At 39.8% G+C, this 115236-nt stretch overlaps 4 protein-coding genes across 6 annotated transcripts; 1 reads left to right on the top strand and 3 right to left on the bottom strand.

Moving 5' to 3' along the window:
* Window positions 1-7358: 7358 nt before the first annotated feature.
* LOC118826446 (dehydrogenase/reductase SDR family member 1-like) lies at window positions 7359-22184 on the bottom strand. 2 transcript variants are annotated; one of them, XM_036597421.1, is made up of 9 exons: window positions 22040-22184; window positions 16540-16683; window positions 15050-15193; window positions 12228-12307; window positions 11201-11333; window positions 10862-11005; window positions 9767-9836; window positions 9524-9604; window positions 7359-7719 (listed from the first exon to the last, which is right to left on the bottom strand). In XM_036597421.1, the coding sequence occupies exons 2-9, from the start codon at window positions 16681-16683 to the stop codon at window positions 7583-7585; spliced, it is 933 nt and encodes a 310-aa protein (XP_036453314.1). In that variant the 5' UTR covers window positions 22040-22184; the 3' UTR covers window positions 7359-7582. The 2 variants fall into 2 exon arrangements, with proteins under 2 accessions (XP_036453314.1, XP_036453315.1); XM_036597422.1 differs by having other exon boundaries at window positions 21974-22150.
* A 4678-nt stretch (window positions 22185-26862) lies between these two features.
* cunh14orf119 (chromosome unknown C14orf119 homolog) lies at window positions 26863-37189 on the bottom strand. The gene is made up of 4 exons (XM_036597825.1): window positions 37099-37189; window positions 34299-34618; window positions 29775-30191; window positions 26863-29038 (listed from the first exon to the last, which is right to left on the bottom strand). Exons 3-4 carry the CDS (start codon window positions 30186-30188, stop codon window positions 28865-28867), a joined length of 588 nt encoding a protein of 195 aa, XP_036453718.1. The 5' UTR covers window positions 30189-30191; window positions 34299-34618; window positions 37099-37189; the 3' UTR covers window positions 26863-28864.
* Window positions 36265-68142, top strand: acin1a (apoptotic chromatin condensation inducer 1a). 2 transcript variants are annotated; one of them, XM_036597824.1, is made up of 18 exons: window positions 36265-36444; window positions 39911-39976; window positions 40090-40201; window positions 45360-45412; window positions 45599-49093; window positions 49906-50058; window positions 52500-52594; window positions 56992-57052; window positions 58837-58882; window positions 60615-60769; window positions 60877-61017; window positions 61590-61761; window positions 62315-62460; window positions 63458-63565; window positions 63735-63842; window positions 65230-65542; window positions 65634-65734; window positions 67133-68142. In XM_036597824.1, exons 1-18 carry the CDS (start codon window positions 36307-36309, stop codon window positions 67430-67432), a joined length of 5763 nt encoding a protein of 1920 aa, XP_036453717.1. In that variant the 5' UTR covers window positions 36265-36306; the 3' UTR covers window positions 67433-68142. The 2 variants fall into 2 exon arrangements, with proteins under 2 accessions (XP_036453717.1, XP_036453715.1); XM_036597822.1 differs by having other exon boundaries at window positions 56989-57052.
* Window positions 68143-81848: 13706 nt separating this feature from the next.
* On the bottom strand, window positions 81849-109531 carry mmp14b (matrix metallopeptidase 14b (membrane-inserted)). The gene is made up of 10 exons (XM_036596518.1): window positions 108954-109531; window positions 94288-94436; window positions 92329-92451; window positions 91673-91980; window positions 90084-90245; window positions 89826-89989; window positions 89598-89736; window positions 88197-88347; window positions 88000-88115; window positions 81849-85443 (listed from the first exon to the last, which is right to left on the bottom strand). The coding sequence occupies exons 1-10, from the start codon at window positions 109050-109052 to the stop codon at window positions 84938-84940; spliced, it is 1917 nt and encodes a 638-aa protein (XP_036452411.1). The 5' UTR covers window positions 109053-109531; the 3' UTR covers window positions 81849-84937.
* Window positions 109532-115236: the final 5705 nt, after the last annotated feature.

The following is a 115236-nucleotide window of genomic DNA, read 5'->3' as shown; positions in this document are numbered from 1 at the left end:
TAAATGTTTTCATCCAGTTTTGAAAGCAGAACTTTTTGCCATTCATCCGTTATACAAGACTTTAGCTGCAAAACCTTGTGGAACTTCGAATGTCATATTTTGAGCTTAATAATGCACCTCATGTTTTCAATAGGAGACAGGCAGGCCAGTCTAGCACCCAAACTCTGATTACGCATTCATGATGTTGTAACGTCATATTAAAATGAACATGGATGTCCCTGACAAAGCTGTTTGTCTAGAAGGCAGCATATGTTGCTTTAAGATGTGTTTAGCATTAGTGGTGCTTTCACAGATGCACAAGTTATCCATTAATATCCCTCCATACTATGACAGACCCAAGATTTTGAACTTTATGCTGGTAACAGTCTGGATGGTCCTTTTTTTCTTTGACTCAGAAAACATGATGTCCATTAATTTCATAAATATTCAGAAAGATTGACTCATTTTCACCCTGTTTCCCCTGTGCATCAGTCCATTTCAGATGAGCTCAGCCCCAGAGACATCGGCGGCGTTTCTGCATGCTGTTGTTATATGGCTTCCACTGTGCATAGTATAGTCTTAACTTGCATTTGTCGATCAAGCAGTGAATGGTATTTGTTGACAACATTTTTAAAGTATTCCCAAGCTCATGCAGTGATATCTATCACAGAAGCATGCTGGTTTTTAATAATGATAGATCGGAGATCACGGGCATTCACTTATGGTTTTTGGCTTTGTCAAAAGAGATTTCTCTGGGTTCCATGAATCTTCTGATGATATTGTGCACTGTAGTGGGTCAAATACTTAAAATCCTTGCAATCACTTGCCAAGGGAACGTTTTTTTTTAAAACTGTTGGATTTTGTATTGAATATAATTAGATTAGAGGCAGACTTTAGACTGACTTCATTCAGCAGTCAACCTCAAATTTAATGATGTTGAAAGGAATCTGTGGCCCCATTTAGATACTTTCAACTGTGAAAAAAACCTGTTTAACGGATTAAGAACGTGAAAGACACAAGCAAACCACATCATCTGTAAAACCTGGTGACATGAACATGCATGGCTGCAAGTAAAACTGCAAGTTAATCCGGCACTATGATCCACCCTTGCCTTAACCCTAAGTTTACTCTGCCTTATAAACTGCTTTGTAACCTAAGTGCTTATTTAGGAGGTGTAACAGGCCAATGAAGCTGTATACATATGGGTAATTAAACTAAAATCATAAAACTGTGAGCCAACTGTGTCACCAGCACTGACCTCAGAACTGATTGATTTCATATCAAGCAGTCCTGTTCTTTCTTGTCAGTCTCTGCACTTGTATGTTATGAAATTTCCACAATACAATGCATCTAAAGCTGTCTAAAATAATTGAGGTATAGAATTTAAATTGTAATGAAAGACTTTAGTACCTTCCTATAAAATCACTGTAACTGGGCCACTAATATTGTGGACAAACACTCACAGCCCACTTCATTAGGAACACTGTACTAATACTGGGCAGGGCCTCCCTTTGCTTTTAAAAACAGCCTCAATTTTTGTGGCATGGATTCCATAAGATGTTGGAAACAATCTTTTAATATTCCGATCCATGTTGACATGACTGTATCATGCAATTCCTGCAGATTTTTAAATTTTCATGCTGCAAATCTCCCGTTCTATCCCAATAGTGTTCTGTTGGATTCCGATCCAGTGACTGGGAAGGCCACTCAAGAACACCAAACTTATTGTCATGCTAATGAAACCAGTTTGAGAGGACTTTTGCTTTGTGACATGTTGCATTATCTTTCTGGAAGTAGCCATTAGAAGATTGGTAAATTGTGGCCATGAAAGAATGCACATGATCAGCAACAATACTCAAATAGGCTGTGGCATTTAGGTGATGATTGATTGGAATTAATGGATCCAAAGAGAAAACATCCCCCACACCATTACACCGGACTGTTGACACAAGGCAGGTTGGGTCCACGGATTCATGCTGTTGCAGCCAAATTCTGACCCTACAATCTGTGTGCCTCAGCAGAAATTGAGATTCATCAGATTAGCCTACATTTTTTCAATCTTCAGCTGTCCAGTTTTGATGAAGCTGCGCCCACTGCAGCCTCAGCTTTCTGTTCTTGGCAGACAGAAGTGGGACCCGATGTGGCCTTCTGCTGTTGTAGCCCGTCCACCTCAAGGTTTGACATATTCTCCTCACCTCAGTTGTACAGAGTGGTTATCTAAGTTACCATAACCTTCCTACCAGCATGAATGTCTGGCCATTCTCTGTTTGTCTATGTAATCAACAAGGTGCTTCCATCTACAGAACTGCCACTCACTGGATGATTTTTTATTATTGCACTATTCTGAGTAACTCTAGAGATTGTTGTATGTGAAAATCCCAGGAGATCAGCAGGTATAGAAATACTCAAACCAGCCCCTTTGGCACCAACTATCATGCCATGGTCAAAATCACTGAGATTACATTTTCCCCATTCTGATGGTTGATGTGAACATAACCTGAAGATGCTGGTCTGTATCTGCATGATTTTATGCACTGCACTGCTGCCACTTCAATGGCTGAGTAGATAATTGCATGAATGAGTGGGTGTACAGATGTTCCTAATAAAGTGTTCGGTACGTGTATAAATAATACAGACCCAAGTATAGAACTCAGGGGTACCTCACGTAAAATTTCCACAAGGAATTCTTTACACACTGCCTCCCGTAGCACCACCCAGTAAAACATTCATGGTATAAAATGTGATATCAAGTATCAAATTCCTGGGTTTTTTGAGGTATGCCACTTGTCACTTGAATGTTTCTCTACTTCCCACCTGCACCTTTAGTGATCCTCATGCAGATACAGCATACTGTGAGCTGAGTTTTGGCGTATTGTAAGCAAGCTGACAAGTATTAAAAATGGAAGCTTGGTTGAGGTACTAATAAAATTATGTCGTATGGTTTACTGGAGTACTAGTGGTTAAAAGGTAAAACATAATACAATTGGAACACCATTTTCAGTCCTTAACTACATCTCCATTCCCTTATATGGACATCTGCATGCCCGTATATACCCCTCAGAATCAGCAGAGTTTTCCTGCCATCAGGGTTAGCTATTGGACTGCAACACCCTACAAAGGCAGAGCTCAAAGTAGGGGGCGATGGTGTGCTCGTCAACACTGTCCAATAGATGTCCATGGATGTAAGTTAGTAACTTAGCAAGACTTTAGCATATCCTTGTTAGCGGCCACAATCCAGCACCAAATGTTGAACAAGTTGTCCTGAGATTCCCGTTACAAGATCACGTCTGGCCCTGTGATACAAGTAATAGGCTAGTTTAACTTCACTGAGCTGGGTTGGTTATTACTGTTTTATGTGTCAATCGGCTGATCAGACAAGCCGCTAGCCATGTCTGCCGTCCAAATATTTTGCTTAGAATGTGACATGAAAACAGTATGTGATTTTTCCAGAGTGAAATTTGATTTGTTCATTCTGACTAGGCTATTGATAAAGATCTTATCATTTTAAATACTGCAAGCAACAACAATGCTGCAATATACCAGTGACACAATCTCAAAACCAGCCAAGTGCACTATAGTTACACCATTATTATACACCTCTTTATTGTTTCTGGGCCACAACTTTACAACTTTCAATGAAGGTAATGCTTTAGGGACTCAACCTTTAAACCATGACTCTTACAAAAATCACTTTCAGTAAGTAAAACTTAGGAAGTAGAATGCAGAAAGCCACCATGTCCACATTTGTAACAGGTACTAGGTTATTTACAATGACATGTAGCATACTATCTCCTATTTATATTTGATGGCATATAAGGGAATAAATGTTATCTAGATAGTAGTAGAGGGTCAGCGTTGGGCAAAATAGTCTAAAAAAGTAGTGATGGCTGAAAAATGAATACATCGTCTTAAATGTATTCAGTAACTGCTGCTCCCACAATCGCCTGAGGAGTAGTCCCTCACAACCCTGATGCTAAACTTATTACTAACAAACATGCCCACTACTAAGGAGATTATTAGTTTGATCATCCCTCAAAAAAGCTCAGTAACACTGAGATTAAAAACTGGCTAATCACTGATGATTTATCAGTCTGCTCAGGCTTTAGTAGCGTTCAATAGCACTGAGTTAATAACCAGTCATCACATTGATTTATGAGTCTACTCAGGCTTTAGCAGAGCTCAGTAACACTGAGATTAGTAACTGATTATCACATTGGTTTATCAGTCTACTGGATTCAGTGTTTGTCAAGAGGTCCTCTTTATAATCATCTAATGAGCTTGTTTGCTACATGCTGTTCACTGATTCTAAAATGGTTAATAAACAAGTATTGATGGTGTTCTTCTGAAGGTTGAGTTTACAAGACAGAAGAGTATTAATGACTAGAGCTATTAGAAAACACCTATTGCTGACCGATCTACTCTAATCTATCCCATTTCTAAAGCAATCTTGGCCACTGTGAAATAATTGAAAAAAGAACAAATATCATCCTGGAAAACCTGGAAATTTTACAAACTAGTTTTCCAGTCATGGGAAAATAATAAAATTAATCAAATGTCTTGGAAAAGTGTAAAGTTGGGCCGTTTAACCAGAGACAACATACTTTAGCACATTCTTTTCTTATTAATGTTAAGCTGTTCATGCCTAGTTTGTGTGTCAATTCGTACGTATTCATACCTATAGGCATGTGAAGAAGTACATACATCCCATGAAATGCTTCTGCTTGACATGTGGACATATCAGTATTTGATCTTCAGTTAAACAGTATGTGCAGATAAATATTATGTAATGGGACAAAAGAAACAATGCAAATATGTTTCTGTTGAAAAGTGAAAAAAGTAAAAAGTTCATGCCATCAGTATCACTGCAATGCTGAGAATGATCCACAACCCAAATAATAGCTTTGTGGTGGTCTTGTGGGGGTCCCAACTATTGAAGAACAAGGTGAAAGGGGGCTAACAAAGTATGCAGAGAAACAGATGGACTACAGTCTGTAATTGTAGAACTACAAAGTGCACCTATATGGTGAGTGGAGCTGATAAAATGGACAGACAAAAATGTTAATTCTAGGTGTTACTTGTTAAATTCTATGACCTTTATCTATAAACATTGTTTAAATGAAGACCAGATATCTGTATGTTCAAATATGTTGAAAAAAGTCTAAACTTTTCAAGGGACGTACTTACTTTTTCACGACTTCACATGTGGACACCAATAAACAAAAGTCTTCAATATTTCCACAACATTTTGTCAATTTTCTTGTTTTTCAGGTGTTCCCAGTTTTCCCAGGATGTGCGAGTACAGCTGTAATCAAGACCACCTTTGTCGAGTCCAAGACCGTGACTGAAGGAGGCCAATTCCGAGTTTAGACTTGATTCCAAACAAAAGGGAGACCGAGTCAAGGCCAAGTCCAAATGAAATCAAGACTGGGCCAATTATAAAACCCAGAAAAAGCGGGTCCTCTTCAAGACCAGGTCTTAATTAATCCTTAATTAAGAGACTGAGCCCACTACTTTTACAAATGACTGGAAAAATATAAAGGAAGTATTTTCTTTCCACAAAACAAAATCGTATCTACAAAAATGACTCCTTCAAATTCAAATAAGCAAAACATACAGAAATGTGATACAGAATGAAAGTTTCTTTGCATTCAGCACCTTCTCTGAACAAATGCAACCAATGCCCATTTGGAATGAATCCACCCAACATCTGCCATATTGTTATTATAACTGTTTGTTCTCAGTTACCTTCAGCGTTGCGAGTGAAGAATGTGTAGTTTTTTTTTATTTGGAAGTTTACCCCAACCCCAAAGGGCATGACTGACACAACATTGAAATGATACAATGTTCGAAAGAACGAACCACAAACAAATAGAAGTAAATAGAGCTTTTAATTAAAAACAAAATAAAATCCCAATATATTCTATGACGTATCTGCTAATATTAACAATTTTTAAAATGAACATAAAATGCATCGTTCATGGTTTGTATCAAAAAATTTGTCCAAAAAATGTTGAGTCGAAAAAAAAAGGTTTGGGAAAATATTTAAAGGCCTAAAAAAATGATCATGACCTTATTTAGCAAAAATCATTTTGCAAAAATGATTCTTTCATATTAATAGATTATACACTCTGGCAAACAGTTACACTCTCCAATCAATTAACTTGTGTGGATATATAACCATAAAATTAGTTGATTTACAGTGAAATATTCATGTTAATTTTCACATTTCAGCTAAAGTCAGTCATTCTCAATATTAAAGGCAAAACTGGAAAACTGTTTTGCAGCTTTGAAATTTTTACATGGCCTGTCAGGCCTTTGGTGATTCGGACATATTCTGGCAGGCTGACAGCTTTCCTGTAGTGTGTGCTGTTTTAACATCCAGGGCATCATTGACAGAAGCCAAACAAGCTAGCTAGCAAAAAGATAGTGTTAGCTAACAGAATAGTTTTCCTGTTTTTGGGGGAGCTTTTCAGCCATGTTAACTTACATTACATCCTCAGGCTAATGACAAGCTTGCTGTCTGTCAGACAACAGTCATGAGTGCAACATCGCTCCCTAATTTGAGCTCCACCTTCACAAAGCATTTTATTGTTTTAGAAACTTCACACTCAAGGCCGGTCTCAGATGGCACACTAGCAGTCCTGCAGTCCACAAGACCATGAGACCATATGGTGTCCCATTTCTAACTTTGTTGATCAAACAGGGGCACAGGAGTGCCCTCTATGTGCCCTTAGACTGGCCTTCAGCGAGGATCGCAATGATGCGACCTCAGCAGCGGCCTATTACCCAAAATTGGACCAGAGAGAAATCTTTTGTTTACAGCTGTCTGACCAACATGACAGAGAGAAAGATGTTTAGAGATGAGTGAAAATGGCTTTGAGCTGTTTCTCTTCCTAAAAACACAGATAACGGCCTGCTCCTGTTGCCTTCCAGCATATTTAGCTGCTCCTCCTCGCCGGCTGGCCTGACTGCCTAATAAGCTTAACCCTTTTCAAGCCTGTCTCTGTAAAGCTTCTGTCCAATCACCTTGAATTTTTTATAAATTTTTCCTTTTATGCCTTCCAAATGAGCGTGGCCTCTTATTTATGACCATAACTGCCATTTGGTCACACAAAGAGAGAGCCCCTAGATCTATGAGTCCCCAGGCTATGCTTAAACACACACAACTCTAAAATGACTAACCGTTGAGTGTAAGCTAATCTCAGTAAATCAATAGATAAGTATGCACAATAAAATAGTCAAAGGAAATCAATGAGTACATGTAACCAAGAAGGGGAAAAAGGTAGACAGGACACAATTCTCTTCCAAAATTAAAAATAATAAAGTAAAAAAAGGTTTAAAAAGGGATAAGGAGAGAAAAAGGGAAATAATAGGAGGGATATAGAAGAAAAGAACAGAACTGAATCTTTATTTCTCTGGATACTGTAATTCAAGCTCTATAATATTGAGAGGTGTTGTAGAGTTAAGTGATTTGACAGTCCATAGCTACTCATAGCGTAGTGTTAATTTGCACTATGATTATTTAAATGGCATTTACATGTAGAATACAGCACTTTCCTTCAGATGTACTAACAGCCAATAAAAAGTAGCCCCTCTGTGCACATCAGAACTTGCTGGCGGCCAAGCTGAGGATGAACCGTGGCATTCTGAGAAATGAGGGGGTGATTACGGAGAGCCAGGACAGATAAGGCACCTGACTGAGGAGGAATTTGAAAGAGGTGTAATCCACTACGCTGCGACCTTGTGGGGGAAGAGAGAAAGACAACTTTAGCATGGGGTATCTTACTGAAAAGAAAATGTACGTCTCTTTTTGCCAAATTTAACAATCCCTCCCTCTCAATACTGGTTCTAACATGCCCTCTCCAACCTCGCCTCACCACTCAGAAACACATAGCACATACTTTGCTAAGTGGAGACCCACAGCAGGAGGGACAGAGCGGAGATTTTTCAATAGGATCATACATGCGCTCTGCTTTGTTAGCATCGGTGAGCTAAATAGCTAGCGAACTATTATGATGCAAATGTGTTTTGTGCTTTTTTGAGAAGTTTTGAGCCCAATCTACATAAATTCTGTGAATAACTGCCTTTGTTGTGTAGCTGTGTAGCCCTTGCATTAGCAAGCTGGCATAAATTGGACTAATAGTCACGTAACAGACAGACTAGCTTTCTTAACACAGCCTACTTGAAGACAGCAAACCTTTAGAATGATTTCTGGGCCAGTTCCGCTGCTGAAGTCTACATCTATGATCTCTAACCGCTCAAAGAGGCCTTCTCTAACATACTTCACTTCAGCTAATACTGTAATGGGTTTCAGCTAGTTCAAAATGTAGGACCCCATGTGCTTACCAGAAAAACAACGTTTGAGCATAATGGTCCTATTCAGTTTACACCGGCTTCCTATTAAGGCCTGATCCCATTTCACCCCTTGCCCCTACCACTTAGCCCTTAGCCCTCCGTTTTGTGCATTCACGTCTAGGGGTAGGGTGTCCTGTTTTTGTTGAGACAGAGGGGTAGGACGAAGTGTTAGAGACTCACTCCAAACAGAGTGTTAGGAGGAAAAAAGAACGGTCAAGACGGAGCAACCAAAGAAACCCACAAATGTGAGAATTTTCTCTGTTAAAAATTACGATAACCATTGTTCTATCTTAGTTTAATGTCATTTCAACGTTTTATGGTCCTTTTCTTCATAACAAACGTAAAAAAATTGCTAATAGTATGCTAATATTTCGGTAGCTAGCTAGCTAAATTTTCTGTTCCACATTAAATAGTTCAGCAGTTCTGATGACCTGAAGCGCCAGAATGTAACTGCTGCACCATTTAAGATGGAAAAGGAAAATTCGAACAAAAAGCAGGTGAACAGCTGACCTCAGCTTCATATCACTGAAGAATTAGAGGTGGGCGATGATAAATAATTGTCCCCTCCTCTTTGAAGGCATATGATTCCCTAAATGTAACTAAAGCCCAGCAGTGAGGAGCTGAACTTTACCCTCCTCTGCTATCACTGCAGACTGGCAGGGTCGCCTACAGAGCAGCGCTAGTAGCTGTTAATGAAGTAATGTTCTTTTTTATTTGAGGGGCCCATTTCATAGAGGATGATTTCAACCACTACCCCTTGTAACTCAGTTCCAAGGGGCAAGATGACACTCGAAAACAAGGGGTAGGGGTAAAAATAAGAAATGGGATTAGGCCTAAGTTCTGCCTCGACTACAATGTCTTACTCACAACATTTAAAACTCTTAATGGCCTGGCTCTGGCATTTCTTACTGCTATGTTGAAGCATTATAGCCCATCCACACCACTCAGCTGAGGCAGGCTTACTGCAAACTGTAATTGTGTTCTTCAAGGTTCTTTAATAAAGGCAATGTTTCTATGTAGAACTCATTTCATGCTTAAGTGTTTCTTTGCATGGTGAAATGGTTCTTCAGACTGATGGAGAATGTCATCAGAGACTCCCCCAGGGGGAAATGGTGAGCACAAGTTGATGAGGACATGTTAAAAGCCGTTTAAAAAAGTAGGGAATGGAATATGAAATACACTCGGTTACCATCGACATCTTGTAATCCGTAGCGCCGTGCAAGATCGCACGTCAACAACACTTTCCCAGTCATTGACATCAGATTTTTGTCTATCAGAAAATACATGAAACACAGAGATTGACGGTCATTCGGCTTCTGACCAGAACTATATTTCCTTATTTTCAGTACATTTATTATGACAAGGATTCTCCTTCAAGCAGTCAAATACAGACAGTGCCGTATTTTAAGCAGTGTTTTAAATAAAGTGTTACCTTTGGCCAGTTCAACGATGCATTTTCCACTCAGTTCTGTTGTCTCACCATTATTGAACGCTTCCTTCCACTGGAAGATTAAACAGATAAAAAAAAGAGTATTAAAGAAAATATATATTGCTGCTGCCCAAAAAAACATAAACAAGTATTTCCACTTTATTTTTCTACACCATTTAAACACAGCAGCTGCTTTTTATATTGTGTGAAAACTTCATAGTGAATGGACCAATAGAAATGCTGCATAACTACCTAGAATAAAACCTCTTTATATTAACTTACATTTTTAACATTTTTTCCTTCTCCTATAAATTTACTGGTTTGGAGATACACGTTTTTCTTTGGACAGCGACAATATGCTTGATGTTTTGGATGAAACCACTGTTTATTATCATCTTTATCACATTAGTTCTGTTCATTCATGATATTTATCAGCCTGCTGAATCACATAGGCTCCTGTAGTAGTGGGTGATGTGGTCAAAAAATTATTTCACAGTATAATCAAAATTTCTGGCAGTTTCTATATATATATATATATATATATATATAATCACAGCTGTCTTTGTAATGAAAATTAAAGGAAAATTAAAGTGCATGTTCATTCACTTTTCAATATGAAAGATTTAACAACCAAAGCAAATCTAACATAAACATAAATGAATATGTTCAATATTGCTTTCTAACACTAGCCTGGCAAGCAAAGCCGGTCCTGACCTCCCTGAGGCCTCCCTGTTCTCGTAATTCCCTGTCATGGTGCTTTTTTCTTTTTTTGTGACCAGATATTTTTTCTTCATCTTCTCATCAAAGTTAAGCAATAAACAGCTTTGACATGAGGGGGTCCCTTGCGTTGCCATTCTACCTTAAATGGAGCTGCAGTTGGATTGTAGCACCTGTACAGACTGGATGTTATGTACCATTTAAGGTGGAATTCCTCTAGTCATTTCTCATAGCGTTAGTGTGGTTTGCACTGTTTGTACATCTTGTTATCTGCACTTATTTGTGGCCTGACGGTTATGACAAAACTTAAACCTGGGGAAGAATTTCAACCAGTGTGCCTCCAACTACTAGCTCCAAGTTAAGTCAATTATTGTCACTTACCTTTGGGTCAAGGCCCGAAATCTGGTCTTTCTCAGTTATATTCTGAACAACTAGCTCAGTCTGTACGGCCCCTGGCCAAAGGCTTACAGAAGCCACCCCTCTGCTCTTCAGCTCTACTGCAGTATCTGCAGCTAGTCTGTCACACTGGGAGAATAAGCACAGAATGAAAGAACAGGAATATTTATTTTGACACGTCTGAATTTGACTTGCCTGCGCTGTTGTAGTACAGTGTTGTAATACAGTACCAATGCCTACTGGCAGATGCAAATTTTGAGATTAATGTGTTTTAAGTAGTCAAACATATGTTAAAAGTTGAAATAGCCATGCCAGTTAACTCACCGCAGCTTTGCCAATCCCGTAAGGTACGTTGAAGAGATACCTTAAGCCTCCCATGGACGATATAGTGACTATAAGGCCCTTTCCCTGTGCTACCATCATGCGGGCAGCATACACACTGCAGAAGTAGTGTCCCCTGCAGAGGAGGGAGAGCGCTGACATCAATACAGAATTACAGAGAACATCTTCATTAGAAATTCTTACAAACGGCTAATTCAAGCAATGAAATCCATTTGCAGAAACAATGTCACACTAATGGACAGAATGTCCATTAAAACAAACAGTACTGTTACAGTAAAGGCTAATTTACATTTATGCAAAAATGCATGTAAACATGTCCGTGTGGAGACACAGAGAAGGGATTCATGGGTAAGCGTAGCTCCCAGAGGCTCGCTGCAAAATCTCAGCTATGTTAGAGACATTATAAAGGAGGAGGAGACACTTCACTGGTTGAAATATGAACGTGAAAGCTTGGTAACGCTCAACATGATAGCTGTATTATGGAAAGTCCGCCCTTTAATCAAATGAGCCAATCAGCTTGTTGGTAAATGTGTAAGTGCGAAAAACCCAGCTCACTGTGGAGATATGCACATGTACAGTAGCCAAAACAACCTGAAAAGAACTTTTTTGGTAAGTAATTTGAGTCAAATGCTACACACTCTGCTATTTCGGCAGATTTTACCAGTGAGTTCAAATATGTGTTTGTGGCCATTATATGTCATTAATGTGGCCAGTTGCTGATTGGTTGTCTGGTTGCGTGGGGGGCATGGGGAGGCCCAAACAATACTCAAGCCAAACCAGAAACAGTGCAAAATTAAATGGAGCAGTTTGCATATCGGCTGACAGAACAGGTGCAATGTTACCGCCCACCTTCAAAATATTACAAAAAACAGTGAAGTCAGTCCTAATTACTGCCCCCTACTGCACACGTGTCAGACACTTATGCCAACGTCTATACAGAGCACCAGCACATGTTCACAGACACACAGAAGTATAACTGAGCCTTAAGACTTCATCTCAGATTTACTACCTGAGACCAGTGTTATTGATGTCATCCCAGATATTAGGATCCATTTCCCAGAATTTCTTTCCCATGTTTTCAAAAATCGCCTGTGGAAACATTAAAATATAGAACACATCACTACAACAGACCCAGAATTTGAACCACAGATGGACAACTGTGTCCCATTAGTAAACTGCTTAGCATGACTTATTGATGGAGTTCATTTTTTGCCAAAAGTATAGAATAAAATAATTAAAACTACAAGCAAAGTTTTAAAATGTAAAAAGTTGCAAATACAAATATTGAAATAGAGATTAGATCAGATGCATTTGGCCCCTTCACTAATTACTTGTGGGTGGGTCTTAGATAGAAGCATTTAACTGTCTATCAACTGATTTTGAAGTGAGTGGTCCTGGATCTTAGCCACACAAAGTCCACGAACTGTGAAACAGCCCCCAAAATGGTTGAACACAGTGTACCAAGTGCAGTGTTGTACTGACTAGTTTTAATTTAAATTAAAAGTTTAATAATATAACAATATAAAGTTAAAGTCCTGTGTCAAATTATATTTATATTCAGACAAAAATATATTAATTGGGCACACTTAGCTGAGGTGTCCAGTCTTACCCACAAGGGTCGATGTGGCTGTTTTTTTATTCCATTAAGGCAAGAGCACACCTGACCAGCTGCTTAAAGACTGAGATGGTACCGACTGATTAAACAGGTAAAATCAGATACGCTCCTGCTCGACTGGAATGAAAACTCAAGCCACACCAGGTATTTGTAGGTTAGCTGAAGCCATCACACCTTTCTTTATTGCAGCTACAGGCACTAATTCGGCTAAAAGTGTTTGCTAAAGAGATAAAGCTGCGATTACACAGAACATGAGTAAATTTTATAGCGACCTGCTGAATACAACAAAAAAACCCTCTCTTACACTGTTTTCAAGCCACTTTACCGAAATACAGTACATGAGGATTTGCATTATAAATACAATCTGCCTTGAAATATAATATAAGTACGACTACATTGCTTTCCACTGTGCGGTACTTTAAATTTTAAATAAATGCAGTGGACATTGTTGCTCATGTGTGCATTGTATTTCACTGTTTTCATTACATTTCAATGAGGCAAATACATTTAAAGTATAAAAAACAGCTCAAGTGATGCCAAAACAATGTAATAGAGGTTTTGCTTGTCGCATGTCACCTGTGGAAAAGTAGTCATGTGTGCACTGTATTTCACTGTTTTCTCACTGTTTTTATGAATGCATTTCAATGAGGAAAATCCTTTTAAAGTATCGCACAGAGGAAAGCAATATAGTCATGCCTTACATTTTGGCCCAGTCCCATTTCTTCTTTTTACCCCTACCCCTTGTTTTCAAGTGTCACCTTGCCCCTTGGAACTAAGTTACCATTGGTTGTGGTTGAAATCTTCCCCTATGAAATGGGACCCTCAAATAAAAAAGAGCATTACTTCATTAACAGCTACTAGCGCTGCTCTGTAGGCGACCCTGCCAGTATGCAGTGACAGCAGAGGAGGGTAAAGTTCAGCAACCTTGTTACATTTAGGGCATCATATGCCTTCAAAGAGGGGGGATAATTAAATGGAGCTGAAGCTGCAATTCTTCAGTGATATGAAGCTGAAGTCAGCTATTCACCAGCTTCTTGTTTGAATTTTCCTGTTCCACCTTAAATGGTGCAGCAGTTACATTCTGGCGCTGCAGGTGTCAATACTGCTGGACTATTTAAGGTGGAACGAAAAATGTAGCTAGCTAGCTAGCGAGACATTAGCATGCTATTGGTGATTTTTTTATACAGAGGCTCGCGCAGCCATCTTTCTGGTTTTTCTTTTTTTCATAACACTGTTTGGAGTGTGTCCCTAACACTTGGCCCTACCCCTCTATCTCAACAAAAATCAGGTCCCCCTACCCCTAGGCATAAACGTGCAAAACAGAGGGAGAGTGGTAGGGGCGAGGGGTGAAATGGGATCGGACCCTGAAGACGGATTTTATTCCAATTCTGACATGAATTCAGCATTTTGTTTTTAAAACGTAAATCCTCATGCATTGTTTTACAGTAAAGAGGTGAAGCGACATGAAAACAATGTAATACAGGGTTTGTTTTTCATTTTGGCACATATTCTGCAGGTCACTGTGGAAGAGTAATGTCATGCATCTACTGCATTCCAGGCTTTTCCACTGTAGTGACTGCTTTTCAATTTGGCACAAATTCCTCTCCATAAAAATCTGCCAAGCAAAAAAGCAAATTCACTCAAATGAAATGAAAATGTGAAAAAGAAATTTGCTTCCAGTAGCAGTTAATTTGATTGTTTTCTGGCGAGGACAGATGTTTGCTGTTTCCAGGTGAGACTGCAGCTTATTTAGGATAGCAAGGCGAGCAGTGTCACTAAACGGCGAACTAGCAATGTAGCTAATTAAATAAATAGAAACTGAAAAGTCACCTGTGAAAACCACTTGTGGAAAGAAATAACGTTAACCTGCTACTAGCATGTGCTAGCCTCAAGTGGCGTACCAGTAAAGACCGTAAGAGTCGAAAAACCCAGCTGTAAAATCATGTCAAAACAGAGGAACTCCCAAAACGAAAGAGCACAAAACATCTGTGAATATAAAAAAATCCATATTTTTTATCCTGGCAGACTCTTTGAAATAAGAGCACTACTAGGATGTAGAGGGGTCAACAGTGTATATCCTCAGATAAAGGACAGGCAGTCATGGTTTGCTGTACAGCAGAAGGAAATACTAAGCAGCGACCATCACACTAGCCAGCTGAACGATTACTATCTACACACAGTTCCTCTCTTCCCACGTTTCCGTGTGTGTAACTCACCTGCACTCCAGAATACGCGTTGTTCACAAAGACGTCCAGTCTTCCGTTTTGCTCATGCTGAATTCTTTCAAACAGCTCCTTTATGTCGTCTTCTTTTGATGAGTCGCAGATTACTGGCAGACAGCGGCCACCTCTCTCGTTCACCTGTAGTTATGTGGACACACAGACGCTCGGGCGAACAGGTCTAGTGGTAATACTGTGATCAGAACTACGGTTATGTTTATATTTGAAGTGAGAATAGCACAACTTAACAAAGCCTACGGTTCCTTTGGTAGCCACTAACCTTCTAACGCACCATTTTCAACGACGTTTGCTGTTACCAAAACATTCACAGATGTCCATGTGCTAGCACAAACGTGATTAATCAAAAACAGTCATCAGAAGGAAACCTTACCTGTGACCTCATCACAAAAGTCAACATCAGAAGTATGCAAAACAACATCTATATCCAGGCACAGCTTTTGTGATTGTGGGACTCTTTCAGTAGGAAATGTTGCAGTAGTAGATGGAGGAATGGATTCCACTAAATATGAGCAAATTATGGGAGCAAATGTGACAAATGGTCAAGAAACCAAAGCTGAAAAGGCCGACTTCTACAACCAGACAATGATCCAAAACATTCCTCGAAATCCACCATAAACTACTTCGATCAAGCTAAAGCCTTTTCAGGATCAGTTTCTTGACTGTTTATGTCGCATTTGCTCCCATAATTACCTCATATTCGGTGAAATCCATTCCTCCATCTATTACTGCAACGTTTCCTACTGAAAGAGTTTCACAGTCACAAAATATGAGCAAATTATCCAAAACATACCTCAAAATAAACCATAAACTACTTTGATCAAGCTAAAGCCTTCGCAAGCTGTGACATCTGCCAAAGGCCTACTAAGTACAGACTTAGTGGGGTGTCCAAACTTTTGCACGTTCCACATGTACTTTTTTTTTTAATCAAATATGAAGTAACTGCATTATCATTTGCAGAAAAAAAGTGTTACATTTTAATCATTTGCTGCAAAAGTTGTGTTTACTTCTTTTAACTTTGGAAAAAATAATAAAATATGTGATTTGGCCAGGGGTGCCCAAACTTTTGCATACAACTGTAAATGCCAAAGATGAAATTGACGAACAACAAAACTTGTGCGGCCATTTTACAATAATATTTGAATGTACGCCACTTAAGGGTCAATGGGCCTCATTCACCAACCAAAAAATTTCTTCTTAAAACCCACTTACGCAGTTTTAACGAAGATTCTGACGTTAACCAACGTTTTCTTGTTTGGGATTTATTCTTAGGTACGAACGGAATCTACACACTCTGACGCAGACCTTGTCTTAGGTCCTTTCTCAAGAACACATTTAAGAAAAAACGTAGGAAGATTTTGGTGAATGAGGCCCAAAGAAAAGAACAAGTTATTTTAGATGAATCGTCAAAGACTGTCGTAATTTGGTCCACAACAAGACTCTAGTCGGCAGGCAATATATGAGCTCACCTCAGCTGCGGTCTGCTGTAGGGTCTTCATCTGTCTGCCAGTGATATAGACAGTAGCCCCCGCTTCAGACAGTTGTAATGCGATACCTCTTCCAATCCCTCGAGAAGCACCAGTCACCACGCACACCCAGCCAGAGAGCGCCATCTGACAAACACAAACGTACAAACATTGAACCTCTGCATCCTATTACACTTACTGAAAAACAACTTGACACACTATTACCCTGCTGGCCAAGACGCAACAGCAAAGCCAACTGTCCAATTACGTTTGGTCCACTAAAATTGGAAGACTATTGTCTTGAAAGAATGTATTTCAGGTTTTCCCAATGTGGCCATACTCACTTTGACGTCAGAACAAACAAATAAAAACCCCACCGTCCAAATGCTTATGATGTTGGTAGGTTTTCTTGCTTATACTCCTCACTTCAGGTCCTGCCACAGCTTTTCTATTGGAATAAGTTCTGGACTTTGACTCGGCTATTCCAGAATTTCTTCGGCTTCTACTGTTCTTTGGTAGAATGACTTTTTGTTTTTAGGGTTGTTGTCTTGCTGCAAGACCCACCTTGAGAGCTTCAGGTCATGGGTGGATGCCCTAACATTCTCCTGTAGAATTCCCTGATAAAATCATAGTACATCAAATGATGATGGCAGCACAACAGCCGTGGTACTACCACCACCATGTTTACAGTTGGGATGAGGTTCTTGTGCAGGAATACAGTATTCAGTTTTCGCCAAATGTAATGTTTCTCATTTAAGCCATACATTTTTTAAATAAATTTTTGCCTTATTACTCCACATAACATTCTTTCAGCAGTCTTTTGGCTTATCCAGATGGACTTTCTGAAACTTTAAACAGGCAGCTATGTTCTTCCTGGAAAGTAGTGGCTCCCTCATTGCTGTCATTCTATGTTCTTGTTCACTGTTTGTCTGATGGTAGATTCAAGAACACAGGCCTCAGCCAGTGAGGCCTGGAGACCCTTAGATGCTTTCCTGGTGTTCTTTGTAATCTTTCAGACTATTATAATCCTTGCTCTTCAACCTGCAATCAGGTTGATGTTTTATAAATAGGGGAGTCACCCAATCGACTCGAATAATTACCCCAATATCAAACTGATAATGCTAAACATGCATATACTTTTGCCAACATGTGCTTTTTGATTTATTGGGTTCTCTTTATCATACTGTTATGACTTAGATGAAGATCTGATTACATTTAAGGTCAGATTTACATAGAAATTCAGAGACTTCTAAAGGGTTTACAAACTCTGTAGTACTACTGTATGCCACACAGCCTTTTAGATACACCTATAAGGTAGGATTCCCCCAGTGTCTCGATAACTGTGACGGCCTATGTGTAAATATCCAAATATATAACTATTTAAATTTACAATACATATACAATCAGATGTGCGTAATTTGCAAAAATGTGTTGTTCATGTTACAGTCTTTAAATAGACAAGTGATATAAAACAGTGTTTCACCTCAAAAAGGCTAGACTCAGGGTTGTTTCTGAACTTTTGGCTTATAATCGTAATAATTTATATGCAAGAATCAGAAAAAATTTCATACTTTATTAATTGTGATTAGGAAAAAATGTTGAGCAAGGACAATAAAACAAACAGAATAATTTTATATATAAATAAAAATATGAATAATATATAAAATAAACTATAAAATAAATAACCATGGCTCAGGGGTCCTAAGCGACTGCCTGTACTACTTAACAGGGGTGTAGCAATACGCATATTTTGCAATGTGACATGTATCGTTCATACATTTTTGATACAGAATTTAAAAAAATGCTAACATAACTTTCACAATTACTTATTTATTTCCTCAAAACTTTTTTTCTTTTTTTACTCCCAGTGGGAATAACTTCTTGTGGAAGCTCATGTTCTTAGAATACATAAAAAAAGAATATAAACAACATCAATATAACAGTAAAGAAAACATGTAACTATAAGGTTACACCTCGGTATTAAATGGACTGAGCATTACAAGGTTATTTACAGTCTGTTGTGTTTCTATATGATGTGTGAGAGGGGATCTCCTAATGCAGCTCACTCACTTCTTGCAAACTGCGGAATCCAGGACTCTCTGCAACCGAGTACTGGCGCAAATTGGAAGCTAAAAACATGCTTGTGTAGCAAATGATTTGTTTCATTCGGAAGAATTGGCTCTTAGCAGCAGCTTGAGTCCTGTGAGGAGAAGTAGCTGCTTAGATCTGTGTTTTCTCCACAAGGCTGAAGGTAGCTTCCTGTTTGCTACCTTAAATGGAGCAGCACCAACATGTAACTGCTACTCCATTTAGGATGGACCAAAAAATGGAAACAAGAAGCTGGCAAACTGGATCTCCATATTTCCTCCCTGTTCCAGTAACTAACACATTTGGGTGACGTCTTCACAAATGACTTTGCATATTTGAGGCTTTAGCACCTCGCTTTAATCAATACTGGCACGTAGTCACAGTTCAATCCACCACTGTTTGCCTATCGTTATTGTTCTCGACTGGGAAACCAAAGTTGTTCCCAAACAGGATGAATGCCAGGATGACTTTGCTTGTTTCAGCTCAAACTTTCTGTCTCTGCTTGCCTTTTCAACCAGCTTGGCTAATCATCTATCCAAGGCAGGCTAATCAAACCAGTTTTTTCCAGTTCTGAGGGCGGAATATCATGGACTGTGTTAAACAGAACTACAGAAATCAGTCCCAGTATAACTCATTTTATAGCATGAAACTGTAAAAGGAATATTAACATACATATTGTAAACCCCATATTGCTTAGGCCTTTAGCTGGAAATTGCCCTGGCTGGACTCCAATCTGTTTGAATGGGCAGTTATCTGTATAGAGATTTTCCTTTCATATTTGCAGACCCTGATGAGTTGCATAGGACCTGTATTTGCTCATTTTGGTGGAACTGCTGTTTTATTGCATTGTTAAATTTAGACTACTGCGTATAACAGAGACAGCTGAATCTTCCCTTTACTCCTGCTTTTCTGAAGGACAGAAGAAAAACTTGGGTCACTCCCTAATACACATCCCTTTGGCAGATAACTGGTAGGGTTTTTCAGAGGTAAGCAGCTGTCCAATGATAATTCCCATTTGTATATTTGCATAAACCCACTGTGCTTGAGCAACATGAGACACACAGTTCATTGTGTGTCTCCTGTTGATCACAGTACAGACTGGAGAAGTAGCGGAGGAGGAGCTAAGCGACTGACTGCTCACTTTGCTACTTATGGTATTAAATTTATCAAACCGATTCCTACAAACTGTCCATTTCAGTGAATCGAGTGATTGAACCGACTCCTTTTGAGCTAAATGATCAGCCAAGTTACAAAACTATACTGTTTATCTATTATCAGGTTTAGTAGGTGTTTTAATCAGTGAAATCACCAAAGTGTACTAGAACCGAATATAGCCCAATATAGGCCTACACAGTAATTCTCCATTTGGAGTGGGAAACCATGTCACAAAGGTTGCAGGACTTAAAAAGATGCTTAAAATATTAGGCACAGCTCCAAACTTTGGAATGTACATTTACACAGCTGACCTAGTATTAAACAACACTTTTCTCTTATGATTTCTCTGATTTTTCTTTTTTTATCCTGTTTCTTAGTCGCTCTGCATGTGTAAAACATTATTTTAATATGAAACTATATTTTTAAGAGATTTAATTTAGGAATTTGTATAAAACAGATTCATGTTTACTTTTCATATCATTGACATTAAATTACATTTAAAAACTATGTATTTTATTCAGAAAATTCATTTGTCTCAGAGATTTTGGTCACTGGTGTTATCAGGACTCTTATTTTACAGTATTATCAGATCTATTAAACTGCCTCTTTAAGTCGAGGCTCATCAGAGAGGAAGCATCTCAAGGCATGAGAAGGCGAGTCACACTTGCTCGCTATATTTCATTAATTTATTAATAATTTTGTTTATCAGGCAGCACATAACTTCTATGTGTCACCGGTATTATGTGCTTTAATGACTAAGTAATTAAAATTTTGTCAAAATAATGCCAAATATGATTTTTATTACTGATTTTGAATAGTTGCACAAAGTCACCTGACCAACAATGAGTCAGCCAGTTTACAAAATCCTCAGTTTTAACCAGAACGTGACTGGAGTCACAGTCACTGGTGTTACACCATATTCATACAACACCAGAGACTGTAAAATATGTTTGGAAATAAGTTCTCCTTTCTGCATGTACGATAATAGGAGATGTTAATGGACACATTAAGATTGTTTGGGATGAAAGAAATTATTTTTTAAAAATTGTATCCACTTGAATTGTTCTTCAAGGGATCTTTAGTAAAGCCAGTGGTTCTTTTTGGGTTCTGCTATTGTTAACATTTTCAAAAAGGTTCTATATAGGACCGTATATACAATCATATACAACACATTCTCCATCCATCTGAAGAACCATTTCACTGCGCAAAGAACCATTTAATTTAAGCATGTAATGGTCCTATAAAGAACTCATTCGTTCTACATTATACATAAGAACCATTGAAGAAGCATCTTTTTTAAATGTGTACAATATTTAAAGCCTTGCCTAAATCACTGTTTCAGAATATATTACCGGCATTAAAAGAATATGTAGGATATTTTATGATATGTGCATGCATGATGGGACTACTCAACATTGGACAAATTGTTAGCACTCTGGATCCCTTAGACATTGTTTTAGGACAGTTTTGAGATCAGCTTTTGGGCTAAAACTTATGTAAAATAATAACAATAATATTAATTAATGGCAGGGAGCTACAAGGCCCAATAGTTCCCAAATAAAACATTTTTTACACTTATTTACCACTATTTAATCACCATAAACATTACATATAAAACTCTGAAGGCACATGTGGGTTCACTAGTGGTTCTGGATACCACTTAAAATGGCTATAGTTGTGTTATGGTCATCACCCTGGTTCCTATCACCACCACTGTATAGAAACCTAAGTCAGCTTCTCTATAATGAACCACTTCACATCAAACGACTCTGAATGATTCTGTTGACGAATCCATATAAAATAAATGAAATTCGCCTTTAAAGGCGACTTATAGGTTGATTACCATTTCTAATCAAGTTTTATTCAACTTCTAAACACGGACGTAAGCACTGCGTGGATGTTCGAGTCATTTAGATTTGAGAATCGGTTCGACTGATTCATTGCAAGGAGTCGGTTCAGAAGAGCGATTCATGACCTCACAGTAGGCAAAATAACAACCTACCGTTAAAACACGAACTCCTTCTTAGAAAGCGCTAAAGACTGCTCCGTTTTAGCGACTAAGTACAGAGAAAGGGTGCAGTGACTCGTCTGGCCTCACAACCGAAACGCGAAGAGCAGTCCGAGCACGGTCAGTGAGTTAGTTAGCTGAGCGACCGCTGGCTACGACAGTTTCTGTGGAGAAGCGTAACGTTACCTCGCCAAGCTGCACTGCACGTAGATCCAACAGTGACTGAAGAGCCTGACTATGGCGCCGTCTTACCGTCTCAGTTCCTCGGAAAACTGTTGAGTAGAGATCTCAGCTCGTCTCTGAACCTTCCTGCTGCTGCTCGCTGTCTGACAGCCTGCAGCTCCGCGAACAGGGAAGATCAACAGAACGACCCCGCTTACGTAATATATGTGATACAAACAAGACTTGCAACCTTAATTTCATGTGCTCTGTAGTATCCTCGGATTGACTCATACAAAAAATCTGAACTTGGCTTCTGTTCGTTAAACGGACTGAAAACAAATTAAGGGGCACATATCGTGGAAAATTTCATCCCTTTTTTTTTTAAATTAAAGGAGTTTGAAAGCACAGTATCGGACAAAATACCACTTTCAATCGCTCACTGTCCACTGTGCTTATTTTTCCTTTATTTTTTTCTTTCGTTATTCTATGGAGCCCCTGATGGGACTTTTTTTTTTAGGTAAAAATCTGGTGCGCACCAGATACTTTCAGGTGCAGACCAGTTACAGCTGTACAACCGGCTTTCTTTATGATATTGTTATTAAAATTAATTACTAAAATAATTTACGAAGCATATCGTGGAGCCACTGAAGGGACATGGTGTTTTTTTTTTTCCAAAAAAAATTGGTGAGCACCAGATACCATGTGGTTGAACACCCAGTACTATGTGGTGCACACCAGATACTATCCAGTGAAAAAAAAAAAAATTACAACACGTCCCTTTAGGGGCTCTGCATTATCCTTTGTAAATTAGTTTCGTAATTAATTTTAACAACAATATCATAAAGCAAGCCAGTTGCGCAGCTGTAACTGGTGTGCACCTGAAAGCAGTGGTGGACAGTAACTAAGTAAATGTAATTGGTTACTGTACTTAAGTAGTTTTTTTGTGTATCTGTACTTTACTGAAGTATTTCCATTTTGTGCGACTTTTTACTTTCACTCCACCACATTTCAAAGTCAAATATCTTACATTTACTCCACTACATTATGAGAAATCTGTTGTTCCTTTTGGCTTGTTTGTGTATAAAAACATAACATATCAAAACGAAAAGAAGCGCAAAGCAAGAACACCAATCAGGGCACAGCACGCACTTTGTTTTGAGCTTGTTTTGACCTGTTGGACATACCGACCCAGTGCAAGCATTCGGTTCAACATCAGTGCATCAGTGTAAAAATTTGGGAGAGTCTGTTCAACATAAATAATGGAACTAAGCTAACTTTGTGTAAATAGACAAAATAGACAAATATAGAATAGACAAATATAGAAATATGTACATATGCAGTTGTGACTGACGTGTCTTTTTTCTGAATTTATACACTTTTTCAGTTTATAGTAAATTTGTTTTGGCTAGTTTATGAACAGAGACCTACAGATGCAGTTTAGTAAAGGAAAACTCATTTGTGAACCTGCGATTAAAGTTTTTATTAAACTTAAACTTGTAACTAATCTGCAAATAAATCTTAAACCGAAACTTTGCTAGTTTGCGAAAAGTTATTTCAGAGCCACTCAGTTCTACCTAATGGAAACTGTTTGCCTTCAGTGTTTTCTGTTTATGATAATTTTAATAGACATCAGCATCAGACTAACTAATGACATTCTATTAAAAGACTGGATTACCAAGAGTGACACTGGAGTATTTTCACCTAAAATGAGTTAATGAAGCAGAGTCTTGTTACAAAAGTGATAACAGGACATTAAAGTCATAATTAATCTTTCAGTACTTTCACTTTCGATACTTAAGTACATTTGAAGGCAAATACTTTTGTACTTTTACTCAAGTGGAGGTCGAAAGGGAGGAACTTCTACTTTTACTGGAGTAATATTTTACCTTCGGTACCTCTACTTTAACTCAAGTACATGATTTGTGTACTTCGTCCACCACTGCCTGAAAGTATCTGGTGCGCATCAGATTTTTACCTTAAAAAAAATCGAGCCAGTAATACAGCTGTAACCAACCTAGCACAGTGTCAACAACATTTTTAACTAAATCTGTTTATATAGTCGTTTTTTTCTCATTTCATTTTAATTTTTTATGATTATTGTCTTAGTCTGTTTACCAAAATAAAAAAAAATAAAGCTGTGTGCATTTAAAATCTGTTTGATGAGTTTAAAAACCAGTTAGACCTTGCGTGTAGGCCAGTAATCTGGGTGGTCCGAGGTGGACCAGAAGTGCCAGTCTTATTAAGCCAGTGAAGTGATATATGCTTGCTATCTGTTCTGTCCATAAACCACTTAAAGCATTGCAGGGCACAGAATAAGGTGGATAAGATTATGTTAATCTGTACAATCAGCAAAGGTCCCCTCATATGGAGCAGTGAGCAGCACATATGGAGTTTTATATAGTTCAACCAATATAGATAAAAAAAATACCTTGAATTATTTCTGTTTAATATTACCCGTTTCATCCACTGTTGCATTATAATCCAATGTGCTTGACTACAAAGCTAAACCAGCTGGATTGTGTCACTGTTCAGTTGTTTACAAACTACACTTTGTTTATAGTGCAATCTCCACGTTGCAAAAGATGATGTGGTATCTGGACAAAAGGTCACCTCTAAAAAGTAAAGTGGTATTTGCTGACAGAAAGGTTTACTCTTGGCTGGTCAAGTAGGTCAGATGTAACACAAGCTAAACTATCTACACTATCTAAAATAAATGTACATCACTGTCAGTCTTGTGATTCATTATACATTTGAGTGTTTGTAGAAGTTATAATGCAACTATATATACACTGATCAGGCGTAACATTATGACCACCTCCTTGTTTCTACACTCTTTGTCCATTTTATCAGCTCCACTTACTATATAGGTGCACTTTGTAGTTCTACAATTACAGACTGTAGTCCATCTGTTTCTCTGCATACTTTGTTACCCCCCTTTTACCCTGTTCTTCAGTGGTCAGGACCCCTATGGACCCTCACAGAGCAGGTACTATTTGGGTAGCGGATCATTCTCAGCACTACAGTGACCTCATGTGTCTGCTGGACTGAGAATAGTCCACCAACCAAAAATATCCAGCCAACAGCATCCTGTGAGCAGCGTCCTATGACCACTGATGAAGGACTAGAGGATGACCAACAATCTGAAATTTTGTGACATCTCAAAAAAGCCTAACATTGCCTTATGAACTGTGATGTAACCTAAGAAACGTGTGCAGCGTGGCCAAAAGAAGGCCCAAAGTTCTCACCATCACAAGCTCGCCGGTAACACAGAGGCCCCTTGGCAACACTGAGGTCCAAGACAATTCAATGTTCCACCTATAGCGGGCGTGTGCTCGTGCCTGTTTGGATTGAACACCTACAGCCACAGCGGCCATTTGCTGATAAGGTTAGACACCCAGGCCTAGAGGGTGGCTGATAAGTTGTGAAGTAACGGTAACTGTAATTCTACACAGTGCATCTTTGCTCACTGGTCACTTAATTAGGTAAACTGACCTTGTTTCGACACTCTTTGTCCATTTTATCAGCTCCACTTACCCGATTGGTGCACTTTGTAGTTCTACGATTACAGATTGTAGTCTATGCATAATTTGCTATGTAGTAGTCGGGGGTGGAAATGGGCCGTAATGGAACAGAACCCTGTTCCGGGAGTCAAAGTCAGGACGGAACAGCATTCCGGCTTAGATTTTAAAAATCATTATCTATTTTTATAGGGAAACCGAGCATAGTTGTACTATGTTCTAAAGTGTACGCATGAAGTGAAGTGTCTGGTGAACACCCCTCAAGTTCAGCCTACAGCCAGTTCAGCCAATGGAAAGTCATGCTGCACCAAGTTCTGCCCACCCGGTCTCCATGGCAACACATGATAAGGCATGCAGTGTCCACAAGCAAGCAAAGTAAGCAAAGTGTGAGTTGAGTGGAAGGTAATGACTGATACTGTATTGTCTGTCCTACTAACAATAGCCATTCATTACGAGCTCGTTACAGGCCCGGACTGTCCATTGGGAGGACTGGGAGATTCCAGTGGCTTGGTCAGTCAGTTCACCCAAATGGGTCGTGCCAGATAGATGCAAAGATGAACTAAACTGTAGCTGCACAACACATTTTTATTTGCTCATTCTTTTAAATTTTAGCAGATGTGTTTCCACACCTCCAAAGTACAGTCTTATAAGTTGGTAGTGTTTCCTGCTTCTCCCAATCCAAGAAATCCCAAACACATTCAATGATGTTGAGGTCTGGACTCTCTCTGGATGGTGTGGTCAGTCCATTGTTCTGAGAACACTTCGTTGTTTGATTTACAAATTTTCTATTATCTCTTATTCTCAGTGAGGCCTTCAGACCCATAGCGTTGAGTTGTCTTCTCACAGTGGAAGGATGTACAGAGACGCCTGTGGGTTTTTCAGATCTGAAGCAAGAGTGGAGTTTGATTTTCTCCTCTCTCTCAAAGATGAAAGCTTTAAATGCTGATGGTGAGAGTTTGGTGGTTAGGTTTTCTGTTTTTTCACTTATTTTCCTTTGACTTTCCTCTTCCTTATGCAAGTGGAATATCTTATATCTAGTCTCCTAAAGAATTAAGAACTTGTATATCATGGATGTTTTGACTGGCCTCTGGCTTTGGCCCAGTACTGGACAATCCATTTGACGTAAAGGAGACTCAAATCAGAAACCCCCTTACAGTGCTTGCTCTCAAAGAAGAAGACGGAAAGTCTGCAGTGGATTGAAGACTCAATGTTGTATTATTACTGCATTCAGACAAGTAACCAAGAATGAAAGAAAAAAAGAATAATATTAAGAATAATATGCACTTTTTACTCTGTCCAAATATTTATACTCACTTAAAAATGAGGGCTTTGACTTAAGCACTATAATTCCAAAACCACAGCAAAGAAACTCCCAAAAATAAATCCACAAAAAGCTGACATTCTGTGCTTTAATCCGATTTCCATCTTTAAACCACAGAGGATACATAGACGTACAACAAAGATTTGGACTTTATTGTCACAGTACTGTGCAATCAGTCTTGATCAACTTCTAAGAAAATGTGTTCACTCATCATAAAAAAGAACAAAAATACAAATGGATACATTGTGTTTATAAAGTAATAAATGAGAAATTTAAATAACTGTTGAGATCAAGTCTCACTGAGCAGGCAGAAAGAACCCTTGGTCAGTCTTCTTTACAGCAAAATGTTCACTCTTATTAAAGGAATCCTCCAGCATGTTTTAACCTAAACACATTCTGACACCACTGTAGCACATGGCTGATTATTACAAACAGCAATTTCGATGTAATGAAATGATAGGAAGTATGTTGAATATAACACTGGCATCTGTTATGTAAAATATGTAACAGAAGCCAATATAGTAAGGTTGAAAAATACTGGGGTATTCCTTTAAAGCGAGAGTAAACAGTGCACAGGCTGACAGAAGTCACTGAGGTAATGGGATACCAATATGTTTTCCTGTAACACATTACGAGCCTCTAGCTCCAGAAGGATGGACATTCAACACCACCATCTCAAACAACCCAACAGCTAACATGCCTAAATCATATTAAATTCCACCAATTTCTCTGTATAATCAAACTGTTAGGAAGTAAACAAAGTCGTTCAGAGTGGTTTGATGTGAAATGCGCCATGCAAGAGTCAGAACTGTTCACAGTGGTGGTGATAGGAACCAGACGTCTTAAGTGTTTAACGGCTCTAAAAGCCCCCTAATAGAAAGTTACTACATGAAATGGTTTTGAATGTGTTGCCTGATACATCGTTTGGAGTCAGTAGGATTTCTATAATAAATCATTTCACACCAAACCACTCTGCATGACTTTCGCCTCTTTTCAAATGGTTCTGATCACAGAGTAACCGTTCCAGTGGCATTTCCACGCAGACATGGTTCGACACGGAACACTTACAAACCGTGCTCGGTGTGGTTTTCTCGATACAGTTAGCTAGCCGTGCTCAGGGCCACAGAACCATCTGGTAGGATGATGTAATGGCGTAGCTATTAGCTAACTGGTTCTAGCTGCATCCAACCGAAACCCCAACAACACTCAAATAAGTTCAGTTTGCTTTCAGAGTCACTGAATAAATGAAAGCTGTGCACGACTTTCAAACAACCATTCGATAAATGTCACAATCAATCTAGCACCAATCATTAATTAATATTGCTAACTAGGAGAGTCAAGTTGGTTAGCATTAGCTTAACTAGCAAGCTATCAGCTTTTCGGTTTACCAGGTTAAGTTCTGATTCTGGTGTTGGAGGGATAGAAAGCCAAAATTAAAGCTGCTGCTCTGTGGTGGTTGGATCTGTAGCTTCTTAGCTGGGCTAATGCTAACTGGCTCTGTGGCAAACAGATTCAAAAAGTGAGTAGGCTAACAATAGTGTAGCGTTAGTTAGCAGGCTAAATGTTCCACAAGCTCGGTTCCAGCTAACACATGCTCAAATAATACCTGTTTAGAGGATAAAGACTCAGAGTGCACAAAATCGAGTGACTGTTGTTGGTCTGACAGCCAGAATCTAATGTGTTCTGCAGCATTTAGCAGCACAGCAGATGGAAACAAACCCGTAACCGGCCTCACGAGTTTGAACCAGCGTGGAATAGCACAGTACAGGCCTGGGAGCTATTTGGCTCCACAGTGGAACAGATGCCTTTGTTAACATCTCCGTGATTAGTATGATCACCCTTTAATTGAGTGAGTCGTCCACCTGTGCTGTCCACCAAAACCCCCTAAAAGCTTATGTTGTAGCTAAAGTTCTGGCATTAACAGGTTAATACTGGCAAGTAGGCTGAGACTGGAACCTTTTATTGAAGTCTTTCACTAACTCTCAAGTTTGCCAACAACCTGAAAGCCTTTCTCTGCATCTTTTCCATCATTTTTGTGTTACAATATACAAATAGACGACCCTGTTACAGAGGCCATCAGTCTCTTCCGGCAGTACTAGCCAGTCCTCTGTAGAAATGGGAAACAAAGGTTGGATCTTTCTCTTCCAGGCTGTTCAAGAAAGCATTTCTTTCCTCTTCACTCCATGTCTCGAACCACTGAGTCCACAGCCTCAACTGGCACTCGAAAATGTTGGGCGGGCGGTCTTTTACCTGGAATGCAGAGAGAAACACGGAGTGATAACCAGATGGCACCACAACTAAACAATAGGGCTAAGATAATTTGAATACTTAAGAATATTTTGGTTATGTTGGTATTTGTTTCTCTAATATTTGAAGCTTTGTCTTTTTTGTCAAGCCACAAAAACTGTAACCTAACCTACAACAAATTTCATAAGCAGTGGCCTTTAGATAGTTATTGTTAATACACTGTATGGCCAAAAGTGTATGCGCACTCATAATTATTGAGTTCAGGTGTTTCAGCCACACTCATTGCTAACAGCTGTATAAAACTAGCACATCGCCATGCAGTCTCCATAGAGAAACCTTGGCAGTGGAATGGGTCGTACTGAGGAGCGCAATGAATTTAAATGTGGCACTGTCACAGGATGCCACCTTAGCCACAAGCCAGTTTGTTAAATTTTTGCCCAGACAGAGCTGCCCTAGTCAACTGTAAGTGCTATTATTGTGAGTTGGAAACATCTAGTAGCAACAACAGCTTAGCCAAGAAGAGGAAACAGCACTCAAAACCACAGAGTGGGGCCACCGAGTGCTGAATCGTTGCATAAAAATCACTTACTACACTACTAGTTCCAAACTTCCTCACATTATCTTTGAGTGCCTTTGACAAAATCCTATGCAGTGGTTCCATGAAGATCTGTGAAGGGTAGCACTTACTTTAGGTCATTGATATGAAGTGATGAAATGAAATGATGCATGTAAAAATCACCTGGAGTGTATTGAGCTGGTCCAATAAGCTACTAACTTTTCCTGGTACCGCCTTTGACACCAGGTCTTGTAAAAAGCGCTCTCTTTGCGGAGGACCCCAGCCTAGAAACCAGCTTAATACACATCTCTGTTCCTGGAGAGTCACGTAAGACAGAGGAAGAGCATCATGGCTCCCCCTCATGGTGAGAGAAGAGGTACATGATAGCTCTCCCAGGCTTGGGGGCACCACATCCTGTGAAACACGAGGGAAGTCTGTAATGGAGGACGGAAGCAGGCTCGGACCCTCGGATGAAGCTGCTGGTACCGCTGCGCTGAGGTTTGATTCGAGGAATGTGTGATTATTCGCCATAAAATTCTTCATGGAAGACGGCTGTTGCTGGCTTGCCTCTTGCAGGGCGTGATGGAACCAGGCCATTTTCTAAGACAAGCAGAAGTGCAGCATTTTAGACACTCTGATCTACCAAGTGTTCAACTGATTACATCTAATAAGAAGCAACGGTTAATTGGGTCCCTTTCTTTAGGTCAGTTGACAATCATTTATCACATCATGCTTTGTAAATCTCAAATTTGACCCCTGGTCAAATGACATGTTTTGTTTATTGGCTAAACGAATACAAGTTAACACATCCTCAAACATGGCTTTACAGATTGTAGTCCATCTGTTTCTCTGCATACTTTGTTAGCCCCCTTTCACTCTGTTCTTCAGTGATCAGGACCACCACAGAGCAGATATTATTTGTGTGTTGGATCATTCTGAGCACTGCCGTGTTTTTAAACACCTCAGTGTCACTACTGGACTGATAATAGACCACTAACCAAAAATATCCAGCCAACAGTGTCCTCTGTTTGTCTTGCAGGGCCCAAGGACAAAAAGCAACTCTCTCATTTTATAAAAAGTAGCGCTTTATAAGGACACTGAGAATTTTAAAAGTTACATGTCGCTGCTGTTGGAACAAAACCTTTTATCTCCAAAATGACAATTTTACTTTTAATGTAAGTCAATGTAACCAGACTTTTTTTCCCAAGTAACCGTTGGCCATTTCTTTCGGTCCATTCATCATGAAATTTACACCAATGTAAAGGGCAACAGGCAGTTTCAAATTATGTCAAAAAATGGCAAAAAATGGAGATACAGCGTGTTCCAACAGCAGCGACAAACAAACCTCAATTCCTGACAAGGTGAGACATATGTGTATTTGAAATGCAAAAAGCAGTAAATTCTTTACTAAAGATTAGTAAATTCATTTTGACCTATATTTAATTGAAAACAGTACAAAAACACAATACTTGACGGGTCTGGACAGCAGGTAGAGCAGTCTAGCACCCACTCCCTGACAACACAGCCCATGCTGTTGTAACAAGTGCGGAATGTGTCTTGGTGTTGAAATAAGCATAGATATCCCTGAAAAAGATGTTGTGTAGAAGGCAGCATAAGCACTCCAAAATGTATATCCTTCAGTGGTCATGTGATTTCACAGATGTGCAAGTTACCCATGACATGGACCCTAATACTCCCCATACCATGACAGACGCTGACTTTGGAACTTTACACTGGTAACAGTCTGGATGGCCCGTTTTCTTCTGTGGCCCAGAGAACACAGCGTACATTATTTCCAGATACAACTAAATAGAGCTGGGCGATATGGCCAAAAACGTTATCACGATAAACAAAATTCATATCGTTCGATATTGATACACATCGCGATAAATGTCAAATCATTATTTCTTTCATGTTTGAAGGCTGATTTTGCTCCTGGGTGGTTAATTGTGGTTGTAAACTATCACTTATGGTCCGATCATGACAAACACTCGGCAAACAGTGGAACATTTCACTAATCTGTCTTGGGACAGTGGCAGAAGGTTTCTGAGCTGTTTTTATCAGCTTGAAAAGCACAGCTGCAATTTTTGTAATAGTCATGATTTAAGAAAAAAAACACATTATTTTTAGCTGTCTGGTGACGAGCGCTCGGCTACCCCGTTACAAATGCTAAACAAGTGGCCAACAACAGTGCTAAACTCTTTAGTTTCTCAATATCGTCAGCTCGGTTCGGTAGGTCACTGCGGTCACTCCTACCACATCCATGTCAGAGCAGATCACAGTATTCAGACACCAGCTAGCGACGACTGGATTTCTCTATGCTATCGTAGTAGTTTAAGGGGTGAACCGCAGTATATCTGACGCTCGCTGTGTAAAAGCATTATCTGCAGTGTGAATCTCTCACACCAGACAAGTCCTCCTTTTAGGCATGTTTAAACTGAAAGCGGTGATTTTGTGTCTTGTTTGATCTACCGTATCATTAATTCACCGTGTTTTGCCGGAGCGCTGCTTCAAGTTAGCCAGCAGCTAAAAACAGCTAGCCTGGAGAGATAGCGCTCTCCCGCTCTCCAATGCCTCACAGCTTCCTCAGTTTACTTTCGAACATGAACCCACTTCTTTCTTTCACTTTCGTTGCTCGAGAATGCACTAATACTAAAATATGACGGTTTGGCGCTGTAACACGGCGCTGCAGACGTGATTTAACACCACTAAAGTTGTTAGGATGTTAGTAAAGAGGTGAGTTCACTGTAGGACAGTACAGTTACACCACTGACCTCGTCACTCACACTCGGTCACAGGAGAACAGATCGCCGGCTGCTCCACTCAAACAGGGACTGTATAACTCCGCGTTTCAGCCGTTGCTAAAGTATATTTGGCGACCCTTTTTTTACTCGTGGCCCCCTCCCTCTCTAATCAAGTCGAAAAACTCGGAAAGTGCGCCCTCTCCTGGCAACAGCAGAGTAGTGTCGCTTTCCTTGCAGTAGAAAACGCCACCAGGGCTTTCGCTGAAACGTGGAAGTGTGAGAATGGTGTATTATATCGAACATTTATCAAACCTGTCTTATCGCTCTATCGAGGAAAAGTTATATCGCGATACTTATCGTTATCGTTTTATCACCCAGCCCTACAACTAAAAGGTTGATTCGTCAAACTACAATACACGTTTCCACAGCGCATCAGTCCATGTTGTTGACATGGCTTCTGTTGTACAGATGCAGCGATGAACTGTGTTTCTTTACAACGATTTGTGAAGTATTCCCGAGCCCCTGTGGTAACATAATTAATTTAATTATACTGATTAAACTGTCCTGGTCCCAACTTTTGGGAATGTGCTGCAGGCACCAACTACAGATTGAACGTATAGTTACATAAAACTGGATTTACAGTTTGCTGCCTCCTGTTTCTATTTGCATTTCACATTCTGTCACAACTTTTTTGGAACTGAGGTTTGTAGAATAACAGGGATGCATGATAATATTAAACTCATATCTGTATTAGTCAAATGTTTTTGCACTCCAAACTGATATCTGACATATTTATTGTACTCTGGAACAGAACATTTAATTGATGCCGGGTTACTAAAATGTCAGCATTTTAATTATTTATTTGTATTATTTGTATTCACTGCACAAATAAACGTTACATTTCTCTACAATGTAAACCCAAGTGGGCTCAGTTCTTATTTCTACATCTTATATTCTTTTATAAATTCTCAAAATGGGGCATCCAAAAGAAAAAGGTTAATTTAGGCCAACTTTGGGCAGCCCTCAACTAGATGATGACCAACATAAACTGTGCAGCAACTGATGAGCTACAGTCTCTGACTTTACATCCACAAGGAGGACCAGCAAGGTAGCAGTGTCTAATGGAGTGGACAGTGAGTGGACACAGTGTTTACAAACTCCAGCAGCACTGCTGTGTCTGATCCACTCGTACCAGCGCAACACACACTAACACACCACCACCACGTCAGTGTTACTGCAGTGCTGAGAATGATCCAGCACCCAAATGATACCTGCTCTGTGAGGGTCCATGGGGGTCCTGACCATTGAAGAACAGGCTAAAAGGGGGCTACGGAGCCCCGCTGGTGACATCCTGCATAAATAAAAATAATGCGTGGCCACGACTTAGTAAGGCATGGGAATGAGATCCTAATGTGTGGCCACGACTTAGTAAGCCGTGATCTTGTTCCCACGCCTTATTAAGTCGTGGTCACGCATTAGGATCTTGTTCCCACTCGTTAATAAGGCGTGGCCACGCATTATTTTTATTTATACAGGATGTCGCCAGCGGGGCTCCGTAGGGGGCTAACAAAGTATGCAGAGAAACAGATGGACTACAGTCTGTAACTGTAGAACTACAAAGAGCTCCTTTATGGTACGTGGAGCTGATTAAATGGACAAAGAGTGTAGAGACAAGGTAGGGTGCCTAATAAAGTGACCAGTGAGTGAACAATAGTGAACTGCCAGAATTTACTTAGCTATAAGAGATTTATAGGGATTTCTGTAGTATTGCAGTTTACCTACATAATGCATTAATACCAAATGAGCAGACTCTTAATGATATATTTGCTGGGCAATGTTATTAAAATTATAAAGAACACATATTTGGCTGTTTGTTCCTTTTCTGAGAGAAAACAAACATTATTGAACACAAAAATAATGACTTTGTTCCCTAAAAAGAGAAACTGTCCGTTACAATGTTTACCTGACGACGGTCTTCACGATGTCTACAGAAAAAGCGGCGTCTCTGTGACCCGCATAATCTGCAGAACCGCCCTCAGCTTCGTCCTCAGGCCGCTGGAAGAGAAGTTCACACTTCGATATCTGTCTTAGTTTCACAGGTTGTGCTGTTTTTATTGTTTCCACTAAAACAGACCCTCCATGTTGTGAGGCGGAGGAAAGAGCTGCTCTGCTTCCTCCGTAGAAGAGTTTCCGGCGTGTCGGGCCAATACCTCTCCCTAGCGGCCGACGCGCGATCAGCACGACCAGCGCTTAAAGGGGACTTCCACCAAATTTTCAACATTTCTGCATAATTAAATGGTTAAGAGGTCATTCAAAGTGGTTGGGTGTGAAATGTTCCGTTTAGATATACTTTACTGAATCGTTCGCAGCAGCGGTGATAGGAACTAGACGTCTTTAAGGGTTTAAAGCCTCTAAAAGTGGTCACTAAACCTGGTCCTGGAAATCTACCTTCCTGTGGACTGTAGTTCGAACCACTATCGACCGCGCCTACTCCAGCTAATTAACGTGTCCAGAAGTCCTTGATTGGCTGGATCAGATGCTTTAGTGTAGGTATGGGGGAGGGGCAGAAAGTTAGATGGAGGTTGTACTGAACTCTCCAGGAGGAGGGTTGGAGACCGCTGCTCTGAAAGCTACATCACAATTACGGATATGTTGCCAGATTTATCACTATTTCACTACTATCAGGATTACATACAAAAACTCAGAAGACACATGTAGGCTCACCGAGCATTTTTGGATAGTAAATAAATGGTTATGAATATTTGTGTTGTAGACATGGCAACCCCTGGTTCCTATCACCACCACGGTAAAGGAATCAGAGTCGTTAAGTTTCTTTAAATTTCTATAAATTCCTGTTCCATTTGTAAATTAATTATTTGTGTGATGTCACAAAATCCATTTATTTACATAAATCTGCTTATTCAGTCTACAGCAGTTTAGCCCCGCCCATCATGCTGGAGTTTTTTTTTGTTGTTAACTTGGGATAACTAAGGATATGTGCCCTTTAAAGAGGGATTCCACTGCTTTTTCAAAATTTCTGCATAATTCAGCCGTGGAGATGTAAACAAACTCACTCAGCGTGGTTTGATGTGTAATGGTTCACTGTAGAGAAACTTACCCACTAAGTTTTATTTACAGTTGTGGTGATAGGAACCAGGGGTCACAATGTTTACACAGCAAATATAGCCATTTTATTTACTATCCAAAACCACCAGTGAACGTTCACGTGTTTTCTGAGCTTTTATATGTAATGTTGATGGTGAAACACTGTTAAAACTGGAAAAATTAGTTTCCGTTTGGGATTATTTTGCCTCAAAACACCCTGCACGAACCCCTCCACCATGAATGAATGAAAAAAACAGCTTGAGGCTAAATGCTTATCTTAAAACTATCATAAAACAAAGACATCAGGAAGTGTATTTATGAACATTTCATGTGATAACCTTCTGTATTGTAGCTTTTAGCGGCATTAAAACTCTTCAGACGTCTGGTTCCTATCACCACCACTGTGAACAATTTTTATTCGGTAAGTTTCTCAAGAACGGAGCATTTCACACCAAACCGCTCCGAATGGTTTTGTTTACATCTCAAACATCTAATTATGAAGAATATTTGAAACAAAAAGCTGGATTTCCCCTTTTAACATGAGCTGAAGAGAAAATCTCGTCTATGAGATTTTTATAAGCACCAGCTCGAGAACACATCCGCGCTTTTTGGTTAAAAAAAAGACCCCCGCGACCCTTAATCTGTTCCTCAAAAACGTAAAGATGTTTATTTCAAACTCTTGAATGACTAAATTCAACACAAACACGAGCCCGCTCGAGTATAAATCGTCTTTTATTCGCCAGCTCGCCGCTTTGCTCCCGCTGACTTTGTTGTTCCGGAAAGGCTGCTCGCGCTGCTCTGACGTCAGCGCGAGAGGGCGTTGCGCTTCCACGCGCCAGAGAACGGAGGAAGAGCGGCGCTTCAACATGGCGGACCTCGAAGACGTTACGCTGGACGGGAGACCGCTTCATTCCCTCCGAGTGGCGGATTTGAAAGCAGCCTTGGAGGAGAGAGGGCTGTCGAAGAGCGGACAGAAGAATGCCCTCATCAAGCGGCTCAAAGGGGTCAGTCTGAGACTCAGTTTGTGGCGGAGAGGCTCGGAGACCGCGATGATGATGCGAGGCCGAGTGTTTGCTGTGGTTTGGGGGAGCTAGCTTAGCTGAGCTGGGGCTGCGGGGTTACTGTGTAGTTTGTCGCCGCTTTTTCCGTCTCTTTTCCCATCCATGTTGTTTGGGAATTCAGACGATGGTCGAGAAAAGCCGAAGTTCGCCAGCTTTTTCGTTTGAATTTTCCGTTCCACCTTAAATGGTGCGGCGGTTACGTTCGGCGGCCGTCGGCGCCAGAATGAAACTGCCGCACCGTTTAAGGTGGAACGGAAAATTCGAATAAGAAACCAACTTTGTCCCTCTTTTATCGAAAGTCGTGTTTGGTTTTGTGCCACGCGGTTGTAGTCGGAACCGAGGGGGTCGAGGAGGCGCAGAGAAGCGTGCCGAGCGCCTGTGTGCCTCCTAAACCTGCTAAACCCTTCCAGCCAGCTGTTGGTCGTCCCTGGCTAGCGTTAGTTAGCTAGTTTTCCAAGTTGTCGGCGGCTCTGCGCTTTGTGTGCATGAGGCGTTTCGGAGGGTGGGGGGTTCTGGTTTTATGAAACGGAGACGCGTTTAGGAATAAGTAGAAAGGGATTTCAAAGCTCCCTCCTCCACCACCAAATCAGTGCTCACCATTTTTTAGTTTCGGTCTCTGCGGGTTAGCGGCCTTTCAGTGTTTGGGATCGAGCGCTGTAAACAGGAGGCGCGCAGCAGTTGCCTTGCATGGGCGGAGAGTGCTCTGTTTTCTGTTTTGATGAATGTGGAGTAGAGAGTTCAGAGAGTATCGATATCGGTATATCGGTCGATACCAGCAGAAAATGCTGGATCGGACATTGGAGAGAAAAAAGGAATCCATTACAATTTTTTTTTAATAAATCCAATCTAAAATAACACAGTTATGTAGAGCTGGGCAATAAAGCAAAATGTAACATCACAATACTTCTAGAAGTTTTGTGTCACAATTTTTTTTCTGAAGTTAGAACAGACAAAGTAATTCCACATGTTAAAAATGCTGTAGAAACTATGAAACTATGATAACCAGTTGCTTGTATTCAACATTTCACACGCCGTACTGCGCTAAATCCAATTAATTAGGACTGAACTTGCTCTCTTTTTAATCGAACATGGTGTTGGAAAGTGATTTTTAAGTACCAATAATATCCACAATATGCTCAGACAAGCTTATTGTGGTATATTTTCATGTAATGTATCACAATAACGATAAATATTGTCATGTTAGTTAGGCTATGTATTCCTTTATGTGGGGTAGTACAACGTTAGAGCTTTTACTGGGCTTGAAATTCTGCTCTGAACCAGAAAGCAGCCTGAGAATTTCCTATCTGAGCCCAAACTGAGCTACATCATCATGTCTTGAGTCCCAAAACTGACCCAAACCGGCCTGTCATATCTGATAGTTGCACCGGTTAAATTATGGCATAGTGATAATAATAGTTGTCATCATCGTGGATGAATTAACTAATGTTGAAGTGATAGCATATTAAAAATAATCAGCCAGGATTAGACAGATATAAGAATTTACACCAAGCCAAAGAATTTTGTGGCCAAATTAAAAGGAACACATTTATTGTGTAAACAGTGTATTTACAATCAACAAGCATGCTCCAAATACCAGGTATTGCCTTGCATTACATTAACAGGGACATTGCCACTGTGGTAACCATGGTGGTCCCTTTGCCAAGGTGGTCTGTCATGGGCTGGAAGATGAATTGTTTGTATATCAAAATCACCATTTGAGTTTATTTTTCAGATTACAAGAGATGCAATTTTTTATGATCTACATTATCACTAATATTGTTTTAGCATTTACATATTAAGAGGGGAGATTTAACCTAATAACGTGGATCTTGTGAACCGTCTCTTGATGAGTTAGACCAATCCGAAGCAACTAAACACCCATGTGCTGTGACATCACAACCACAATTAACTTGCAGTCTGCCACACTGTTCTGTGCTCAGGATGCAAGCCAGAAGGAAATGGACGTGCTGGTCCTCAGGCCAAAAAAAGGCGCAGGCGTTAATTTATAGAAAATAATAATTGCCATTGCAGTGTTGGTCAGAAAATCACAATTTGATATTTTGCCCAAATTGTTCAGCCCTGGCATCATCCAAACTGAGCTATTGCAGTGAGGGTCTCTTGGTGTAAGGCCAACATATTTAACACGTTATTTAAGACTTTATTTTAGTGAGTAATATTGGCATAATTTAGCTAGTGGAGCTGCATCTATGACACCAGGCAGGCCATTTCAGCAGCGAAGACTATACACGGTCCCCACACCATCACATTAGCTATTGCAGCGATGACAGTTAAATGCAATTTTTAAAAATGTGAAATGTTGTGGCCAGCGGCACCAGGCGATATGCAGAGTGTACACCTGTAACCGATGTCCAAAATGAAGTTCGGAATCCACTTTGCCAGATTTATTCACCACCAGTGCTCTCAAACAGTGTCTCATTTCTCCAGTCTGTACAAACTTTCCATGATGCACTGTTCTCATGCTATGTGTGCTGATTGCAAAATACTCTACTCAGTCGATTTTCTGTTTTTATTTCTCGCACGTCCATTTTTTCACGAGCTGGGTCTGGTGGACCTACATGCCTAATTCTGTCAGTATGAGTGAGTGACTCCAGTGCCCCAGTTTTAAGGTAATGAAAGTAGAGAGAAAGAATAAACTAAAGGAAACTAGTAATGTTGAGGAAATGTAACATTGAACAATAAATGCTGTAGCCAGGCTGTGAGAATCTGGGCCCGACCTGAGCCCAAAACATATTTGGGAAATTACTTCAGAGCTTGACCTGAGCTGTCTGGTCCTGTGTGGTCTGAACAAATATTTTTGAGCTGTGTAGAGTGTTTGAATAGTTTCAGCAGGGGGAGCATGATGGTCTAGTTTTAGATGCTGATCTTGATCGAAGTGCTTCAATTACAATTTGTTGTTTTTTTAATGCATGGTAGTTTTGAAAGAAAAAATATTGGATTAATTGGGCAATACTGGAGGTTTCAATGTCAGCGTTGGTTAAGAAAAAGTGGTATCAGGCCATCCCTAATGAGTAGCCAGATGTTTGTAGTTTTATTTAGATCTAATGCTGAATGCTGAGTTAATTTGAGTAGCAAGTCATTACAGACTTATTTTTAACTCACTAGTCTGTGAGTAAATGCAGATATTTGTGTTTTCCTTGATAATCTGCATGTTGAATTAAATTCACGTTCTTAAAAAGGAGTCAGCCTAGTGTGCTGCGCTTGCCAGTGGATTCCTTTGAAACAGCTTTTTATTATTTATTTCTCTGAAATGAAAGTTGTCCTTATTTCAAACAGCCTGTTTTGGTGTGGTAAAAAGGATGCAGCGCGTTTTTTTTCTTTCGTGCTTTCATTTAAGTATGTATGTTATGTAGAAGGATGAACTGGATTTACATCTGTGAAATCGTTTCAGGCTCTCATGCTGGAGAACCTGCAGAGAACCTCGACCCATCATGTTGGTCTTCAGCCAAACTCGCAGGTAAGCCAAACTAGCTGTCATCAGAGTAATATATGCTTTATCTGAGCTATACTTTGTCTCGGAGAAAAGTGATCAGTGAACCTAAACCCTCTTTTAATCTGTCTGTGCATCAGATTGGGGAGGAGATGAGTCAGAACAGCTTCATTAAACAGTACCTTGCAAAGCAACAGGAACTTCTGAGGCAGCGTCTGGAGAGAGAGGCACGCGAGGCGATTGAAACCGATGGTGAGTTTTTAACAGTTTTGTCACTTCAGCTTCTTGTTTAGCAGAGTTGCTAGTGCAGCTTATTCAAAGAGTTTATTTTCAAGTTAGTTATAAATTATTTTTTACACATCAAACATTGGAATGTATGATAAACTGTGAGTAGCTTGAGGTGATGACTCTGGTTTCCTTTAAAGACACTGCAGAGTGAGTAACTTCCTCGCAGAATAGAGTAGCTAGATTTCTGTAGATTTGTATTGAAGCAGTTTTAAGTGTTTTGTTGCTCACAGCTCATTTCCATCCAGTTCACTTCATAGCCATAAAATGCCTGTGAAAACAAATGCTGACCTTTGCTTTATTGAATAATAAAGTTATTGGAAAGTTTATTGTATATTTCAAATTGTGTGTGTGTGTGTGTGTGTGTGTGTGTATCTTCCTTTGTTTGGCTTCCCTGCATTTTTCGTTTTTACAGATGATGCCGCAGAATTTGAATGCTTTTAGTGCTGTAGGGCATATTTATGGGGATATGACTGCATATGAGAAAGTTCTGGGAAGTTGTTTTGCAGTGTAGTTTTCCTGTCAAACATTTTCACTATAATATTTGTAACAAGTCAAGTATCAACAAATAATTTATCCACCAATATCAAGTGTTGGTAATTGCTATCGCCTTATTCATCATACTTTTCAAATCATTAAAGCTTTGTTGCATAAATTCTCTTGGATGGAAACCTTTCTAGTGAAAGGTGTCTTGAAATGTGAAGTGCACATTTACATATTGGGATGGTGGTGAGAAGCTCAGACACCCTAATCTGCTAAATTGCTCTCTGGTATTAAAATGCAGTCATAATATTTCAGAGAAATCCTTAAACTGAAGCAGAAATTGAGAAGTCTGAGCTGTAGTCATGACGCTTAGAGCACATGGTTGTCATAGAGAAGCAAGAGACAAAGCTTTGGAAAGGCGTGAGATGTGTCATGTAGGTTCCTTTAAGACAGAGGTCACTAATAGGCGGACCCAGGCGCTGTCCTATGCGGACCTGGACCTAAAACCGATAAACTGGAGAATTATTTAATTTCGACAGGGTGGTCCTATTGCAATTGGCGTAGGATTTTTACTGTACCGGTTTAGCATCCCGGGAAACTCACAGACCAATCGTATGCATTGTAAATATCACACGTGACGCTCCTCAGCCAATAAGATCTGTGCATTACGATGAGCACTGAGACTCAAGTGAGTGATGTACAGACAGTGGAGAGACAAGGTGAGAAACAGCAGTCGGAAGTTATTTTACATGACATTCTAAAAAGAGAAAACTGACAACGTTGAAATAAGACTGAATTGTACTTTATTTGATTTGACATTCAGTTGTTGACTGTATAAGATGTTGCTATACCTACTAGGCTACTTCAGTCTGCAGTATATGGCACTGAATCATGTTGCAAGTTAGACATTATGATGTTCGGACCTTTGCTTGAGAAAATTTTCTCTAACTGGATGTTACTGAATTTTAATTAAATACCCCTGCTTTAAGGCTTATTCCCCACCGAGTCTGAATTTTATGGCCGAAAAAAAAACACGTCAAGTTTTAAAATCAAACACACGTAGGTTAATATCATGTTTCACGCTGAGACTGAAACTGATGGACTTTGGCACAGTGTAATTCTTTTAAATTGGAGCCGGCTCGGTTTTCTGCATTGTGCGGATGTGTTTAGAGTCAGGCTGACCAATCAGAGCTCTGTTGTCATGGTTGCAGCTCAAAAAACCGTGCCTGATGCATGACGCGCAAAGATGCCGGTATGGCTCTTAGAAAAATGCAGAGGTTAAAAAAATATATGGCGGACTGTGGCTGAGGGGCTGGGGAGTGATGGTTAGTACATTACAGTAACTCTACAAAGCCCCCTTTTTTTTATAGTTTATCTAGGTCGGACGTCAGCAACCCACCTTGAGAGCCCCAACTTTTTTTTTTTTTTCATTTTACCGTCTTGGCTGTAAATATGTCTGTGTGCTAATGTCCTAGTATAGGCTAAAACATATAAACAAAAACACAGACTTGCTTTGCTCTGCTTTAAACTTTCAGCTCAGCTAAAGCCACTTTTCTCGCATCTCTGGCAGGAAACTTTTCTGCAAAAGTGGAATAGTTTCTTGTAAAACGTCTCGTTCATCTTTAGCTTTGTGAGTTTTTAGTGTTTGACAGATTCTCATTGCAGATATCTCTTTGCTGTTTCGTTAGCTGCTAGCTAGATGAAACTGTTGTCTGCGTTTCTATGTTGACCAGCACTCCAAACTTCAGGGTTAAAGGGTGAATTAGCAGATATAGGCTTCATTAACTCCAGCATTTAAGACCATTTATTGTTAAAACTGTGTTGAACGATCAGCAGAGCTTTATTTTACTGCAAAGGAGGATTATTTTATTTTTACCTACAAATCTAATTCTAAATCTGCTGTGGAGCTGCAACAGGGCAGTAAAAGACCCCTGACGGAAGTGTATCCTAGTCTGATCATGCCCACAAAGAACCACAAACTGTTAGCTTTTCTCATTAACGAACACTCCATTTTAACGAGAGGAGCAACAAGCAGAAGAAAAGCCTCAAGTTCTTCCACTTACATTGAAAATACCTTCAGAATTGGTTGCGATGGTCGCTTGTATGTTGGTGTCTTAAAAGAAAAATACATTCATTCATCCTCGCTACTACTCAAAGAATCCATTTCTTCTTCCTCTTCCATCTTCTTCCCGCAGTTTTAGAGTGTTTAGAGAAAAAAACACCTGGACTTGGTCTGAAGGTACCACTACATTTATAAAAAAATTGCATCTTTTTTTTTTTTTTTTCATCTGAAAATACTGTATTAGACGGGTTTGTTTTGTGATATTCTAAAGCCGTAAGTATGTGAGGCTGTGCGTAACAGTGAATTTACCACCATTAAGTGGTGTTGGGCCGACGTGAGGTGGAGTAGAATTACTGTAATGCACAGCCTTGAAAGTCTAATTGCTTTTTTTCCAAGCAAAGACAAAATGCAGTGGGTAAAAAGATGAAATATTTTCTTTGAGATTAATAGGCTCTTTTAATGTCACAGTGAAATGAGCTGTGTGATCTGTTATTTTAAACTTGAAGGAGAAACAGCAGACACTCCAATGACCATGCTCAGCAAAATTTACAGAAACATTGCTTGTTTTTAGAAAGGAAAGCTTCAAAGGAAGGAAGATGCTTTCATTTTCCTGCTGTGCAAACTCCGTGCCAAAATGTGTGTGTGTGTGTGTGTGTGTGTGTGTGTGTGTATATATATATATATATATATATATATATATATATATATATATATATATATATATATATATATATAACATAGCTACCCCTAACATCAGCCGTCCCCCAAAATCGGCCGCTTGCGCGCATTGCGCAATTCCTCTCTCTCTCTCCGCCAATTGCTCAGGCGAAATTCAAAACACATAAGCTTGCGCCTTACAAGGGCATCTAAACTTTATTCTAGCAAAAAATCATATCTGAAAACAATATTTAAGTATCACTAATAACGTTGTAATTCTGCGTGTACAAATGGAACACACAACCCATTTTCATTCCACGATGGATATTCGTCTGTGTAGAAAGTTAGCATATCGGTTAGCTTTCTCTGCTCTGAGGTAAGTTTGCCGCCATGGTGTTACGTATATGGCGTAAGGGTGCCCACAGAGGACAAACTTAACCTCATTGTAAGGCATTGAGTCTGGTAGGAATGATGCGTAAACACGATTTCTCATTTGACTGGCACAACCAGGCGCGCAGCAAAGAGCTGTGCTCTATACTTAGTTAAACAAGCAAATCAAGTTGGATAATGAAACAATGCAATAACATCACATTTTACTAACGAATATATACATATATTTTATGTTTTTTACAATTTTATACGCTGAATTCTAGGCTGAAAGATGAGTTACGGAAAACCAGAAGTGAGGTGGCCGATATTGGGGGACCCCCATCATTCTAGCGATACTAGTGTCAAAGTAAACAAAAACGTTATTATTGAAAAAACTGTTTTCTCATCATGTCAAATGACTCTTGGACATTAATCTACACACGTATCTCTCCCGAAAAACATTGATTTGGGTGAGTAAAGTGCCTTAATTTATTTACAGTTAGCTTAGATTCCCAATGTTTTGTTTTGAGGTGGCCGATAACAGGGGTACCTACGCTAGATAGATAGATAGATAGCCGTTTTGGCACAGAGTTTGCATCTCTTTGCGAGCAAACAAGCAATCCTTATTTGTTTACTTTGCCCACGCTGGACTCATTCGTCCTCAAAAACAAAAGATGCGACGCATCACTTTTGTAATGGCCATTTTGTTGACTTTTGCTGTCTGGTGTCTGTTCTTGTGCACGTGTGAAATCATGATGAAGGCTGAGCTGGGTTGGTGTGAAAGTAAATTCCAGTCAGACTGTTTAGACAGAGACCACACTTCTTAGACAAGTATTGAATTTTAGTACCACATAAGGTGACCTATATTAGAACTGAAGCCACCACCTTTAGCTGCAGTGTGAATGTAGCCTCACCCCACTGAGTTTCTGCTTTGGATGCAGTGTTTTCTACTCATGCTTGACAGTCATGCTTTTGTGGCAGGTGAAAAAAGTTGAGTCTTTTTAGATGATGCTAAAGTGATGTTTCCATACTGTTTTGCTTGCGTACAGCCCTGCATAGAATCTCCACTTACGTGTATTTCCTTGTAATTGTCATGCAGCGTCAGATGGGAAGCATAAGCATTGAAAAAACAACTAATCGTCAACAAATTTTGCCAGTAGTGTTTTTATTTTTGAAATTGATTTTAACCAACTTGTATTCTTGCCAAGCAAACAACAGATCGTTGCATGAAGAGCACCGTGCATAATACGTAGTGACACACAAACAGTTTCATGTCTGCATATATTTGATGTGATATGAAACGTCTGGAGGAGTTTGCTGTGTGTATTCCCATTCTGTTAATGCAGAATTTCTTGTGGAGGGTGGTTACGCTGACAAATTTGGGTGAATGTGACATCTCCAAGTTTGTAGATCGATGCAAATAGAGCAAAGTTTGCAAGGTTTAGTTAAGATTGAGTCAGAATACAATCCATGGATTAAATGGATTGTGTTCTGGGTTAATTACAATACAATTCATGTTATAGGCTAATTTTTCTGCTTATGTGTCTCTTACAGAGCAGAAAGACCATACGGAGGCGAATGATAACACGTCTTCTGCACCAGATGAGGTTAGACTCACTATTTTATCTGTTCAACCTTTGTTTTGTTGTTTCTTTTGACTACAAATACTAAACTTACGTGAACAAGACTTTATTATAGCTATATGATTGTTGATTGTTGTATGCTTTTATAATAATGTAGGAGATTTTAATCTGAATCTCACATTCATTGTTTTATGTATCTTTCTCCACTAGGATTCTGCCCCTGCATTAGTTGACCAGAATAAACCTGTTGCCCCAGTTGGTGAGGGGCGTGGTGTCACAGTAAGGGACGGCAATGCACATCCATCACCCTCAACACTTGGCCCACCGGGGTCCGTCAGGGTCATGGGTGAGAGGCATCCAACTTCAAGTCATGTACCTGTTGATAGTGATGAGGATAGCGAGGCTGGAGAAGATGACAATGATGAGGAAGAAGAATGGAGCGTGAGTGCCCAACAGAGTAACAGAGCAGAACTGCCAAGAAGGCAACCAACAAGAGAGAAGTCTGGGGGTTCTCGTCTGCAGCAGCCCCCACCACACATTCCCGTGCAGCTCAGGCAGCCGACTCCTCCTCCCTCACCTCCCCCTGAGCTTTCCTTCCCTCTCCCAGACACCCCGAAACAGAGTCCTCCAAGTCCAGATGAAATGTCTTCTAGACAGCGCACGTCCAGCACATCAGGCTCTGGAAGCTCTAGCAGCGGTAGTCGTAGCAGCAGCCCTGAACCAGCAAATGATTTTACTGAACGCAGGCCACGTCCACTCACCCTGCTCGCACAGAAAATGGAGTCAGAGGGGGCTTTCTCTGGAGTAGGACGACGTAGTTGTGAGGAGGAAGACGACAGCACTGACGTTCCCTCCACATTTCCAGATGGAGGCCACCCAGAAGGAGATTTATCTGCCTTTACGCACATGGCTAATGTGTCCTATCCTGGCTCAATGATGTCCAAACAAGGAGTCACTTTTCCTCAGAGCCAGGATTCTGTAGGTCTTGTCAGGGATGTTAGGAAACGTCGAGCCTTGGGACGTGATAGGCAGCAAAGTGAAGAAGCTCTTAAGAGAGAGGCAGAAGAAAGAGAGAGAATTGTGCAACAGGAAAGGGAAGAAAAGCAGCAAGCTTTGGAGAGACAGAGACTAGAGAGGGAACAAGCTCTGGAGAAGGAGAGACTGGAGAGGGAACAAGCTTTGGAGAGGGAAAGGCTGGAGAAGGAAAGGAAGGAGCGAGAAGAAGCTTTGGAGAGGGAGAGGCTGGAGAAGGAAAGGAAGGAGCGAGAAGCAGCTTTGGAGAGGGAGAGGTTGGAGAAGGAAAGGAAGGAGCGAGAAGCAGCTTTGGAGAGGGAGAGGCTGGAGAAGGAAAGGAAGGAGCGAGAAGAAGCTTTGGAGAGGGAAAGGCTGGAGAAGGAAAGGAAGGAGCGAGAAGAAGCTTTGGAGAGGGAGAGGCTGGAGAAGGAAAGGAAGGAGCGAGAAGCAGCTTTGGAGAGGGAGAGGTTGGAGAAGGAAAGGAAGGAGCGAGAAGCAGCTTTGGAGAGGGAGAGGCTGGAGAAGGAAAGGAAGGAGCGAGAAGAAGCTTTGGAGAGGGAGAGGCTGGAGAAGGAAAGGAAGGAGCGAGAAGAAGCTTTGGAGAGGGAGAGGCTGGAGAAGGAAAGGAAGGAGCGAGAAGAAGCTTTGGAGAGGGAGAGGCTGGAGAAGGAAAGGAAGGAGCGAGAAGAAGCTTTGGAGAGGGAGAGGCTGGAGAAGGAAAGGAAGGAGCGAGAAGAAGCTTTGGAGAGGGAGAGGCTGGAAAAGGAAAGGAAGGAGCGAGAAGCAGCTTTGGAGAGGGAGAGGCTGGAGAAGGAAAGGAAGGAGCGAGAAGAAGCTTTGGAGAGGGAGAGGCTGGAGAAGGAAAGGAAGGAGCGAGAAGAAGCTTTGGAGAGGGAAAGGCTGGAGAAGGAAAGGAAGGAGCGAGAAGAAGCTTTGGAGAGGGAGAGGCAGGAGAAGGAAAGGAAGCGAGAAGCAGCTTTGGAGAGGGAGAGGCAGGAGAAGGAAAGGAAGGAGCGAGAAGCAGCTTTGGAGAGGGAGAGGCTGGAGAAGGAAAGGAAGGAGCGAGAAGAAGCTTTGGAGAGGGAGAGGCTGGAGAAGGAAAGGAAGGAGCGAGAAGAAACTTTGGAGAGGGAGAGGCAGGAGAAGGAAAGGAAGGAGCGAGAAGAAGCTTTGGAGAGGGAGAGGCTGGAGAAGGAAAGGAAGGAGCGAGAAGAAGCTTTGGAGAGGGAGAGGCTGGAGAAGGAAAGGAAGGAGCGAGAAGAAGCTTTGGAGAGGGAGAGGCAGGAGAAGGAAAGGAGGGAGCGAGAAGAAGCTTTGGAGAGGGAGAGGCAGGAGAAGGAAAGGAAGGAGCGAGAAGAAGCTTTGGAGAGGGAGAGGCTGGAGAAGGAAAGGAAGAAGCGAGAAGAAGCTTTGGAGAGGGAGAGGCTGGAGAAGGAAAGGAAGGAGCGAGAAGAAGCTTTGGAGAGGGAGAGGCTGGAGAAGGAAAGGAAGGAGCGAGAAGAAGCTTTGGAGAGGGAGAAGCTGGAGAAGGAAAGGAAGGAGCGAGAAGAAGCTTTGGAGAGGGAGAAGCTGGAGAAGGAAAGGAAGGAGCGAGAAGAAGCTTTGGAGAGGGAGAGGCTGGAAAAGGAAAGGAAGGAGAGAGAGCAAGCTTTGGAGAAGGAGAGGCTGGAGAAGGAAAGGAAGGAGCGAGAAGAAGCTTTAGAGAGGGATAGGCTGGAGAAGGAAAGACAGGAGAGAGAGCAAGCTTTGGAGAGGGAGAGGCTGGAGAAGGAAAGGAAGGAGCGAGAAGAAGCTTTGGAGAGGGATAGGCTGGAGAAGGAAAGACAGGAGAGAGAACAAGCTTTGGAGAGGGAGGAGTTATTGAAGAAGGAGAAAGGGAAGGAAACTGCAGCTTTGTCAGAGGAGCAGGAGAGCTTGAAGACTATGCCGAGTGACGGGAAAGCAACGAGCGAGAAAGAAAGTGACAGCTGTGTTCCATCCTTGAAGCATGATGGAGGACAAATGGAAGGCGAAGAGACCCAAACTGGGGCCACAGATCAGTCTGTGGAGCCTCATTCACCTGCTGTTAAAACTCCCTCATTTCCACAGTCCCCTTCCAAGAAGTTTCGTCTTCTCAGAGATCCCGTGAAAGATGCTTCGTCGCCACTAAAAATGCCTCATCCCCTCTCTGACAGTTCAGTGCCACAGTCTGCATCTCTCATCCGTTCTCCAAGCAAACCAAAAGAACTAGTTCAAAATGAGGAGCATGTATTTCAAACGTCACCACAATTATCAAAGCAAGATGTTTTTGTCTCAGCATCTCATCACCAAGACAAGAAAACCTCAGAGATTGATATACCTGTGCGAAGAAAGTCTTCAGAAGAGGATAAACACATAAATGTAGAACGTGAAACCACCCTGGTACCATCCCCCTACAAGGCAGGCTGTGAAGGTTCACAGAATGAATCAAGCCAGAAGGCTGAGCATGAGCTGTCCAAGGAAGCAAGTACTGTAAAGAAGACCTCTTCATGCCCTCATTCCTCACCAGGGCAGCAAGAGAGGGAAAGGAAGAATGAAAAGAGAGGAAGACGGCGCTCGTCCACCAGTGACTCCTCTTCTGACTCGGACTCAGCATCTTCATCTTCATCACGTTCCTCTGGTTGTTCATCTTCCTCGCAGGATAAAACGTGCTCCCCGTCAGGTGGTCTGAGGGTGAGTTGTTCAGGAATTATCTCATTCTGACTTTTTTTGTACATTTTGAGAGTTTTAACATTAAACGGACTTTAACTTTAAATGGAGCCATTTGAGAGGCTCCTGAGTGGGTGGGTAGGACGTCCTCCCTATTCCCTGTTACCGAGCGTGATGTTGCATGTCAGGTATGTTGAGTGAAGAAAAAATGCAATTGCTGGCTTTCCGTGTTTCATCGGACACACAATGCTAGCCCTCAGCACTAACCACTGTGCCTCCCCTTCATGCCATATAAATTGTATTTACGATTCACAAGCTTGTCTCTCTAGTGTCATGGTCCAACACATAGTCACAATATACTATTACATAGCATAACTAACTTCAGAATAAAGGGCAGCGGGCATGCGGCTGTGAACAAGATCATATAGACTACTACTACTACTATTAATATTAGTAGAATAATAATTTTGTACGTAGTTTGACCAGAGGAGGATGGGTCCCCCCATGTGAGCCTTGGTTCCTCCCAAGGTTTCTTCCTCAGCTCTGAGGGAGTTTTTCCTTGCCACTGTCACCCCTGGCTGAGGTGCTGAGATGTACCGCCCCAGTGACAGTTTCATACCTTTTTTTCTTAGAGTGTATGTTGGGGTGATGGAGCTAAGGCATATAGTTCACCACCAGTTCTTGGTGACGGGGTGTCATGCAAACAATTATTTTGGGGTGGTGGCATCAGTCCAATAGCATCAGCATCATTCTTCATGCTTTATCAACATCATCATCTTAGCTGCTCTTGTCAGATAGGACTGTGTGTTTTAAACATTTCTTTCTTTCCCTTTCAGTCAGAAAAGACGAAGAGAGATTCCTTGATTCAGGAGAAAGAAAATGTTGATCAAAGTGTGAGTGTCACCAACAAACCAGTCACGCCACAAAACAGAAAATATGGCTCCACGCAGGAAAAAGAAGCGAACAGCGAGGACATCATTCCAAGCAAGGTTAGTGTCGGCTTCACATTTCTAGAGTATCTCAGAGGCGCGGTCTCCACCATATTGCAACCGTCCCCTCCACAAATATTGGCATCCCTGGTAAACATGAGCAACACAAGCTCTAAAAATTCCTTTTGATATTTCGTTCAAAATATTGACAAATATCCAACCTTTATCAGAAATACTTGAAATCTGTGTATCCTACAATTGTTCGCCCTCCTTCAGTTAATACTTTGAGCAGCCTCCCTTTGCAAAACAACATCCTTTTTCAAGAGTCTTTTCCTATAATGCTTAGTGAGACTGGAGAACACATGACGTGATCTGAGATCATTTCTCTACACCAAATCTTTCCAGATTGTTTATATTTAAGGTCCACTCTTCTGGACTCTCCTGTTCAGCCCATCCCACAGGTTTTCTGTGGGGTTTGGGTAAGGGGAAAAACCTTGATTCTGTGGTCAGTGAGCCATGTGTGTGTTGATTTTAAGGCATGCTTTGGATCACTGTCCTTCTGGAAGATCCAACCACTGCCCAGTTTACGCTTCCTGGCTGAGGCAGTCAGGTTTTGGTTTAATATCTGCTGGTACTTGATGGAGTCTGTGATACCATGTATCTGAACTAGTTGTCCAGGGCCTTTGGAAGGAAAATGGTATCATAGATCTGCTACCTTACTTCGCAGTGGGGATGTGGTACTTATCTGTATAATCTTTGTGTCTAGCCAGACCCACCTCTGGTGTTTTTTGCTAGAAAGCTTTGTTTTGGTCTCTTCTGACTGTAGAGCACAGTCCCACTGAAAGTTCCAGTAGCATCTGGCAAACTGTAGGCGCTTAAGTTTGTCAGTGCTTGACAGCAGAGGCTTCTTCTGGCTACCCTCCCAAACAAGTTGTGACCTAACTAATGTCTGCAATTCCCCAGCTGTAATTCTTGGAGATTCTTTGTCCACTCGAACCATCCTCTTCTCTGTGCGTGGGGTCAGCGTATATATAGTCTTACGTCCTGTTCTCGGCAGATTCTTAACATCGACAGCTGTTTTAAACTTCTTAATTGTTGCTCTGGTAATGGAAATAGGCAATTTTAACTGTTTTAGGTAATTTCTTGTAGCCTTTTCCTGATTTGTACAGCTCAGCATTTATGTTCTCTGGTCTTTCTCATGCTTTCACACGCTCTCTGGTCTTTCTCATGCTTTTCTACATTCTCTGGTATCTCTCATAGTGAAGGATGACTAAGAAAATTATGCATGTGTGTCACCTCATATTTATACCCCAGGGAAACAGGAAGTCATGGCTGACCATTTATGTTTTCCTAATCTCTTGGGTGAACTTAAAAATGAGAACATATTTCACTTTGGTTTATAAGAATTTCAAGAGTGACAATAGTTGTGGCGCACACAATTTTGGAAAGAAATGTATTAGAATTTTATTTATTTATTTTGAAGAAAAGTTCAAAAGGATAAGCAATAATGAATGTTTTATACAGCCTGTTTTAACCATGTTTACTGGGGTGCCAGTGTTTGTGGGGAGCACTGTACTGCTTGTATTTGCGTTTCTTAGTAATCTATACATTCTGTCATCATGCTATTTAGGTGCCTTTGGTTCACCCTGCAGTACACCACCTTCAACCAACATTTTGTTAGAATTACAGTACTGTCGCCCACATGGATTGGAGGAAAAATTGCAGGAATTATTCAACAATTATTAACACACACATTTTAGTATTTCTGCTCATGTTTGTTTCGAATTAAAAGCCTTCTGCGTTTTGTAATTGCAGCTTCATGACATTTCATAAAATTCTGAAGCAGCGGCAGCAATAAGTTTTCCACTGAAGTTTTTGAGTTGTTAAATCACAGTTATTTTATTTATTTATTTTTTTAAACATTCTTATGGAGTAGTATCTAGTGATGCACCAGAATGAAAATTTCCTGGTCGAAACCGAGACAGTGCAGGAAAGCAGAGAGAACAAACAGCATTTCTCATGACTGTTCTAGTTTTCCTTTATTAGTTATTCATCATTGTTTGTGAAGTGTTACATTCTGACTCTTTGTTGTGGTCATGTTTAATCTTTCGGGTCATTTTTCTCTGTTTTGGCTGAAAACCGGAAGTGGCACTTTGGATCATTTTCAGCCAAAATTCTGCCAAAAAGACCAAGAATAACACACGATTGGAGTATTGTATGTTTCTATTAAAATGCAGAACGTAAAAAATGTTTCATCTTAGCATTTAAGCTAAAATGAAATGCCAACAACGAAACATCCTGTGTGTAGCATCCTGTGCTAATCTGGCCAAAATAAAACAAGGGAAAAAGTACTTTTGTCTACTTAAGACATCTTTTATACACAATTGTGTTAGTGTATGTTGATGTGTTTTTTAAAAACTGAATCATAACTTAACTTTATTCATGTCTTAAGTTATTCATCCATGACTAATTGTACTCCCTGCCCACTCTCTCCCCCCCAGAAGCCTCGCCTCAAGGTACTGGATGAAAAGAAGGAATTAAGTGAGAGAAAAGAAGACTCTGAAGAGGAGGATGCTGCTAAAACAGATGCTGAAAGGTCTGTGTTGCAAAACAATTCTTTATACTGCCAAGACACAATGCAACAAAAGATTCATTGTAATCCAAAGATCTCCAAACCCTTAACATCATTCCAGCACCTTTTCAAATTCACATTACATAGTTGTTTTGTGGCTGCACATAAAATTGTGCTAAACAATTAGGTCGAACATAGCTGCACATACACATCAATACAGGTTTCAGTGAGTGCTATACTCAATCATTCTCATGAATGTTGCCATTTATGTCTGCTTTGTCATGAAATAACTTTAGATCTGTGAGGTGAAAAGTTACTATTCACAAAGCAGCATAGTAGCGATGCACATTCAGAATCGGCAGATTGTTTTTGTTTAAAAAACAGGTTGACTGCCTGCTGTCTTATATTAGTCACCTGGTTGTTTGATGTGACTAATGTCTGTATTGTAAACTGGTAAGATTTTTCATCACAAGCATCACACCTTGCAGCTAGATGTATCTCCGGTTAGTCAGACTGAAATCAGTATGTCGCATGAAAAAAACAAATCAGCTCATGTACAATAGCCAGTTGTTGGTGTTGCCTCAAAATTGTTGTCCAAAAATGATCCAGAACAGCAGAGGGCAGAGGCGTCACAGATTGGGAGGCTGTCATGTGGCTTGGAGAGACAAATGCATTTAAACTGGCTATCGGACCACCTTCTAAAGTAGTTTGAGCGATCAGATTTAAATCTGCTTTAAATGGTTGTTTTATACATTTGCACCTGCATTTATATGTGAATAATCTCTATCCAAATATAAACCTTTTTTTTTTTTTCTCAAGACACCTGAAAAACCGGGTAGATAGGGATAATGTTTTAGCGTAATTATGCATGACTTATTATGCTAACCAGCCAGTTGCCTCTTTCTTCCAGTGAAGCACTTAATTTGAATCCATATTTTCACTGTGTTATGCTAGAGCGAGTGCTATACTGTGAGACATTGGCACAGTTTCAAATGTATTATTGTCATTATACCACTGGTTATATGAAATATTTATTTTTATGGTTAGATTTATTCATTTCTCTTATTAGATTTTGAGACAGTTGACACACGCTCATACAAAGTAAAACCTATAAACAGATAACATTATGTTCGTTATGTGCCAAAGAATAAAAATCCTCTTTTCTTCATATATTAATGCGGCATCAAACTTTCCCCACCCTTTTAGGCCCTTTCAGTAATTATATTTGTCTCCTGGGGGTACTTGAGTGAGTAAAGTAATAAGATGGGCCATAGAAGGATTCATATTTTATAGAGTAATATGTGCAAGTTGCAAAAGTTGACAGGAAATGGAGGAAAAGTGATTGGTTGAAATCATTCGCCACGTTTTGTGGGACGTGTAGTTCATTGAGACCTGAAAAGCGTTGCGCACTCAGTCTTGTACTTTTGCACTTTTGGTTGTTTTTCTAATTTGTTTGCTCAGGTTTATTTTTATAGCATCGTGAGTCGTCTCGTAGCTGGTTGGTGTGGCTGAGTGCGTTAATATAAGGCTTTTTTCTAAACGAGTGTGGAGAAAACAAATGGGATTTTTTTACTTCTGGAACCAGAGCCACTGAAAAAGGTCACTGTTCAGCTCTATTGGTGCTCTTAGAATGCCTTTCAGCCAATCACATGGCCAGGTCAGAACTAGCTGTAACATGTAGGATTTACCTAGACAACCTGTTTTTGTTAAGAATTTTAAGTGCCACTCATTAAAGAGCAAAGATATATTGTGTGTGTTCATTTAGCTCACAGAGCTTCGAGGTGAAAAAAAGGGCTAATAAAAATAATGATCGGTTTGTCCCCACAGCATCTATGCCTGTATTCGACTGCCATGATAACGAAAACTGGCCTAAGATGTTTGTAGGCAGGTAATAGAATACAAGTTTCATCCTGGTTTGTCTGGTTTAGTACTTCCTTCATTCTATGAGATGCTCATGCTGTAATAAATGTGGCTTGACGGTGATGAAGCGCTTGCTCCCCTATACTCTCAGAAAAGATGGTTCCTTCTAGAACCATGAGTTCTATACAGAACCATTTCATGCTTAAATGGTTCCTCAGATTGATGGAGAATGTCATATTTGGTTCTGTATAGAACTTTTTGGAAAATAGTTCTGTCTAGCAGCAAAAGCGTTCTTCTGTATTTACAGTGTCAAGCTTGTAACAATAGAAGAACCCTTTTTTGGTGCTATATAAAACCATTTTCAAAAAGGTTCCATATAGAGCCAAATGCAGCTCATTCTCCATCATTTTTAAGAACCATTTCTCCATGCAAGGAACCATTTAGGTGTGAAATGGTTCTATATAGAACTCATGGTTCCAAGTAGAGACTTTCCCTTCACTAAAGAACCATGTTTTTTAGAGTATGCTAACAGAATTTGCTCTAGAGTGGTTGATCAGCCTGTGGTGGTGAGGCTCTCCGTGGGTTTTGGAGCAGTGTGTGGCCGAAGGTCTGCTCGAATTCCCAACAGGCAGTCAGTAGGACCGTCCTGGGAGTTCAGGGTCCTACCGCATCCTCCCCTTTATCAAACATGGCTGTGCTGCGTGTGCCGTTCAGCCGGAGTGGCGCTGGGTGAGGGGCTGAGGGGGCCGTAAGAGCTGCTCCTCACTCCGCCCTTAGTGGTGTGAGGAGAGGCGTGTGGTCGCGGGCTGTGCCGCTCTGTGAGGCTGAACGCTGATAGAAGCCGCCGAGGAGCGATAAGCGGAGCAAAACGTGCGTCGTTTCCAGCGTCTGTGCGGATCCGGGCTTCTCCGTTTCGTTTCTGTTTGTCTGACTCGCAGCGTCTCTTGGTCAGAGATGCCGTCAGCGTCCCGTTTCATCGCAGCGCTTCTTTCAGCTGCACCGGCGGCGTGAAAGGTGATGAGAGAGAACGACGCCGGAACGATAAACCTGGAGTTGCTGTTCCTGTTCGGCAGCTTTTTAACCGGATTTTCAGGTCCACCTTAAAAGCAGCCGCACGCTGAGCCCGGGAGCCGCGCAGAATGGAGCTGCGGCGCCATTTAAGGTGGAACGGAAAATTCTAAGAAACCAATCTCAGCCTCGTGCGTGAACGCGCGTTCAGTCAGTCCTGCCGCTTTCATTTTGTGAATGAAGAGTGAAAGCGGGTGACGTAGTGTGGCAGGTTGTCTTGCTGAAGTGCTTTATCGTGGTTTCCAGAACTCCTCATTCTCTTTCTCTCGTGTGTGTGTATAGTTAGATAGATAGATAGATAGATAGATAGATAGATAGATAGATAGATAGATATTGTGTGTGTGTGTGTACAATGAGGAGAAAAAAAAAAGACGGAGCTGGTCAGTATGTGGAGGATGTCCGTAGTTGCTTTCTCCCAATTTGTTGTTCATTTTCCTAAAGGGACGTTCCACTGATTTTTCTAAATTCTGCATAAGTTGAATCATTCAGAGTGATTTTGATGTGAAATGTTACATTGTGGAAAAACTTGCTGGTTCAGATTTCTAAGTGATGGTGTTCATTTTAACCACAATGCAAGCGTTGCCATTTTTCTAGAAACTAACCAGTGAGCCTTCATGTCTGCTGAGTTTTTATATGTAACTTTTAAACTCAGAAAATAGTGTCCAAAAAAATCTTGAACTATTTTGCCTTACGATGCCCTGAACATACCTCTCCGCAAAAAAAAAAATGGTCAAAGTCAAAACTTTGTCAGAGTTCTCAGGCATCTAACAGCGTATTTGCAACCGTTTCATGTTAATAGCTTCCAGTGTGGTAGTATTTGAAGGCCACCTCTGTGAACAGTTGTGGCTCAGTGTGTTTCTACAGAGTGAAGCTTTTCATATGAAAATATTTTAAATGACATCCTTTGCATCTTAATAATTGAATATGGAAATTCTGAAAAATTGGTGGAATCGATGCTTTCATGGTCAAGAATGGTACTGACTGTTTATAAGCCGTGATAAATTAAGGGCCATTTCCAAGACCCAGATTAAGCTTAGACTAAGAAAAAAAAACTCTAGTGTGGTCATTTGCCATTGACACTGCAGTTCAGTCCTACACTGCACTCTTTAAAAAATGGTTCTTTAAAGGTTCTTTAGTAATGACATTGGTTCTATATAGCACCAAAAAGATTCCACTATTATGCATCAAAAAACCCTTTTTTCAGTACTGTTTAGAACCCTTTTTGCAAAGAGTATAAACTTGATTCATATCCGGGAATTAAGACATTAGGGTTAAGCCACAAGCTCTGACATTAATCCCTTACTTGTGTGTGTGTGTGTGTGTGTGTGTGTGTGTATATGTGTGTGTATATATATATATATATATACACACACACACACACCACATGCATTGCCCCAGTGCTAACAAATAATTAGTTTTCTTTTTAACTCTAATATATTGATCAATATTTGTTGAATTTCCTTCCCTGTTTTCTTTTATTCTCTTTTTAGCAGTAGTGTTGTGAAAGAGGCAGCGATGGCAGAGCCTGAGAAGGTTCCCGAGGGCACTGAGGAGGTAAGAAGTCGAAGGTTACTCAGCTCTACCACCTAACTGTTTTTCTTTCTGAAATCAGTTTGAAGAGAAGGGAAGTCCTTTCCATTCAGTTACTGTGCTGTCTTTCCTTCATCTTAACCTAAATTTAGATAATAATAAGTCTTTCTGACTGTTTTTGTGTCAGCATTTTGAGCCATCTGTTTTCCATTTTCACTGTAGCATGTCATCTTTTCTAACATAGACTATCACAGAGAGTTTTTAATTTTTTTAGCAAAATGCTTCTTTTTAGTTCACCCAGGCAACTTTGAGCTCTTTGCTTTACGAGACATTGTCTCAGTTAACTGTGCTGTTGTATGAACCTTTGCTGATGCTGTCCTTGACAGAAACAGCAGGGGGCACTCTAACACTGGCTGATGTTTAAACCCCCTTGATTGCTTTGTTGTAAAGGTGATCATGCCTCTTCCATTGCCCGTAATGGTACCTGCATTCTACTACTACTGCATCTGTTCCACTATTCCCAAGTGCCATGGCTATACCTGATAGGCCCCATGACTCTGCACTGCAGTGAAACACACCACGCAACAGTCTCCACGTTCCAATGGACATGGCTTGGACTTTTGAATGCCTCGGCCATGCTGTACTGTGCCATGCCATTGAACACTTCCTCTGCTTACAAGGCACACAAAGCTGTGTTTTTCACAAAAAGGTAGCATATGAATGGACACTTGTCATGCCTTCAAGACATCTTTGAGACACTCGTCATGCTTTCTGACACCAAACTTGGAACTTATATTAATTTCTTACCTGATTAAGTTTTTTTTGCCTGGTATGACAATACAAAAGTCTGATGCCTGCCTCTTTGACAAGGACGCTCCGGACATTTTGTCACTGAAGCACAGTTATAATATCTGGACTCTCAACAGTGAACAATTTTGGATAGTTCTTTGTTCCAAACTGATGTGGACTGTAGTGGTCGCATTCAACCAGCCTGGTCCAAAAAGAGACCGTATTAGCTGCTGAAGTGTCACCTCGCACTCCCTAAAGACTGCAACATGCTTAGCAGTGGCCGTCTCAGAAGCAATTCTAGTCAAGGATGGAGATCCTCAGCTGCTGCAACTTCACCCCACATCAGAGCTTCTGCTGAAAATGATTCATACAATATGTCAAACAAGGACTCTACTACCCTAAAGCCTCCAGTTCTCCACCACACTCTCTGATCTACATAAGAGCTCCTCCACCAGCCCAGATGACAGATTACCACCCAAACTTCAGCCATCCTTGATTGAACTGTTGTTGCCTAAATACAGTACAGGCAGACGTGTGATTGAGCCATAGTCATCCCAGTGAAGAACAGGTGTCAGTGGTGCCGGGAAATAAGTAGTTCCTCTCAGTTTTCTATTTTAACTTTTTTTTTTCATTACACAATGCAGAATTTCTTGTCAAGACTCTTTGCTGAAATATCAAGTGATGTCAAGCTGTCTGAACTTGCTGTCACTTGATATTTATTTAGATGAATGTCACATGATTGAAGGAAGCAAGTCTTGCTTATATGAATGTATGGAATATAACTGCAAGACAGCCTTTATGAAAGATGTGGACAGACCACATCTTCAGAATAGTCTTAGTTCTTTTGTAAAGGTATCTCTATCACTAATGCGGTGTTCTAGGTTCTGCTTTTAAGCAAATTCTTTTACTTTACCTTTCCTACTCGTTTTGTACTTCTGTGTTTATCCGAGGTTTCTCTGTTCAACTCATCTCACCTTTCTCCCTTGGCTGGGGTGTGTTTATTTTGTCTTTTTTTGCAGAGCACCACCCCAAAGGCGTTTTCAGCCCGTAGGATCTCTTTGAGCAGTGAGTATCCTTATATTATTCTCTCCAAGATGTTTGATTTCTTTAGCCATTGTGAAAGCAAATGCCTCCTTTGTTTTGTCCGTATCATTTGGTCTAGTTAGATTAAAGTCCACTTCATTCCCTCATGGATGGAGTTTTTGTTGTAAAATCTGAGCTGCCGATATTAAACGCAGCTGAGTCATTCTATAGAAACGTCTGTTTTTGTGTCCCTAGTGTTTACAGATATATTACACTTAAACACGTTAGGGTTACAATAGTTTTATATTTTAAAATAAAACTACATTATTTTAACAATTACACCTTCTTGAGCCATCAATTTAGCGATATTGGTTTTCAAATCAAGACATGTAAAAGGTGAGTGCCATATTTTGATGTAAAAAAAAACAAAACAATTTCTGCAATTTTAACTGCAATAATCTATACATGATTGTGAAATGTTATTTAAATGACATAAAGAAAACAAATGCCAATAAATATGAAAAAATCTAAGTAAAAATATAAAATATAAAAGTCCCCAGGAGTCGTGTCACTGGTGTTACTGCATAACAAAAATCTCTCATTTTGAAATAAAAATAACACTCATGACTTCCTTTTACCTGTTTTCTGAAAATCTATGAAGAAAAGCACATGGTAAATCCACTGTGTCTTTTCAGTTATCAGAAAATTTCAAATTTAGCTCATTATTTCATATGAAGCTTTTAGTTGAAGTCGCTGGTGTGACCTACTTTATTAATTAAGGTAATTGTGAAAAAATACAATACAGATGGATTAAATTACATATTTTAGTAGATATTCCATGATTGACATGTGGTTTGATGCTCTGTAGCAACTGAAGAAATAACACTAATATAGGCCATTTCTGAAACTCAAGGGTACTTAACATTCCAACAACACTACAAATCATACGGTTTCTCAGCTGGCAGGGTGCAAAACTCCCAGCTGCCGTCTTTAGTCACCCTCTTCACAGCCAAGTCAAACTCCGCTACTGCGGTGAAGAATCTCCTGGCTCCTGGACCAGTAAAACTGCTTCTGCCATGAGGAATATCCCGGCTCGCGGCCCAGTCAGACTCCCTACTGCGGTGAAGAATCTCCTAGCTCGCAGCCCAGTCAAACTTCACTGTCATGCAAATTCTAATTGCCAGTTCTTTGTCAACAATGGAAAAAATTGCCAAGCCAGTGTGGAAAGTTCAACACAAAATAAAACACATGGGACAGACCCAATCCACACACACAATTTGATGCGACAGTTAGATTTTTGTTTTTTGTTTTTTTTAAAGCAGGTGTGATAACATGCCTTTCAGGGTTGATATATGTTTTTTATTAAGGTGTGTGTTATTATTAAATATGATGGATTGGCCTTCATGACCATTTGCCTGTCACATTTTTAAGGATGTTTTTTTTTATGCTTATGAAATGTGTTTTCTTCAGTGACCTACTTTGTCAGTTACGTGCACATATCTCTGAGCAGTTAGTGATGATACTGTATAATGTTTCAGACTAAAAAGACCAGTCTTAGTTTATGTACTGCATATGGGATAAATGAATTCATAAGCTTGATCTTTCTTTGTCAGGCCATCGCTTAATGTTGAACACACAACCTGATATCACCCTTGAAAAGTAACGCATGAACCTAATCATATGCATTAGGTCAGTTATATTGTACTTAATGTAATCATGCAGGATGTTCTTAAAAAATGGCACATCCTCAAGCTTTGCCTTTTACATCTCTCAGGCAGTAAACCTTCACCTGGCGCAGGGAGCTCCGAGGGGGAGACAGAGACTGCTGCTGGAACTGCCACAGTAGTAGGCAGGAAAAGGAGATGGGGCTCAAGCACTACTGTCACTGCCAAGAAACCCTCCATCAGCATCACCACAGACTCTCTGAAAGTAAGCAGCAAGTGTTCTTCTCCCTTAAAGGAAGATTTCATTGTTTTGAACCTAATTTTTATGTATTACTTATTTAGCTGCACTTTAGTAACTCCTTTTTTTTCTAGTCATTGATTCCAGATATCAGGTCAGGTCTGGCTCAAGAAGCTGTGCTGGATCTGCACCCAGAGGAGATGCATCTTTCTGGGGAAGAGGACAGAGGAGAAAGAGGAGACCAGGATCTGAAGATCAGGCGAACTGTTACGCAGGTGTGTCTTCTGCTTTGTTGGTTTGAGATGGAAAACGGGCATACAGAGCCTTTACCATATACAGTATTAATCATATAAGATTGTTCCAGTTCTTGTTTGATGTGGCACTGTTTTTATTTGTGATAAAAGATACACACCAAATTATGGTCAGGAACAAGAGCCTATGTAACAGTTCCATAAAGGTAGGCAAGAAGAGTTTGATGGGAATGAGCAAAACGTGTATTAAATATGCTTCACAAATATGTTCGATGGCCCCTTTTAGTTCATCATACTTTTTTACGTAGTATATGATAAACCATTAAAAGTGGAAGAAGTAAGTTTATATTTTATCTGTTTATCAGGGGGTTACAATGTGGGTAAATTGCATTGTTTTTTTTTATTTTTTTTTGAGGGGGGGGGGTTGGTCTATGCAGAATCAAATACATGTTCAAGTTCAAACCCTTGTCATTGCTGAATGGATCACTGGACCAGTGGGCTGTCTGAAATCACTGTTAATAGCTTTCAGAAGAGTAAAAACTGGGTTGTTGAAACAGGCATGTTAGATTAATCTATTGTAAATGTTTTTTGACCAGGTTGTACCTTCTGAGACTCAAGAGAATGGACAGAAGGAATCCAAACCCACTGAGCATGAGGAGGAAGAGGAGGATGGAGAAGGAAAAGATGGCCTCTCGCTGGAAAACAAATTGGAGGCTTCCATGGAGACAGAGCCATCTTTACCTCGGCAACATGTGGATATAAAGACTGGTGAGAAGTGTAGGAAACGCTTTTTATTTTAAACTACTAATATATTGTAGAATATTCGCGGCATTTCATTTCAAATTCATGTTAGTTTATGTTTGGTTATGAACGCTTATGACGGTCACAACATTAAGTATTTTGGGCGTTTGAAAAAACGTTCCCAACTCTGCTAGGAAAGCTAGACTACATCAAAATATATCAATAACACCATAAAATAAGTAGAAATAGATGCCTTAAATAAAAATATGCACTGTGTTGCTATGACACCTTCCATATGTTCAAAACAATATGACCGGCATCCTCAAATGCTGTTGGTCGTGTGTGTGCCAGCAAAAACAGCTCTGAGACATGGACCCTACTCTTTTAGTTTCATAATACGTGGAGTTTGTGTGACAGAACAAAATGGCAGTGTATGTAAGGTGTGTGCCTTTGGCCTTGGGATCAATAGAGGGGTTCTTGTTCTTAGGCTGTAGTTGGGAGTTGGAACGAAATAACCCTTTAGGCCAATAACCTTCTTTGATTGTTTGTGTTTCTCTACCCCTTCCTGATCTTCACACAGTAACTACCAGTGAGACCCTGTTTCGTCGCTCTATCAGCCAGCAAAAATCAGGCGTGAGCATCACCATTGATGACCCAGTCCGTACTACTAAGCAGCCTTCTCCTCCCCGTGGCAAAGTCTCCAACATTGTTCACGTCTGCAACCTGGTAAATATTCTTTAGCCAGCCTTCAAGGCTATTTATCAAATTGTTGGTCTCCTGAGAGGCATGTGTGTCCCCAGTGCATAAGGTTCTGTTTTATATCCAAGAGGCATGTTGGTGTTTTAGTTTTATCTAGTTTGATTATTGAATATAAGAAGAATGGGACACTAGTGTTTCTGCTTTTCCAAATGGTTTTTATCATTTAAGTAGATCACAATAAGTCATTATGTACCCTAAACCTTGTCATTAGGTCTGCACGACTTTAATGTAGACCTGGATATGGTTTGAGTTGAAAGTTGAGAAAAGATGGTTTGAGTTGAAAGTTGAGAAAAGATTTGGATGACTGTTGACTTTTGGCATTTGTTAGCAACATAAAGATTTGTGGATGGTGCTGCATAACTCTGTGGTTCTCAGTCCTGGTGTTGGAATACAACTGTTCTGCGTGTTGTGGTGTTTTCCGGCTCTAACACGCCCACTTCACCTCAGAAAGATCTTTTAATTGTTTCATTAATTGCATCAGTTGTGTTGAGAGCAAGGGAAACAAACCTGGCTGAAACCTCACCACAGGCAGGTTAATCTAGGCTACTGATTTGTTGTCTTTGTGACAAGTGGTCTTCTGCTATTTCAGGTGAGATATTAGTTATATAAACTGGGTCAATGAGTGTGATGGGTGAATTCCAGTCTGGAGCTGGATTCCTGCACAGCTGGGTGTTTTTTATTGTTCACACACACCTTATTCAACTCTGCAGTTAATTGCCAGAGTTCGTACTGTTGTGGAGCAAGGAATTGAGCCGACTGTGCTGGACTCTGGTCCTCAGTTCCCTACTCTTTGTGTACGGCATGACTGTGATGGTAAATACAGCCTACCTTATTGTTCTTATCACAGTAATTTGTGATTTAATATCACTGTGGAGTGAATGGTCTCTAGTCCAATGAATTCAACATCTTGTTTCCACAAAAAGATTCCAAAAAATGTAATTTTCTACTCACATTTGTTTCTCAGGTGAGACCGTTCACCCTGGGGCAGCTGAAGGAGCTGCTGAACCGCACAGGCACCATAGTAGAAGAGGGCTTCTGGATCGACAAAATAAAATCTCACTGCTATGTCACAGTAAGGCTTTCCTTGCATATTTACTCAGCTCTTTACATGGTTGTTTTGGTATTTTATGAGTAGAATGTGCTGGAGGAAAGTAATCATAAACTACACTTTTTCTTTCTTTTATTTAAATTTTTTTAAGTGTCTTTTTTGCTGTTTGTAACACGCTCTCTCTGTATCTTAGTACTCCAGTGCAGAAGAGGCACAGGCCACTCGTGCGGCCCTGCATGGGGTGAAATGGCCCCAGAGCAATCCAAAGTTCCTCAGTGTAGACTTCTGCCAACAGGATGAGGTGAGTATCAGATACATTGCCTAATCTGACTTTACTCTAAATCTACTGCCAGTCCATTAGGTAACCCACCGTCTTGTGAACATGAATGTTTGGAACATGTAGTACTTGTCCTTAAGAAACTAGACGTAGATTACGTTGTCATTTCATCCTAACTTTTTTTTTTTAATGAAAAATATTTTAAAGCTTTAAAAAGTTTGTTGCTGTTGGCTATGTAAATAAGTAGATAAATTGTTTATCGATAACTGAAATGTTGCAGAAACCACTTTGATTTGCTTTTGGGGAAAAAGAACCTTAATTTGGTGTGACGTGACAGATTTCCTTATTAGTAAATTATGGAGACGTCAGTGAAGGCAAAAGTACACAAATTGCAACACACATGAAATGGAAATACATCAAACAACTTTTTGTATTGATAAACCAAAATTAATGACGACAGTTTTTTTTTTTTGCAGGAATGTCTTTTATATAAAGAACATTTGTTACTAAATGTGACGTTGGTTAGGGGAAGCTATATAAAGCATATATGGTGTTTTTTACTTACATTTTGACACTTGCAGTTTCCTCAGACTGCAACAAATATTCAGTACAGTTTGATAAATTCCATAATTAAAATATTTGAAAACGAAAAAAGCTACTAGTTGACCGATCCGCATGCTTGTCTTAGTTCTTTGCATTGCTCGCTAGCTGCTCTTTGCTGCATTTATTTCTGAGAATAAACAAAAGCTTAAGAGCGAGCCGTCCACCCAGAGCAAAAAGAAAGAATTGAGACTGCACCGGGTGCCGGACATAAGACTGACACAGTAGAAATAAAGCTCTTATAGTGACCAAAAAAAAGTTTGTTTGTTTTTTTTTGTTTTTTGTTTTTTTTTTAAGACCGTGTGTGTGTTAAAAAGGTGCTGTTTCCTCTGCTCTCATCATTGACACCTTTAAACCATCTCAGCCTGATCAGGGCCACCAGATCCCCCCAGAATAGCATTTTGGTCTGTGTGCTGTGCCAATTATTGTGATGGCTTTTCTGTTACTTAGTAGTAAGTTTCATTAGAAAAGAAAATTGGAAAATTACAGCAGTTTTAGAAGAAAGATAATTAATAATACATAACAGCTGCAGCAATAATAAATAACGATAAGATGTTTTTTGTCCATTGTGTCATTAAAGTGAAACATCTTATTTTTCTTATAGAAGAGTAAAAAATTAAAATGTCTGATAGTTGCAGCCCTAACAGTTTACATGAAGTCGATGGAAACGTAGCTAGTGGGGTTTTTGTGGTGAAAATGTTTAGTCTAGGGTCGATGGCTCACTTTAGTGCTCTGTAAGTTTTGTCATTCTATATATATCATGCTCTGAGTCTCTCTTTCTTCCTCCCTGGTTGCATTCGCTTCTATGTAGTTGGACTTTCACAGAGGTCTGCAAACAGGAGAGCGGTCGGCAGAGGAGGAGAGAGGAGCCGTAGCTGGTCATGGTCTCCGTCCTGCTGGCCCACCGCCTCTTCTCCACCAAGAGCGGGAACTGTGGGCTGAGCGCGAGCGAGAGATGGAGAGGAGGGAGAGGGCTGGTGCCGAGCGAGAATGGGATCGAGATAAGGTCCGGGATTTCGGGAAACCTGGAGATGAAGGGGGCGCCCGACGATCCCGGTCCAGGGACAGAGAGAGGAAGCGCAAGGAGAGAGGAAAGAGTAAAGAAAAGAAGGCTGACAAGAAGGGTAAGCAAATTCAAAGTAGTTACGGTTTATAATTAAATATTTTCAATTTACAGCTATATAATTTTAATCATTTCTTTTTTTTCATATTCAGAGAAAGCACCAGAAGAGCCACCTGCAAAATTGTTAGATGACCTGTTTTGCAAAACCAAAACAACTCCTTGTATTTACTGGCTCCCGCTCACGGAAGAACAGGTCAGATGTCTCCCTTACTGTTTCACACTGTGTCACACTTAAGCCAAACAGTTATTACATAATCATCTGTTTATGATAATTTAAGGTGACTTAGTATGTTTAAATGCTAACCAAAAGAATGTGAATTGGGTGCGTTTTCATTAATTGGGTTGGGCAAAATACATGCAAATAACACACTCAGACCATATGGAGCAATTACAGTCATTAGCTTAGCTGCTGTTAAGAGTTTAACCCACGTTTAAACCTGAATAAATCATATGGGTTCCTAAACTCCACTACTGTGTCCTTGGAAGCTGCAGTTCAAAGCACGTTCGTGGTTGAAACTTAACCCAATTGCTGTGTCACACATCTGCCACTAGATGGTGCTGTGTCTCAGGTTTAACTGAAGTTTATTTTAAACCTGTTAAAGACATAATTTTACACTCTAAGGTGTATGTATGTATATTGTCACTGTCCAAAGCAAAACATGTACACTATATGTCCAAAAGTTTGTGGACACTCCTTTTAAGTGAAGTCAGCTGCATTAAGGTGCACTCACTGCTGTATAGTCTCCATTGAAAAGCACAGACCAATAGAACAGGATGCTCTGCAACAGCCAAACATGAGCCTAAGATCACCGGGCCCTCTGCCAAGAGTCGGCTAGAGGGGTATAAAACCCTCCAGCATTGGGCTGTGGAACAGTGAAACTTTGCTCTTCGGGGTGATGGAGCTCCATCCAGTGCCTCCAGGATGAGTTGAAGAGTTGTTTATGATCCAGAACTAATCATCCAACATCAGTAACTGACCTCACTAATGATCTTGTGGCTGAATGCAGTCAAATCCTTAGAGCAATCTTCCAACATCTAGTGTAAAGTCTTCCCAGAGGAGTAGAGGCTGTTACTGCAGCAAAGGAGGGACAAATGGCTAATTCTCTTGATTTTGGAAGAAGCTCTGGATGAAGAGTTGTCCAAAAACTTTTGGTCATATATGATGATATACATCACAGGTGATGTCCCTTACGTTGTCTGAAATTTTCACGATTGGACTAATAAAACTAGTCCAAAATTGCTTGGATTAAAATCTTTTACATTAACTTGCATTTACAGTAAAGATTGTGTGAAGTTTCCAATTTGGGAATACTTTTTTTTCCTTTGGACAGGGATGAAATTCCAAATGTCCAGCTGTTTATGTGAATGGTTGCCTACTGTGAGTGTTGCTTCGAATAATTTGAAACTACTGAAATTTGTTCCGTGTCAAAAATTATATAAAATATCCTTCCTTTTTCATCCCTAGCATTGGCTGTTAACATGGTGTTAACAAATGGCTCTGGCCGCTGCACAGGTCAAGTGAAGAGTCAAGTTGTGGGAATCCCCGTCACCAAAAATAAAATTCCCTTCCCTTCTTTTTTCTTTCCTGCAGGCAGCACAAAGGGAAGCGGCACGAGCCGAGAGGATGAGGGAGCGAGAGAAAAGGAGGAAGGAGCTCCAGCAGGAGGAGGATAAGAAACGAGAGGAGGAGCGTAGGGACAGGTTAAAGAGTGGCAGTGGGGGAGGGGAGGGTGAGAGAGAGCGGGACAGGGACAGAGAGCGAGAAAGAGGCAGGGATCGAGAGGGAGACAAACGGAGAGACGCGTATCGCAGGCCTGGGGCAGGCGGTGCCGGCGGGAGCAGGCGGTCTCGCAGCCGTAGTGACCCCCCACCCAGAGACAAACGGCGCTGATGTCCACACGGGGCAATCTGGAGCTGACTGACCCGTACGCACTCTTCCTGTGCGTACTGTAAAAGCCTGAGGACATCACTTTCTGTCTGTCTCCCACCAAACACAGTCAGGACTTTGTGTCTCCATATAGACAGCTGTCTTGGTGTCTTCTACCTGGGAACTGAGATGACTCCAGTATTTCCCTTTCAGTATTATGAGACTATTGATGTAAGTGGGGTTGCCATGAATTTCCTTCTTGTTTACTTCCCCAAACATGTAGGGAACAGGGCTTTTAAACTACATGACGTCACTGCTGGTGCTTTGACCGCAGTTGAAGGGCTCTCTGCCCATATGTGTCAGACCTTTTAGGTTCACAGTGCTTATCTAGGATCAAACTGCCGTTCATACCTTCAAATTACAGACTCATGGACCGGAGGGAGCTGATCCTGGATTGCACACGTACTTTAAAGTTTGATGCATAAAACACTATGCTTCAGTCTCTTTGTCCTTTCCATTTGTTGAGAGGTTCTCCATTCCCTCCTTCAGAGTAGACTAAAGAATGAAGATCAAGGAGAAGAGCGTCATCCAGATCTACTTCATCTTCTGGAACATTCCTGTCCCCTGTTCTTGGTCTCTGTGTTGTCTCATGCCCCTTTGGCTATCCTTTCACCATTGTCCCAGCATGGAGAAAGGGATGGATATTTAGCCTCCTCACATTTGATTTTTTTAAGTTTAATTTTACACATTTGATCATTTTTAGAATAAAAGCCATTTTTATTTTTTGTCTACTTCTGTAAGTGCTGAATGTACAAATAAAACATTTAAGAACAAAAATATGGTTTCTTGCGTAGTGTTTTTCAGTAATGTGAAACAAGGTTTGGAGAAAGTTATTTCAAAATGTATTTATCTGGGTAATAAAACTAATATTAGAATAAATAGAAATAATAAAAGAAGTAAAGTTTTTATGTGTTAGTGTGTTCAACAGCTTGAGGAATCCCAGTATTTGTTGCTATCATCAAATCTCTGGTTTGGCCAGCCAATACTTCATAATATTAAATCAGGTGTGCTGGTGGTGGATTTGCAAGGACAAACCTTGAACTAAATATTTGTTCAAATTGGCTCGGAAGATGTAAATTACGTTTTTTTTTGTTTTTTTTTAAAACAAGAAGCGTTCAGCATGAGTGAATTATCCCTATGTTGTATGATGTTTCACACACAAACACACTTTCTCAGATAAATGGTTTGAAACAGTTTCCTTAGGTGACTGACTTCTGCACAGTGCCATATATGGGTTAATAGGTCATGATGTTGGTATTCACTGATTGAGCATACTTTGTGCATGACTTGGAGTTGGAGAGGCATTTTAAAATGGTGTTTGCCAAATTTTGCCAAATATGGAAGAAGCTGTAGACGATTGAAAAATGATTACATAATCCCTCCCACACCAGATTTTACTGCTGGCACTCTGCATCCCAGTAGGTAAACTGCCAAATAGTGAAGCATGATTCATTACTCCAAGGAGCCCATTTCCACTGGTGCACAGTCCAGTGGCTGCATGCTTTACACCACTCCAGCTGACATTTGGCATTGCGCGTAGTGAGCTTAGGCTTGTGTGCAGCTGCTCAGCTGGGAAAACCCAATTCATGAAGCTTTTGACATGCAGTTCTTGAGAGATGCACCTCTCTCAGTAAATAATAACCAAGTATGCAGCCAAGCCACATTACAAATAGTATTGTATATTGGAAAATGTATAAAATGAAATCGTCGAAAATGCTGTATTATGGCTTGCATGTTAGCTTGTGATAGTGTGCTAGCTTGGAGCTAACCTAACAGCTTGTGGCTACAGCATTACATCATGACACTGTAAAGCTTTTGTTTTAAATATTGTACTTTAAAAATGTTAAATGCTCTAATAAACTAATAAAGGAAACTAATGTATTAACATTTTTAGCCACGACTTATTTTTGCTGTATTGAAATTTGAGTACTTTCTGGTAGCCAGCTTTGAAACAGCTAGTGTTTCAGTGTATGCTTTGCAATGTATTACTAAACACTTAAAAATGGTGGTTCTTCTTGGGTTCTTTAGTAAAGAAAATGGTTCTGTATAGAACCATTAAAACTCAGAACCCTTTGCATGAATTAAGGGTTCTTTGCATGGTGAGATGGTTGTTCAGATTGATGGAGAATGTGCTGTAGATGGTTCTATATAGAACCAGGACGACTCTAAGAACGCTTTGCCTGATTAAGGGGTACTTTGCATGGTAAGACGGTTCTTTAGATTGATGGAGAATATGTTGTAGACGGTTCTATACAGATCCATGAACACTCAAAGTACACGTTGCATGATTAAAGGTTCTTTGCATGGTGAAATTGTTCTTCAGATTGATGGAGATTGTGCTGTAGATGGTTCTATATAGAACTTCTTTGAAAAGGGTTTCTATATAGCACCAAAACGTGTACTTCCACTTTTCTGATGTCAAGCCTGTAACAATAGAAGAACCTTTTTTGGTGCTATATAGAACCACATAAAACACGTTCATCAGTCTGAGGAACCATCTCACCATGCAAAGAACCCTTTAATCATGCTAATGGTTCTTTGTGTTCATGGTTCTATATAGAACCATTTTCTTCACTACAAACCCTTGAAGAACCGTCTTTTTTTAAGTGTGTGGGAAAATAACAGCAATTGCTAATAAGTGATTCCAAACTTTTGAACCGTACTGTAATCTACTGTAAATTACTGTAATTTCACAGAAGACGATGCAGAGGCTAATGACAACGAGCAGGATTCATGTCCACAATGCTAACTGACCGTCTTTCATTACTGTTAGCTTTAGGATTTCGTAGCATTTACCAGCATTCTAATGACTCCAGGCAGCAGACCTTAAAACTGAGTGTGAATGCAGTCTCAGCCTTGAGGTCTTCCTATATAATCTGGCCAGTCAAATCTGCTGTGCCCATGGTTTTCACAGCTGATGCCTGAAGTGGTTATGGGTTTAGTAGACTTTTAATGTATCACTTGGCAGACTAATGTTGTTCTTTGATAAAGAAGGAAGTATAAAGCAGAACCTGCACTTCCTGTCTCCATGTTCTTTTCCATTTTGTTCTTTTTGTTTACACTGGAGTTCTAGCCGTGCTCCGTATTGTCCTTGCTCGCTTCCAACTCAAGCTAAGGCTTTGACGTCCTTCCTGTTGACCTCAGCAGAGCGTCTCTGTAATTAGTGTTGCGGTGGCTGAGCTGAGCATTTTTCAGACCTGATGTAACCCTCCCTCTACAGGGCGGCTGAACTAGGACGACCTTTTCATGCACACAAGGCCCTGCTGTGCCCAGCCTAACCTCAATGGTCAAGATTCCAGGATTCAGATAGAACCTGGAAAGCTTAGACTCCAGTAACTGACCCTTTTTCAGTCCTGACTTTTTGGACATAGAGTGGAGTGGCATTTCTGAGAAATTAGGTGTCCAGTGAAGTCAGGATTTGAACTTTTCATGCTGTGTGAGATACATACAGCAAAGGATCCCAGATGCTGGAAGATCTGGAAGGAGGGATGGGCGATACCACTGATATTGTTGATCCGGTACAGAGCAAAGGTATTGCTTGGTATCCCGACACTAATGCTGATACCGGTTGATCGAGTAAGCTGTTACGTGCTTAAAGGGGAATTCTGCTGATTGCTCAAAAGTTCTGCATAATTCAACGGTTAATGTGTAAACAAAGTCATTCAGAGCAGTTTGATGTGAAATGCTCCATTGTAGAGAAACTTACTGAGTAAGAACTGTTCACAGTGGTGGTGATAGGAACCAGACGTCTGAAGAGTTAGAGATAGTAGTAGTAGTAGTAGTAGTAGTAGTAGTAGTAGTAGTAGTAGTAGTAGATAACCTATTTAGTATGATACTCATCTATAAAGTATGATAGTACCATAATCACCTCAGTCACCTAAACATTCTAACATCTATTCATGGTGGAGAGGTACATGCAGGGCGTTGTACCCTTGTGGAATTAAAAGAAAACAGACATGTATTTTTATATATTTAAAATGCATTTAAAATACATTCCAAACACTAAAATGTATTTCGGAATACACCAATCATAACATTACTTGTTTCTACACTCATTGTCCATTTTATCAGCTCCACTTACTATATAGATGCACTTTGTAGTTCTTCAATTACAGACTGTAGTCCATCTGTTTCTCTGCATACTTTGTTAGCCCCCTTTTACTCTGTTCTTCAGTGGTCAGGACCCCCATGGACCCTCACAGAGCAGGTACTATTTGGGTGGTGGATCATTCTCAGCACTGCAGTAACACTGATGTGGTGGTGGTGTGTTAGTGTGTGTTGTGCTGGTACAAGTCGATCAGACACAGCAGTGCTGCTGGAGTTTTTAAACATTGTGTCCACTCACTGTCCACTCTATTAGACACTCCTACCTTGTCAGTCCACCTTGTAGATGTAAAGTCAGAGACGATAGCTCATCTGCTGCTGCACAGTTTGTGTTGATCATCCTCTAGTCCTTCATCAGTGGTCACAGGACTCTGCCCACAGGATGCTGTTGGTTAATGGACTATTCTCAGTCCAGCAGTGACACTGAGGTGTTTAAAAACTCCAGCAGCACTGCTGTGTCTGATCCACTCAGACCAGCACAACACACACTAACACACCACTACCACATCAGTGTTACTGCAGTGCTGAGAATGATCCACCACCCAAGAGAGGGTTTCCGCTCTTTCAGTGATGCGCACAACAGAAACGAGTGCCAATAGCACCCCCTTGTGGAGAATCTTCAGTCTGCTAAACGTTTTTTTAACGACCTGCGGATTCACTTTTGATCTTTTAAACTGCAAATTACTAAGCTGTTTCTTTAAGAGTGAATTATTTTTTTAATAATGCAACAGATTTCATTCTAATCAGATTTTAGTTCCAGATTTCAAATTATAAATAGTAAACAGCAGCAGCTGTATGCCCTGGCTCTTTAAGAGTTACTGTAAAACTGCAACATACACTGCAGAATACATTATATAACTTTTACAGTTAATGTTAATTCATGTTATAAACTTGTACAAGCATCAAATGTTGATGCCAAAACTAGTCATGTGCACCACCGTTAGCTTGACCCCATCATATTACTATTATTAGAAATCCCATAGAGGGTGCTAGCAAAAATTAGCATTGTTGTTTTTTTTCCAATTTTTTTGAGTAGGTTTTGACTTTTATGGTCCAAACTAAAGGCCTAGCTTTAGCCAACTGTTTAAACTGTAACATTACCTTGACATTTTCAACAATATTGAATTAGCTGCAACCTTTATTTCCAGCCAGTACCACACAAGATTTGCAAAGCGCAGGAAGAATGAAGTACAATAGAGCTGTGGTATTTAATGTACTGACCCCCATCCCGCAGTCTTTCCCACTTCCTCTGGCTTTCTGTTGATGAGTGAGCAAAAAGAAAGTTTAGTAAGCCACCCTGACTTGCCCCATACCCCCCTTACTCTCACCGCACAGGGCTTTGTGTTCAGTACTCCGAGACCCCGTCTCCTTTTTTCAAAGCACAGCTGTGATGTGGCTGCTTAGAACGGTCTCCCACATTCTTTTTTCCCCAATTGCACTTTCATCCCCCTCTCAATCCTCCACACCCTGTGAGTTCAAGCTGTGAAAAAAATGCAACAAGTAAAAAAGCTGAACTTTACGGCTTTGCTAATTAGACGAAAAGGAAATGACTTTTCTCGTATTAAAGGATGTTTTTTAAAGCATTTTGATGTCACTGCTGTTGCGTCAGTAAACTGTTTACTCTTCTTTCCTTCTCTGGCTTTGCTGGAACTGACTTGGATCTTTTGATGACATGGCTTCCTTCATGAAAACCAGATGTGGCTTAGTGTGGTCTGATTTGGGAGGAGGGGATTCAGCCAGGAGAAAAAAAGGAGAAAATCTGAGACGGACGGAGGCGGCACTGTTCCTCTCGTCTCTGATGTGGCCTTCAAGTGATCGACTCAGTTGCAAGCCCACTGAGCTCGGTCGGGCCCAAGTTTGAGGCAGGGGAGTTTCCTGAAGAATGTAACTGGGTCAGAGTGTTGGTAAAGTGGGGGAAGAACCTGATTCAGCAGCTCCTGCTGGGAAGTCTTTTTCCTGCCTCGTTTGCGATCTCTCTCACGTCAGCTACTCTCAGAAACACACTGATGTTTTTTCTCCACTTAGTTTTCTACGTAGCACAGTTCATCATTAGCAGGAGGACGAGGGTGACAGAATTGTGTTGTCATACTTAGACCACATGAGATTTGGTGCCCCCAGTCTGCAGCCAACGTCTACAATGTCCAGCTGTAATCGTTTTTCAAATCATCTTCGACGTGTGTGGAGGCAAAGTCTGTCATTGACCAAAAACAGGCAAATTACCATTATTTATAGTTTATATGTTGTTTGCATTAAAATAAGCCTGTTTCTTGCCTATTTTGTACCAAACCAGACAGCAAGCATACATCGGTCTGCTGGCTCAATCAGGTTGGCCCAATGCCACCTCTGGTCCACTCTTACACCACCCAGGTTACTGTCCTGCATGTAAGGCTTAACTAGTTTTAATCTCATCAGACAGTTTTTAAATGCAAATAGGTTTTTACTTAGAAAACCAACATTATGAACATTTAAGAAAAAATAATAACAACCAATGTAAAAAACACATTTAAGTTAAAATTACCCCAAAGCAATGCCTACTTAAACACAGCGTAAACAACACATATCTTCTACCTTTCAGTGCTATACAAACACAGTTAAGCTGAAAACAGTCTACAACTACTTTAATGTTTTGATATTATTTGCTAGCTTTGTCTAGCTTTGAGTTTCTCGTCCCACAGTTTTCAAGCTAGAACCATGAAACTGTGCAGGATCGTAGGTCCTATACCCGCGGGGTGCGCTTGTGATGAATGGGCGGAATGTTCGGGACATTCAAACTGACTGCCACAAGTGATGTCACAATGGACATCTCTCACATACACACTCACACACAGTACACACAGGCTCACACGCTCACAGCCTAATGCACAGCAGTATCAGCACTAATAATGAATTTAAGGTGGAACTGCTTTTAAGTTAGCACTGAATTTTAGGTGGAACTGAAATTAAGGTGGAACTGCGTTTAAGTTAGCACTGAATTTAAGGTGGCAGTGAATTTAACACTAGATTTAAGGTGGAACTGCATTTAAGTTAGCACTTAATTTAAGGTGACACTGAAATTTAAGGTGGAACTGCATTTAAGTTTGCACTGATTTTAAGGTGTAACTGAAATTAAGATGGAACTGAAATTAAGATGGAACTGCATTTTAATTAGCACTGAATAAACACTAAATTTAAGGTGAAACTGCTTTTAAGGTAGCACTAAAATTAAGGTAGCACAGAATTTAAGGTGGAACTGCAATTAGCCTAACTCAAAATGTAAAGTGGCACAGAATATAAGATGGAACTCCTTTTAAGGAAGAACTAAATTTAAGGTGGCACTGAATTTAAGGTGGAACTACTTTTAAGGTGGCAAAGAATTTAAGGAGGAACTCTCTTTAAGGGAGCACTAAAATTAAGGTGGCACAGAATTTAAGGTGGAACTTCTTTTAAGGTGGCACAGAATTTAAGGTGGAGCTACATTTAAGCTGACACCTAATTTAAGGTGGAACTGGAATTAACAGATCACTAAATTTAAGGTGGAACTTCATTTATGGCAGTACCTATCAACGCATTACCATCCACCTTGGATACTGCAGCATCCGCTTAACAACATTTTAGCAACATTTTAACAACCATCAACAGTTTTCCACCATTTTAACGTTTTAACGCAATTAGCTGGCTTTTTCAAGCCAACTTAAAGTTTGTTCACAAACTTTCCCTTTTCTAGATTAAATTGTAACTTATTAGAACCGTAGTACATCAGCTACCAAGCTGGGGCCCCTCAGGTGAAGACAGACATTCAACAGACAGATACAGAAACTCCTCTGACACAGTAAGATTAGCATCTCTTAGCTAACTAGCTTTTTTTTAAAGCAGAGCTTTAGTGTTATACAGTATTTATGGTAAAGATTCATGTCAGCTCATAAACCCTCAAATTCAGCCTTTCTCAGTAATATAACACAATTCTTCAGATCAAACTTTTAGCTTTATTTTAAACCGAAGGAAGAATCCTCATAGCAAGAACGCCACCAACGACAATCTTCAAAAGGAAATGTTCTTAAAACCAAGAGAAACAGTGAAATAAAGGTATCATGTATGTGTGTAGATGTGTGTCATTTTAATGTTTATTGTATCTACTCTGATTTTAGCATCTTCACTGTCACTCTTTACTATACTGATGTCAAGAGTAGGCATAAATCTCAATCTGAATATCCTGCACATTACTGAATATAACTGACTATGATATTTCTGTCAAAATTATATTTTACAGTATTTATGAGATGGAATCTGCTGTAATGAGCAAACCCTACAGTGATGAGCAAACTACTATGACGTAGCATGCATGGTTTTAAAGGGGTGACCTGGGTGGCCAGTGTCTTCCCTGGAATCTGATTGGCTACCCAAGATGCTACCCCCAAAATTTGTGCCATGTCACTTGCTGTGGGGTGGGTTTTTGCTGCTTTGAGAGGAGAGTTTTGCTGTTGGCGATCTGCGGAACAACTCTCTAACCTCTCTCCAACCCCTCCCCCCACAGTTGTTTTTCACAGTAAAGAGATTTAAACTTCTCATATTTCAGCCCAGAAACACTCAAATCAACTTTTTTATTTTATACATCTAAAAAAACCAAAAGATTTAGGGGTATATTTTTGATCAAAATCCATAACAATATAAAAATTGCAAATTTAGGGTCACCTGAAAAAACAACATGTAGCCTGTGTGACTGCCTCATGTAAATACATTGTACTTCTAATTGTAATCAACCAAAATACAAATATCTGTTGCGAAATTATCTTGGATTCTTAAGGGCAAAATGATGCCTGTGTTATGCAAAAATGTGGAATCCAGCTGTAATCTGTCCAGCGTGCATAAATCAAAAAGCACATGTAGATACATCTTGACACACGTCCACCATGTTTATTCCTGTCTGCGTCCGCACCGTGTCTGGCAGTGTGGAGGCAGCAGGAATACCAGATGTTGTTTTTTTGGGATTCCACTTGATCGCTTGGCCTCCATTATGTGTCCTCCCGCCCCCCTCCCTGCAGCCTCGTGACTGTCTTTCCCAGTAAAAACACCATTCGTTTCGCAATGATACTTTGACAACACAACACCCCAATGAGCTCATAACTGCAGTCTGCCTGGATTCTGACATGTTGAAATCACAATCACAGCTTTATAAAGTTCGTTGTTTGTTTATAATGTTGGTTGAACAAAATGAAAGTGATTCTTCTTTCGGTTCTGTTTTTCAGATGTAGCTTTTCCTGGATATTACAATTCTACCCATGAGCCAAAGTGAAAATGGTTTTAGTTGCACTGTTTATGCAAATGTAAACACCTCCCAGAGCTTGTGGTGCTTTCCTGCTAGTCTTGTGACCGGGCCTTAGCATATTTGGAAGATTATTCCAAACCCCTTCCTGCACATTCACTGGTTTTCTTCAGTAAAATACGCAACTGTGGCTTTAATGTTTGTCATATACGTTCTTTTCAACTGATGTAATGTGCTACATAACATTTGTTAAGATGTTAATTAGCGATAGATAGATAAATAGGACTCTCAGTTGTGGCTTTCCCTCAGACGGTATCTGGAAAAGTGATTATCCTTACTGATGTGCGTACGCATATTATTAGAGATACGGTTTCTTGCTCAGTACCAAAGGAGTTAACCAATCATCATCATTCCTGGTTTCACTAAATCTTTGGACTCGGTCTGCTTTCTCTGACCCAATTTTATGTGCCACCAAGAACCACTGAGAGAGAGGAGCAGGGAGAGGAATGGCTTTGGAGGTGCAACTTACGTTTTTGGGCAGTAGAAAAAAGATTCTAAATGTATGAAGAGAAAAATGATCTCCTATATTAATTATAAGATAATGTTATTTGTGGAGCTCAGTGAAATGTAAGTTAAAGGTGACGGTTTAAGCGTGAAGGAAAAAGTTAGAGGAGCATGTAACAGTTATTGGACTAAGATGCCAGTTAAGTGGAACAAGTGCTGGAAAAACCAGCATAGACCAACTTGGCTGGTCATCAGCAAAAACAACATATGCTGCATTTCGTATGCTGGTGCGGTGGAAAGCAACAATCGGGGTTATTATGCTGGTCATCAGCAAAACCAGCATATGTTGTGTTTTGGATGCTGGTATGCTGGTCAACCAGCCTGACCATGCTGGGTGACCATTTAACCAGCACAAGACCAGTGTAAACCAGCTTAGAGCAGCATGCTATGTCGTTTGTTTCAGCCAGTAATAGAACAGAAAGAAAACTGTTCTACTTTTCTAACGAAGCCAAGTGTAGGAAGAGTAGATATGGAAAGTGCTAATGCTAACATCAGACTGAGGAACTGGAGTGGGAATTTTGGTTATGTCACTGTACCACAACATTTACTAACGATATCATGTTTCACTTCCCGCTCCCTCCACCCCCACCAACCACTGAGCTAAACACTTTAGCTCAACTCTTTCTGATACAGTTATTCCTTGAAAATACGTCATATTTTTTTTTAGCAAAGCATTTCCAATTCATGTTTATTTTAAAATTTCCCTTTAGAAAGTACCTGCCAGTTTCTGCATTACAGTTCACAGAATTTTAAATGGTTTATTTGTTGAAAATTACTGCAACAATGAACAAATAGCCGCAGCCGGCTATTTAAGCCCAAACAAGTATTCTTAGTGGGCTACTTTAGGCGCAGCTAGCAAAGTTTAGCCGAGCCTTTCTCCAAAAACATGTCATTTTCCGGTGAAGTCAGATTAGCTCCGCATTAGGGCTGGAAAATATCTAATTGCGATTTTACTGACTAATATCACAACTGATTAAACTGTGAATATTTTCTATAAACTAAGTTTCAGGCCTGTTTTTTGGCCAAGAAGACCAGGATGTCCACCTTTTCTGGCTTGAGGCTTGATCTGTAAATGTACAGTGCCAGCCTGCCAGTACCTTGTGGTTGTGATGTAACAACATAGAGATTTGGTTGCTATCTACAGGCAGTTTATAAGGTCCTGTTTAATTAAGTAAAATTTCCCCACTTAAAACTTGAGACAATGGTTTTGATAATGCAGGTTATAATTTTAAAATATAAATAGCGATTTTGATATAAAAAATATTCATCTTTTAGCCCTACTGTGCATCTCAGTTAATAGAAATGGAAGAAAATCTTGCTTCTCCGAAAATATTGAAGCTACATCACTGTTTTTTATTCAGTTGTGAGGACTTGTGTTTGTGTGCTATCTTGCCTGCTAAAAACATGCTTAAAATGTCTCTGACCACACTAAAACCTCATCCAGTCTGTGTCCTAAACCGCATCAGCAAGTTTATGTGAATTTAATGAAGACCTGGATGCAAATTTGAGGATTTATTAGGATGACTGGATACTAGACTTCTTGTGTTTGTTAGCAACATAGCCTCATAGCTCCAGCGCTAACCTAAGGAAGCACAAATTGGACACCAAACTTATCTTCGCTGACTAACCATATCTAGGATAAGTGGAAAATTGTGTAAATTGTGTTCATTTGCTGCTTTTTTCACTGTGTACATTTTTTGCTGAATCATTTCTTTGCTGTTAGGGAGCATATAGGCTAATGAGGTAGCTAGCATGCTAACAGGTCGACAAGGGCAGTGCTCGTCTCATTGACCAAAGGCCATTATTTTTATCTTATAAACAAGATCCTTTAGATGGGATATATCTATCCAGTTTAACCATCTATCTGCAGTTTTCCAACTGGCATATCAGGAAATACAAAATACACAATAAACCACAGAGACTTTTTCTTTGTCTCTTTACCAGTTTCTGGTCCCTACCGCACAGGTTGAGGTTAAGGGGGAACTCCACCAATTTTTCAAGAGTTCCACATCATCAAATAGTTAAGATGTAGTCAAAATCATTCAGAGTGGTTTGGTGTGAAATGCTCCATTCTAGAGAAACTTAATGTGTCAGAATTGTTCACAGTGGTGGTGATAGGAACCAAAAATCCGAAGTGTTTAATACCTCTAAACGTTCACTCACCAACAGTTAGTACACAAAGTGGTTATGAATATGCTGCCTGATGCCTGAGACATTATTTTACGATAGTTTTGGCATAAAACATCTTGTTAATTCATTTATTTTAATCCATTTGTATCTTTTAATCCATTTTAATCCATTTGGATTTTCCACTATTTTAGCATAATCGACATTATACAGCCCAAAAACGTTCAAAGTTCAAAGTCCAAAAAAGTTGGAATGCTGTGCAGAATATTAATTAAAAAAGAATGCAATGATATGCAAATCGTGTAAACCATATTTTTAAAGGAAAATACTACAAAGACAACATATTAAATGTTGAAACTGAGAAAGTTTATAGTTTTTTGAAAAATAAAACAAAATTCATTTTGAATTTGATGCCAACAACACATTCCAAACAAGGTTGGGACGCATGGGGAGCATGTTTACCACTGTGTTTCATCACCTCTTTTAACAACACTCTGTAAGCGTTTGGTAACTAAGCAGACACTGCTGTAGTTTTGAAAGTCATATGCTTTCCTGTTTTTGCTTGATATAGGATTTCAGCTGCTCAACAGTTCGGGGTCTCCTTTGTGGTATTTTTTATTTCATTGTGCGCCAAATGTTTTCAGTGGTGACAGGTCTGGACTAGCGGCAGGGCAGTTTAGCACCCAGGCTCTTTTAATATGAAGCAATGCTGCTGTAATATGTGCAGTATGTGGTTCAACATTGTCTTGCTGAAATAAGCAAGACCTTCCCTTAAAATGTCGTCATCTGGATGGCAGCATATGTTGCCAAAACATGTACATATCGTTCAGCATTAATGGTGCCTTCACAGATGTGCACATCACCCATACCATGTGCAGTAATGCACCACATACCTTCATGACTACTGGCTTTTGAACTGTGCACTGATAACAAGCTGAGTGGTCTTTAGCCCAGAGGACAGTTTCCATGATTTCCAAAAAGAATTTCAAATGTTGATTTGTTGGACCACAGGACACTTTTCCACTTCCTCTCAGTCCATTTTAAATAAGCTCAGGCCCAGAGAAGGTGGCAGCATTTCTGTTTATATTTGGTTTCTTCTTTGTATTTTAGAGTTTTAACTTGCATTTGTGGATGCAGCAACAAACTGTTCACAGACAGTGTTTTTCCGAAGTGTTTCTGAGCCCATACAGTGATTCCACTACAGAATCATGTCTGTTTTTAATGCAGTGCCATCTGAGGGTCCAAAGATCACGGCCTGCAAATACTGGGTTTTGGCCTTGTCCCTTGCATACAGAGATTCCTCCAGATTCTCTTAATCTTTTAATATTACTATGTACCATAGATGATGAAAAGCAAAAGTTCTTTGCTATTTTACATTGAGAAACGTTATTGTTGAATTGTTGCACTATTTGCTCATGCAGTCTTTCAGAGTGGTTACCCCTCCTCATCTTTACTTCTGAAAGACTCAGCCTCTCTGAGATGCATTTTTTTACCCAATCATGTTACTGGCCTGTTGTCTATCAACCACCAGGTGTTTTTCTTTAGCATTACACAAATTTACCAGCCTTTTGTTGCCCCCGTCCCAACTTTTTTGGAATGTGTTACTGCCATCAAATTCAAAATGGGCATGTATTTTTCAAAAAAACAATAACATTTCTCAGTTTCAACATTTGATATGTTGTCTTTGTACTGTTTTCAATGAAATATAGGGTTTACCTGATTTGCACATCATTGCATTTTGTTTTTATTTCCATTTTGAACAGCGTCCCAACTTTTTTGGAAATGGGGTTGTATATAAAAACTCAAAAGGCACGTGTAGGTTCACTGCTGGTTTTGGATGGTAAATAAAATGGCTGTATTTGTATGGTAGACACATCAACCAGTTTTTCCTATCACCACCACTGTAAAGAAATCAGTCTATCTTTCTCTACAATAGACCACTTCATATCAAACCACTCTGAATGACTCAAAAATTGGTGGAATTCCCCTTTGAGGCTGGTGGACACACCTTATTTAAAAATGAACGCGTATAAAATTATATAATTATATAAATGTATAATTATATAATAATTATATAAAATATAAAAAGACATTTTTGTTGTTTATAATGATTTCTATGCTCAGACAGTGTTTTTTATGCATTTTTAATTGCCATAATAAAGAATGAAAGTGGAAAAAAACAAAAAAAGGAAGAGTTACACTACAGTTCCTATACGTGTACTGCTAGACTGCCCTCTTCCCCCCTTAAGAAGAACAAACAAAAACAATTTCAGGTACATTGTTTCCAACATCTCCCAAAATGACCAAAAACAGCCTAATAAAGAACATGTCGGAGCAAATAAAATGTATAAAAAAACATTATTTATTTTAAAAAATTATAAAAAAACAGCACAATGGACAGGTACAATGTTATTGGTTCATGTTAGATAATGATCATTATTATCATTAAAATACCTTTATCATTATCATTGTCTGATTTCATTAACTGGAATCCCAAAAGTCAAAGCACCATAAGTCAAGAGTTAACACAAGCAGAGATCTCTTTTTTTCACATCCTGAATTTATTTCATTTTCCTAAGTTCAGAAGTACAAACCCACCCTTTCACTTTCCCCAAATTAAAGCCACTTCATTACATTTATTTGTTGCCTGTCCAGCAGGACATCTTAATGACAATGTTAATAACAAAACACATTCTAGTCATGGAGAACAACAATAACGATAATAGCAACAGTCATAATAATAATAATGACATCATCATTATCAATAATAACAATCTAAGGTACAGTACGATATTAAGGGATATTGCTGAAAGGCACAGACAAAAACAAACAAACACAAACTTTCTAATGCAGGCGTCTAAAGGTCCTAGTATAGTGGGTGAAGTTTTGATGTGCAGATTTTAACATGGGGCTGGAGAACTACACCACTGGATTAATTAGGATGATATAATGGGGGGAAATGCTAACTTTGCTGAGTGGTCTAATTAGGTGGCTGCACATGAGGTGATTTTGGAAAGTCCCCTTATAAACAATTAGCATCTGAACATCACCGACTAGAATTTACAGACAACCACAGCTAGGTAAGGACAGTTTAAAAGGCAAACAAACAGCGATGAGCTGGCGTCACTGGCTAGACTAGAAGGAGTACAAGTGGATCCAAAGGAGAGGAGAAAGAAGGAATTGTGTGGGAGCAAAGGAAAGGAATATCATATCCCTTCTTAAAAGTCTGGCTGAAGTAAAATTATAAAAACACTAAAATTTGTCATTTTGCTTCATACCACTGGGACTGTATTTAGCACAAAACTGAAAACATTACAATTACAACATGCATCATAAAGACTCAGAAAACAATTTTAGATGTTATCATATCAATCATTACATATAGAATTGATAGCCATATGTTACACTACAGTGGTCAGAAAACATGGATAAAGCTAGGAAGGAAAAGTTAAGTTACAATCGAAAGGTGAAACTAGACGGATAAGATTTTTGGTAAGTGTGTCAACAATATTTTAAAACTATGACAATTCCTTGTATTTGATACGATACAGGCGCTCAACAGTAGGCCTCTCACACTTACATTATCTTACATAATTGCTTGATTGCAAGTATTTAAGCTGATTGCAAGTGTTTTCCACAGTTGTTAGCTTTCCCATGTTTATTTCACAGCAAACAGAATGTGAACTGGGTGCATTTTCGTTCACTGGGTTGAGGCAAATGCATGTAAATAAATGAAAGCACAAGGACCTCATGAGCCTCATGAGAAAACAACTCGAGCTCCAATTAGTGCTAAAACACAAAGTTAGTATATGTGCTTTATTTATCCTACAAGGGAAATTTGTCATTTTGCGGCCTAACTCTGCCCAGTCTGGGAGCAGCGGTGTTGCCATTTGGGGCAGTGGCGGGGTTAAGTGCTTCGCCCAAAGGAATATCCAGTCAGTCCTTTGGATTCCGATTGCTACCTCCCTTTTCCAATCACTAGGCTATTTGGTTGCCACCCTACCTGGTTGTGAGATACTAAAAACTGACAGCTAATCAGTCAAATTACCCATGTTAAGCTATTTATATGCCAATTAATCATCAGCTAAGATGTTATGAAAGCACGAGAGGCCTACTCACTATAATGGTCGGTACAATGTAGTGGGCAACATCTCTGCCCTCTACACTGTAGACTGAGGTTCAGTCCCCCACCTGGGCAAGCACCCTACACTACACCAATAAGAGTCCTTGGGCAAGACTCCTAACACTATCTTCGCCTACCTGTGTTAAAAAAATGATCAAATTGAAAGTCCATGTGTATTGAAGCGTCTGCCAAATGCAGTAAATGTACTTAACTTCACGACAAAGCTGCATCTTGTGATGGTTAAAGCTCATTCTACATTTGCCACTTAGGTTGGACAACCATTTTAGTTTGTTTTGCATTATAACACTTAATATTGTATGGTGAAAAAGGTGCCTCTAAGGGTTCTTTAAATGATGCCATTGAAGAATCCCTTTTGAATCCATTGTTTGAAAGAGATTTATGAGTGTGGAGGACCTTTTCACTTCTGTTGTGGCCAATTCCCAGCCTCTTACTTAGGTCTCCTCCTGTCACATGATGCTTCCAGGCTGAGAGGGTGAAGGCTAGCATGTGCTTTCTCCAAGACACCTGAAGCATCTATTTGAACTACTCGTTGCACTTAGAGGAGAACGTCAATCGGCAGTGTACTGACTACAGACCACGTAAGCTAGCATTGATGGGGGGGAACCATCCCTTCCTCATCCTAAGAGGCTAATTACACATCAGCAGGGAATTGAACTCACAGCCTCCTGACTATAAGACCAATGCGTTTTTCAATGATTCTTTCCAGAATCTTTACATTATGTGGAGGTTCTTTACACTCACACATCTCATTTACAAACATTTGTCCATTTAAAGGTTCTTCTATGACATTAGGCAAATATCCCTTTTTGGCACCTTTAATTTGAACAATATATACACAGATATCATTTGTATGTTTTGAGGATAAACTTGTCACTCCGTAAGGCATAGAGGTGCATTGTTTATAAGACATGTTCTGATGTATAAAATTCTTAACCCAAAATCTTTAACTGTATTTTCAAAATCACAAATCAGTAATTTAAAACCCATTTTCCTGAAAAACAAAAAAAACACCTTATAGATCCAAAATAGCAAATGGTCCAAACAGACTTTTTTACTACAAAAGAGTCCACTGGTAAATCTTATTCTTTATGTCATTGATTGTCAGTTGTTGTATTCAGATTCCTTTGATTTCAGTTGGGGAAACTGTGCCAAAATCGTTTTACAAACCTCAGAGCCAGGGCTTCAACTTCGTTGTTCTGAATTACTGCTATGCTGCTCTTCCAACGCTTCTTCGTCCTCCTCTCCTGTGCCGTCCTCTTTGGTCACCTTCTCTTCACACCTTTCTCTCTCTCTAAACCTTGTACAGTAGAGAACGCTGCCAGTATAGCAGACGGCGTGGAGTGCCGTACAGCCGGAAGAAGAGCAAGGCTCCCAGCGTGCAAATAATGCACACCAGCAGCACGATTGGCACCACCACTGCTGCCACACTGCTTCCGCCACCAGCAGGGTTGTCCATCTTGACGATGATCACCTCCGTCTCCTCCACTTTGTCCTCTTCTTCATGCTTCTCTTCTTCACGGTCCCTGCCATCATTGCCATCATTTCCATTGTTGCCATCATTGCCATCACTGCCATCTCTGCCATCATTGCCATCACTGCCATCTCTGCCATCATTGCCATCACTGCCATCGTTGCCGCCACCACCACCACCACCTCTTCCACCACCGCCAGTCTTGGGGTCCTCATCTGGGCAGCCTATCCAGTCCCTGAGGGCGGACTTGGGGTAACCAGGCTCCACTCGCAACAGGTGGTTGTTAAACTTCCAATATTTATTGCTTTTGTAGAAGTATGTGTAACCTGGGATTGTAAAAGTCAAGAGATGACGTTGTTAGGATTCTGTATTTGCACAGGCATTTTGACATCACTTCATCACGTTTACATTAGGACCCAACTGATATGTGTGTTGGCCATAATATTTATGTTATTAAGACTTGGTCAAATTCTGCTGTTCAATAAATGTGACAAAGACTGACAGTCATTGTTGACAATTCACAGTTGACAACTGACAATCATACTTTACCAGCCAGTAAAGCACTATTAAAAAAACTCAAATAGTTTTATGTTGCTTTTTATTTTTACTATATTCATTTATATCAGTAAATGTTATTATTGACTGACTTCAGTATCAGAATCGGCAGAGGCGGCTACTAGCAAATAAGTGACATCTGCAGCTGCTACCAGGGGGCTTTCTAACAATGTGTGGATGTTAATAACTTTGGGTTATTATTGTACCATTGTTGTCTAAGATGCTTGAGTGAGGGGAAAATGCTTTGGCTTGTAGTTGGGCAACAAAAACTCATCAATATGGGGTCTATCTAATGAAGCGGGCTCAACTTAGTCTTTCAACGTTTCAGCTTCACAAAGCCCAACAAACACAGTCACAGTTAAGCTGTTTTACAACAGCAGTTAACAAACTTTCTCTGTTAATCCAGGTTTACTCAGTCTATGCTTAATCCAGGTTTAGACACTGTGATTAAGCTTGTGCAGACTTTTAGATACTCAGGATTAATTCCCATGTGTGCACATGAAAGCATGACGATTATATGAAATCAGGAACCATACTACCTAAATATGTAGAAAGTAAAGCATTTATAAGCAATGCTGTTGCCACTGCCACCAGAGTTGATCGAACTATGCTTACAGTTGGCTGGGTAAGTGGGAAATAAATACTGTGTCATTAAACAGACTCCTGGATCCAGAATGCTAAGAAGGTTTTCTGTCATTTAAACTGTAACTTAGTAGAGCCCAAATAAGCATCTTGTCATCAGAAATACACAACTTAGCCAGTTATAAATGTATGTAACTTAGAGAGCTTGTGGTACTCATTGTTATTAACTACCCTCTAATTTTACAGAACATGAGCTAGAACGATGGGGGACCCCAGATAAATCCTGCTTAAGGACACCAAAAGGCTAGAGCCAGCCTAAGGAACCCTTCAAAAAAAAAAAGGTTTAGAGATGGAATAGTTCAGTGAAAAATCAAATGTATACAGTTTTCTACTTAACCCAGATGTCGTTGCTCAACCAAGACATGTTTCAAGCCCAAATGTTGCTTCTTTAGTTTAATGCTGGGGGTATGAAGCTAACATTGCTAACGATAGAAATCAATAATCACCTAAGATGGAACTTCTCTCAACATGTTCAAACCACACCCAACTGTTTATTAAGCTCAAACTTGTTGATGCCGTTTAGGACACAGTATGTCTCACTTTGAGCTATAAAAATGAATAAAACTGAATTTAGCTGAATGCTGCAGGCAGCCATTTTAGACAACAGATGTTGTCTACATCTCCCCTTCATGTGGAGGCACATCCAGATTATTTTGTTGTTTTTCATTAACAAACATACCTCTTCAGTTTGAAAAACCAAGAATAACCTTTATTAATAAACAGATCATCTACTGTAGTGTTCATATACCAGTGTGACGTGCGCACAAAGGCCACTCAGGTTCCGCTCAGAAGTCACTGTCTAAAATGGCTGCCCCCAGCTACATGGTCAAGTTTTGTTCATTTTTATAGCTCAAAGTGAGTCATAATGTGTCCTAAACCACATCAAGTCTACACAACCATATGCAGTTTAAGTGGGTCAAGAGAAATTCTGGGGATGTATTTACAGAGAAGATTTGGGTGACATTTGGCTTCTAGTGGTGCTTAGTAATGTTAGCCTCATAGCCCAACCACAACACTAAAGAAGCAACATTTGGACACCAAACATATACTGGGTGAAAACTGTGTACATTTGACTTCTTTGCTAAACGATTCCTTTAGGTGTTTTGGTGTATTACTCTACAGAATCCGAACTTGCATTTTACCCACAAATAAAATACGGAAAATCAATTCAGTAAGTAATTTAACAATAAGATCATTTCCATAGTTGTAGCTCTGCTTTCTGTGGTGATGTTCTTTGCCATCAATAGTTTATCACGCAACCATATCAGACTTTTCTAAAATGCCAACACCAGTTTAACTAAAATAGTTACTCAAAAAGTTCATCTGGAAATTATAGTGATTTAAGGAATGGTTCAAAAAAATCAAAATTTCACAATTTTTTTGTTACCCCAAATGTAGTTGACTGGCTGAGAGATGTTTAGTGTCTGAAGTTTGCTTCTGTAGTTTTTGCCCTGAAACTACAAGTTTAATAGAACATAAGTCTATGTCACCCAAAAACATTTAGGTAACACAGACTTTCAATACTTTTTAGCTACATTAGTCTCCTAGCTCCAGTGCTGCAGTCTTCACTGACCGACTACATTTGGGGTAAGAAGGAATCTGGGTTCATTTGATTTTTTTTTTGGTGAACTTTTGAGTGGTTAAAAAAAGAAGAGAAAAGAAAAGAAAACGTGGGAGATTCCTACTTTGGTCTCGGCTCATGAAAGCAGCTTTCATGTTATCGGGGACGCCCTGCCACTTGCTGATAGGTTTGGGGTAGTCTGGGTCCACTGACCGCGAGTCTTCATTGTAGCGATAGTATCTGAGAAAAGAAAGATGATATCAACATGCTTTGCTCTAAACCATGTCATACTTATCTTGACACACAACACAAGACACCTACTTGTTCCCTCTGAAGTAGAATGTGTTGCCTGTAGGAGTGTAAAAAAGGGCAGCATCTATTCTGTCCTTAGGAAGGCCGCTGCCCATCTCCCTCAGTGTTTTTGGGTAGCCTGAATCCAAGTTTGATTCACTGAACACCCAGTGCCTGTCCCCTGAGAACACAGAGAATTACACCCATTACTGCTACATGTCAGAAAAAAAACTATTTAAAAAAATACTAGAAAGGGATTCCCAGTGATTCTTCTAAATGTATGCATTTTAAAATAGTTAAGATGTAAATAATCTCATTTAATGATCTGATCTGAAATGAGCCATTGCTGAAAAACTGTGAATTGTTGACAGTGGTGGTGATGGAAACCAGACATCTGAGGTGTTTAATGCCACTAAAAGCTACCTCAAATTAGGTGTTGGATAAAATGGTATTGAATACACTGTCTGATGCCTGGGACATTGTTTTGTGATAGTTTTTGAGATGAGGTTTTACCCCATCTATTAATGGTGGAAAGGTATATGCAGGGTATTCTAAGGTTAATTAGTCCCTAAAGAAAACTTTTTTTTCTGATTTTCCACTGTTGTATCATTATCTACAGTGGGGTCCAAAACTGAGAGCAGTGATGAAAATGATTCTATTTTGCATTCTTTTCTAATTAAATACATGTTTTCATTATATATTACATTATCAGCATAACAATTAGAGCGAAAGGTTAAATTTTTAAGTATTTACATGAATTTTAGATTTCTTTTTGTATTTGATATGTTCCCTTTTTGCTTTAATGACAGTGTGCACTTGAGCTGGCATGTGTCCAGGAACTCAATTCCTTCTGAGAGTCGTCAGAACGTGAGCCTTAATTAAAGGACTAAGAATCTGACCTTTTTGAACAAAGGCCTTCACATGGTAAATGCCACAAATGTGCTTAAATTTGAATAGTGGCCTAGGAATAGGGCAGAATATTAAATATTTCTTCTTTATTTTACTAGTCATAACTTTTCATGTAATTGTTTTCAAAATTCTAAAACTTTCTGTTGTGAATTTCCAGGTTTAAATTGAAAAGTCACAGATTTTCAATGTGGTCTCTGACTTTTTACCCCACTGCACATTACAAACAAAAACTCAGCTGGCATGTATAGGTTCACCAGTCATTTTGGATAGCAAATAAAATGTATATATTTGCGTTGTATACATGTTGACCCCTGGTTCCCATCACCACCACTGTAAAATCAGTCTAAGTTTCTCTACAATGCACCATTTCACATCCAACCACTTTGAATGACTTTGTTTTCATCTCAATGATTGATTTATGCAGAAGTGTTTTAAAAATCATTGGAACTGCCCTTTAAATTGCTATTTAGCTTGTCAACTTTCCACACCATTTTTAGATAAAGTTACAAAACCAACTATTACCTTTGAAGAAGACAAATTTTCCATCCTCTCTCTCATAGGCAGCGTTAATCGATGAGGGTAGACCTCTCCAGAAATGTCCAATTGGCATGGGGTAATTTTCCATAATCCGGTGATTACGAACACGCCAGAACCATTTATCCTACGACAAAGACATTTATAGGTTTACAGATAAACTTTAACACTCAAACTTGTTTGCTGTATATAACTGCAAAAATCATACTTAAATACCTTAAAAATAAACATTTCTCCTCTAAGAATGGCAATGGTGTCAAAGTGGCCTTCACAGGCATCGGGGGCAAAGCTTGGTTTGCGTGGAGAGTGTGTGGGACGGGGGGTGTGGAAAGGGGTACGGGGGCTGAATGGTGGTCGAGAACGATCACCAGGGTTGGGTCCTGGAGGAAACAGAGGCAGAGCAAATGCTTAATGCTTACTCTGTTCTGATACATGATTTAAATACTACACAGGAAATCTACTGTTTTGCTTTACCGTAGAGCTGCTGAATTCCACGGCGATCGTCCTCTGGAAGCTCAAAGTTCTCAGTGTCCATCCATTGGTAGAAAGGGGCCATGATGGCAGAGGGGTCGTTTGAATGCTCCATGCCCAGGGCATGGCCCAGCTCATGCACAGCCACCAGGAAGACATCATTACCTGAAAGACAGAATGCAGTAGCACAAGTTAGCATGTAGGACCATGTAAAGCACCACACTGAGCAATAACACTGAACAGTTAAACTGTCCAAAATGTAACGTCTCAAGGCCTAACAAAGACTGTAACGGTCCAATTCACATCCTCAGGGTGCTACTTCCAGTGGTTTCTGTAAGCAGGTAACTGTGGCCATTAAATACACATTTAATTTTCAGTATCAGGAGCCATGACAACTAAACACTTGCTTTCAGTTTTTTAAAGAAATCTGCGAAGATGTTTTTCCACACCAAATTCTGTGTTACAAGTTGGTTGCATTTTTGACTTTTTACAGTTCAAGTAATTACAAATGTATATACATCAGTCAACAAAACTTACTCCACATCTCAGATGCCCAGTTTTATTGTGCAAATTTTCAAATATCCAAATGAATGAATACTCCTGAGCAATAACTGAGGTGGTAGCACTTTAAGTTAATGTCAAGACCCCTTGTCATGCATACCATACACCATTATAGCATAAATACTTAAATCTGAAGTCCTTTCCCTATGTTCTGATTTTTTGGAATCAAGAAAATTTTTGTGTGGAATCATCTGTATCGATTCCCATCATTTGGAATCTGAACTGGAGTCGACTCCAAAAATTATGGACTCGAACAGCCCTCCTTAACAAGATGGAGTCGAGTCGCACTGTCATAGTGCATCGATGTAAACATGCAAATGTGAAGACTTCAGTTTACTTTAAAATTTGCATCCTCTACTCTTTGAAATAGCTTTGATTCATGTTGTATGTGATGTGTGCTTGGGTATGAAGTGATAAAATACTAGGTATGACTGCTTTTGTTTGGAGTTGTGGCACCGAGGGCAACAAAGATCCTTGTACGACATTTGAAAATGTTTTATTATACAAAAATATTCTGCCTTGCTCTTACAAATCCAAGAGATTTTAGATACTGTGGGTTAAATTGGTAGTTTTTCAGTCTGACAGGGAGAGGCATTAGCAAGGGAAGAGCTATATTTTCAGAAAAGCTAACGCTAAAGCCTTACATGGTAAGGGAGGAATCGATGCCTTCTACACAAGTTGATTACGTGCTAGTTCGATAAGACTGACAGCTATTCTCTACAGCCTTGTTGAGTGGTATGCTTAGATTGGAACATAATTAGCTGCTTCAGAAACCAACATAGGGTGAAAATGCTAAAAGCGCCCATTCAGAGGTTTAAAAAGTTGTTTGCAGTCAGAATGATCTAAGACGCACCTAACAATGGAATTGAACATTAAGGCTATTTTAAAGCCAAAAGACTGCACCCAAACACATGAGCCCTGCTGAGACTTGCCATCTTTTTTCTTGCATGCACACACAAGCAGGTTCCAACAAAGGGAATTCCAAGAGAACCACAACATCTCAGTCAATTTTCTGACAGCCCTTCTCTTACCCTGCAGATCGCGGTTGCCAATCGTCCATGGCTCTGCAGCATCGAAGTGCGTGTCTCCTCCTATGCCATTGCCAGGGAAGTAGGCGTGTGCCAAGAACCCTCCCTCGCCATCGAACGGACTGGCATCACCGTGGAAACCTTCAGCAAAGAAGAGCATGATGTCTGCGAAGTCGGAGGTCTTGTCCTTTATATAACTGTAAGGGATCTCTCTGAATCGCAAAGGCGTGACACCCTCCCACACTTTGAAGGCTCTTCGGATGGCGTTGTGGGTTTCGTACTCCCCGACCTTAGGGGTGTAGTTCTGTATACTGAAAAAAACGAGAAGAACGGGTCAACTGGAGAGGCAATCACGAAAAAGTAGGCCATAGGAAAAAGGACGATACAGATATGGCAGGGGAGAGGGGAAAAAAAGAAGTAAGGAGAGTGGAAAGTGATTTACATTACAGACAACTAGCACAGAAATTCTGGCCAGACCAAACCTAAAGTGGAATGGAATGGGTCGTACTGTACGCCAAAAATGACTTTTCCATAAGTGAGGGAAGCGTTTTCTATACTTGGTTCCAAATCGGGGGTTTTCAGCTCACCAAACCACTGTTTAACAGCAATAGTTCAAATGACTTCAATTCAACTCATTTGCAGAAGCATTTGTCTCCTACCAGTACGTGATCTCCTTCTTCTCCCACTTCAGTCCCTGGATAGCATATCGTTTCTTCCTCAAATTGCTCTTCAGCTCCGCTCCAAACTTATCTGGAACGCCGCAGCGAGGCCTCTTCATTGCCCTGCCAAACATAATTCAACATATGAGCTCACCCTTTTGTTATTTTTTAATTATTGCGCACATACAAAACCATTTAAATCACAAAGCAACAACACACAGAAATACAAAACAATGTAATACACACGGAAAAGGAGAGCTGAGGAAAAAAAAAAACTTACATTTCAAAACACATTCAATAATTCAAACTATCGTTTAAAAAAATCTAGTTTACCTCAACCAATTCTCTGTTCCAAGAACATATAATCATTCACAGTAAGTCCAGATGTCAAAAGCAAAGTCATCTATGACATTTTAAGTACAATACAAATGGTAGAATTAACTGATCCCATTCTAAAAAGTTGATATTAAGTAAAACAGAATCTTTAGTATCGTTATACTGAATAAGTTTATTTCTACAACTTACAGATCTTTTTTGTATATACATAAAAAACGCCTTTCATTCATTCAAGGAGTCATTCATTTGGATACCTAAATCTCCCTCCCATTTACTAGAAGGAATAGAGAAGGTTTTATCACTATAAGACAGAAAAAGAAAAAAAACAAAACACCATAGTTATCTATTAGGATTATAACAAAAGCGTGCTAGAACTTTATATTTATTTTCACAGCTTGTTGAAGCAAGAAATTCTGTAAAAAGTCTGAGAAAACATATCGATATCACTTTGTAGTAGAGGAGATATTATGGTTTAAATTTGCTGAAAGGTTATTGCACTATTGCATGTAAAGTCACAGAAAGAAATACATTTTTATTACAATACGGATGTAAATCCTATATCAATTAGGGGTGAATTATATGGACAGAAAATGCACTGTCCTATAATGCGGTTGGACATTGCAATGACCATATGAGATGTGACAAATTATGATTACAGCAGATGCTTCTGACTGTATGTGCAGCAAGACTGGAACTTGATTTTGCTGTGCAATTAAAAAGATCTATCTAATTAGTTCAACTAATTCAAAATGCAAAACAAAAGAAATCCCAATAACTACTTACATCACAACAAGTTAATGTAACAAAGTTTTTCCCCAAGTAATTTTGGACCATTTCTGTTGGTCTGTTCAGCATGAAAATTTAACACAAAGCAAAGGGTCTTTTTTTGAACATAATTTGAAAATGCCAGCTGCACTTTACATTCTGTTCAAATGGACCAATAGAAGTGGTCCAAAATGACTTACAAAATATTGTTACATTGACATTTACATTTTTATACACACAACACTTTCAGTGAAAACAGTTACCACGTTTTAAGTGTTTTTACAGGTTAGATGTTAAGAACAGAGTATTTTTTGATCTGTGCTAGTGTTCATGCATTTTAAGTGTCTGTATAGCAGAGTGGTTAAGTCATTTTTGCTGCCTGCATAGAATAGCACACCACTACTCTATTATCAGACACAATCTAATTATGTTACTCTAGCGCTGCACATTCAATTCAATTTGATCCGTTCTGTCATCTTAGCCCTAAATCGCAGAAACTCCTACGATAATTTGTGCAGCCTTAAAGTCAACGTAATTCACTCTGTGGCTCACCATGTACTCAATTATGTTATTGAATTTAAATAGTAGACCAAAACAACAGTAATCACTCTAGACTTTTTCAGTGATTCTAGAGATTATAGTTGTTCATTTCCATCCTAGTACAACCTAGTTTCCACATACACTTCTGGAGAAGAGTGCTTTATATGATGGTTTATAGTCCTCTCCTCTCCTTGTATTAACAGAGCTAAGAGAATCAAAATCATTCAATAAGGTTTTGTAAGGCCGTGAATAAATGAATACAAATAGACTTTTATTGACAAAAGGAATAAAAGTATGCTATGCATCCTATTTACTCACGTCAGGGTGTCGGGGTCCAGGTTTCCGGTGATGGTCAGGCCATAGAATCTCTGCATGGCAGAGATTGCAGAGGAAATGGATTGAGGGGAGCGGGCTGCTTGCATCCGGAGATCTCCTGGAGGCAGGTAACCATACTGCTGTAGCCAGGCCTAAAGCAAAGACAAACAGAACAGCACATGGCGGTTAAATATTTCTCTCTACGCTTGGCCTACATTATTTTGACCAAATATGTATGTATTTTAGGTGACACAAATGCCTTGATTCGCCCAAGCACCCACAGAAACTCATCTGGGATGTAAGAGAATTGGTCAGGAAGCTCAGAGCATACAGTAGAAGTAGTAATTGAGGGCATAAACAGAAAGGCAGACGTTAGATTGGAAGGAGAAGCAGTTTTCAGGCATGGTCCTCCCCCCAAATTCCAGTTTTTCCATAACTCCATTAAACTGTGCAGCTGTAATTACCTGTTATAAACTAATCAACTACTACAAACATTTGATTGTGTCTCAAAATTTTATATAGTTCACCATAAAATTCGTTCATGGTATACTTGACTCATGTTGAGAGTAACAGAGAATCTTTTCTAGATGAACAAAAGCGTCAACACTCTACAGTATGAATGGTGAAAATATCAACTGGTTTACTGTGGGCCGTTTTCTGTGGGCATAACTTTGTGATGTTTTCCACTGTCATAAGCTGGAATACTCTCCACTTAATCTACTGGCCTTTTTAAAGTGAAAGTTCATTTGACCTGCGATTAGAGAGGGCAGGATACTTTGTTTGGAATGACTGCTCACTGATAGTTCTTAAACTACCAGCCTCAATTCACCTAGAATGAGGTATTAAAAGTGTTTTGACCCGTGCTGACTCCAGTGTTTTCCACAGCTGCTCTGAGATGGCCCTACTTGGAAAATGTGCAGCTTTTTTTATGGGGTTTTTGGCGTCAGCGCTGTGCTGGGCAGTCTTTTTCCAGCGTTGTGTATTCTGCCTGTTGATCGGCACAGTTTGTGCTAGATTGCTTTCTCTTCTGTTTTTAATCACTGCTCAGCTGCTAGCTAGATGCTTTCTTTGGTGGGGAACTCTTCCAGATTGCCTATAGGACTCTACTGAGGCTAAAAAAACCCAGCCGTGTTGTCGTTTTTGACATATTCCGGTATCTTCCATCACCCCTTTCAGATCAGTTTAAACCTATGTTTTCGCCCCTTCTTCATCACATATAAAGCGTATGACCAAGTCACCTCAAGCTTTAAAAATACTTTAGCTTTTCTCTTCTCTGTCACAAACAAGGTCTGAGGTGGATTTAATTACAAATGGGACTCACAACTCGACTTGGACTAAAGACATAAAACTTCAGAGTGGTGTAAAAATGATAAATTAGGATCCTAAATAAATGTTTGAAGAACACATTTCCAGTATTGTGAGTAAGTCTTACCTTTAGTTCATTTAGAGACACTTGTGTACAGTATAACAGTCATGCTAGCATGTAGCTTGGACAGCAAGTATGCTAGCTAGCGCAATAGCTAATTTAGCTGAAGCTTCTGAAGCTAATGTTTTAGTAAATTACAAATTTAAGCTTAATAAAACTTTAGCTAGGATAGATTTTATGCTAGCATACTAGCTACACAAACTACAGACTAACTAAGCATTTCTAGTTTTGCCTCTTTCCCTTTAAAGACTGCATTTACTGAGTGTAGCGCCTCAGTTCTGTCCTTCAGACTGAAGGTTTTTCTGTAATGAAAGGCTTGTTATTTGAAGCCATGTTGAACCTGACAGGATTTTAGTAGTAGTTCATTTTTTGTACAATGCCTGCAGCGAATAACAAGACTAAACTAAAACTCTACCTAAAGACTCGAAACGGCACTCAGGCTCACATGAAGCAACTTGTGAACATCTCTGGATTTAAAAGGTGAAACAATTAGCACATATTAGCAGTTCCTCAGTTCAGTATACCTAAATAATAACCCAGTGAGCTATAGCCATATAAGGGGAAAACAGGCCATTTTCCATCGTCAGGAAAAGACATCAATATAATTTCACACCAACAATCTTCAACATAAGGCTATCTGCTACACATAAAGGGACACTGAATTACTACATTTCTGCATAATTCAAATGTTGAGGTGTAAACAAAGTCATTTATTGTTGACGAGAAATTAATCTTCGTAGAAACTTCCTCATTTCTTTACAGTGGTGGTGATTGGAACCAGGGGCCGCCATGTCTGCAACGTTAGTTTTGTGTTGTATTTGTATAGTTTTCTGTACAAACAACTGTAAACCTTCGTGTGTTTTCTGACCTTTTATATGTAATGTTGACAATGATACAAGAGTGGCAACTTTTTCCGTTTGGTACTATTTTGCCTTACGACACCCTGCATGTACTTTTCCACCTTGAATGTCTAAAAAGGCCAAACCTTTTTCTCAAAACTATCATGAAACGTACTGTAGCCGTCTGTGAGGGAGCTTTTGGAGGCCATTAAACGTTTCAGACATCTGGTTCCCATCACCACCGCTGTGAACGACTGTGACTTGGTAAATTTCTCTAGAATGGAGCATTTCACATTAAAACCACTCTGAATGACTCTGTTTACATTTTGACCATTTGGTTTTGCAGACATTAAGAAAAATATGATGAGCTCACCTTTAAGTTAATGTCAGTGGTTTCAACGTTGCTCAATTCTAGTTTGTGATGTTGTCCCATGCAGTGCAGATTTACAAGCTGGGTACTTATGGGTACTGAGAGGCTAAACCTCAACTTCTTGTGCAATGGAACAATTCTTTAAAGACTGGGAAGGGCACAGTTGCTTGCAGTCCTCTTCTACTTTGCCTTGCATCTCCAAATGAATCCCATGTTTTTCGTAATAGCCACACGACCTAATTATAGTTTTGCAAACTATACTCTCATTATATTCAAGTACATTGTTTTCATTGCTGCATGTGGTAAAACTGTTGCGTGTGTGTTAGTTAATATCCAAGACGGTGAAAGAAAGACAACCAAATTGCGGGGAAAAAATGACTCACATGTTCCATTTTCTCTGAGCCAATGGAATAAAACAAGATTCGAGTGAGAGGTGATCATATCCAAGGCAGCCTCACAAAAAAATGCACTCCAGATACTCAAGTTACCATAATGAACCCCAACAGCCAACTAACCCCATCAGCACCATACCAGCAACAGACCTAGATATCAGCCTACAAAACAGAGAAATGAATAAGTAAATAAAGATTTTAGCTCTGCTTTCTGCTTTCCAGGGGATTTCCTGAAGACAGTATTACTTAGACTTGTAAGGACTAGGAAAAAAGGTGCGTCAGTCACGCCCAAACAAGCCAAATCTGGATCCTGCACCTCCCAGACTGGATCCTGCACCTATTTTAGTGGATACAGCACCTCAATCACATTCAAGCGATGATTTGATTTGTGATATAAATAACAAAATGTGGAAAAGTTCACTACATAAAAAGCTGTTGGTTTTGGGAGACCCACATATGAGCAGTGGTGAACCTAAATGTCAAACCTTTGTCGAAAAAATGAGAAAAAAAACACGTTTGTGATAATTCTAATTTCTGCTAGTGCCCCTAATGAATTCCAATACTATGTTAGTGCTAAGCTAATAGCAATTCACATGACCATTTTTTGGCTGTTTTACATTAAACACAAACATTTAAAGCTTGTAAAACACATTCCAAGTTATATTTGTAGCTTGTAACAGCCATTAACTTAGATTTTACCTTGTTGCAGTTTCACAGTGGCTCGTTCAGTTAAGAGTTCTGCCAATTCTGCCACTGTTTTTCTTTACTAACAACAGATCGAAACACACTGCTCAGGCTGCCACGTATATCTAGAACTTGTGACATATCTAGAACTTCCAGAAAACATAGAGTGAGCTTCCTCCCCCCCAACATAAAATTGGTTCCAACCACTGGAAATCAAATGTGATTGGCTGATTCTACTGTCAGGTTTTGTTAGTACTTAATCTGATATATTAGGCCTTCAGTTCAGCTCCTGAAGTCTCAACTAATGGGTGAGCTTGCTTGGCTCTGTTTACCTAGATACCACATAGAAAAAAATCCTGATGGGATAATTTCCATTGAGCATTTCAAGAATTTAACCTTTTTGTTTCCAACCAAAACTTAACAATGAAAGACAAGGATTACTATAATACTTTTGGAGTTTAAATACAGCAAGCATGATGATTATGTTAAATAAAAATGAACTAAAAATCAGACATGTATGATGTCTCATCATTAGGCCTAGAAAGGCCTAAGGGTTCCCACACAGGGCTCTGTAAGATCTGACATCATGGGGAAACCTCACACTAAGCTGCATGACTAATGCACCGTTTTTATTTTATTTTCACCCAATTTCCCCTGCAATTTTAATCATGGCCGATTTGCACCCACTGGTTAAGCTTCCTCTATCATGCAATGCTACTTATCTGGGTGGGCGAAGGCTACCATGTGCCTCCTCAGATTTACGTGACGTGCCACTGCATCTTTTCAGACTGCTGCCATATCACTGGACAGCTCAACACGCTTGGAGGAGAAAATTAACTGCTAAATCATCAGCTAACAGTTGCTGTTCTGTTGGCTAGCACTGTGCTGAGTGATGGGGGAGGGGAAAGACTATCCTTCTCACCCAGATGGAGAGAAAGAGTGAGGCCAATTATGCTGTCTTGGACACCTGAGAGATCACTGGGGATCAAACTTACCATCTCCTGACAACTGGATGAACACTCAGACCTTTTCTCCTCTTCTTCAATCTCAATTTTAGACTCCTCAAAGTAACTCTGCACACTCTTGGCATGCTCTTAAGCAGCTTCATGAGGAGCCACCTGGAATGCTTTTCAGACAGTCTGGAAGAAGTAGAAAACTACTTGCTGGGTGGGTGTTTCAACTTTTTGAACCCTCTATTGCATTATGTTGCCTCAGGGCAACAAACTAATTTTTCTCACTTTACACTAGCATTATACATATTTAAAGACAACGACAGGGTTTAAAATAGAGGGAAGAGTTTTAGTAAGTCAATAAAAAGCATGTACTCTGGTCAAACTATCTCTTAGTGGGCACATTTAACGTCATTTTTAACATTTTTTTTTTTTGTTATGTGAATTTGCAGAAATGTTTGTTGTCTAGAAGCAACACTGTGCCACAGTGGAATGGATTTGGCCAGTCACAAGCCAGTTCTCATCACTTCAGGGAACACGGCTCTATATCATTTCATTCCATTGTCGCACAGTGTTGCCTCAAGGCAACATACTCCAGAAGGACCCCTGCACACAAGTTTTTGAATTTAATATTCAGGTCTGAAAAAATGAATCAATGACCATTTTATGCAAGAAAAGTGAATTTAAGTTTTTTTTAAAAAATTACTCTTATAGTAAGTGCAGTAGAGGGTCGAATCTATAATCTTTATTTTGGAAATCAATCCATACATAGGCAACTACTTTTATCTGTCTTCAGTCATAAGCCTTTAAATCAAAATATTTTGAAAAACACTTGAGGTTAAACCCTTGCTTCAGAAGATTTTAATGATGCTTCATTTTCCATGAATATTTGTGGTTGAGCTCTCTGAGGAAGACGGCTGAGGATATAATATAATCATATTTCTAGGCAATGTGCATGAGATCTCCAGCTGTTGTTTGTGCAGCTATAAGTCAAGCTTTTTTAGCACCTGGCCCACCTAACCTTAGGTTGGCTACGATAAAATAGTCCTTTTCTTAGTCAGAGTGCTGGTACTATTGTACTATTACAACAATGGATTTTTTGTCAGATGGGAAATCACACACTGTACTACAGGCCAAAATACAGTGCCTACTACGGAAATAACTACGACGTTCAAGGCAGCTGGAGAAGTAATAAACCTACTTGGAAGAGGAGACATGTATTTCGAACCAACTCGTAGTGTGAATAATCGAGAGGCTAAAACAATCTCCAAGGATCTCTAGTATCCAAAATGTTGGGGTTACTGAGACTCCCAAGCTGCAAACGTACCACCTTTATCCAAATTCATACCAAAAAGCCACTTTGAAGGCTTTGAAGGCAAACCAGGTTTGAAAAGAGGGACTGAAATGCACCAAAGAACCTTATTGTGAACTCTTGAAAAATCAAACATCAGCCCTGGACAATCAGAGTCTGGTGATTTTCTCTGCTCAAACAAACTTTGTTTCAACTCATCAGTTAATTTCAGTGTTGCACTCCAGGCTGGAGCTGCCCAACCCTGCCCTGGATGTTTGACCCTGTTGGATCCTCCTGCAGGACAGAAATCCAAGAAATTCATCAAGATCCCAAAAGAAAAATGCCTCACTAGCCACACTGTCAGGGTTTAAAATGTCCTGTCCATCCCAGTCCCGTTACTTAGACAGGTAATGTCCATAAGCAAGGAGCCAGAACTTGATGGAATCTAGAGATACAGTGAAGTGCGTAAGCAGTATGATAAGACTGCAGACTATCAGCTTTACTTTGAAGGTACGTACTGGGTGAACCGTGTAGGAATGAGAGCTCTTAGGGAACTCCAAGTAACAGAGACATAGCCAAAACATTACGTGCTACAAAATCAACTGTTTGCTAAAAGGCTTTTGTTAAATATGAATTCCATTCCTGCATTTGAGTACTCGCATATTCATAATGGTACAATAATGGTACAATAGTGGCAAACCTAAAAAAAAGTTCTTTGGGGGTTTCTTTGGGGGTTATTTTGCCTTAGAACACCCTGTATGTACTTCTCCACCATAAAAAATACATTTTAGCTCAAAACCTTATCTCAAACTATTGTACAACTACGTTTTAGGCATCAGGCACGTATTTATAACCACTTCACGTAATAACTTTCTGTGAGGAAGCTTTTACAGGCGTCTGGTTTCTATCACCTCCACTCTGAACAATTCTGGCTTTAGAACGGAGCATTGCACATCTAACCACTCTGAATGACTTTGTTTCTATCTTAAATTACTGAATCGGACATGAATTTGGAAAAATCAGTCGGGTACCCCTTTAAGAAGCAAGAATGTACCAGTGGATTTAGCAACGGCAAATTACCAGGTTTCTTGCTTAGCCAGCTAAGTTTGCTCTAACCGTGGATTTTCTGCCTCATGATCATGGATCACTTTTTACCCAGCTACATCGCCAGGGCAACGTAAGCTGGATCCTAACCTGCTAAGTTATGTGCACAGAGACTGCTGGAGATTGTAAACCTGGGTTAACAGAGGAAGCAAGGTTTTGTGAAGTTGAAGCTTAATCAAGAAGCCTGTGCTTGGTGAGATGGGACAATGGTAAACCTCGGAAGACAAGATTACTGAATAACCAAACAGTTCTCAATCATTTTCAATTACTGAACATATCAAAAATGCTCTTGTAGATGTAGGCACAGATGTGTTAAAAGGAAAAATTGTCCCCTGGGCCTCGATGAAAACCACGAGAGCCGGCAGGAAGGCGGTGGCTGAACCCCACGAGGACGGTGGGAGAGGAAATTAGCGACGGGCTCGGGCCCCGATGACGGCCGCGAGAGCGGCCCAGGGGATATAAAGAATAGATTACTTTATTCATATTTTACCACAAGACCCAACCCACTAGCTTCATCAAGAGTACAGCCAGGACAAACTCTCAAGTGTATAGAAGGACATTAACCTCAATGATCCACCAAAATGCCTTGAAAACCATTGGATTAGAGCTGCATTCTGCACTGTAACTTCATAGTCACTGATTCACTTCAAATCCAATGTGCAGCAATACAAGAACAAAACAACAAAAACTCTTATTAATTTCTATTCTTATTACATTATGATGTAAACAAAGTCTTTCAGACTGGTTCGATGTAAAATGCTCTGTTCTAGAGAAACTTAACGAGTCAGAATCGAAGACAGTGGTGGGGTTTAATGCCTCTACACTCTCAGAAATAAAGGTATGAAACTGTCGCTGGGGCAGTTCCCCTCTTGTCACTGGGGTGGTACCCTCAAGGGTACATCTCTAGTCAGGGAACATAACTGTACCATAATCCTTTGAAATTATATTTTCTCATTTGTACTGACTCCACACACCCCAAGCTTTTTCTTTTATTGTTCTGTTTTAAAACATCAGGTTATGAAAAGGTACAAATATGTACTTTTCACCTGGAAAAACTTATTTAAGGTCCACAATTGGACCTTAAAACCACTGTTGTACCTCTGAGGGTACATTTACATTGTTTGTACCTTGATGAACACAAAATGTACCTGCACAGAACCTTTATTTTTAAAAGTGTATGAGCTCCCTTACAGGAAATAATTACTAAAACACAGCCTGATGCCCGTGACATTTTTCACAATAGTTTTGAGAAGGTTTTGATGTAAAACATACATTTGTTAAGAAAATTCATGGACAGCATGTTGCAGGGCAAACAAAACATATTTTTTTCAGATGTACCACTATTTTACCATTATCAACAGTGCACGTTGAATTGTGTAGGTTCACTGGTCATTTTAGGTCAGAAATAAAATGGCTTTGCATTACAGACATTGCGAGTTCTAGTTCCTAAAGAAATCTAAGTGCCCTTTAATTTAAAGGTACCAATAATTATGACGCTCTCTGTTTTCAGGAAAAAAATTTAAATGTTAAATACATGTAATACTATATCATTTTCTCGTGGTGCTCAGTGTTTCTGAAGGCCTCTGCAATGTCTCGGCTGATCTCATCAGAGCATCTCTAAGTAAAGTGGTGTTTAAACCCTGACTTAACTGATGAAGTAAGCCCAAAGCAGCTAATGATGTACAGTTATGGCCTTAAGCGATCTCTGATTCCGTCATTTGTCTGCTCCCTTTTGTTTCTTAAATGACATCATAGTTCAGACACACAATGGCTTCTATTCTTCACCTCTTCTTGGTTCAATAGCTTTCATTCATCCTCTCCTCCTTCTTTGGGGCACTTTTCTCTGAAAACCACTCCCTCCATCCTCTGCCGTTTCCTCCTCTGCTAGCCACTGGTGTGGTATAAACATCTGTTCCCAGGATATAGGTGTTCAAATATATGAGGAAAAACCCTGGCCACTTCCTCTTGTCCTTTACCACAGGATGTGACCGGCCGGCTGAAATTTTCCCAGTCATGAGTGCAGCTTAAAAATGGACTGTGACTCAAATTTAGACTGTTTGCAGACGGAGTTCTCGCACTAGCGATAGTTTTGGTCAGATAATTGGTCTTATTGAGTACTGTGATAATATACAGTGGGGACAAAATTATGAGGCCACTAATGAAAATGCTGCTATTTTGCATTTGTTTCAAATTTAAAAGAAGGATTTTTGTTACAAATTCTATTATTAGCGTGACAATTTGACTGAAATGTCGAATCTTTGAAATCTGAACATGAATTTCAGAATTTCTCAGTATTTGATCCGTCCTTTTGCTTTAATGACAGCGTGCAGTCGAGCTGCATGGACTCCATGTGTTTGCAAAAGCCTTGGATGAGGAGATCGAGAAGACTAAAAATAAATCTTAACATGGTCAGTGTCACATGGTGAATGTCACATAGTGCCTGAATTTGCTTAGTGACCTAGAAATAGTGCAGAGTCTTCAATATTTCTTCCTTATTTTACTTGTCATAGCTTTTCTTTGCTTTAATTTTTCAAAATTCAAAATTGTTCTGTTTTTGTTTCCAAGTTTAAACGTAAAAAATCCCAGATTTTCAATGTGGTCTCAGACTTTTGGACCCCACTGTACATAAGCGCAGATATTAGGCAAGTTCTTTTGTCTTTTTTTGCTTCACCTTTATTTAACCATGTCCTTTTGTACAGTCATTCTAATCTATGGTTAGCTAAAAAAAAAAGTATATAATAGAAAAAAATGCACTTGCAGAAAATGCACCAACTACTAAACTACACATATTACAGTACTGTGCTAAAGTCATAGAACACCCTTCAGTCATTTAATTTCCAGTCAAAATGGCCATTATTCATTTTTCAGGATATTTCAGAGGAGATTGTATTTAAGACAATCCACTTGAATAAGAAAATCAAAGGAAAATGAGAAAACAAAGAGGAATTTCAAAAACTGGAGTTCAAAGAAAAGGGGACTCTTAACAACCTGGAAGACCACCAAAACTGTCACCATCAGATAAGCAGTTCTTAAAGTTATCATCTTTGAAAAAATCAAGCTCCTCTCTTGCTTCAGATTCAAAATAATCCACAGGTGTTTCTATCCATCCTTCCACTGTGAGAAGATAACTCAGTGTTAAGAGTCTGAAAGAATGTCTAGCTGTCAAATGAAACAAAGAAGCTGCTGGTGCTCTCAGAACAATAGACTGGCCACAGTCCAGAGTCCAGGCCTCATCAGGCTTCACATCAGTGAAGAATTTGGGATTAATGAGATTGTGAACTTTGCAGGTGTGGAAAAATATCCCTGCAGATTACTTTGAAAAACTGAAAGTGAATCTCCTGACAAGAATGGAAGCTGTAATAAAGACAAAGACTGAACACACTTACTTAATGACTGTTTTGACTGGAAATGCAATAAATGAAGGGTGGTCTCTGACCCTTGAACACCAGAAGGAAAGACTTTTAGTTTGGCAATGTATTCTGGGGAAAATGCATATTAAACAAAGAAACTCCAGTACAGTTCCACTCCGCAGTAGAGAGTACAATGGACCAGCTTGTCCAAGAAGGATGCTTGGTTTTCAAGCAAACTAATGCAAGAGCGTCAATAGTGTTATATGCACCATGTCTGTGCAGAATACAGTTAACGTTATGAATTATTAAGTAATTTTAAAGCTAGTTCAGTTGGTAATTATATGGTAATTACTTTTCCATTTGGCAGAACGCAAGATATGTGGTAAAGCTCGGTAACACTCACTGAATTTGGATCAAGTTTACAACATTTATCGTAATAATTAAATGATGTTTAAATTTACATAATCATCCAAGTAGTGGTTGGCGATATGGCCAACATATTACATTGTGATATTTTAGGACATTTTCGCGATACACAATGTATATCCTGATACTTCATATGCTGAGCTTTGATAAGTTAGAACAGAAGAAAAGAAAAAGTACTAAAAATATTATCAAAAACTATGAACGCAATGACTTCCATTCACTGCTTTACACAGTGCATTGCACCAAATCCAATTTAACTGGATTAATTATGCTCTGTTTTGCTGAAATATGCTCTTGTTAAGTGTTCTTTAAAACCTGATGTATATCACAATAACAGTCAAGTACTGTCATACTGCCCATCCCTACATCCAAGCTTAGCAATCGCCATTGGAGGTTACTTTTCTTACTGTTGAATTTTTCAGTCAAGAGGTTTTACAAAGAGCTGATTCTACACACTGAATGCCTTTTTTGCACATTGTTGCTGTCATATCTCCAAAATGGTGACTTAACAGGAGAAAGAAAAACATTCCTAAGCTATAATGGAAGTTAAGGTAACCAGATTTTTTTCCCAAGTAATTCTGGATCATTTCTATTGGTCTGTTCACTGGGAAATTTTAACAGAGAATGATGAGCAACTGGATGTTCAAATTATGCAAAAACATTAATAACAACAAAAAAGGAAGTTTTTTTTTATTAGGTTTTTCCACAACAGTGTCAATTGCCACAGTACTGAAACTCCTCATATCCAGCATGGGAACAACCAGGAGCAGGATTTTGAAATGTGTACATAAGTTTACCTGAATTATTAGGCAACATTTGTGTTATGAGAAATACAAAAAGACAAATATCGAAATGATTACTACACTTTTAATGGCTCTTCAAGAGTTCTTTAGTAAAGTAATCATTCTATTTAGCACTACCAGTTCATATAGAACCATTTCATGCTTAAATGGTTCTTTGCATGCTGAAATGGTTCTTCAGATTGATGGAGAATGTGCTGTATATATAGCATCAAAAAGGGTTTTTCTATTGTTACAAGCTTGACATCGTAACAATAGAAGAACCCCTTTGGGTACCATTCAGAATCATTTTCAAAAAAGTTCTATATAGAACCTTATACTACACATTCTCCATCAATCTGAAGAGCCCTTTTACCACGCAAAGAACCATTTAAGCATGAAATGGTTCTATACAGAACTCAATGGTTCCATCTTTGAGAGTGTAGGGAAAGGATATAAAACCCTAATACAATAATTTAACTGTGAATTGATTGATGTACAAATTAGGATATTCAAACATGGGGATTTGTAAACGAATAATAACACAGTGATTTGAATTCTGTTTATCGCTGTTGTTGGAAGAAAACCTCGTATCCCCAGTTTTTACGTTTTTCAGTTTTTGACATAATTTGAAAATACTTGTTACCCTTTACATTGTATACAAATTTTATGATGAAAGGACTAAAAGAACTGACCCAAAATGACTTGGAAAAAAGTCTGGTTCCATTGACTTACATTAAATGTTACATAGGTTTTTTAGTTCTCCTGTGAAGTCATCATTTTGGACATGGGAGGTTTTCTTCCAGCAACAGCGATATATTATAGGTATCACTCAGGTTCAAAGACAAGCGTGTATGACTCTTTGGAAGGAGGATATGCTTTAGATAGAGTGATAAGCAGAGAGAAAACATAGGCTACCTCTAGCTGAAGCCTTCCACTCAGCTAAGATCTCTTTCCCTTGTTTGTGGCCATAATCATAACTCAGAACAGATGTCAGGATCCTCAGCTTAAGGGCGGGGAGTGGGACGGCACTCTCGCCTCCCCGCGGCAAATCTCCTCCTTTCGCTGGCCATATCCTTGCACACTCAGCATCTTCCTACCCCTCTCCTCTCACATGACTCCAACTTTTTACAACAAAAGGATTACTTCACAGTCACAAGATCAGAAAGCAGCTAGGAGCGCACAGTGCCACTGTGGCAAACTGTCTCCTGGCTGATGGAGGATAGTTATGTTGTCATATACTGAAATAATTTTGGCTAATGCAGATGTCACATGTCTTAGATAGTGATGTTGTGAAGGTGTTGTTGACTTTCAACGTCAAAGACAAAGTGACTAGGCAGTCAACACCACATTTTTGCATATCTTTTGACGCAGTATTCGCATTAGAAATATCACTTTATTGAGATGTGTGCGTGTGTGTATATATATATATATATATATATATATATATATATATATATATATATATATATATATTTTTTTTTTTTATTTTTTTTTTTAAAGCTACGAACTTTAAAAATTAGCTATTTTTAATCATCAAAATAGCTCATTTTAAAGCTTAAAGCAAATGTAACTTTTCAAAACTTCTGCATAATTCAGTGGTTGAGATCATTCAGTGTTTTAAAATGATTCACTGTACAAAAACTTATCAACTCGGGTTTCTTTACAGCAGTGAAAGAAACTGGGGGTTGCATTGTCTACAACACAAATGCAACCGTTTTATTTACTGTCAAAATGATCAGTGAACCTACACATGTCATGAGCTTTTATGTGCAAAATTGATAATTATTAATATTTTAAAAAACAGTGGTAAACTTTCCTTTGGGGACTATTTTTCCTTACAATGCACTGCATGTGCCTCTCCTCCATGAATGGATTTTACATTTTAGTAAGCTTTAATACGTTTTAGGCAAAAATCTTATCCCAAACCTATTGTAAAACAATATTAAACAAATATTCAGAAGCATTTTCTGTATTTACTTTCTGTGTAGGAGCTTTTACACACCTCAGACGTCTGGTTCCCATCACCACAAGTGTGAACAATTCTCAATCTGTAAATGTGTCTAGAATAGAGCATTTCACTTTAAATCACCCTGAATGATTTTGTATATCTTAAAGACTTATTTATGCAGAATGTTTGAAAAACTGGTCAAATTTCCCTTTAATCTTTAAACAAAGGCGTTCAACAAAAGACTTTTTACAACGATTCACACAGCAGTTTTAAAGGGGAACTGCACCATTTTTTCCAAAATTCTATATAATTAAATGTATAAGATGTAAACAAAGTCATTGAGAGTGGTCTGAAGTGAAATGCTTCGTTCTAGAAAAACTTGCAGCATGATAATCGTTCACAGTGGTGGTGATGGGAACCAGACATCTGAAGAGTTTAAAGCCTCTGAACGCTCCGTCACTGAAAGTTATTTATTACATTTAACAGGTAGATATATGCTGCCTGATGTCTGACACACTGTTTTATTATAGTTCTGTGATAATGTTTTGGGTTAAAATGTACTTGAATCCATTTGTTTTAATGTTTTCATGGCAGCGGGATACATGCAAGGTGCTGTGACGTAAAATAGTCCCTCAAAAATGATTTTTTTCAGTTTTATGACTATTTTACCATCATTAACATTACATATAAAAACTCACAAGGTTCAGTGGTGGTTTTGGATAGTAAATAAAATGTGTTGTAGACATCCTGACACCTGGTTCCTATCACCGCCACTGTAAAGACATCAGAACCTACAAGATTCTCTAATGGTGGAATTTCCCTTTAAGGAGGTTTACAAAGTACTGAGTCTACAAATTGAACATCTTTTTGCATCTGTATTGGTATCTTTAGTAGGTTATTTTCACCTCTACAAAAGCTCTCCCTAATTTTCCCGTTCCACCTTAAATGGTGCAGCAGTTCCATTCTGGCGCCTGAGGACTGCTGAATGGAACTGCTGCACCATTTAAGGTGGAACGGGAAAATTCGAACCAGTAGCTGGCGAAAAACAAGACAACTTCAGCTTCGTGTCTCTGTACAAGTACAGTAAGCCGGAAAAAGCCTGCTCACCTCTGGTTTGATGTCTTGTTTGGGCGCATCTCCATGAACGCAGAGCCAACAGGAGAGGAAGAGCAGCAGCTCTGTGAGTCCATCCGACCAAACCGCCATGATTGGGAGCAAACCTTCTCCTCCGTTAAGGAAACGTCTCACCCGGGTGTCCAGAAACTTTCTTTTCGAGCTGCTAAAGAATCACCACCAGGCAAAAAAGCACAGTCTAAACCCTTTTTACTGACAACTATCGCTCCAGTCACCTCTCAGAAACACGGTTACATCAATAAGAGAAAAAGGCGAATCTGCTAACGGGCAAATCTTGCATAGCTTTTCGCTGCACTGCATGAACTTGACCCCCCAACTCATTCTTTTCCATCACTGAGAGGGAAAAAAGGAAAGGACTGAGTGAAAAGTCATACTGTCTTCCTCTTTATCCTGGTTATCTTTAGTACTTTGAGTTATAATCAGTCCTGTTTCACTCTGATCTCATGGTTTTCCTTCTCTGCAGCACTTCCCTCTCAGCTGTTGACGTGGTCGCTCCATAAAGGTGCTCCTGGCAGACCTTCTATTCTACAAGGAGCCCCCCAAAAACCCTCCTCTTCGAATAAGCCCACCCCAGTCCCGCTGCCAACGCCACTCCCACAGTACGCATTCCCAATGATTTTAGGGCGTCCCTGTAAACTAAGTAGAAACGCCCCCTTTTTGGCGCTGCTGTCCTTTAAAGGAGAAAAACTGTATAATTCAGTCGATTGGATGTAAACAAAGTCATTCAGAGTGATACAGCGTGAACTGGTTCATTGTAGAGTGACAGTGGTGCTGATAGGAACCAGGGGTCACAGTGTCTACAACTCAAATACTGTATATGTAGCCTAAAAACAAGTATCTCCAAAATGGTAACTTTACAGTTAAGGGCAAACATGTTCTTTACTTTCAGTGTAAGTCGATGTGAAGAGGTTTTATTCCAAGTACTTTTGAAGCATTTCTATTGGGAGGAAACCCACGCAGACATGGGGAGAACATGCAAACTCCACACAGAAAGGACCCTGGTCGCCTGGGCGGGGAACTGAACCCAGGCCCTTCTTGCAGTGAGGCGACAGCGCTACCCACTGCGCCTCAGATGATGTAGAACAGCAAAAAAGGAAAAAAAAAAAAAGGAGATACATGTTTTTTTGGACAGTGATGCTATGCAATGTTGATAATGTTGTAAAATAGAGGTGGATCCAACATACTAATGTACTATTGTACTATTGCCTTATATATAAAGTAGGTCAAAATTTTTAAAGTCAAAGTTTATGCCAATATCTTATCGCAAACTATCATAAAGCACCCAAAAGTCTGCAATTGCAACTCCTTGGCTGTGGCATTAGCAGTAGGGTCCATTCTCTCCACCGTCTCAGATCCACAGCATTGGCTGGCACAGTGTCCCTTCTTTCTGCACCACCAGCATATCAGCTCCGCCGCCACACATTGTTTGCTGCCTCTGCTGTTCTTTTTGGCTAGGGCAGCATTCATCTGGGACGTGCAGGACGTGTATATAGGGCCTATAGCGTCTCACTCATTGTGACCTCGTCGCAGCATGTGTCACAGCATGTCGCAAACTTCATCCGCCCAATGGACAAGCCCTGGTAAACGTCCCACCACGTCCAGCACCGGTGGCCCTGTGCCAGTGGCTTATTGTTTGCAGCCATGTCCAACCCTCAGATCAATTCTGTCATCTCCTCCACCCATGCCAGGTTTGGTGACACACAACTCCTTCACAGCTCTGACTGAAGGACTGGTAACATCTGTCCAGTCCACCGTGAAGTTGCTGACCATGCCATTTCTCTCTCCAACACCAACTCCGGGGCCTCTGGCCTAGTCACAGGTGCAGGCCAGCTGTATGTGTGCATGCAGTTCAGTTGGAGACTAGTTCACTCCGTACAGAAGGTGGCACGTGAGCATAAGCCCGTCTAAGTAAGTTCACTATTGTTAACTAGGGCTCTCAATGGTTCCTCTGCCTGTCACATTACAGACTGAAGGAATTTGGGCCAAAATGCCTCCAGAGCACCAATGGACTGTAATCCAATCTCTCGCTAGGGTCTAGCAATATCAGGCGAGCTAATGCATCATTGATCAAACAAAACATCAGCTGTTGGGCCTTCTGTTCATCAGACCACTCACCCGACTTGGCTACCAGTTCAAACTGTGCATGGAAAGCCCCTCAGTCCACTTTAATGGAGTATTTTTGAGTCTTAATGCTTACCACTAGACATGGCTCCTGACTGCTGTTTACATCTGCATTGGCATTTCTGGCTGATGTCACAGGAGCCAGGTTTGGTGCGCAATGGCAACTGGCATCTAAACATGCAAACACCTCAAAGCCTGGCTCTTTCTTCACCACCACTGCTCTCACACAGGACTGAGGAGCAGCATGACTCACCCCTCCCACTCTTGAAGATGCATACTCACCTTCATACTCATCCACTGTCACACAAACAGAGCACTCCATCCTCCGTCAGAGCTAGGTTGGCTTAGCTTAGCAGCCAGTGACCTAACAGTCTGAATACCTTCTGGCGGCAAAACGTTTAGCTTCTGATTCAGTCGCAGCGGACATTTCTATTAAAAGCACTGCTTTCACGTAAGTTGTGGTGCTTTATTGTCCAGCTGTTCTTGGCTACAGCCATGCTGTACATGAGTTCATCACAAAATGAACCAAGTGCAATATGAATCGTGTGTGTGCAGGTTGAGGCAAATAAATGTAAATAAAAGTAAGCAGTGAATGCATTAATTGAGACATCATGGGGCAAATGCAACGTTCCAACATGTTTAAAGGGGAGCACTTAGTAATGTTGGTGTATTTGTTAACTATGTAGTTATACTATGTAGGTATACTAACAAAATGAATGTTTTTTTGCTTATATTTTCACTCTTGTGTAGCTTTGCTTGACTCAACACCAGTGTTGGGGTCATTACTCAAAAAAGTAATGTATTACACATTACTCATTACTTTAAAAAAAAGTAATGCACTACTTTACTTGTTTACTCCCTATGGAAAGTAATTTGTTACGCTACTCGTTACATAACTTTTGCATTACTCTGCAACATCGCCTCAGATGCATTGTCATGTAATTGCCGGTTAAGAGTGGCCTATAACATTAAACCTTACTTGTGCCCTAATATCAGCACAAGAAGACAATTTACAAGTTCTTTATTTTATGCTCTTTAATAAAGTACCACAAAGCCAGCAGCAAAGTTGGTGTAAACCAGCCCAAAGAGCACTTCACAGAAATATGTCGTGGCAAGAACAAGGCTCAACTGTATGTCTAAATAACACTGGAATGCCTTTCAACTAGGCCAATCAAGGAGGCCAATCAAGGAGGCGCTGGCAGTACAACAGCTTTATTCCTCCAAACTAAAACATCATGCTGCAGCCTTTTTTAAACATTGAGTCGCTTTAGTGAAAAATCTGAATATACATCATCTACAACATGAAGAATATTTAAATCCTTCATTTCATCAGGCATATAATTGATTTCAGCATCGCTCCAGAAGTATTTTGTTGCCATCTCATGAGTGCTGTGCTCAGACCTGTTTGCATTTTCTGGTACCACAGTCTATTTTCGCACATACACAGCCTGAGAAAAATGAAAGAAATCAGAGTAAGAGTTTACATGCACCGAGAAATCTGATTACTGAGCTACAATCCAGCTCTTTCTTAATCGGCTTTCAAATCTTACTCCAATCTAAGAAATCGAAGTTTGCTGTTTACATGACCTCTTGAATGATCAGATAACTGGAGAAATTTGATTAGGATTGGTTTATTAGGTGCATGTAAACGCACTCACTTACTGACCAAATAAACAGCTGTTTAAAGTAACACTGCTCAGCACGTGTGAGTGTGCAGGCACAACGGTGTAGTGTTAGCTTATCAGCCAATTTGGACACTTAATTTGGACAATTTAGGTTTTACTTTAATAGTTGCATTCAGTGAACAAGAAAAGACATTTAAATTGTTAACTGCAAGATTTAATTATCAACTAATATTGCATGATTATGCCAGCCCTACGTCTACGGGGTTAGTTGTATTATGTCCAGTTACTCCACTTTCGGCTGCATGGTTAATAAACAGAAGGTACTAGAAGCAAGCTTTTTTGTTTCAGTTGATGTAAAGGTTGTGACCCACACTCTCTTACCCTTTCAGAAAAACGTGATACAATTAGTATCAGCAAAATAATGTAATAATTATAGTTGCATTAAATATTTGATTTTTAATTTTAAATTCCCTTCATCTATACTCCAGTCATATTCTAAGTGCCCATTCTCAATGTATAATTCTCAGAACACAATCGTTCAGACTCAGCAGCAATGTGTTGGCACAGATCCTGCAACCCTGGTCCTGGTCCAACTAATCCAACTCATTACCAACCCTTTACTGGGCTGAAGTGGGTGTGTGAAAGCAGGGAAGGGGAAAATGTGGAGGACAGCAGGCCTCCAGGGAAAAGGTTGGGAAACAGTGTAAAAGGGAGGGAAGGCGCCATCTGCTGGTTGCATTTAAGACTCATTCCGTGAGACTGGTGCCAAATGGACATGGAAATTTGAAATGTTTTCATGTGAAGGAAACGACAAAAATTGAGATACGAGGTTTTCTTCCGACAACAGTGATATATTCTCTATTCCCTGCTGAAAAAGGACCATTGGAAACCATTAGAGAAAGCAATAGAGACCACTAGTTTCCTGTAGAACACCTTTAGATCTAATTAGAAAACCATCAAATGCATTTAGAATCAGCCATGAACAGAAACACTGAATGGTTTCTATAGTAGATACAGTCTACCACAGTATACTAGAGTTGAAAATGGGACGAACGGTTTAAGAATTACAATGGTTTTTATACATAACACCCCCACCCCCCATTTTTAGGCGCTCAAAACTAATATAATAAAAAAATCAACTGCCAGTTTTAATATGTGGTGGAAAATCCCTGTGAAGTCTGGAACATATAGTCATCACCAGATGCTGGGTTTCTTCCCTTGTGATGCTCTGCCAGGTCTTTACAGCAGCTGTCTTCAGTTTCTGTTTGTACATGTGGCGTTTTACCTTTGGTTTTGCTTTCAGTAATTGAAATGCTTGCTCAACTGGACTTGGTCATTGCAAAACATTCCACTTTTTTGCATTAAAAAAGGACTTCATATTGAAAGTTAACAGCAACAGTTTCCAAATGTCACACTTGAAATCAAGTGATATAATGAGGTAATAGCACACAACAAGCTACGGAACAGCTTAGGAGACAACTGTCCAACTACTTTTGAGAACCTAATAATGGGGGGCCAAGTATGAAAATTGTTATAATTTCTACACTATTCACCTATTTGGATGTAAATACCTTCAAGTTAAAGCCGAAAGTCTGCACTATAATATGCTGTGGTACACAGCTAAAATAATAACTTTGCCAGTGTCCAAATATTTATGAAACTGGCTTTATGTTCTAGAGTTCTCTAGAGGTCAGAAGGACACTATCTCAACCTTTCAAAGGCTTGGAATTAATGAATAATATGAAAACAGTTTGGTTGCAGATGAATGTATACATTTTTTCCACTATGCCTGCTCTGCGCAACTTCACAGCTGTCATGTATATATAGTCAAGTTATTTGAAAAAGGTTTGGTTCTTTATTTATTTACGTTTTTTTTAAAGACTTTGAGAAATGGCAGTACGCAAACAACTGGACTAAGACACAAGAGTTATTTTTATATATTCTAAAAACAAAACAAAAAAAAAACTGATTTACAAATTACAGAATTGACAGTTACACTCACCATCTAGTTTATGAGAAATGCCTACCTTGAACCAGTGGTTTCATCATTGGTCAGTTCCTGACCGTGGGCCTGCTGTTGACCACATATTATTTGGGTGGTGGATCATTCTGAACACAGCAGTTGAATCACTGCTAGGTGAAAGTAAAAGGGCATTCTGACATGAGAGTTTAATGTGTCATGTTTTGTAATACTCTGTAGCAAAGCACTGTATCACTGTATATTGAATTTACAGAATTCACAATTTTATGTCATTTATCATGTTTACATCAGTTTTCTCACTACAATACCCAGCATGCATTACGCAAATACATCATACAAACATTGGGAATCCCTATGGTACCAATCCTGACTGCTAGCCTAGCCACTGATCTATAGGCTTATAACCAAGTAGTATAACTCTTACCTCAGTTGTCAATCAAAATTTTAAAGAAAACAGCAATTTTTATCTTTATTCAGCACAAAATGGACACCAGAGACAAGATATTTTGCTGAATGTTTTAGCCAGAGA

Source organism: Colossoma macropomum, unplaced genomic scaffold, assembly GCF_904425465.1.
Source record: "Colossoma macropomum unplaced genomic scaffold, Colossoma_macropomum, whole genome shotgun sequence".
Taxonomy (NCBI): Eukaryota; Metazoa; Chordata; class Actinopteri; order Characiformes; family Serrasalmidae; genus Colossoma; species Colossoma macropomum.
This window is presented reverse-complemented; position numbering and strand designations above follow the sequence as displayed.

What these genes read in the sequence shown, in the direction of transcription:
- LOC118826446 (XM_036597421.1), bottom strand. Translation starts at nt 16,683, where the DNA reads ATGGCGCTCTCTGGCTGGGTGTGCGTGGTGACTGGTGCTTCTCGAGGG. An exon ending in ATCAATAACACTGGTCTCAG is followed by an intron (nt 11,334 to 12,227) that starts GTAGTAAATCTG and finishes CCTCCTCTGCAG; the next exon opens with GGGACACTACTTCTGCAGTG. An exon ending in CATCGTTGAACTGGCCAAAG is followed by an intron (nt 9,605 to 9,766) that starts GTAACACTTTAT and finishes ATTTTCTGATAG; the next exon opens with ACAAAAATCTGATGTCAATG.
- cunh14orf119 (XM_036597825.1), bottom strand. Translation starts at nt 30,188, where the DNA reads ATGGCCTGGTTCCATCACGCCCTGCAAGAGGCAAGCCAGCAACAGCCG. An exon ending in ACCAGCTCAATACACTCCAG is followed by an intron (nt 29,039 to 29,774) that starts GTGATTTTTACA and finishes TCTGCATTCCAG; the next exon opens with GTAAAAGACCGCCCGCCCAA.
- acin1a (XM_036597822.1), top strand. Translation starts at nt 36,307, where the DNA reads ATGGCGGACCTCGAAGACGTTACGCTGGACGGGAGACCGCTTCATTCC. An exon ending in AATCTCACTGCTATGTCACA is followed by an intron (nt 63,566 to 63,734) that starts GTAAGGCTTTCC and finishes TCTGTATCTTAG; the next exon opens with TACTCCAGTGCAGAAGAGGC. An exon ending in AAAGAAGGCTGACAAGAAGG is followed by an intron (nt 65,543 to 65,633) that starts GTAAGCAAATTC and finishes TTTCATATTCAG; the next exon opens with AGAAAGCACCAGAAGAGCCA.
- mmp14b (XM_036596518.1), bottom strand. Translation starts at nt 109,052, where the DNA reads ATGGCGGTTTGGTCGGATGGACTCACAGAGCTGCTGCTCTTCCTCTCC. An exon ending in AAGAAGGAGATCACGTACTG is followed by an intron (nt 91,981 to 92,328) that starts GTAGGAGACAAA and finishes CGTTTTTTTCAG; the next exon opens with TATACAGAACTACACCCCTA. An exon ending in AAAATTTGTCTTCTTCAAAG is followed by an intron (nt 88,348 to 89,597) that starts GTAATAGTTGGT and finishes CTGTGTTCTCAG; the next exon opens with GGGACAGGCACTGGGTGTTC.